Source organism: Anguilla anguilla, chromosome 16, assembly GCF_013347855.1.
Source record: "Anguilla anguilla isolate fAngAng1 chromosome 16, fAngAng1.pri, whole genome shotgun sequence".
NCBI lineage: Eukaryota > Metazoa > Chordata > Actinopteri > Anguilliformes > Anguillidae > Anguilla > Anguilla anguilla.
In genome coordinates, this window is record NC_049216.1 from 22,095,013 (window position 1) to 22,238,037 (window position 143,025).

The 143,025-nt window shown below is 43.9% G+C and overlaps 8 protein-coding genes across 21 annotated transcripts in view; 3 read left to right on the forward strand and 5 right to left on the reverse strand.

Annotated features, from left to right (window-relative positions):
- Positions 1-1,793: 1,793 nt before the first annotated feature.
- On the reverse strand, positions 1,794-17,028 carry LOC118215482 (tropomodulin-3-like). Of its 3 annotated transcripts, none has more exons than XM_035396341.1 (11): positions 16,958-17,028; positions 11,470-11,540; positions 10,718-10,919; positions 10,054-10,210; positions 8,291-8,413; positions 7,379-7,453; positions 6,877-7,007; positions 6,684-6,791; positions 6,013-6,156; positions 5,055-5,199; positions 1,794-4,155 (listed from the first exon to the last, which is right to left on the reverse strand). In XM_035396341.1, the coding sequence occupies exons 3-11, from the start codon at positions 10,841-10,843 to the stop codon at positions 4,124-4,126; spliced, it is 1,041 nt and encodes a 346-aa protein (XP_035252232.1). In that variant the 5' UTR covers positions 10,844-10,919; positions 11,470-11,540; positions 16,958-17,028; the 3' UTR covers positions 1,794-4,123. The 3 variants fall into 3 exon arrangements, with proteins under 3 accessions (XP_035252232.1, XP_035252230.1, XP_035252231.1); XM_035396339.1 differs by having other exon boundaries at positions 16,821-16,993; XM_035396340.1 differs by lacking the exon at positions 16,958-17,028 and adding an exon at positions 16,568-16,786.
- A 3,649-nt stretch (positions 17,029-20,677) lies between these two features.
- On the forward strand, positions 20,678-27,470 carry slc25a44a (solute carrier family 25 member 44a). Its single transcript, XM_035396352.1, has 4 exons — positions 20,678-20,879; positions 22,333-23,016; positions 23,679-23,806; positions 24,275-27,470. Exons 2-4 carry the CDS (start codon positions 22,383-22,385, stop codon positions 24,464-24,466), a joined length of 954 nt encoding a protein of 317 aa, XP_035252243.1. The 5' UTR covers positions 20,678-20,879; positions 22,333-22,382; the 3' UTR covers positions 24,467-27,470.
- An 894-nt stretch (positions 27,471-28,364) lies between these two features.
- wdr61 (WD repeat domain 61) lies at positions 28,365-62,392 on the reverse strand. 8 transcript variants are annotated; one of them, XM_035396398.1, is made up of 13 exons: positions 62,282-62,348; positions 59,759-59,837; positions 48,335-48,400; positions 34,270-34,324; positions 34,018-34,045; positions 33,709-33,814; positions 33,317-33,489; positions 32,636-32,784; positions 31,630-31,723; positions 30,346-30,439; positions 29,716-29,808; positions 29,314-29,392; positions 28,365-28,700 (listed from the first exon to the last, which is right to left on the reverse strand). In XM_035396398.1, exons 1-13 carry the CDS (start codon positions 62,331-62,333, stop codon positions 28,611-28,613), a joined length of 1,158 nt encoding a protein of 385 aa, XP_035252289.1. In that variant the 5' UTR covers positions 62,334-62,348; the 3' UTR covers positions 28,365-28,610. The 8 variants fall into 8 exon arrangements, with proteins under 8 accessions (XP_035252289.1, XP_035252295.1, XP_035252296.1 ...); XM_035396404.1 differs by having other exon boundaries at positions 62,277-62,329; XM_035396405.1 differs by lacking the exon at positions 59,759-59,837 and having other exon boundaries at positions 62,282-62,392.
- Positions 40,867-57,263, forward strand: crabp1a (cellular retinoic acid binding protein 1a). Its single transcript, XM_035396406.1, has 4 exons — positions 40,867-41,126; positions 44,075-44,253; positions 51,256-51,369; positions 56,927-57,263. The coding sequence occupies exons 1-4, from the start codon at positions 41,054-41,056 to the stop codon at positions 56,975-56,977; spliced, it is 417 nt and encodes a 138-aa protein (XP_035252297.1). The 5' UTR covers positions 40,867-41,053; the 3' UTR covers positions 56,978-57,263.
- A 5,370-nt stretch (positions 62,393-67,762) lies between the features above and the next one.
- Positions 67,763-90,055, reverse strand: sin3aa (SIN3 transcription regulator family member Aa). 5 transcript variants are annotated; one of them, XM_035395470.1, is made up of 21 exons: positions 89,999-90,055; positions 84,211-84,421; positions 83,702-83,893; positions 82,588-82,694; positions 81,710-82,001; positions 81,227-81,466; positions 80,696-80,848; positions 79,906-80,079; positions 79,517-79,606; positions 79,306-79,424; positions 78,619-78,829; positions 78,269-78,385; positions 77,914-78,152; positions 75,270-75,453; positions 74,268-74,856; positions 73,310-73,479; positions 71,664-71,837; positions 71,437-71,529; positions 70,917-71,011; positions 68,349-68,667; positions 67,763-68,070 (listed from the first exon to the last, which is right to left on the reverse strand). In XM_035395470.1, the coding sequence occupies exons 2-21, from the start codon at positions 84,388-84,390 to the stop codon at positions 67,840-67,842; spliced, it is 3,969 nt and encodes a 1,322-aa protein (XP_035251361.1). In that variant the 5' UTR covers positions 84,391-84,421; positions 89,999-90,055; the 3' UTR covers positions 67,763-67,839. The 5 variants fall into 5 exon arrangements, with proteins under 5 accessions (XP_035251361.1, XP_035251362.1, XP_035251364.1 ...); XM_035395471.1 differs by lacking the exon at positions 89,999-90,055 and adding an exon at positions 87,891-88,377; XM_035395473.1 differs by lacking the exon at positions 89,999-90,055 and adding an exon at positions 87,416-87,859 and having other exon boundaries at positions 79,906-80,061.
- A 3,396-nt stretch (positions 90,056-93,451) lies between these two features.
- Positions 93,452-118,742, reverse strand: ptpn9a (protein tyrosine phosphatase non-receptor type 9a). Its single transcript, XM_035396237.1, has 13 exons — positions 118,104-118,742; positions 109,355-109,498; positions 107,941-108,030; positions 103,320-103,444; positions 102,829-102,934; positions 101,785-101,895; positions 100,749-101,065; positions 99,685-99,772; positions 99,239-99,308; positions 98,857-98,935; positions 98,607-98,757; positions 97,371-97,578; positions 93,452-96,359 (listed from the first exon to the last, which is right to left on the reverse strand). Exons 1-13 carry the CDS (start codon positions 118,131-118,133, stop codon positions 96,169-96,171), a joined length of 1,710 nt encoding a protein of 569 aa, XP_035252128.1. The 5' UTR covers positions 118,134-118,742; the 3' UTR covers positions 93,452-96,168.
- Positions 118,743-124,898: 6,156 nt separating this feature from the next.
- snupn (snurportin 1) lies at positions 124,899-133,470 on the reverse strand. Its single transcript, XM_035395684.1, has 9 exons — positions 133,369-133,470; positions 131,516-131,680; positions 130,232-130,406; positions 129,226-129,330; positions 128,396-128,492; positions 128,163-128,260; positions 127,468-127,545; positions 126,493-126,573; positions 124,899-125,788 (listed from the first exon to the last, which is right to left on the reverse strand). Exons 2-9 carry the CDS (start codon positions 131,671-131,673, stop codon positions 125,504-125,506), a joined length of 1,077 nt encoding a protein of 358 aa, XP_035251575.1. The 5' UTR covers positions 131,674-131,680; positions 133,369-133,470; the 3' UTR covers positions 124,899-125,503.
- A 608-nt stretch (positions 133,471-134,078) lies between these two features.
- snx33 (sorting nexin 33) overlaps positions 134,079-143,025 on the forward strand; it is a 24,035-nt gene continuing 15,088 nt past the window's right edge. The window contains exon 1 of the mRNA XM_035395683.1: positions 134,079-137,216. Within this exon, the coding sequence (XP_035251574.1) occupies positions 135,779-137,216 (1,438 nt within the window). The 5' untranslated portion in view covers positions 134,079-135,778. The remainder of the gene's footprint in view (positions 137,217-143,025) is intronic.

Here is a 143,025-nt window from a genome sequence, read left to right on the forward strand (position 1 = left end):
TTTGCTCTGGGCACTCTGGGGCAAGCATAGAGAAGTTGCTGGTGCTTTATGGCTTTGTTAAGGACTGCAGGGTCAAGGAAAACCCTTTGAGTGCCTTTTTCTTTTCCACTTAGACTTAGGGTTCTGGTTCAGGTACCAAAGAGGTGCTGCCCTAAAATTGAAAATGATATTTTAATCCAACAGCACTGTCAAACAATAGAAAAAATGCATATAAATTTACTTATTTGCATGTTTTAATGTTTTAATTAAAATTGATAGTGTAATGAAAACATTCCAATTATAAGCAAGGCCAGAAATGTCACAAAGCTTTTTTTGACCCCTTGCACCAAGAAAAGACACCATACTCTCTTAAACTATTTTTAATCTTTTGTTGAATAATTTACACACTTGTTTGTTTTGTTCCTACTAATTTAACTTCGCAGAGGAAAACATCTCAAGAGTACCAATTATAACCTTCAATTAGGTCTCAATTCCATATATATATATATAATATTCCACATATATGTTGTATTATAGCATTTAAAATTGGGTTAACTATAACCCAATTTTTATTTGTTCTCGTCATTATCTCCCACAAGAAATTAAAATTAAATTATAAAAATAAAACAAAGCAGCTTTACAGAGATCTGGGCCTGAACCCCACAAGAACACGCCTAGGGTGACAACCATTTCATATCACACATTAAAAATATAACCATTTCACATAACACAGAGATACATCTGCCATATTAGATACTTACTAGATGGTAAATATTTTTATTTCTGAGCCTTTGGGTGATGCTTAGAGAGAGAGAATGTTGTGAAATGGGCACCTCAATACATAAAAATGAAACTTGAAATTTCTGCGCCCTCTACTGGATACACTGCACACACAGAAATAAACCACCATAATTATGGCATTTTGTATGACCGACAGATGGTGCTGTGGAGCACAACTTTAAACAAAACAAGAACATTTCCCAACTGAAACCAAACTTGAGTGTGACAAGCAATGGCTTTTATGAAGTATGTCCCTGAACACAAAAAATGGGGAAAAAAAGTCCATCAGAAAGTTTCTTCATTTGAAGAAACAGGTGAACTGGATGAGCGCCTGAGGCCCTCTTGCAATCAGAGGCTCTACGGCCTACGCACAGCGCTTGATGAGTGTGTAGGAAGGAGCAACCCTTCTTGAGCGAGCTCTACTCTGTGGTTGTGCAGGATCCCTGACACTGAGCACTCAGCATTACAGATTGCGCTTTCAGTCAAATGTTCTGAAAGGAGACCAGCCCTCCTCCTCGTCCATCCAGGATTTAGATACGATGTTGATCACCTACAGCCCACGTGCCCTAATTCACAAGAGTCCGAGCGGTAGGCTGCAGGTCTGTGGAACATGACCCCTTCCCCCACACAGCCAGAGCCATCTCACTATGCTCACAACTCAAAACAAACCCACCCGCTGCAATGCGACTGCCTACCAGGACTAGCTACCAATAATCTGCCCTGGAACCACGATCGCCATGGAGATGTGGCCACGTGCTCCAGCTTGCATTTCAGCTCGGTTAAACACATGAGCTGGAGAGATCACAGCGTTCCTCTCACACAGAACAGTATAGATGGATTCTGAATCCCATGAGCTCTTGGAACACTACTCCACTTTCCAGAAGATTGCGTCTTCTATTGCGGACAGGTGAAGGCCTTGGGAAGCTATTATGCCAGCAAATGTCAGTCAGTAAATTGCCGTTAATGCAGCAATTAACCAAGACTGAAACATCCAAATATGCAACAGATGCAGAATAAATGCATAACATAGCATATTTTGTAAAAACATTTATTGGTGAGTACATTTTAAACTATACAATGCAAGTAATTTTGTGCAGTAATAATACTAATGATAATAATGACAACAGTATGCAGTGTTTCCTCTTGTGGTGTCCAGAACCACCACATTAAGGTTAAAGATCTCAGCAGTTTAACTTGCACAGTGATTCACATAAAAACATAATGGGAATGAATACAGCGAGCTTCACCATTCAGATCCACAGAAATAGTACATCAATATCTCTGATTATTCAGAAAACAGTCAAGCATCAACATACACGTATAGATACAGTCTGTATATTCCATGTAATCCATTTGGCTCACCAAGATAAAAAAGAAAACCCATGATTTGATACTGTAGAACAGGCTTGTACAGTACCAAAATGCTCTGCCTTATACCTAATAATAAAAATTTGTATTAAAAGCCATGGCATGTTCCACAGACCAGAAATGGACAAAGAAAAATACAAATGTATAAGTGTTTAAATGTTAATGTACATTTAAAATCAAAATGTTTTGCAAGTATTGTTGAAAAAGTGTCTTTTGTTTCAATTCTTGTGTTTTTATCAGTTATCCCACAGAGAAGTAAAAAACAGTTAAGGGGTGACAGCATAGGCGATAAAAGCATGCACCCATTCCCCTATACAATCCAGTTAATTCTGCCACAGACAGCATGCATGGCATCTTAGTGTCAGCCCCTCAGCCAGCAGTCTATGCGGTGCTCGGTGACCTCTGCTGGGGAGAAACTGAAGGTGCGAGTCAGAACGGGTCGTCTTCTGGACAACGGCATTGCTTTTGCATTGCTACTTCGAACAGGATGCCCTGATAAAAACACATACCTAAAATCGCAGTGGTTTCAGGAAGGCCATTTCACACCCATGACTGCAGCGCCCCAGAAAGAAATAAAACAAAAGAAAGCAAAACCAGAAATATAAATACCTTATAAAGGAGGGGAAAAATTATGTGCTTATTTAGCTTTTTGTTCTGTACATAATCTATGATGAAAATATGCAATCCAGCCACTAAAATTCCTCACAATGGAAAAAGATGCAGATATACATTCTTTGGCATGGCGCCAGCATGGGCATGAGAAAGGGTTAGCATGGTTAGCCGAGTTTAGCACGGAACTATTTTAAAGGAAGGCAAATGGCAGCAATGCAAGAGCAAGACTTCATGAACCCTGGGACTGCTCAAGATGCTTGTCAATCACTATTTCCTATTGGCTAATTGTTTTTTCTCGACAACAAAAACCAATAGGTTCAAACAGACAACCTGGAAATCTCAGTCTGCCAACATTTCTGGCCATTTCTCCACAAGAAAATGGAAAACGCTAGGAGCAGGGGGTGGGGGCAGAGCTTTGTCAAACAGGCTCTGATAGGCAGGTGTCTACTTCCCTTTCCCCAGGCCAGGATGGTGGAAAATTCAGGTAAAAATGAAAATCTCTGGTCTGTGAGGCACAATCCCCAGCAAAGCAGGAAGACTACAAGACAGACAGCAAAAAGCACACATTACCCACCTGAGAGGTCACCCCTCACATAACTCAACTACACACTTTCCACAACACACTGATCACCTCACAAGCCTCCAGAACATACTGGAAACCCCTGCCATGACCCCCATAAACAACAATAAATGCAAGAAACAACCTCGGGTGAAAAACCATTTCAAGGACAGTGCATTTTACAGTGTCCATCAAGAGAGGGACAGGTGCTTTAAAAATGACCCCACGCAACTGAACACAGGAACACAGGCGAAGTTCAGAAGCACCACTGTTCTGTACTGACCGCTTCAGTCTACTGGAGCCTAATGGCGTTTAAATCCAACCATTTATAAACTGATTCTCCCCGTTTGGAAAAGGAAAGAAATGCAACTCCAGAGCATTCCTGTTCTCTGCTAAATGAGTACTTCATGGTATCCTGTCAGAGAAAAAAATACTCAACAAGGTTCAAATCTATTGGTCTGAATAGGGAAAAACCAACTTAAATGGAATTATTAGCCAATAAAATATTTACCACAAAATTAATACTAATACGAATAATAATAACAATATTAATAATAATAACAACAACAACAATAATAATAATAATAATAATAATAATAATAATAATAACAACAATAATAATAATAACAATAATAATTATGTAGAGGGTTTCCAGTCATTTCCCTTCTTCAGATAGGTTGATGATGCCACACCAGGCCATACCCCACGGTTTGGCACATAAAGCTGTTCAGCTGAATTGTTTCCACGTGTTGCAGCAGGGCATGGTTGGGTGTGGTTCGGGTGTGGCAGGGCGTGGTTTGGGCGTGGCCGGGGAGCAGTCCGGGGTTACGCGTCTCCTTCCACTCGCCTTTGGCGCACTGAGAAGCGGAACACAGCACACATACGCCATGAGATCGACTATACACTCCCAACATGCGCACACACACACAATTTGTATACACAGGGCATACATGTCAGGCATACAGTTAGACACACCCATGCACATGCACACACACAGTCAATTACACACACCTGCGCACACGGGTGCACACACACACACACACACACACACTCGCACAAATACTCAGGCACACACACACGGGCAGGCAGCGGTTGTGGAAAATTGGAAATGAAGGGGGGAGGGTCTGTTTGAAGCAGCAGTGGTGCTGAGGATTGAGCACCACACACTGAGCTGGTGCCTGTGGGTTAGAGGCGTGTCCACAGCACTGCAAACCCTGTGTGTTACCGTCCGGGTTTTTACCCAGCATGCCATGAGACACTCTTACACAGGAAACATGGTATCTGAGACCAGCGGGCGCAGAAACCTAGGAGGGGGGGCATGATAAAGCCAACGGGGTCCCCGACTGTCACGTGACTCAGGCCACGCCCAGAGTGAGCCGAATGGGGTCTCGACCAATCACAGAGAAAAGGGGCTTCGGGGCTTGGATTGAGGAAAGAGAGAGAATACAGCATAAAACAGCACTGAGAGAGAGAAAGAGAGAAAGAGAGAGACACAGTACATTGAAATTTGAGGTCCTACAGGAAAATGAAAAGTTAGCTAGCAGGGCAGATTGTTAAAGCCTCCAACATAACCATGAACCCAAATAATTACTCTGTAAAAGACACACTGACTCTAGATCAGTCCCTGTAGGGGAAACCTGCCCAAGCATTAGTTTTTATAAAAAGGCACACACTGATGCCAGATCAGTGTTGAGCAGGGCTGTGTCCTGGTGATAAGGGCTGTGGTATGGGCGTGGCGCGGTGCGGCAGGGCTCACCCAGGTCGTTGTTCTTGGTGATGGCGGCGGCCGCTCGCGCTCTAGGGCCCTGCTGAGTGAAGTGGTAGCTGAACTTCAGGATGCTCCTGTTTTCCTCCAGCATCTTAGCAATCTCCATCTCCACCGTGGTACCTAGCTGCTGCCGCTGCTCACACAGGATGGAGGCAGAAAGAGAAAGAGAGAGAGAGATGGAGGGAGGGGGAGTGAGAATAAGGGAGATGGAGGGAAGGATAGAGAGAGAGAGAGCTTAATATCATACACACACGCTGAGGATAGCTTTACAGTGGTCACTCTCCTCTTTGCTTCTCTTCGAGGCTACGCTTGTGTCTGCCTGTAGGTGGAGCTGGAGGAGGAGGAGGAGCACCTGGATTCCCAGGGATGAATGCAGCCTGTGGCTGCCTGTGTGCTGCCTCTCTCAGCGCCGCTCTCCTTTATGGCCCCCCATTGTTCCGGCTTACACCACGTCTTCTCTCCCTGTCTATAGCCATTTGTGTTGCATACTCAATATTTTTACATTACATTACATTTATTTGGCAGACGCTTTTATCCAAAGCGACGTACAAAAAGTGCATTTCGAGTGGGGGATTTAGAGTGAAATATACAGCGTGGTGGTGGTTAGTCTAAGCATAGTCTGAAGAGATGAGTCTTCAGGCCACAGCGGAAGATGGGTAGTGAGGGGGAGGTTTGGAGAGGGACGGGGAGTTTGTTCCACCACTGGGGAGCTAGGGTGGAGAAGCTCTGTGATCCCTTTGGTCGGGTGGGAGGGGTTACAAGGCGCCCTGCTTTTTATATACACATTACATGTGTTTCTGCCCACCCCACCGCAAGCATGATACACTTCAAATGCACCTGAACATGATCGGCAGACAGGTTAAATCTAACAGGCAACATGGATTCAGAGACTTGGTCCCCATTTCCATGGCAACGGCATCACCCCCCCCCCCCCCCCCCCCCACACCTGGTTGTCGATCTTTATCTCGGTCAGCGTGTCGTTGTCCCGCAGCGCCGCCACCAGGGCCTGGATCCCGGCGCTTGTGATGAAGTTGCTCTCCAGGTTCAGGCTTCTCAGGGTGCGGTTCTCCCTCAGCATGTCAGCGAACGCCTGTGGAGGAACCACCCACATGTGCGTTAGGTCACGCCTCCACGTTAGGGCCACACCCCAATATTAGAGCAACACCCACAGTATTGATTAAGTAAGATTTCAAAACCTTGGTCCAAAATGTCCCTCTGAAGTAGCTTATACTCACACCAGCACTAGCACAGGATCAGAGTAACCTGCGCAAAGCATTTTAGCTCATAACCTTGAAGTATTATGAACCTGACCAGGTGGGAACAATCAGTCCAGCTTCAGCAAAAGCAATAAGCTAATAAACCAAAGGTCAGCCGCTTTGGAGGATTCATAATCATCTGCAGATTCAACCCAACTCAACCACAGACCTGTAGTCCTGGTTAAAGCTTGCGATAACCCTATCAAACTGCAGGATTTCTAGCAGAAACCAATCTTCCCTTTTGAGATGTTCTAGACATGGACAGAGACCAATCTTCCCTTTCCACATGTTGCAGACATGGCAGTAACTGCACTATTAACACACGTCAGGATTCCGACACGTTTCTGCAGATGGGGCTCACCATGGCGATGGGGTCGTTGCTCCGCGAGGCAGCCAGGCTGAACTTCTTCACGTGCGTGTTCTTCTCCATGGCCTTGGCAAAGTCCTTCAGCGTGGGGATGGGGATGTTCTGCCAGAAGAAAGGGGAACAGGTAAGATCACCATGGCGATGACAAGCCTGTGCGTTATCGAGGGACAGTAGGGTGGTGGCCTACTTTGATGTTGTTGAGGTTGACCTCCACCAGGGTAGCGTCGTTGGTCTTTATCCTCTGCAGGGTCTCCTCTACGTTGGTGGGGTTTGGCGGCTCGTCGAAGACGGGCTTGACCTTCTCCCCTTTGACCACATCTGTAACCACGACAACCGACATGAGCTAAACAGCAACCTCAAAATGTGCCGTTTCCAGAGCTGCTGGGTAGCTTAGACTGTTAGGGCAACCTTGAGTGCATGGATGGGCCCTGCGGTCTGGCATCGAATCCAAACCAGGCCAGCCCAAACTTGGTCAGGGTGACACACAATAAGCACCTCGCTGGGAAGGGTTGAGCACGATGAATGCCATCAGGACCTCATTGCCCTCATGTGCAAATCAAATTTGAATTCATGAGCCCACTGTTATTGTACCCTCAACAAAGTGATTTAATCTGTGTTATTTCAGTAAAAACTACTCAAATTATTGTACTGTAGATTTCCCTGTTGCTGATGTGTTCACTGGTACTCACTGTTATAGCCTTCTTTACCACCAGGTCCATCAATGGTCTGTGTGCTGGTCACCAGTGTATGCACACCAAGGATAGCTGAAAATGAGAAGGAAAGACCAATCTCACTGCCTCATTCTGCTGGACTGAAAATCAGCCTGAGGCTGAATGGTGCTCACTGCCAGCTCGGTCTGAGTAACTACAGCAACCACAGAAAAAGCGTGCAAATGTGTCCTTTTCATGTAACCCCATAAGAGTCCAGCAGTGAGAGAGGACACACACACACACACACACACACACACACACACACACACAGAAATGCATCTCTTCAGTGGAGAGTAAGAGGACAGGGGCTCTTCACTGTAGATTTTTTACACAATTGCATTTTGCCTGCTTGATTTAAAACTCTCAGTGGCTTCTAGGACCCGGTTCCTGAGCGAAAAAACAGACATGTAGTTCAGACCCCATGGGATGAGAGCGGAAACAGCGTGGGACAAAGCCAGCTTTCAGAAATCAGAGACGCACTAAAAGAGAGCTACTGTACTGGCAGGGAGGGGACACTGGGACTCAGTGAGCCCCATCTCATTTTACATTCGGGCCTCAGGGGACCTGGAACAGAATGGCCTGAAACTGTACACTGCAGCACAGCCAATCAAAGCCACAGAACAGCCTGACACTGTATACTGCAGCACAGCCAATCAAAGCCACAGACGGCCTGACGCTGTACACTGCAGCACAGCCAATCAAATTCACAGAACAGCCTGACACTCTACACTGCAGCACAGCCAATCAAAGCTCATTTTCATCAGGGGAGCCAGGGGAAACAGACACCTACAGTGTCAACTGCAGGACAACTGCTATTTTGTGAGCTGCACGCACACACACAGGCGCACACACACACACATACAAAAAGGCTTTTATCTTCAGTCTCCTCACCTGCCAGGTCACAGAGCTCTGTGTCAGTGGCACTGGAGAGGGCTTCTTCCAGTTCTGGGTCAAGGGTCGTCACTTCTTCTTGCTGTGTTTCGATTGGCTTATGTTTGGGCACCCAAGCTTTCCCTAGGAAAAATTAATAATAACAAAGATAAGGGTTTAATGTGCACATTCTCTGAAGATGATTCAGCCTTTCAAATACAATTTCTTTTTTCCTTCAGCAGGCCAGGTTCTGTGCCAATACTAACCCAAAAGTAGGGGATCACAGCCAGGAAAAAGTCAGAGTATTTAACTTTCTGAGAAAAGGCAAGTTAATCTAATCAGAGGAAAAATCCCACCAGAGTCATTAACTCAGTTTGGCTATCACCACAAACAGAAAAGAGAATGTAAAAAAAATCATCACTTGTTAATTCATCAGCTTGGCTTTTACCAAAGCACTATGCTAAATACTAACAAAAGCCAGCTGTGACCTTGAGGTGAGACAGAGACCTTGACCCTGCTGACCATCAGAAGCACGTGACTTTGGAGAAGGACACTCCCGTAAATTCAAATATGTACAACATCTTTTTTTATTTCAAATTTTAAGTAGTGCTGAACTCCTGACATTGTGCACATTGTACATTGCACAATGTTGCACAATGTACAAGCACTGAAGAGTTTCAGCAAATGCACTCAAACATGCACAGACACACTGTCTCTCTCTCAAACACAGACACACACACGCAAACATGCACACACACACACACACACACACACACACACACACGCATGCACACGCACGCGCATGCACACGCACACTCACACACTTTTCTGAATCGCTTATGATTTATGGCTCATCAAAAATGTCAAACACCAGCAAGCACATGTGGCTCATGTGATTTCAAGAAAAAAAGAAAGACGGAACACCAGTTGGCTTCAGCATGAATGAGCAAAACAAGAATTATGCTCAAACATAAAAATGACCGTGGCATAGAAACAGGAATCCATGTCTCGTGATTAATGAAGAGGAGATTTAAACTCTCTCTCCAGAGGAAAAACAACGGAAGATAATTTGGAAGTAAAACACTGCCCCCTCACAGGACTGGCCCGGTCTCAAATCTGTTAGATGCCACTACAGTTTACCAGAAACAACTGCCTGACCCTGAGGGGAGTAATGCTTGGGAGACAGGAGTGGTTCATCTCAGGGGAGAAACTACTTTGTGCCAATTGCAATGGCATGGAGCAGTCTTTTTTAAGTGTGGAGTCACATAGAATTTATTTTTAACACTTTCAAGAGTAGGTTTTCTTGAAAAGTCGGTGTTCTAGAACTCCACTGCTTTCAGCTACCAGTAGTGATTGTGACATCAGAATTAGAATGTTCAATAAGAAAATTCTAATCACATATTTGTGATCTTACACTATTCTAATTTGCACATCTGCCCAACCCCCTCACATTCAGTTCCAAAGCATGGTTTATTCATATCATTCTGACAAATTTGGTTGGGTACTCATACTTTATGTAGTAGTGTATATATACACACTTGCACGTATATATTTTTTTAAATGTCAGAAATGTGTCAGATTTCTGTGGGCCCTACCTCGGCTACCCATGACTTGAAGTCAGTGGTCATGGTTCAGGAATTCATTAGGACTCCCTCAACCCCAATTCCCAACGCCCTCAAAAAAAGTGTTGTTTTTAGTTTTAAAGCTCCGGTCTGAGAGTTCAGGTGTGGAGGAGATGCTCCCTCGCCCTTCCTCAAGCCAATGAGCCAGACAGACAGACACACCTTTGCGCTCGCCGGTGAACGGCACCACATCCTCGCGATCCTTGTACTCCATGGCCTCCTTCTCCAGGTACCTGAGGAGCTTCTCCCTGTCGAAGGGGCCGGTGGCGGCCTTAGAGGTCTGATCCTTCTGCCGCAGGCCAGCCGGCAGCAGTGCATTCTGGGAAAGGGAGCAGGGTGCGGGGAGTACAACAATAACAGGAAATGGAAATCTGGCCTTGTCTCCATGACTTGTTTTTTGTTGTGATACTGGATGCACTCTCACAGTGAGCATCTTTTTAATAAGGACATAAAACTGGGGGAGGTCTGGAACATATTTTCACTCTAGGCAGGTATTAAGTTTGGAAATAAAAACAAGCAGGAGGGGGGCCTGAGATAGTAAACACACAACCCTCTTTAGCTCTCTCTGTTCAGCTTCGGATTTATTTAAAGAGCTTTTCTTAAAGCTGTTCCTTCTTCACCAAAGCTTCAGAGGAGACAAAGACCCCCAACTTCCCCTCTCTCCAATCACTCTACCCCTCTCACTCCATCTGTCTTTTCCCTTGATCCCTTTTCCCTCCCTCATTCATTGTCCTCTCCCTCGTCCCTCTTTCTTTCTCTCATCCCTCTCCCATCCCTTCTTCTCTCACCCGTCCCACACTCTCTCACCCTCCTCCCTCTCTCTCACCTCAGGGTCCAGCTCCTCCAGGGCGTGTTCCAGTTGTCTCAGCTCCTCAGCAGACAGGTTGTTGAGGATCTCGTCCTCGTCCATGTCTTTGTACTTCTCCAGCTCTTTCTTAAATGGCAGCGCCATGGCAACGTTGGTAGTCCTTCAGGCTGAGGCGTCTTCTCCACGATCCAGTTGTCCAAACAGGGTGTGATAAACACTCCTAAGCACACAGAAAGGACCACTGTGTTTCTGTAGGCAACCCAGAGAACCAGGGAGCGCTCCAGAACGGAACAGTGTGTTTATGCAAGCACACCCAGAGAACCAGGGAGGACTGCAGAAAGGAACATTGTGTTTTTGAAAGCACAAAAGGGAAAACTCTTATTTAACCCCGAACAATGAGCCTCTCTCTCACTGCGCCTTATTGAATTAAACCAAAAGCTGGACCCTCGGGGAACTGGCTTGCCAGAAAGTTTCCTCTCCTGAGAAAAAGGCAAAGTAAAGACATTCCCCACTGCATGAACAACTCATTTAATCTCTCCAAACAAGGGGAGAACTGCTTAGCCCCCCACCCATGAACCACATGGCTTGGTTGTGGATGACTGCATCATTGTTGAAAGCATTTACATATGGCTGCAGCAGAGTGCTTGGTGAATGTTGCATATTTTACTCAGAGGACTCGGAGAGACTGTGTTGACATGAAGGAATCTTGAGCGATGTGCAACACCCTTCTGCTGGTGGGTACGCTGGGGAACGATGGCGGACTCTCTCACCTTTCTGTCTGAGTCAGCTGCTGTTCTGCCTTTCCCTTTCTCCGATGGCTTGCAAGATATTACTGAGAAGGCTGTCAAGAGACAAGAGAATCAACTCAATCATGAATCATGTATCACAAGACTGGCTCCTCCCATTCTGGACCGGACTAGAGTTGGTTTAGTTGGGAAGCTCTTTAGCTAAATAGAAACGTATCTTGGGAGAAATCCTCAAATAGTCAGTCAACAAACAGCCAGAGACTTTTCCCAGAAAATTAAATTATAAATATCAATACATCATTTAAAAAGCCCAAATTAGCATTACAGTGCAGTGCCTTACGGTACAGTGCAGTGCTTTATGTTACACTGCAGTGATTCACTATACAAAAAACAAACAAAAAAAAAAACATTGCAGTGATTTACGCTACACTAAAGTGATAAACACTGCAGTGTAGTGATTTAAGTTACAGTGCAGTGCTTTATGTTTCACTGCAGTGATTCAATATACAGTGCAGCGATTCACGCTACACTGCAGTGATTTACTATACAGTGCAGCGATTCACGCTACACTGCAGTGATTTTCTACACAGTGCAGCGATTCACGCTACACTGCATTTATTTACCTTACAAAGCAGTGATATAACCAGTGCAGTGTTTTATCTTACAGTGCAGTGATTTATGTTACTGTACCCACAAGCACAGCACAGAAAACACACACAACTGAAAAAATCCAAAATAGTGACACCCTCATTCTCATGCTTTTTAAATATATACAAAGGCTGGAGCTCTGTGTCTTAACTCCTGACTGAAGACGTTCCAGACCGCAAACCAAGTGGCCGGAAATAGTCCAAAGACTTCTCAAGAACAGAGTAGAGAGGATCATTTTGTGGCAGACAACCAGGAAAAAGTCTCTCTCTCAGTCCTCAAAATGATATAGCCAGGCTGAAATGCTTGTGCAACATCTGTGTGGGAAATTAAATGCAAAAAGAGGACATTAAACATCTAGACCAGGGGTTCTCAACCTTTGTACGCTTCAGAATTCATTTTGTAACTGTTACATCAACATAATGTAAATGGGGGGAACTATGAATAAAATCCACTGTATTTTATACATGGTTGTGGAGTACAGAGCCAAATCAATAAAAATATGTCTTTGTCCCAAACATTATGGACCTTATTGTATAAAACCTGCCTTAGTTAATGCAGACAGACAGGAGAAATCTGCAGTGACCTCAGGATGAGGTCTAGCTTGTGGAATAACCACTGTCCAGAGAGGGATCAACCTAATCTATTCACACACACACACACACACACACACACATACACACACACACACATAATGCTCTTATGCTAGAATGTCAATGTTGTCGCTGTCATAAACTCCTTATTCGCTGTACGTAGGAGACGAGGGCCCAGCAACGAGAAACGACACTGGTCACACTCCATTTATAATCCCGTGCTTTCGTCCGTATCTTTCTGATTGTTTCTTCTAACACCACTGCATGGGGGGATGAGATGTCAGGGTGGGAGGGAGGTGGGACTGGGTGTTACTCTGAAAGCGGGGGGGGGGGGGGGGGGGGGGGGGTCACCGCGTTCAGGAGATCAGAGAGTGACAGACGTGCGTGTGATCCCGTGAGCCGCTCGCCACCTCTCACCTTCTCGCCCGGCCTGTAATCTGTCCTACAGACACACGCAAGACGCGAACACAGTGGCCAATCCCGTACGACTAGGACCGGCTCCCTTCTCAGGCCAGACGACACTAAGACTCTCACCGACACGCTGCCATTCGAGCGAAACCCTCTCACCCGCCGTGGGTATTACATCACAGCCGCATGCGCACTGGCCCGGACAGGGCCCGCAACACAGGTCACTAAGAGAGAGCAGCTAAAGGCAGAGCTTTCAGCTCAACCTCTGACAGAAACCCACTGCACTTCCGTGACTAAAACCTGTGCAGCAAAATTCACAGCATTAAATGAACAGTATATAGAGTCCAGTAGGGACCACATGTTCTCTATTAGTTAGGGTTAGGGTTAGGGTTTGGGTTAGAAAATATTCAGAGCTAAGATTATAAAACATTTTGCCATGTGGTGATTTACAGATAACAGCTGGGATTAATTCCATTTCAGTTCTGCCAATTCAGGAAATTAATTACAATTAACTGAATTCACAGAAACATCCACACAGAATATTAAGACCATTTTTCATCAGATGCAATATATTTCAGTTCACTTCCTGAGCTGACTGAATTAAAATGGAATTGACTCCAACATTAGAGGAACTGAACCTGAACATTCTGGTCACACACCAACCCCATAATCGCAACACCTCACAATAATCAAGCGGTCACAACAACACAGCATGCTGCCCTGAAATCATTCTGACATAAGTAAGGCAAGACCATCTGACGGCTGTGGGAACTATGACTGTACAAACAGGCTTACACCCTTAAACGTGGTGTGGGAAGGAGATCAGAAATATTAGCTACACACAGTAAAAAGGAAAAAAGCTCAACATTATATCGATGGCAGGAACCTTGTTTTTGGAATCTGATTACTTACACTGGCTTTTTAAGCTCAAAACTACAAAAGTGCCATAACTAAGCCTGGCAGTGCTAATTCTCTTCATTCATTCAGGTCAAACCACACTGCAGCAGGAAGAAAATCAGTTCCAATATCTTACAGATTTCTCCCTCATAATGTTCTGTTCATATAGTTATGGACACAATAGCATTTAACATGGAGATCAAGATCAAAAACTAGTGTGATTATTAGATTACCACAGACTCCAGAGCTAAATTTAGCATGGCCCCCTCCTTAATTTCCTCACCTGAGTATAGCACGGTCCATGCACACTCTGTGTGTGTGTGTGTGTGCGTGCGCATATGCGTGTGAATGTAGGCGTGCATGTGTGAAGTGTGTACGTGTTGTATGTGCATGTGCGTATGTGCAGTATGTGTGTATGTGCATGTGCGTGTGCGGTATGTGTACATGTGCATGTGTGTGTGCATGTGGTATGTGTGTGGTGTTTGGGGGGTATATTGTAAGTGCATGAGGTCTCCTTCCTGTATCAGTATGACAGAACAGAGGACAGTCAGGGGTGGATCAGCTGGCTCAGTCAACTCCTGTGTGCTGCAGCTACAGCTACGGCAGTGCTACTGAGGGCTGATGCTCCTGACTGCCTCCTTTACCCAACACACCACGTACCACACACACACACCCACACACACATAAAGATGCAAGGGTCCCGTTACAGTACCCATCACTATATCCTGCATATGACATTGTGCATAATTACATTATTCACCCTACAAAAATAAACAACCACATGACGCAAAACCGCTCTCTAAATGGTTACAGTCAGGGCAATGTTAAAAGCTGTAATAAATGCATTAGTGCAATAATTTGTTCTTTGGCAAAACATTAAAAATTAATAAATAAAAACACATGCAACAATTAGATTGGATGTCATCAAAAACTGGCATGTCTGAATGGAGATAGCTATGAACATCCATGATATTAATTCAATGGCCATGCCTCATCATCTATGTACAGTACTCATTTTAAGATGACAACAATCTTTACAAGTGTCTCAAATGTAGGATGCATAGTAGAAGTTCCACACTGACTCTACTGATGACGTCTGGGTCCTGATAGCCCAGGTTTTCAGAAAATGCCTTCCTTCGCATCACAGTAATGTCTTTTGTTTGCGTAACCAAGATGGAATTTGAAGGAAAATCCGTGGTTTTTCACAGAACACAAATAGCTACGAGGCTTTCAGACCTCCTCGTGCAACAGCTCCGTGAAAGGGCATTTGGCTACAGACGGCACCACACCCCTGCCGACTATAATTAAGTAAGTAGTCATACAGACCCGTCGTGGTTAAAACCCCATTACTACGTAAACACACAGGATACTCACAGCCTTGCATCCTGTGTAATCCCCGAGAAACAAAACAACGGTGTAAAGCGCAAGCATACTTTATTCAAAACACACCCTTGTACCATGTTTAAACATTTAATACTACAGCAACCACTCAACCAAACATAAATCACACTCTGGGGTCACCCGCATGCAACGCCGTGTAGCAAAACAGCTAACGTTGGATAAAATTTCAGGAATCCAGGCATCCTGCTTCAATTTTTCTTGCACATTTCACGGAATCTAGGGCGCGAGCAAAAGCGACGCAATGCACGCCAGCATCCAGACTCGCGCTTTCCCCTTGGTGTCTAGTAATTGCTGCATGACCGCTCCTTTCACCTGCTACAGTACCGCAGGGTGGGGGCAAACGGTAGGGAGGTGGCACAGCCCTTAAAACCACCGCACCAGGTTTGACAGCGTATTAGTTACGCATATCGTACGCCAAACTAAAATAAATCACACACATCAAAGCATGCACCACCAAATTAGTCCCATGGAAACATGAATCTAGTTATACACGTCTGCTATCTGTTATCACATAAACAAGTAGCTAATGCTAGGCTCTATTCTAAAAGCCCATTCTCTTGCGCAGACAGGTTATCGCCGTTATGTTCCATGCAATGGGTACAAGAACGACATTTCTGTGTCGTTTCTATATTAGCTCAATATTGACAAATATTAAGAAGCTAAAAATACTTCGGAAAAGGAGATACATATTTGGTCAAGCAACTTAGAAAGATAGTTCGTCAGCTATGCACGTTAATTCTGCCATCTATTACCAACTAGCTAATACTCAATTCACTCCATAATATTACATGCAAAACAGGAACACACAAGCTAGCTAAATTAGATAAATTTGCTCGTTAGTTATTGATAGCTTGCTCTTCGTTCTAGTTGCAGGTTTAGATGGGAATTACAAAGGCTGCATAAAGTGGTGCATACAACAACCGATAGTAAATGCAGTAACTTGGCGAACTCTCAATTGTTACTAGCCAGGGACTTAGCCAAACGTTAAAAAAAAATTTAAACATTCTCTCGGGAAGATCAGCACCATCCGAACAGGGTAACACATGCAAACGTGTTGTGGAAGGCAATTCATATCACAGACAGTAATAAGAACAGGTATGACAGAGGTAATCTACACTCAACAGAAGGGGGGAAAGTGGTCAACAGACAAATGAGACAACAGACAAAGTGAACATTACCTTGTTACTTCAACACGCAGTTCAGCCATTGCAGTTGACAGCTAAAGTCCTATTCAACCGGATCACGCAGACAGCCATTTAGCAAGCTATTCAGCAAGCTATGGCAACCAATAACGGCAACTAGCGCTACATCCATCACTAACCAGTTGCACTGTCTGCAATATGGCTAGCACTAGCTAGCACTGCAGCTTTCTGTTGCTTCTTAGCTATGCAAAGCAATGTTAAAACATTAAACATTTAAGTTTATTCTTACCCAAAAGTATTGCTTCAGAATGATCCAAGGTGCATACGCTATCTATATTCATAAGACTATCGCGTTTACCGTTCTCTGTCTAACAGCTAAATTATAATCATATTTCCTGCCCAACTCCCTGCCCCTCGCTTACTCACCCGAAGGGCGGTAACCACACATGAAGATGGATACTGGACGCAACAACGTACCGCACCTCGAATACTGTGACAGCTAAGTCAGCAAATAGATTAATGGTTTCCCGCCTCCGCTGATTTCATGACCAATCCAAGTCCGCAGGCGTTTGCGAAACAGATAGAACTCCGCAAAGATTTCTGGGTCTCGTAGTACCTGTACTTAACGCTAATAAAGGTGGGTGACAATGTTTGTTACGGATTTTTCCGTAATATTACTTCAAAAAATGCTTTCAATTTTCAAAAAATGTTTTCATGTTTACGTATATTACTCTCCTACTGTTGTATTTTGCATGAGATAACAATATTGGGTGGCAGCCATGCAAGCTGCCAAGTTGCGGGTTTGTGGGTCATGTCCCATGCAACACCAAGAGTTTGGCATTTATCAGGTAAGATACACTACATGGCCAAAAGTATGTGGGCACCTGAACATCACACCCATATGTGCTTGTTGAACATCTAATTCCAAAATCATGGGCATTAATTTGGCTCCCCTTTGCTGCTATAACAGCCTCCACTCTTCTGGGAATGCTTTCCACTAGATTTTGGAATATGTCTCTGATTGTCCCATTGAACAATTCTGATTCATCCCAAAGTTGTTCAGTGGGGTTGAGGTCAGGGCAGAGCAGCTGCTCAGCCATAGCAACCCATTTCATGAAGCCCATTTCAACAGTTTTTGTGCTGATGTTGCTTCCAGCGGCAGCCTGGAAATTGGTAATGAGTGTTGCAACTGAGGACTGACTATTTTTATGCGCTATACACGCTTCACCACCCGGCAGTCCCATTCTATGAGCTTGTGTGGCCTACTGCTTCATGGCTGAGCTGTTGTTGCTCCTAGACGTTTCCACTTCACAATAACAGCACTTACAGTTGACTGGGGCAGCTCTAGCAGGGCAGAAATTTGACAAACTGATTTGTTGGAAAGGTGGTATCCTATGGCAGTGCCACATTTAAAGTCACTGAGCTCTTCAGTACAACCCATTCTACTGCCAATATTTGCATGGCTGTACAGAATGTTTGATTTAAAGTACCTGTTAGCAATGGGTGTGGCTGAAGTAGCCGAACCCACTAATTAGAAGGGGTGTCTGCATACTTTCGGCCATGTAGTGTTTATCCTACAATCAGTCATATAAAGTTACTCTGCCGTTATCTCTTCACTACAGAAACTATTCAGCTGTTTTCAACCAGAGGTGATACAATATCAGTTTTTTTGCAAGAGCACACACAGACAAAACTGTTTAAGACCACTGTGAATCAGATCGTTTAATAACAACATTCACTTGTATTTTACAAGACATTAGGACTGTCAAATCTGTTTACTATCACAAATACATTACCTTTTAGCTGTAATTGATTGTAGAATGTTGAAGTGGAATGAAATAAACTATGAACATCATTATTATTGTTATTATTGTCACTATAATAATAATAATAATAATATTATAATATTATAATAATTTGTTATTATAATAATAATAATAATAATTATTATTATTATGATACTTGTAATTTCTTTTGTTACTTTGCCTGCAATAAGATAGTGCAAGATGTATTTTCAAAGGTTTGTGCATTCACAAGGATTCACAGTGTAGCCTAAATTCAACACAAGAGTTTGTCCAACTGTCCCCTCTGCTGAAGTGATTGGCCAGCTTCTGAAAGCGTCCGTTATGCTATTGGGTTACATCATTCATAAGGATTAATGGGAGTTGCAGACAGCATATCCGATGGCAGATAATTCTCTTAAGTAGCTGTGGCAGCTGTCCCAGGCTTCACCACTGTTACTTTCACATTATTAAGACATCTCTGCACTCCCTTTGTGTTGCCTGGGAAATCCCAATATGGTTCCAGTCTTAAGGGACTTTGGAAATGCACTTGGTATGGAAGCCATGTAAAAACTGTATCCCAGGTTCTGTTGCCATGGACACAATTCCAATGTATTGGCTGAGAATTAAACACCAACATGAACTGATAAAAATATACAAGATTACAGTGATTCTCTTGGCAGGAAATTTTATATTTGCAGATTTTTTGACATAATCTTTTTCTTGATGTTTTAATGGTTTCAAAACAGGCACAGAAGTGTTTTAAGAACTGTTACCAGTTACCTGGCAAGTTTCCTTTAGTGGGACATTACTGCAGAAACTGATAGAACGCTTTCAGCACAGCAGTCAAAAACTCATTGTACACACTGACATTCAAATGAAAAGCAAACAAAGTAATAATGTGATTATGGTAAATTATACCATCAAACAAATTGATACAGGCAAATGTGCTTTCCCAGCGGGCAGGGGAATTAAATCAGTTTTTGTCATTTTGGCATGTCATACTATAAACTCTCCGACTTATATTCCTGCATGCAAAGGGCAATTTCACAGCGATATAACCATAACACGAGAACGAAAGAAAATCAACACTGCATAAGCGGTACAAAATTTTTTGGATCTCCATCACCACCCTGTGGGCACATGGAGAATTTCAGCTTCTATAGGCACAGGAAATGAACCCAACTTCCTGTTTGATGCTGTGGGAAGCTGGCTGGGGAGAAACTTCAAATGTGAAAAAATACAACATGAAAAATACAGAATATAATTTTTTCCCCCCAAACTGCAACATAAGGTTTCTTGAGTATTTTAACCCATTAGACTTGAAATGACCTGCAAACAAAAATCGCAGCAATACCATTGAACATAACTGGCTTGAGACAATTCCAAGCCGAAATGTAAAAATACATGTATCTGCATGTGATGATGTGTGGACACATACTCATTTTCAGTGTGAACACAGCCTTAGGAAATATTTGCATAAAACCTAAAGTCCTACCTAACTCAGCAATTTGCCTGGATGTGAACAAAGTAAAAAAAAAGAAGTGTGCAATAGAAAGATGAACACAGTTAATAGGACTAGATCATCAGTGAGAAATATTTTCCTTCATTTATTCCCTGATAGATAAAATATAGAAATGTCACTTAATTACAACAACGCAAAGGAATGTTAAATGACTAAGCAAGGAACATTGCTGTAGCAGTTACAGTATGGACAAATATCTGCAATAAAGTCCTCCTGTAATGCTACAATATGTGAAAACATGCAAAGAAATGTTTTTTAGAATGACGAAATATGTAAATAATGCTGCTGTTGTAGATTTAAATTATGGCGCAAGATGACTAATATAGCTCCGGTATGAAATACATCTACATTGGGCTATACTATATCAAAGGTGAAGAAAGCCTGACAGTGTGACTAATATTGGTGCACCAGGATATGTACAGATGACTTTACCATAACAAAGCCTCGCTTAGAATATTCAGACGGCAAGCAAACCGTTTCTGCCTAGATATGTTGCATTAGACTATGCAAATGTACAAGGACTGTTTCTATAAATAAATGATCCATATTGGTGATTTGGTTTCAGCATGCATTAGCTTCAGGCACCAGTCATATAATTTCATAAAATCCATATGGCGAAACCAGGCAACCTCACATGATTCCACAACGCTAATGGGCGTTTTAGAACGTTGACACACTGGTTTCCCTACACTTCGCACTTTCCAGTCTTTGGCCAAACGATAACGTCGGGTCCATACAAACAAATCACAGACGAGAGCGGCTTTTAAACAATTAGAAAAACAACGAGTCCATGTGCGTTTAAGGCGTGTACTGACCTTTCACCTTTGCTTTACGTCAGAATCAGTGGCCGCGCATTGGTCGTTGAGAAGTATGACATTTTCAGAGACGGATCTGACCATGATTTCGTACTAGGCCGAGGCATTCCAAAATGCTGCATTGTTGATGGTTTTTCCTCTTTTTTAAGGAAATAAAGTCTATGTTGGACAATGTAGACTATATAAAATCAGAAATGCGTCTCTAACGAAGACACCTACGTGACACAGTAAGTGAACGTTTCCTTATTTAGCAAGAGGTCGGCTGTTCCGTCATTGTGTGTAACGTTGGACCCAGGGCAATTCATTAGCTAGCTGGCAATGCACAGTATAGTGCACCGGTTAATGGGTGTGCTCTTTCAGGAATTATGCATTCAGTTCACTGCATTTTGTTATGATCAACTGGCATATAACGGACGTACTGTTGTAGATCGAAATTAATATAGTGCTGTTGGATTAATGGCCCCCATTAATTGTTTGATTGTTGAGTTCAAAGCTCGCAAGGACATTGTTACAACAACAGACGACCCATTCGAAAGATTGTGGTCAGCTGTGGGATTTAGTTATACCACAGAAATCAATTTACGTTGCAAAAAGAACGGAGTCCCCAACGTATGGAAAACATAAAATAACAGAAGTAGTGTATGCGAAGTTGACCGGAAACAAAATCCTTTGTTGTAGATTAACTGGCGATGGTATCTGTAGCCTACATACAGTCAAGAGCAGAAAGTCACAAATGGCTCCAGCAAGCTGGACCTGTTTTCCACCGACTGCGTCTTTTAGTAACAATGTCTAGTTCTGCATTAGCAAGTTGGTTACTGAACTCAATTACTTTAAAACTCCCCGACCACGTTAAAGTAATATAACCGCAAAATTCCTGCGTGAGTAGAATTCTCAAATTATTTTCTTATTCAAGAATTTGTCATTCGTCTGTGACTGAATTGAATACTCGTTCTTCCAACTAGCTTTTAGAAATATTTAATGAAAGAAAAGGTTGCGACTGTGGTTTGCCTCTGAAATCGGATATCACTAACCACAATTTAACATCACATAACTGCACGTATCCAGTGCACCTTTAGTCGTTATAAAAACACGAGAGTGATTACTGGCTGCTTCTTAAAATAAAGAACGGACATTCACAAGACATAAGGTCTACACATGCATCATCACCGCTGGAAAATTATTTCAGGTTTATGGAAATCTCTGGTGGCACCAGTTTTACCAGCAATCTCAAACTCGGCCATATAGGCATACATTTTTGAATAGGTTATGAGTATGCTTGGAGGCGGGTCTCGTCATACCAATAGTCGTTGGTGCTGTGATGTGCCCCCAGGGTCTGATATCAAATCCAGATCATACCAGTGTTGACTTTAGCCTGACATGCCACAGTGTGATGGGCAAGCTATTGCATCATTCAGAGAGGGAAGAAAGTTCTCTGGTGGAACCTTTCTCTGGCACCTTTGCCGGTCTGCCTGCACCAGTTTCATATGTTACACATTCGTGTTGCATCAGTGAGTGCCTGGCTTAGATGAGGCATTCTGGAATATTCCAAAGCATTATTCAGAGGGCAGGGGTGCTTCTCTGTACTCGGTTAGAATTAATGGAAGGGGTTGCACAGCTCATCCAGGTAACTACAGTTTAAAAAGCTATAATGAATATTATCTATCATCGTCATTTTTTAAGCTTGCCAATGCGGTCCTGACTCTGATGACGGGCGGCTCGGGGGAGGAAGAATGCAGCAGAAACGTAACATTCAGATCATCGAGTGGGAGGACCTGGACAAGAGGAAGTTCTACTCCTTTGGCGTGTTCATGACCATGACGATCCGGGCAGCGGTGTACCCGGCCACGCTGATCCGCACGCGGCTGCAGGTGCAGAAGGGCAAGTCGCTGTACAGCGGCACCTTCGACGCCTTCTTCAAGATCCTGCGGGCCGAGGGCGTGCGCGGCCTGTACCGCGGCTTCATGGTCAACACCTTCACGCTCATCTCCGGCCAGGGCTACATCACCACCTACGAGCTGGTGCGCAAGTACGTCTCGCGCTACTCCTCCGACAACACGCTCAAGTCGCTGGTGGCGGGCGGCTCGGCCTCGCTGGTGGCGCAGAGCATCACGGTGCCCATCGACGTGGTGTCCCAGCAGCTGATGATGCAGGGCCAGGGCGAGCACCTGACCCGCTTCAAAGTCAAGCCCAAGATGGTGATGGCGGCCGGGAAGTACAAGGTGACGTTTGGACAGACGCGGGACATAATCGTGCAGATCTTCGCGGTAGACGGCTTCCGCGGGTTCTACAGGGGATACGTGGCTTCCCTCTTGACGTACATCCCGAACAGTGCCGTCTGGTGGCCTTTTTATCACTTCTACGCAGGTACTGCCAACAGGAAATGTCTCTTTGGTCTTTCTCTTTGCTGCTGATAATTGCATGCATTTTCTTGTTCATTTGACAGCACAGTGTACCACTTTCAGCACGCCAGTGCATTTAGCATGTTGTCCCAAAGTCTCAGAGTCCGTTACGATGATACTGCAGTAGTTATGACTTGAATGCACTAGGGTCGAAAACACATAAGTTTCAGACAGCGTGCTTACAGCTTTGAGTGGCATTACCACATGGAATCAGCTGTTTACAGTAACTCCTTTCACAAGCTTCCTGTCAAATTGGCTAATCCTGTAGCGGAAAGCGACTAAGGTTGTCATGCTAAAGGTGCCAGGCATGTTTCTTGCAGTCATCGCTGAGGTCTCCTTTTGCTTAGGGTTTGCTTGCTATGGACAACCTGTTACTTGCCAGAATTACTCCAAAATTCCAATAATGGCATGAACAGTCACCAGCATAAATCTGTTAACCTGCATCCAGATGATGTAGCTTTTCATGGCAAAATGAAACCAAGGGTGTACAGCAGATATTCAGCCAGGCGTCATTAGTCACAAACGTTGGTACAAGTGCTTGGGCACATCATGTAGGGTCTTGAGTATTTCTGCTTGGTCACAATAGCAGCGTGACTGTCCTGTGTGTACGTGGAATTGTTTTCACAGAGCAGCTCTCCAAGATGGCGCCCAGTGAGTGTCCTCACCTGATCCTGCAGGCCATGGCGGGGCCACTGGCTGCGGCCACCGCGTCCACCGTCACCAACCCCATGGACGTGGTGAGGGCCCGAGTGCAGGTAATGCCTATGAGGGGTGCTTTCGTAAAGCTTGCTTCCCAGATTTAAAAACTGGTCAAAATGTTTGGTTATATTTCCCATGCCTTCTATATGCATGCCTATGGTTATTTGCTTGTTGCCTGGTTGCCACGTCCAACCAAATCCTCTCCTTTCCCTTGTTGCTTGCTTTCAAACTCCAGGGAAATTTGAAAGTAAAATCAGCCTCAGATAGTATCGATTGTTAAATAGGGACACTTTACTGAACCAGAAAGAGGAAATATATGCAAATGTGACATTCTAGGCTTTACAGAGAGAGTGTCCTGCACCTGCCGTGTGGCAGCTTCAGTAGACTGATGTGATTTTAGTAAGACCTGGAATAGCTCAAACCGCTTTGCATCATTACTGTTTACATCTGGCATTTGAACCGTTCATTTGTGGTGAATACCTTGTGTGTGCGCTGACAGGGTGGTCTTTCTGTCTGTCTGTTAGGTGGAAGGCCGGACGTCGGTCATTGAGACTTTTAAGACGCTGCTGGCTGAGGAGGGTTTCTGGGGAATGACCAAGGGGCTCTCTGCTCGCATCATCTCCTCCACGCCCACGGCTATCGTCATGGTGGTGGGGTACGAGACGCTGAAGAAGCTGAGCCTGAGGCCGGAGCTGGTGGACTCCAGGCACTGGTAGAGCATGTAGGGGACCGCCATCGCTCCTGGCAACGCCTCTGCTCTCGGTTATCTCTCCCAGGGTCCCCTCATCCCACGGTTTTTTGTTGGCCTTTTAACTCTTTGTTGCCTTGTGATGTTTCCTTGCGGAGGTGGGGGGGTATTTTAACCTTTACTTAGATGTTGGGGAAAAAAGTTATTTTCTCTGAGGACTTATTTTGAAAACCCGTAAATGAAAAGATCAAGAAAAAATTTCAGTTGCATCAAAAATTGCTATTTAAATTACACAATAGAATAAAATTAAGATGGTTCAAATGGAGTTAAATTTTTAAAGCAGCAGTTTTGACCACGATTGGCAATGCAAGATCAGGGGACTAAGTATGAATGGAAAGTTAACCTGAACAGTGAAATGGACCCTTTGTCCTTTTTGACAGTTTTCCAGCTATGATTTTAGCAGCACGATTTAGAAGGAAACAGAACTGTAAAAGTAATACGATCATAAGTGCACACTGTTCCTACTACTTGGGTTCTCTAGCAGACAATCTAAACCAGCGTGGTAGAACAGTGTAAATCAGCACTAGATCAGAATACCTGGATGCGTCCCCTCAGTCCACCATGGATGAGTGTGTTTTAACAGGGTAGGGGTACATCTTGCTTAAAGGCACTGTTAAAATACAGAAAGCCAGATGAAGCTCAAGTGAACAATATAGGGAACAAGAGAACAAAAACCGTATACAGTACAGCCGTATATTCATTTCATCAACCATTTTCCTCCTCTGATCAAAGTTCAGGGGGAATTACTGTGATTAGGGGGAGAAGGGGCCCAAGAGCAGCCATGTTTGAAATGGTACAGCATCTCTGGGAAAAGCTCAATATTCAATGGATGTAAAAATAATAAAAAAAATATGGAAGAGTTTTGGGCCAAAGTGAGGTTTTTAGAAATGTATAAATTCAGTCATAATAGGACACACCTTTCTCCAAGGAAACTATTGTGCAGCTAGTCTCATTTATTTCAAGGTGTGCAGGGATACAGTGGACATTACGCTCGTTGCTCTTTGAAGGGGGGGTGTTTAAAATTTTTTTTTTTTTTTAATCCTCAGTGTAAAAGGGTTCAACCAATCCAGTCCTCTCTCACATTCCTAACAGCTTGTCGCAGTGTCAATCCAAGCTTTATGGACAGCTCTTTTTCAGGGATGACCCTACTTATGGAAATTCTTTGTTTGCAAGACTGTATTTATTTCTTTTCACTATTTGCTTATTTCCAATGGTGACTAATAAAGTTGTCCATGCACGTCTTTAGATGAAAAGAATGTGTAAGAACACTGTCGGATCAGGAACCAGGAGGTGGGTTCACCTACTGGTTAAAATAAGTTGCTCACAGGGAACTAACAAAGAACTACAGTGGGGAAATGGCATGTTTCAAGATTATGAAATGCATATTTAACAGTCGGCTTGGATTTTGGTTTTTATAGGTGAACATTACACATCTTTTACCTGGAGAACTGACAGTGTTCTAATGGAAGGCTGGTGCTCACATTAATAAGCTTCTTTGTATTATGGACATTAAAAATGTTCATTAATTTCTGAAAATGAACAAAGGCTTGTAACATGGATGTGGCAATCATGCCACAAGGTATCCGGAAATGCTACTGTGTGTACTGTACCTGTCATTCAAGTTTGGCTGTGAAAAGCAAAGGAACAGATACTAAATGGTTATTTTTAAATAAGGGGTTGGGGTGCATGGGGTGAGGGAGAGTGGTCCAGTCCATTTAGTGCCTACCTTTGTAAGGAGCGCCGCCTGTTCTGCAGGCAGAGCTGTCCAAACACCTCAACCTATGGGCACATCATTTTAACAGCATGAAGACTTCAAAATGGAGGTGGTCAAGGGGGCTGCTGTAATGGTCTCCTCTTGGTTTTCAGCATGCGATTGACTGCACTGACCTGTAGAAAGAGAATATCCATGTGAAAATATCCTAATGAAAACTGATTGATAAAGTCATCGGAAATCTTGACACTTTTACCTCAGACCATGTACAGTGAGACGTTCATCAAAGCCAAGACAGTCTTGCATGCTCTTCTAAGGACAGTCCTCTGCTGATGGTAGTAAACTCTTGTGAGAGAAACCTGCCACGCCACACCCCGCCCCAACTTCTCACACACGAGTGCTGTGTTCTCAGTATTGCAGAATGCACATTGCCTTTTAACTGAATTTTTTTCTCACCTTTTGGTTTTTACCCATTTCTGATTAGGGGGTTGTGCTTTTACCTGCTATTACAACTACAAAAGAAGGGAAGCTTGAACCACATAGACTGCAGTCTTGCACGGTTGTTAATCTCCTTTCAGTTTGGCAGCTGACACCCCTGGAATTCTACAGGTGAAGCATGTACAATTCCAGGAGTTCTTGTGGAAGCTGAAGTCCAGACAAGTGGGAAAAGTACTCCAACTGTGGACTTAATAATCCCATACGCACCTGTTCAGAATGCTCCAAAAATGTTTGACTGTTGAACTTGCTCCTGGTCATGTGACTTCCTCTCTCAGGTCATCAGATAAAGTTGGGGAGTGCAGGCAGACTGTCCCAAAACTGCCCACCTCAGGTTCAGAGAATACAGGCTTCTGCACGAGTAACTTCACACACCTGAGTGCGCCCAGGACTTTCAGAATCCCTACAGATGGCCCTTATGCTGGTGTAACAGTGTGCAGTGACATTGTGAACCTATAGAGGGCGCACTATACTACAGGGACAGCTGTAAAAAGATGTATTAAGTTTTTAAACTAGACCGCATCTCCCTCTTCGTGCATTATGTTTTCCACACTCCCTGTGATCATTCAGCCTGTGAATGTGCATGTGAAGTTTCATTAGCCTCCACAGTGCTGGACATTTCTGCATCCTGAAGTTGTGTGTGTACTTCATTTATGAACACGTTTGCATAAGTAAAAATGTGCTGCGTGTTTGAAGCGGTGTATAGTCTCCCAAAGCACACCTTGTTACTATAACAGCTTAATAAAATTTCAGATGTGAAACCTCATCTTCAGGGAGTGGATGAAACTGTTGGTCTTAAGTTATGAAGATCTAATGGTTACAGTCTGGAATAATAGGAAAATGATAATACTGATAATGTTGTTTTGAGGTACAAATGTCAACTGTATTTCCATCAGTGTTCTAACATGTACAGCTATAATTATGGGCAAAAAAAAAACCTTTGGTAGATTCAGATCTATGCTGAATTGGAGATATCCAACAATTCTGGACGCCGGTAACCTTGAAATGGTTTCATGGTTTTCTTAAAATTACATCCATTGATAAACAGCACAACTAAGGCTACAGTATCTGTAATTCAGTAAATTCAGTTCGAATTTTAGGCACAGATATCTGAAATTAAGTCTCAAATACCTTGTAATTAATACATTAATGCAACTGGATACTAGATCCCTACAACTAAATTTCAGATACCAGGAACGTGGCTTCTGCAAACTAACCAGATGGTCAGTCCTCCAATATTTATGATATGATAGATCCAAGAGGCATTTTCACCATTGATTAATCCCGTCTCTGGAATAGCTTATGCTTCGGTGACACATTTAATTAGTCATTCATGTAATTAATACAAATCAAAAGGATGCCCTGTTCTGTGGTAACACAGTATACCCTTTCAAGAACGTAGCAGCTTTGTTTGTATTATCTCTTTGTATTACACGTGGGCATGGTTTGTAAAGAGGCCTTCACAGGCCTTCTAAGCAAACTCCCTGTGTAAACTAGGACTGGTGAGCCTGGTGGAAATGCCAGTCTCCAGCCTCCATATCTGCACACAATGTTTACATTTCAGCGCAGTGTTTGCTCCATTAAATAATGACATTCACGTGACCCCAACGATTAAGGGACTGTACACAGCAGGCAGACAAATCCACAGCCAGTCAGGCAAGTTTTTTAAAATACGTTTATTTGAACACGATGGAGTACCCTTTTCTCAGCCAGAAACAAAACATACACAAAAAAAGCTTTTCTCCTTCGGACACAGGTGATCTGTTGCAAGTCGTCCCAGAAGTGCTTTGGACAGAGCACCGGTGATCAGAGTTCCCGCAGGATGCAGGTGGGACGGCGGTCAGGAGGCGTCCGCGGCGTGCGCAAACCGCTGCGTCAGCAGCCACTGCCCCGGCAGGGGGCGGGGTCACATCGGACAGTCATAAATGTGGATGGCCCGGTCGTCTCCCGCAGACACGATCTTGGAGCCGTCCACATTGTACTTAACACTCCACACCTGGGAGAAAAGCAGCCGCCATGTTAGAAGCCGCCTGGCTTCACCCGAGTGGTGGCGGGTGGCATTAAGGCTCCCTGCGGGGCTGCTGCTGCCGTGGCATCCGTTTCAGTGAGATACAATGAGGCCTCGCGTTGAGCTTCAGGTACAAATCCCATGCCGACAAAATGTAACCAGGTCACTCAGTTTATCCAGGGATTCATGATTGAGTTAACTCGGGTATAGAAGATTTCACTATTTAGTTGGGTATAGAAGATTTTATGATTTAGTTTACTCTGGAATGTAAAATTTCCTGATTTAGTTAACTCAGGTATATAATGATTTGATTTACTCGGGTATAGAAAATTTCTTGATTTAATTTACTCAGATATAGAAGATTTTATGATTTAGTTTGCTCGGGTATAAAAGATTGCATGACACCATTTACCAAGTTATTGATGAAATTGCGACTTTGCATATCCAGGAACAGAACATTTCATCTCCCAGTTTATCCAAGCAAAGTAGACATTGTGACAGTACCCAGATATAGAAGGGGTCACGACTCATTTTAATCAGGTGTACCATGGGGTAGTGACCCAGTTTGCCCAAGTGTGCAGGGGCTTATGCTTTTCCTCACCTGGTCCTGATGATCAAAGAAGGTGTTGACACAGGTCCTGGAGCTGGCATCCCAAACCTTCACACTCTTATCTGAAGAGCTAGGAAAAGGGCAGAACCCGCTTTCAACACTCAGGCCCACTCCCAACACACTGCACTGCACCACACCCTCAGCCCTGACTGAACTCATTTTAGCATGAGTCACACTCTTAAATCAAAACCTTGTCTTTCTCTCCCCTTGGCGTGTAAGGCTCATTAAAAATTCACTTGTAGATAGGCTGACTGAAGAAACCCTGTAAACTGTACTATATACACACAACTGATGCAAACGACGGACATGCTTTTTGACTAATCTGAAATCTTCTTCCTGGGTTTGGCTAGAGCTGGGCTGGGCGTTTTCAGGTGAGAAGGGGGCTGGGCCTACCTGGAGACGAAGTGCGTGTGGTCGGGGGAGAAGGCCACGTTCAGCACCCAGGACCCGTGTCCGCTTAGCGTTCCCGCCAGGTTGGCGTGCTGCCTGAAAAACCACCCAGGCACCAATCAATAGCAAACAGTCACGTATTCAAAGTCAGAGCCACATTCCAATACACCGGGATTGAGCAAATAGGAGACCCTACAGTAGTGTATGACTCTCCAACAATTTGTGTCTGAAACATTCTCTGCAACACGTCTTTCTGTCGATTCAGGCATTCAGCCAGTTCAGAATGCCAGTAAAACAGACCGAAGCGGTCAGGTATTGATCAATATTCCATTTAACTCAGTGTGCAGAGCAACATATATTTCAGAGATGCCATTGGTTAGAACCTCGAAATTCATTTGAAGCATCACTGGAAAGCGGAATTTAGAATGTGGCGAGATGACAAAGCACAGCTAATGGACCTGACCACACAGCCACGTATGCTGTTTGTTTAATTACTAAATGAATAAAATGCTAATAAATAACTCAGTCACTCAGAAGCGCGTTCAGTGGTGGGAATGAAACGTGGGAGCCAGCGGGACCAGGCCAGACCAGCCCACAAACACAGAGTCGTTTCAGGTTTACTGCGGTACTCACACGTCGTAAATCTTGATGTAGCCGTCATCGGAGGCCGTCACCAAGAGCTGGGAATCTGGCGAGAACGTCAGCGATCTAATGGGCATGGCGTGGCCTGAGAGAGGAGGACGATTAAGTCGCAGAACCAACGCCTTCACAGCCTGCTTCAACACGCAAGGCAAACATCAGATGCCTGCACTGGCCTCCAACACACACTGGTGTCTTTCAAATGGAAGCTAGCCCTGCTCAGTACCAGAGAAGAGGCACTACACAGCTGGAGCCGGAAACGACCCAAACATAAAGGAGACGCCTAAGCAGAGAAATCGCTGCCGTCGCACACACACACACTGGACGGCTCACTTCCTGGATTTTTTCACATTTCAGTTTTAGTTTCAATTGGCCCAGAGGGTTTTTGGGTGTGATGTAGGATATTTTAGATATTATACTACCTCTGGAGGCCTAACTTCACTGTACAAGCTGGTTTAGGCTGTGTTCACACCAGACATGCTTTACAAGCGAGGGGCGGCTTTTTTCTAATTATTTCAATTGAGCTTGAGGCGTTGTCGGCGATGCTTCTGCACACCAGGCGCCTTGTGTTTACCCGCCCTCGCTGTTTTTAGGTGGGCATGGAGCTGAAAATGAACAAGCACTCCAAGAAAAAAAGCCCCCTATGTCATTCTTTAATTGGCCGTCCAATCACATGAAAATAAGGGCGGGCCTTAATTCTGCGGTTAGCTTCCGCTGTGAATAAAGATGATTAAAGAAGTTGGTTGTTACAGTTTCTGGCCACTTGAACCATGACAAAAACAAGTGGTCCAAGGCTCGGCGACACATTAGTGCTATGTGGACGCAGATGGCAAGTTATTTTCAGGAGAAATCAGTTGGATAATGCCGTTAAATACATCACGCAAGTGACTGACAGGAGCAGAGTGCCGTTTCCTAGAAACAGCATAAAAGACGCTTCCAGCGTAGGCTTCATAAAATCAAAACAGGTTGTGCGTCATGCGTTTTCAAGCCAAAAAAACTAAAGCAAATATATAAAATATCCTTCATTGCACACAAAAACTGTCTGGGACAATAGAGAACAAATGTGAAATAATATCAAAAGTGAAATAATATCAAAAGTGAGCCATAACTTTAATTTATCATTCAAAGTTGAAGTGCACATAGATGACATCCAGGCCTTGGCAGACAGCAGATGAGAAGAACAGAAACCCTGCCACCTCACAAACTTCACACCCTCCCTTTATAAGACACACAGATTGCAGAATGGCTCTGTGGACACAGCCATTAAATTTAATTTACCTTCCAGCGTGTGGAGAAGTTTCCCAGTTGCAATATCAAAAATATTAATGATTCCATCTATAGCCCCACTGGCCAAATACTTTCCATCAGGACTCTGAAAGAGCAGAACACAAAAACACTGGGACCTGTACATGACAACATTTCTGAGCTTGGAAGAGCAGCACACATGCATACATAAAAGCTTTACTGACCAACTGATCAAGACAGACAAGCACGTAATTTTGATGTGCCTAAAAATCACATGAACAGCAGAACCGTCCTCTGTGCAACATTTGTTAATATTAGTTAGTCTTTAGCAGGATATTGTCAATTTAGGGAAGACTGTAGAAAATCAAGTGGAACAGGATGGCATTTTCTGACTATGTGTGTCTAATTTCTCCACTTCATTCCTGCTTCTTGAATTGTAGCCATCGTTTGGTTAGTCATATCTGCGGCAACCCTCAGGCAGTCGGTTACATAAATTGCCCAAATTATTTGAAAAGCAACCAAGCGAGCACTCTAAATCCATTCCCAGCTGTTGGCATGGGAAAAGAATCTTGTGTTTTTCAGTGAACACACAGTTTCTGTTTGGACACTTGGATGCCCACGGTTCTGACTCAATGTCCTCTCCCTACTAATGAGAATAAAGCTACTGAGGGCTGCAGGCAGTGTGCGTGAACCCCAGAAGGTGTGGTTCCCCCATCATTGCTATACTTACCACCATATTACACGGACATGCAGCTACAAAGATCTTGGGGCGACACACCGCTTTTTCACATAGCCTTACATCACCCACAACCTGCAACCCTCCATTTGCAAGTCCATTTCCCACAAGCGCCATGCCACACTAATATGGATAAACATGGGAAAACTGGCTTATGGAAAGGAGGCCGTGACTAACAGGTAAATTCATACCCCTTGCAGTCTGTACTGTAATCATATACTGTACATGAGATCACATTTATTAAGATGCATCTGTTTAGAGCAGCTCACTAAGTTAATGAATGAATGTGGCCACAAAGCTTACGTAAGCGATGCTCAGGATGAATTTCCCCCGAGTGTCCAGGGAGTGCTCCTTCTTCCCGCTCTCAACTCCGAAGATGTTCACCTTGCCCAGGTGGCTACCTGTGGCAATGTATCTTGAGTCCGGAGAGAACGCCACTGTCCAGGCATCCACTGCAAACGGAAACAAGGAGTGAGTGCGTCATGCTGCTCTGCGTTTGCTCTGCATTTGCTAGTGATAAGAGTACCACCACCAGCCCATGTCCTTGCACATGGATATGAATAACATCAGGCAGAACTGCCTGTTGGCGCTCACTAACCCGCCCTGATAAGAGCTGAACAGGCTCACTAGAAAACAACAGACACTTTATGATACAACAATCATGCAAACACAGAAAGCTTTAGGTGACTGATAATATTTATTGCCCATAACCCAGGGGCTCCCAAACTTTTTTCTGATGCAATGCAAAATGAACGCTCACAAATTTACACAACCCCAACACTCTACCCACACATACGCCTTATGCTTAACAACACTGTATAGTCATAATGACAATGATGCCCATCCTCAAATCAAGCGACCACATGACTACTCTCCTGATCACCTTTAGTCCAACAGCACATGTCCTGAGATTTACTCTAGTTTGAAGGTTGAAGGTTCTCAGTGGACCAGGTTCACAAACAGAACTCTACAGGGGATCCCCACCTGGCCCCGCATCCATGGATTTGATCTGCTTCCCGGACTCCAGGTCCCAGAGTCGAATGTTGGCGTCCAACGAGCTGGAAGCTGCAAGGGCGCCGTTGTGACTGATGTCCACGGACACCACGCCCAGTTGGTGGTTTTCCAGTGTCCACTGGAGCTCCAGCTTCTCCTCTGACCTTTGGGGTGAGATCACAATTTAGCCAGTGGTAAAGTCACAGCTATCAAAGCACCTGCACCACATGAATACCCAACCACACTCACCCTCTGCCCTTCAAATTAACATTAATCGGTATGGTCCAGTTAATCACTGCTTTCCATTGAAATTTACTTGACCATTTCTTAATCAAGGTAAAAATCAGCTCTCAAAAGCAACGCACACTTTTTTTTTTTTTTACCATTTCCAAACTTTGACAGTATCATCCAGCGACCCAGTGATGATAGTCTCCGTGCGGTCCTTTTCATTCTGACCCCAGGCTGTGGTCCAGATGGCGTCATCGTGAGCTAAGTTTGAACATAGGTTGTAAGGAACCCCATCTTAAAATATGCAAAGCTACCGGATGTAAGGACTATACTTATTTTAGAGTATTGACTGTTTATGGTAAAGGTAACAAAATAAACATGCATACGTATGTTTATAAAGACAGAACAGAAATAATAAGCAAATATTGATAACTGATACTGAAATATAAAGTTCCCGCACTTACCATGTTCTTGCTTGAACAGTATGCTATACTGAAATGTAAACAAACAAGAAGGTTATTTTTCGAATCGAGCTGGCTAGCCAGAGTATCGTGAAAATTGTCATTTTGCATCGGTCACTTAGAATATACAAGTTACAGAAACTAAACAATTCAGTAACTAACTGACAAAATAAGACCATGTGCTGCGATTTGAATAGCTAGCTACAGTACAGCATAATCTCATTGGCTGTTTGTGTACTAACACGTCAAATTTACCTGCGTGCTCATTTTGCCGTTTCCGATCTTCGAATTTTTGAAATAACGCAGCCTTCTGAAACAGAAATTACGTGATCCAAAAAGTTATCAATGCATTTTGAATCAGCATGCACACATATTTCCAGAAACCCAGCAAGCGCTGATAAACAATAGCAGAAAATGCAACGCACAGTGGGCAGAACTAATATTTTCGCTGATTCCCCCAAAGATGGAACAACATTTTCTGACACTCTAAAATGTTACCTTGACTATTTCAGCATTTATCGCTGGTTGTTGACGTAATTTTGTTCCACAACAGCAAAGGATTTCCGCTCAACAGTAAGACGCCATGACAACTCCGCGCTGAGGATTCTGGGACAATAAGCGCCCAAGCTTCCGCCCTAAAATAGTGCCAGTCGCCTTGCTTACGAGCGAGATCTCACTGTCGCGGAAAAAAAATGACTTCACGAGTTTAGATAAGACCAGGTTTAATTCTTCATCTTCTTGTTTATGCCAACGGGCGCGTAAACAAAGACGAAAGAATTAAGCCAATATCTTAACTTGAATCTTTTGTTATTTTTAATGACTGTAGTCACAGAGGCACTGTTCTAGTTGACAGAACTATTTGAAACATCCGGTAATAAGATTCGATTTATTTAGGGGAATTGCCCGCCGCAGTGACATTTATTTACTGCTTTAGCATGCCATCCCGCTGTGATTTAGTACTGTTGTCATAAGACGTTATTACCCAAGGCAAAGAAGGTACACCCAAAGATCAATGTCTCCAACAATCCGCATTGACAGACAATAAATTGCCATTTTAATGGGCAGGAGACAAAAGATTCACCGTAATTGATCCTGCACATTATTATTCACTCCTACAGCTAATGCTATGCTTTAGCTTCTTCCTGTCAGAGAAAGATTTTCAATCTAGATTCTGTCTTCTTGTTCTGCAGAATACATCATGTTTCAAAACCTTGTTACAGGAATTGGAGCATTTTTCTAATAACATTGTGTAGCATTATGTAACAACATTTAAGCACAAAACTAAAAATATGTCGTAAAATCCCTTTCAATCTGAGCGTCTTCTGTTCCGTTGCAAAGCATATCTAGTCATAAAAGTAGTCCTACAGCTTTAGGTTTTCTGCAATAGAAGCTTATTTGATGTTAATATTTGGATAACCTTTTTTAACCAAAGATACCAAAGTGTAAAAATTATTGAAAAGTTTATATAGCCTTTCTATACAAGTAACTTCCTCTGACAAAGCTCTTTCTCTTAATTATAAGATTTTGTTATTTTCCCATTTTTCATCAATCACTGTGCCTTCACGACCCTGGTTATGGTTCCAAATAATAATCAAAAGTGACCAAGGAAAACTAGGAGTCGTTTTCAGAATAACTCTCAAAAGGGGTTTCCATGCACACATTTAAAAAATGCATTGGAAAATTATACTATGGTTTAGAGCTTGTCAGGTAGCTCATCCATATAAAGTAATAGACCTTGGTTCAGTGATACAACTCCCTGTCAATATCCCAGCATAACTGGTTATACCATTGTCTAGGGAGGGAGGATTTCAGTCAACAGGGTATGTCCCACCTCACTGCATGCTTGTGACTCCTGTGGTCAGATGCAGTAACTGCAGTTTAGTTCAGCTCTCAGACTCTGCAGCCGAGTTGGTGGACAGCAGTGACTTGAGAAGCACAATTTGTGATTCTAATAATGGGAGAGAAAACATTTAATGCAGGCAAGTTCTTCAATTTCCTGTATATTCACTGTGAGCCAGTCCACAGTGTAACCCTCTACCTACACTCATAATTGTTCAAAGAAAATGCACATATCCCACAGTGTCTATCAATCAAAGGAACAGCTTTAACTATTTAAAATGTTGAATAGGGGATCAATTTGACTGGTCATTTAGTTATGCATTCAAAATGCAAATAAAAACATTCATGCACACAATTGAAACGAACATTTCTAGGTTTCTGGTTCTGATTGTGCCTGTATACGACTTCAGCATACCAGAAGATAAAGATTTAAATATTAAAAATGAATGAAGGCAGAGATTCACTATTTCCCCTGTAGTTTTGCCTGCATTGTTAGCAGGGGTGGAGGTGTCTGAGCAGAGGTGACATTGTGACACATGAGGTCTCATCTCTCTAACTGCTTTCTAAGTAAGATGGATGAGCTCTATGAGAAGAGTGTTGGTGGGCGGACTGTAATCTAATATTCTACAAGAAAAAAATGTCAAGCATGGAAAAGTGATTGCTTTTTATCTGGATCTGGCCATTCCATATACTGCATTTGTGTAAAATGGATTGCAATGTACTTTGAACAAAGATAGTACAATCAATCAGCTTAATTTAATTAGGAAATGTTGTGCCATTTAAAAATGAAAATGTCCATAGGGATGTACATTTAAGACAAAAATATAGAAAGATTTACTTTATTTTAAAACATTCCATCTTACCCAATTAATTTTCCTCAATTTGGGGACATAATCATATGTGTAGGCATACCATCAACATAATTTCCACTAAAAATTTGGATGAGTGGACACCAACAAAGTTGCCCTGTATTTTAATTTCCCATAACAAAAACTAATTGTTACATCCTAAAAGTAATAAAATAAGGTCTTGAGGCAGATTAATCAACAAAGAAATGATACACAAGGAAATGGGCTCATTGTACACATGGTCACAGGAGCAGTGTGTGCTGTCACGTATAACTAAAGTAGTTCATCAGTCACCGTTATAGCTGAAATATTAGCCATTAGCCCTCTCTCCAATCTCCCCATTGAATATAAGTATATATAGGTTTCATTCTGTTTGAACTTTACATGTCTTTAATTTATATGCTTCCTTTGCCTCCTCTGTGATGTAGTACAGAGTGGGGAGACTGCTAACCAATGTAACGGACAGTCCTTTGTGGTCTCTTAAAGGGACAGTTCACTTTCTAAGGTTTTTGATATTATTTAAGTGCCTCGGGAGGAATAATGTCACTGTACAAGCTGCTTGTACAAACATTAAAACTGAAATAATATTTTTGAAACCCACAGAAAGTGAATGATCCCTTCAACACAATCCTAAACAAAATGTGATCACTTTTCTGCAACTACAGTCAGTTGGGTTAAACTGCTTGTAGAGCTTTTCTACTAAAATATGCCTGAGGGTTGTCATCTCTATCTTGGCCAGCTCTCCCTTTGCATTTTTTTAAGGGAGGGTTATAATCATTGATTGATGGGGCAGAGAGTGGCCAACCTGTGTCCAGAGGGAATTGCCAGGTCATTTTACTGAACTGTTTTCTGAGAAAATGACTAGGACCCATCTGTACTTTAATTACTTGCTCTTGTCCGGAGGGCAGTTCTTAAAAGACATTGATGAAGAGCCATCAGCTAGGGAACCAATTAAGCCTGACGTGGCGACAGAACAACCTGAGCCCACGTTCTCTCCTGGGGTGGAGTGGAGGGTTCAGGGTACGAAGGGATGAATCATCCTTCCTGGAAGTTGCAATGAAGGCCAGTTTGGAGTGGCCATCAGCTGCCAAATAAAATTTGCTCATCAATGGAGAGCCAGAAAGCAAGACTGTGCTTTTTTTCTGAATTGGTTTGCATTCAATGCTTGAGGCACATGGCTCACTTAAGGGTTTATTCAGATGTGCAGTCCTTAATGGGGTCTAATGAGGCACGGAAGTGCTCTCGATTCACAAAAAACGGCACTTACTGGGATGTGAACTATTTCATTAGCAGTTATTTTTACCACGAAAAGGCTGTTGTTGCTGTTCTCAAAGGCCAGCAATAGGGCGTGGCTCTTCATATGAATTGTTTTAAGTAGCTGATCATTCTATTCATAAATCTTATTTTACCAGCCCAATTCCAATTTATTTATTGATTTTCTCTGAACACAGTGTGCATTCTGTGGACTTAACTGGCTTTAAAGGCCAGTTTAAAAAGCTGGCCTTTAGCACGCCCTCTGTGGGTCTCTGATGTGCTTTCTGATGTCTTTCCAACACCTTCATCCCGGAATGCTAGGCTAGGCTTCCCAGAGACTAACATTCTGAGGCTCTTCAGTCCCTGAAAGCAGACTGTTCCAAAACAAACCACTAAAACGGACACACATGCGCACACACACATACACACACACACAATCACTGCAGAGTGAATTTGTCAGGTACAATGCATAATGATTTACAGGCAGATCTTGTATAACAGTATTAAACAGTATTAAAGCTGCTTATAATTGTGAATCTGCAGTTTTAAATCTCTTTAAAAGCTCTCTGACATCCAAGCCCCATGGTCAGAAAGTGATTGATTGATTGTCCTTTTGAGGGTGAACACCCAGCCTTTTTAATGATGCAATATCTCAAAAGCACCAAATACATCTCGAAGTGTGACAAAAGAACTACGATACAACTAATATTAATAATAACACAAGTCTCCGATTATTTTCCAAACATGATAGATACTGAAATAAAGAAAACAGAAACCATGCTTTCTTTTCTGTGGTTCATTAAAAAGGTTTAAATGTAAACATTGCTGCATGCAACCATTCAGGAAGACCTGGCGATTATTCAATTAATTTGTTTAGGATTTATTCAATTGTCAAATGAGTTAAAAATGAAATGAGTCAAAAAATTGCACCAAATTTAAGATGGTACCTAGATTTTGTGACAGGTCAGTTCTGTGTCCAATTCTGTATATCTATTTGTGGTTACATCTATGTTTCTTTTTCAATGTTGCAAAATGATTGGCTCATGGCAGTCATGGCCCTGTACAGAGGCCTCTCAAACACTGGCAAACCATCTGAAAGTTCCAGCCAGTAGTTGGGTGTCAATTGTTTCTAAGGTCAATGAGGCTTAAAACTGCCTAACATACTTCAGCAAGGCTACACTTCTATGAAGTGCATGAAAATTGTGATATGCAGTATTAGAACATCCTATTAGAACACATTCCTGTCTTTGCTTTGTGCTGTTTATTTGCTTAAAATTAATATTATAGATTAAAGTCATGAAGAAATTATAATCCCACCAAAAGCAGCAGGATGCTAAGAAGTTGTTGTTGTTGTTGGTCCCCTAATTGTGCAAACATCAGAGGAACACGTGTCTCTTATGTAACTCAGACAGGAGAACAGTCTTTAAGTCATTGAGTGGATCGACCATTTACCCACTGAAGACAAACATTTAAAAGTTAAAATGAAATCAAATAACACCTCTGTGAAATTTTACAGAGTAGGCAAATTGTCACATCAGGCACAGCAATTAATGTCAGGAGAACTGCCGCATTTTATGTGCCACAATTAACAGTGGCAGGAGCGATAACTTCATGAATACATTCTGAAGGTTTTCCAGCTTTTAGGAAATTAATATGGCCAAAAACAGCATCCTAGATCCAGGAGAAATAAATCCTTACATGTTCCCCAAACGCTCACTACTGTGTAGGAGGTCTCAGTAGTTTGGAGTCCCAGTTAAAATTTCGACACATGTTCAGAAATTACAGTGGCAGTGTGCGGAAGATCATGATAAATTAAAATAAATCAAACTGACACACCACAGACATATGGCCCAGAGAGCTGAAATATAGTGCCAAACACACTTCAGACCAGTTACTGTAAAGATGAATTGGTGTAAACCTGTGTGATCTGTTTCTCCTCAGTCTAGCCTTTTCATGAAGTTGCCAGAGTAAAGATAATTTTAGTATATGGCGCAGAGTATGTGTGCGTGTGTGAAACAGTGTGCCCAGTCTATACATCTTGGCTGCAGGCACACTCCCCCTAGGGGGAACTGTAGGCAATGCACCCAACAGGGAGGGGACGATTTATATTGTGGGCGCTCTCTCCTACCCTCCCTCTACACATTCAGTTGTGCCACAGGCAACAAGTCCCTGTTTCAACGCCTCTTACCACAGCTTATTTATGATGAGACTGCCTAAGATGTAGGCTCAAAGATCAGATTAATCAAATATAGATTTAAGAAACACTGAGGACCTCAGTTTTTTCCAGCCCTAACCATTCCTGGAATAACATAATCTTCAGAATGAGGTTTAGTATGACAGCATGTGCATACCATAGCACCATGCAAGCACACAAACGCATAAGAGTTTGGATGCAATCAGAGGGCCTGATCAAATGCAGCTGTTAGAAAGGCTTTTGCATCTCGGAGGCTCTCTGTGAGAAATGCAGGAAAGAGGAGCAGCTTGTGGAGGAATATAAGATCACAGCTGTTTCACCCTCTACTGCGTGTGTGTCCCTCTGGCAGTGCATTAATCACAAAGCCCAGGCCCTGCAGTCTGACTGAAATCCTCGAGCACGTATATAACTGCAAACATGACTTTAGAAAAAATGCTAAAATGACAGAGCACACCGGCTTCCCCTTCAGCCTCTAACACAGCTGGCTGAACAGTTAAATTGTGTGCAGAAAACTGATGGAGAGAGAAGGAAAGTATGCCATTAATAAAGAGCACATTCTGATCACCATTAATAAATGCTGACAGGCGGGGGGGGGGGGGGGGGGTCTCCTGTTAGCCAGGCAGGGGGATTGGGGGTGGGCTTGTCTGAATATTGGGACAGGTCCTTCAGGGGGAGGGCACTGCCTGAATCAGACTCAAGACTATAACTAGTGGCACGGATCAGGGCTGAGACACTCTGAGAGGGAGAGAGAGCCTAGCTGTGAGAGAGAGACTAACAGAGAGGAGGTGTAAGAGAAAGGGAGAGAGAGAGAGAGAGCACTGGTTAGAGAGCAGAGCACTGGGGAGCAGAGCACCAAGAGGCAGGTTCTTCTTTAGGCAGAGCCTCCACCACCGGCCCCAGAAAAATGCCTCCCAACTTCGCCGGCACCTGGAAAATGAAGAGCAGTGAGCATTTCGATGAACTTCTGAAAGCCCTCGGTAAGCCCTTCCACATTTCTTTCCTTTTCATTTTTTTCCTTTTCTTTTCTCATTCGATACCTCGCATGTCCCTGTGTGGATGTCCCTGCATGTGCTCGACAATCCATCACACGCACCTAAAAAAAAAAAAAAGCTCCCCTTTCTCTCCTCGGATGGATTGCCTCACTTCCAACCAAAATAAAAAAAGGAGAGAAGAATTATTAACATCCTGTCGGAGGGGATCTCTCAAACGGCGGTGGGAATCCTGCGATGGAGGGATTCCAATTAAACAGGCATTGTATTGTTTTGTCGGGGGGTCCAGTCACGCATTAGGAGGGGTATTATGCATGTTAAACATTAAACTGGGGCATGCTTTGCCACTGTCACCCTGGCTCTGTGCAGCCAGATGGATAGCCTGCTCTCCCCTCTTTTGTTTCCTGCACTCATATTTGGGCTTTATTCTGAGGCTCAGAAGGGAAGGAGACGATTGCGCTCAGGGGATCAGTTCATGTAGGTCATCCATTCTCACACTGGCTCTCTGGCAGAGGCTGCAGAGTGGAATTATGACAGCAGACGCGCTCTTATTTACCCCAGCAAAGGCAGCCTCTGCCGCCTGCTCTCTAGGTCCTCACGAGCTGCACGTTGACAGGATACAAAAACATGAACAGGTGCAGCCTCAGATGTGGGACACTTGTGGGAAAGATGCCAGTGTCCTTTTTCTCTTATTTTATTATTTAGAAAATGTATGAACACAAATGACCGGTGACAGTGTCTTTCCGAGAAGTTGACATGTGCTGTTCTTAAACTTCCGCTGAGCACAATATGCCGTTAGCTTCTTGGTACTTGAGAGAAAGACCCAAGTCAGCATGTGTGAAAAACCTCAGACCAGGCTGCCAGGACGCTCGACCTGCTAAGACACTGTTGCAGTGTGTGGATGCACCTATGGTCCCGTATGGAATCCAGGCTGTTCCAGGGACACAGCGGCATCACATGACTGCCCGCAGGCTATCAGGCCAGGGAGGGAGGGGTTCAGTTGGCAGGACTGTCCAAGCCTCATCACACAAGAGGGACTCCTCTTGCTGATCCACAGCCTGCAGTCTGCAGTCCCTGACTGAGCAGGGCTACGCATGACTATGTGGCTCTGTTGGTGAACTGCCGGGTGAAAAGAAACAGTCACTTGCAGCATGTCTGCACCCTTCTGAATTGACAAAGGATGCTACTGCAATAAGAATGCAAGACCTACTAATAGAACCAGCCTTTCCATATAGGCAGGGTAAAATTTGGGTAATAAAGATAAATTGAGGTCAGCAGTTACTGCCCATTTTAGAGAATGCTTGATGATTAACTTCCTCTGCCAAATTCCAGGACACATTTCATTTATACCTCATTAACACTACAGGGATTCCTGCGTCGGACCGGAAAGTCCCCAGATTCCAGCCTCAGTGTGACAGCTCAACACAGCCAGCCTAAGTGTGAAGTGCTTTCAGACAGGATGCCACCATCCTCATAAATATGCCATTTCAAATTTTACAGGAGGGATCTGGTGAAAAGCATCATGGATTTCTCCCCTCAGTAAACAAGGACAAGTTAAGCTGCAGATCTGAAATTAAAAGCAGTCATAACAACATTTTGCTTTTAACTATAGTTGGAAACTGTTCTTACCCTGTACATGCAAGTTCGTACATCCATTACGACTAACATGTCTTCTGTTCAGTGTTCAGGGGTTCAAGAGCACAGTTCTCACAAGTTAAGACTGTCCGGGCCAAATGCTTTGGGCTGCAGACATATGTGAGAAGAATGGTTTCACTAGGACTGTTTGAACTTATTATAAGCAGGCGAAATTAGTTTTAAGATCCACTGTAGGGGGCACAGACAGGCAAACAGGGTATCACTGCCTGACCAAGTACTGAACACACACATGCAAAGGCACACACAAACTCCACTTGCAACAGACAGCTCTGGGGTTCAGCTAAGTCTTGTCAGCTATAAACGTTATTTTAACGCGCTAACTGTCCTGAACCCGTTTGGCGGCTGTTCTGCAGGATGAACAAGTGTGCCAGTTTTAATAAGGACCCATCCATTAGTGGCGTTTACCTTCATGCTGTTTCTGCATGTCACAGACCATGTTTAATGTATATGTAAAGGTTTGACCAATAACGTATTGCCAATATTTAATCTCCTTCGTATAATCAATTATAGGATATCCCATTCTCTAGATAGAAGTCTATACATCACATTAATGCAGATTTAATTGTAGCCATCTGTATTAATCACTTCATGCGCCCCATGTGGCTAACAGGGTGAGCATTATGGTGCTGCTGCACTGAAACCCCACTGCCCCCCCATTGCTGCCTCCCTAATTTAGCTACGTAAGACGTGTCTGTAGCCCACTGTGGCAGAGGAACTGGCAGAATTGGGATGAAATGTTCCCTCCAGAGAAAGACGCTGCTAAGACGAGCCCCAGACCGGCTCGGGGCGATGCGGCGGAGGAGGCGAGATAAGCCGCTTGTGTCTGGCTGTGGGCAGAGAGCTGGCACAAAGGGGTGTCTGTGCCCACAAATTAAGGCAGGGGGTGTATGGCAGCAAAGAGCCGGGTTACGGGTTTGACGCTAATCTCAAAAGAGCCATGAATGTTAACAGGACACACCCTCCATTCTGATCCATTCCACTGAGTTGGAATGAGGGCAGATAAGATCCATTCGGCTGATTCACTTCACTGACTCACTCACTCACTGAAGGAAATCTAAAGTGATGCAACAGAGTGCAAAACAGGCTCAGTCCAAAACATCCAAATCAACAAACACTGAATCAATACAGAAGCACCTCCTCCCCACTGCACCACAAAGGGGGACAGACAGACTGGACATGGCGGCAGGGGGGATTGTAAATTCGGAGGGGGGGTAGAGGCAGACAGACAGACAGATGGATCTAGCGGGCCGCTCATTAACCCTGGTGCTGTGCCCCCCCAGGCGTAAACGCCATGCTGAGGAAGGTGGCGGGGGCGGCAGCCTCTAAGCCCCACGTGGAGATCCGCCAGGACGGGGAGCAGTTCTACATAAAGACCTCCACCACCGTGCGCACCACAGAGATCAACTTCCACGTGGGCCAGGAGTTTGACGAGGAGACGGTGGACGGGAGGAAGTGCAGGGTAAGTGGTAAAGGGAGGGGGGGTCTCAGTGACTGTCAGGGGTATTAAAGGGCACAGATCCCCCATTACGGTGGAGGGAAAGTTCTCCATTTGGAGACTAAGCTGCCAAGCTATTTCTTAATGTAGCTATTCATGTAAAATTAATATAGGAACCATTAACTCATCTGACTCAAGATCATGTCTTGGGAGATGATTTAAGGATGCCATGTCCCTCCGAGCATTGGACTTCCAGCATGACATCTTTTAAAATTCATGAACACAGCTGGTTACTGGTAAAATAAATATATAGCTGCCCTAAGCTTTATCACAAATACAGAGATGCTACAGCATGGTTCTTAATGGCCCACGTGGGATCTGGGAAGACTAGCGCAGTCATAAGGCACTGAGGTGATTAGCGATAACATACAGGAGAGAGACAACAGAGCATGAATGTGCAGAGTCAGCAGACAGGAGATCAACAGCATGGCCAGAATTATAACCATAATAACCATAATGGTAAACCATGATGGCCATCTATCCTTTGCTAGAAGTTACATAGGAGAATTTGTCATTTTCTTTCAACAGTCTCACAGTCTGTCCCTTTAAAAGGCTCTGCCTCTGCAGCACTGTTTAAGCACGGCTCTGCTTGCAGAGGTGTCCTGTGTGGCTTGCTGTAGCAATGTGCCCTACAGGTCCAGATTAAATCCTGACCACGTTAATGTGAGCTGTACCTGGGAGCGTGTGACTAGCTGTAGTGTTAAGCAGAGAGGGAGGGGGAGTTTCATTTGGCAGTGCATCTCTCGCCTCATCTTTCTCTAACGGTTCCTCTGTTTGGTTAGATGTGTGCAATCTGCCTCCAAAATTATAGGAGAAATCTGCAATGACTGGATGGCTGCACAGTTGTGATTAAGCATTGAAAACCAGAAGGCTGGTAGTGCTTCTGTTACGGACACGCTCTGGAACAATCACAGATGTGTAGCCACAGGCAAGACCGAGAGCCGAATGATTAATCAATTTCAAGCCTGCAGACAAACTCTATAAAACATTTATATACAGCCAGCAGTCTTTTCAGCTTTTAATACAATCACTCTGATATTTCATTAAATAAAGCCACTATTCACAGAGGACTAGTTTTCCTGATGTCCCCAAAGTATTTTTCCTAATAACTCAACAAAGGTAATCTCTGTGAAAACTAAACAAAAAAATCTCAGGGGTTTCCCAAGAATGATTTCAGTACAATTTCCCAAGAACTATTTCATATTTCTCGTGTAAATTAAAAATGTTCATTAATGCTACTATGACATGATAATTTACCTTTAAAAAGCTGAAGCACTAGAGAAAATGAAACATAAAACAGTAAAAAGTATTTCAAAAAATGTTTAAAAAAAGTCAAATGAAGTGGTAAAAACATTAGAAGGACCAAAAACAAAAAGGTTTTTTAAAAAAAAATTATTACAACAATAAATAGTAAAAAAGGAAAGAAGCACTATGAACTTTCCATCTAAAACAATATAGCTTTTACCGTTTCCTTTACTTTAATATTCTTTAACAGTGTGAATTTTAGCAAATAAATCTATTTAAATGGCCTGTTGAACTGACAATACTACAAACCTCAAAAAATGATGAGACTCAATGTGCCCCTGTATGCTGTACATCATACTCATGGTTTTCTTCAGACATTTTTACTTAATTAAAATTAAAAAAAAATAAAAGCATCTCCTGCTTCCACCGTCACTCAGTTATTAAAATAAGTTTTTGAAGCAGGAATTAGTTAAGTGCAAGGTTTTTTATTTCAAATAATAATAATACATTTATGCACCTCCCCCCCCCCTTTGTTCTGTAATGAACGTAAGCATAATTTTAAAAAAATAAATAAAAAGTAACTAGAAATAGATAAATACAGCAGGTTTTGCTATGGGTCCACTGCAGTTTGGAAACTATGGGAAAGAACAAACATTGTTACTGTGAATGAAACCAATGTAGGTTGCTGCACACACTCCATGTTAGGAAAGAAAGGGTTGATTAAACAGGAAGAACTGCAAGAAAGAGAAAGAGAGAATGCGGAGGAAGAAGTTCTTAATATTTCAGCTCTAGCAGTGTGCAACTGTATGAAAATACTATTATATTGCTTGTTTTTTCTGTTAATCTTTTAAAACGTAATATTGGCTTATTGACATCACTGTCTTTGATACTATTAAGATGGTCATCTACCAGAGGGTGCAGATTAATTGTCTGTTTTAATTTTATTTTAACTGAAAAAAAAAAAAAACTGGTAAAATGAAATTAAATTAAATATATTTGGCCAGATCCCCTCATGGATAAGAACAGCTGTCAGTCGATCAGAATGCTCTCTACATTCATTCCATAGTTTAAGGAAAACACAAAGTTAAGAAACACAAAGCTTATTTATGTAATATGTATTTCAAAGATAAAAAAGCACTCTTGTTTCTCATTGGTCCATATAAGTGCATTGATAGTGACACGGTTTTCTTTATTTCTGGCACTAATGAAATCTTAAATGAGATGTAGGCAAAAGGCCACAGGGATGAATAGGCTCTGACTCATCACTGCTGGATCCACAGGCACAGAATAATCACATTCACCGTGGTGCCTCTGAATCTGTCCGCTAATCACATAAGGGATAAAAATCGCACGGGTGTCTCATTTTTTATGGCATTTTTACCTCACTGCGAAACAGCTAAAGAGCACAGAGTAAGGAAAAGCTGAGCCGCTATGGAAAAACCCAAACGAAGAGTGTGAGAGTGGGGTCTGAGTGTGAGAGTGAGTGTCAGAGTAACTGCATCTGAGAGTGGGGTCTGAGTGTGAGAGTGATTGGGAGAGTAACTGCATCTGAGAGTGGGGTCTGAGTGTGAGAGTGATTGGGAGAGTAACTGCATCTGAGAGTGGGGTCTGAGTGTGAGAGTGAGTGTCAGAGTAACTGCATCTGAGAGTGGGGTCTGAGTGTGAGAGTGAGTGGGAGAGTAACTGCATCTGAGAGTGGGGTCTGAGTGTGAGAGTGAGTGTCAGAGTAACTGCATCTGAGAGTGGGGTCTGAGTGTGAGAGTGAGTGTCAGAGTAACTGCATCTGAGAGTGGGGTCTGAGTGTGAGAGTGAGTGTCAGAGTAACTGCATCTGAGAGTGGGGTCTGAGTGTGAGAGTGAGTGGGAGAGTAACTGCATCTGAGAGTGGGGTCTGAGTGTGAGAGTGAGTGTCAGAGTAACTGCATCTGAGAGTGGGGTCTGAGTGTGAGAGTGAGTGTCAGAGTAACTGCATCTGAGAGTGGGGTCTGAGTGTGAGAGTGAATGGGAGAGTGTGGTGGTGACGGTTGATGCAGATAATCAGTCTGCCCGTCGGTGTGCTAATCGCCCCTGATCAGTGAGAAAGTGTGGCTTAGCGCAGCATGCGTTCTGGGCTAGCCAGATTAGCCACCGCAGGGCCAGGCCCGTGGAAAAGGGGATTACACCAGAGGCAGAATTGTTAACACTGGCACAAGGTTAAAAGCTCTCCATAATCTGCCAGTCTAGAGAATATCTACTGGGACTGTATCACTTATAGAGGCTTATGTCTGCTGGGGGGGCGGGGGGGGGGGGGGGGGGGGCTGCCATGAATATGGGTCTCCAGTCGGCCAGTTCTGATAAACTGCTGGCCCTCCTGCTAGCGATGGTAACGCAGGAGCGAGAAAGGGTCGGATGGATGCAGAATGCATTATGCTGATCCTGTTTCACATCTTCACGCTCCCAAAGAGCGATTTAGCGCTAGCATGCTCACGTGGTTCCCTAATGCCGGCCGCCTGACTTTTACAGGCCGTATGTGTGTGTGCCCTTTTGCCTTGTCCTCAAAATGTATTTCAATGACATAAACACTTCCAGTGCTTAAGAAAACATACAACTATACAATACAAACTGTTGAGTTATCAGCACCATGGACTGAAATATAAATGGATTATGGCACAGAACAGAAAATAATAAAGTTAATTCTAGGCAAAAGCCTTTCAATCCACCCGGTTTTTTCCTTTTACTAAACACAAAACCTGCTGCACTTTGACAAATTGAGACTTTTTGCCTGGCCGGTTGCTATAGAGACAGACTGGAGAATTACTCACCTGCCCAGGGGAAAGAGAGACGTTGCTGAGCAGACTCCACCACAGAAAGAAGGGCGTGTCACAGAGCTGTGAGGAAGATGAGAAAAAAGCCCTCTTCAGATTCCCAGGGAAGACCATCACAGAAAACCCCTGGTCTAAAACAACTTTGCTGTTGTTTCTGGAGCAATAAAATGTTCGTGCTAGCGATGCGAAGTCTTAACTGAGACAGAAAGAACATCACTGCAGGAATAAAACTGTAACAGTGCACTGGGAAAATCAATGCAGGTAGTGACAGCTTCTAAAGTAATCGTGTTTGTCAACACTATAGCATATCTTATTGTTCAGATACTATTTTTCAAAACTGGGGACAAACCCCATCACAAAAGAACTGTGTTTTCACAAGGCATTAGTCTTAGACTGCTCTGAAAGTTTACAATGCTTTTATGAGGAAATCCCACAGTAAAACCAGCAATGGAAATTCAGGACACGAGGACAATTGGAATTAAATTGACCATAACAACTTAACAAGGAGCGCATAAAATGGTTTGACGCTGGCAGAAAAAACAGAGCTCTGTGCTTTCATCTAGTTTGCCCTTTTCTGATGAGGGATGATGGAAACAGCACTGTTATAATCCACGCAGAAAACCAGCAATGTTCCAGTAAAAACCCCATGCTCAGCTGCATGGAAACACACATGACCGACAAAAACCAACAGCAAGCGAAAACTCTGAGATACTGAAAAAAGCAGATACTGAAAAAAGGAAAAAACAGAAAAAAAAGCAAATGAGGGAGTGTGTGTGTGTGTGTGTGTGAGAGAGAGAGAGAGAGAGAGAGAGAGAGGGTACAGGGGAAACTCAACTGCAGTGTTCTCATGCTCTTTAATATTCTGCTCACTGGCCCAGCACAGTCTGGCCTGCGGCTCTGTTCCACACCTCTGATATGCTGATGAACACTTTGATCTGGTTAAGAGGCAAACTGTCCCTACAACAGCTCAGCTTCTAATGTGGTACTGTCGGTGTGGCAATATGGAGGACGAGTCAGGCAACAGGCTGGAGCACCACATGGAGAAGGTACTGATCCCCATCAAGGTTTAACACAAAGTCATGGCACTGGTTATGACTGGGAGTGGCCAATCAGGTTTAGCACCCTGAAAGGGCAAGAAAGTTGGGTGAGTAAATAATAAATACGTATTTGGTAAGTAAGAGGCCAGATTTGTGTGCAGCCATTGACTATACAAAAAATACAAACAAAACAGTTGATCACACGTAAAGAGGAATGTGTTTTTTGTGAAAACGTTATTTAGGACCATTTTACAATTTATAATGATGAAAACAAACAAAACAAAGTTCCTTTAACGTATGTGATAGAAGACATACACAGGTGAAAATGTGACATCCTGTAGTAATAATAATAATAATAATAATAATAACAACAATAATAAAATAATTTTTAAAAATAAAATAAAAATAAATAAATAATAATAATAATACCTTCAAGAACATAGGATGGTGCGTCAACTGCAGCACGATTAGCTGAAGGTTAGATCTCAGATTTAAACCCCTAGACCACAGAACAACATTACAATTTGAACAGCTACCTGAACCTGGGTTAGACTCCAGATAAGCAGGCTGCAATTGACCATGTGAGCTTCGGCTGACTTTAAATGTAATATTGGAAATTAAACTTCAATAGACTGTCTGATAAAACCTCTGACTGGGTGCTCGTCACAGAGATAGACGGCATGCCAAATTTAGTGAGGTTTTATCAATAATAAGAATGATAATAATAATAATAATAATAATAATAACAATAACAATAATACGAATAATAATAATAATAATAATAAATGACAAGTAATTAGCGAAACTAAGAGGATGACACAGATGGTAGATCACTTGTTAATTTTCTGGTGGATATCCAAAGAGAGATTGTTCATTTTAGTGAGACAGTTACAGAAATGTAAAAATATGCCACTCTCTAGACTGGGAACTTTAGACTTTAGTGCAGTTCACCATGTAGTCCTGAATACCTGTAATGTGAAATAGCAGGACATTTGAGGACACACTGAAACTCGGTTACTGTGGCAAAATCTTTACAGTACGATGTATGTATGACATGCATAGCCTAGATAGACTTGTCAAGGCCATCAACTTTTTCACAATAAAATGTCTGATAAAAAAATAAGCATATTAACAAAAGATCAGGGTCAAGGGGATCACCTTCAAAGCTGCATGACTGTTTCAGCTCAGTGAGGTTAATGGGCTTCTGCTCTGATTAACACACAGCTGTCTGATCCTCATTTGATTTCTAGATGTAATTTGTGACATTTAAAGTAGATTAAATCCCCAACATTCATGCTTCTGCATACACTCAAAATATTATGACATTAAATGCATTTTGTAGGGGTCCTAACCTTTTAATTTGGAGAAGATTTGGGAAAGTGTTTTCTCTACAGAAAAACAGACCAATAATGAAGTCATCAGGATTTCTGAGAAGGTCCCAAAGCCATTATTATCATACAGGATTTAATGAAGAATATTTATTTCAGCAGTCTGTTAGACCCAGTGGAGGATGGGGATCAGGGGACTGTTGAGACAGAACTCTGGAGTTCCCCATCAGGAACACACACAGACAGACCACAGTGAGCTGGACCAGACATTGATTAGACACAGACCAAGATGAGAATGTGCCCTGCCCTTGTTAAACAGGACAGTGTGGTCTCACTGGGTGGGAGTTAGGGTCTGCTTGTGTGTGTGTGTGTGTGTGTGTGGTGGGGGGAGGGTTGCCATGGAACTGTCTTTAACCTCCCATTTGTCTCTTCGTGTCTGTCCTGGGCTCTGATAAGATGACAGTCCTGTTGTGGTGAACCGTCGCCGGGTATGTTGCTAGGGGTGGGAAGTATACGGCACCATGCCCAGCCCTGATTTGCTCTCGCCCTACAGAGCTTGCCCACATGGGAGACAGAGAACAAGATATACTGTAAACAGACACTACTGGACGGAGATGGCCCCAAGACCTACTGGACAAGAGAGCTGAGGGGTGACGAGCTAATCCTGGTGAGAACTGCCAACCGTTGTACTGTGCATCCGTTTTTTCTGCAAAATATGCAGCTTTGAAACCACTGCGATCACTCAATGCTAAACCACGGGGCAAAGAGATTCAGTCAGCCACAGTTTTATGACACCTCAAAAATCACAACTTCAAGAACCCCATTGATCCTGCGTTAATACCAATGCCCGATAGTGGGCTGTTTTGTAATGACATCATGGTAACCATAGCAGGTGAGAGCTCGTAATCTATTCCAGACACTTGTTACGGGGATTCCCTCTCAAGCACTTGCCACTGTAAGGCCTTTCTCGAAAAGACATGCACTGTGTCAGTAAGCCAAAATGGGACCTTATCAGGCCACCATATCCAAACTAACTTTTGTCCCCCGCTACTCATTTGTGGTATAGAGAACGCACTCACTGCCTGTACACATCTGCTCAGTTTGGCTTTACGGGCCATATGGACAGCAGTAAATGGAACCAATAAACGAGGATGCCATTTTATTAGTGCTGCGCATATCCTCCTCTGTGAATCTTAGCAATCCCAGAGGGGAATCAAGAATGTTCCGCTCTAGTAATGAAAGGACAGTGGAGAGAGGCGCTCTATTCAGGACACAGGGAGTTTGTTCAGAGGCAGAGCCTGAGAATGGAAGAAGATAAAATGTGTAATAACACACACTGAACAAGGAAGTCTGCGCAGCAAATGACTCATAACCACTAATATCCAAGCCTTGTTTAATGAAAAAAGGACAAGTTGAGGGTGGACGACAGCACAATGTGAGTTGTGTGAAGTCTTTAGTTCAATTCATGTGCTGCCTGTACACTCATAGTACTTAGCCCGGGCAGCTGTAAACACTACAGTTATTATCCACAAAAAGCTCAGAAGAACAGCTTTATGTGTCTGTGCCGAAAGCAAGTCTGCAGATTGTACAGTAAATTACAGGCTAAGGAGCAATATAATCTTAGGCAGGAGAACCAGATGCGAATATCCTATCGCTGCAGGGATCCCCAAAATGGCCTGGGGGCCAAATCCAGCCCTGTTAAGCTTTTTCACCAGCCTAGTGCTAGCACTTAAAATTACTAGAGCTGGGATGATAAGAAAAATATTGATATTTTTATTATTTTAACTGAAGATATAGTCAACAGTTCATTATTCAAATATGTCTAGATTCACCACCTGTAGTTTTCATTTGTGTCCAGAGACATTAGTCTCAGGACTAAACACATGAAATTATAAGAAATCTCCTTAAAGCAATATCCTCTTCAGTTAAAGAATTATTGAATGCAGCAAAAACTACCAGCAGGAACAGTATCTGCGACTAAGCATCTGTTTTTGTTCAGAAAGAGACTTGTGTCCGCATTCTTTAGTTTCTAACAGGGCCTGAATTTGTTTAGAATGGGTCCTGCCTTACTAAACACTGTTTGCAGATCTGGGGACCATACTACAAGAAAGATTTAGAGGCTCTGGAAAAGGTTCAAAGAAGGGCAACCAAATGGATTCCTGGTATGAAAGATAAAAGCTAAGAGGAAAGACTTAAGATGCTTAATCTCTTCAATCTTAGTAAAAAGGAGACTTAGCTTTGATTTGATTGAAGCTTAACAAAGTGAACTACGAGTGATTCTTCAGGTTGAGGTTCTGTTAGTAGAACGAGAGGACATGAATGTCCGTACAGACATTAGGAAGAATTTTTTCACACAGAGAGCAGTCAATCTGTGGAATAGCCAGCCAGGTCACATAGAAACTCTGGATATTTTCAAGACTAGGCTTTATACGGTGATAGATACTATCTAATCTGTAGGTAATCAGAGCACTAGGTATAATTTAGACAGGAAAATGGTGAGTATTATTGGGCTGAATGACCTGTTCTCATTATTATGTTATGTTATTTTTATTTATGCATGAAAAAAATAATACTTTATCTTGCTTATCAATTTCACGTTATCAATAATTTTCAATAAATTGATAAGTGGTCCCAGCCCTAAAATTGACCAATGTCATTTCTAACTGTCACGGTTACAATTTAATTAATCAAAAATCAAAGCTTCAGTCTTGTTAACTCATTGTTTTGCTGGAGTTGGAACAGGCAATGAAATAACTTGAGTGCTACCATCAATATTGATAACCACAGCCCAGTGCTCTACAGAGCAATCAGTCATGCATAAACAAAAGCTAATGCAGCTACACAAACCTGAGGCAGCAATACACCGACGTTTCCCAGTAAACCCAGCCAGTAAACTCAGGACCCATGTTCATTTTTATAAAGATAGTTATGTGAGATAAGAAATGAAATCATTTTTTGTTCTAAGAAATTGATGAGGAATATTTACACATCTTAAATATGGCAGGTTTCCAGAAACTCTGAGTGAATCCATTCCTGAAAAAGGAATTCCCCTCCAAGTACTGAGTATGAACCCATACAATGTGTTTTTCATTAACAGATATGCTCATCCAGGGTGACTAACACAGCTTGTCTTGCCCATCATAATTTACAGTATGCATTTACTGAAGCAACTCAGCTCATGTTTAGTGCTGTACTGTACCTCACTCAGGGGCACAGCAGCACTGTCCTGTGTGGGATTTGAACCTGCAAATCTTCTGACTCAGTCAGGCCGGGTTCTCAAATAATTACTGAGCAGGCCATAAATAATATTCTTAAGGCTAAAGCAGATACAGTGGTATGATAAAGATGTTTTAAGTTTTACTTTATCTGATTGCCCACACTATACAGAAACCAAAAATGGTCAAGACATTTCCAAACCGGATTAAAACAAGACCACCTCATAGATACTTTCAAAGGCATTAATGACTGAAACACAAACATAAGAACCGAAGAGGACAGTAATAACTCATGCCTATTCTCTTAAGATAAGACTTCCAACGAGAAGGAAAGACTTAATCAAACATAATCAAAAGAGAGCACACCTCCAAAGAGAAGAACAGTTCTGTCTAAAGTGTGTATTTTCCACACACGCGGTGTCACACAAGTAGGGGAGTACAGTCTCCATCTTACTCTAGCATGTCAGCAGCTCAGCCGAAGAAAATATGATTAGCTAAAATAATAATAAAACAAAACTCATAAAAACATATGTAGTTTTCTTGTGAATCAGTACTTGCAAGGGTGAAATGTTCTCTGCAGACCATGGCCATGCCACAGAGGCCATCTCTGGGTAAGGCCAGTGTTCCTCCGTGGTGAAGGCAGATAATATCTCTGTATAAGGCCAGCAGGGCTGGGATCCCATAGCGCAGGCCGTTAAGCCCTTGGCTGCACCACATGCCTGCTCACACTAATGTGCTTAATTGATCATGTTGGAAATGCCAGTGGAGCCAGCCGGCCATTGGGGTTGGGGGGTGGGCCCCGGCCCGCCCTCCCCCCGCTCTCTGTAATGTCTCCCCCGACACCCCCGTGCACACAGCAGATGGCCCCATCTTAACGCCATCCTTCAAAGCTGTGCGAGACTTCCTGGCCCTGGTTTCCTGTCTCCGGGAGCCCTGCTCTGGGATGCAGATGCTCCCCGGCGCTGGCAGACGCTCCGCAGCGCTCCTGCAGCGCTCCTCATGCGCCAATAAATCTTCTGGGCGTGACGTGCAGGGGCAGACCGGGCCGGAGGAGTCCCGGTCTCATCCCCCTCCAGCAGCTGCTCCGGGACTGCCTCCACACGCCCCAGGTGGGCTGACAGTTCCTTAATTACTCACCGTCACATGACAGAGGAGAACGCGGCCAATACCGGCTGTCACAGCTAAATACGCGCTGTGCCTCAGCGCATTTACACACTTTAGAATTGAGGCTTGTTCTGCAACTGAAGAAGTCCTTAAAATGGCTGCGCCTGGGTGCTGAAACGCAGGCAGAAGCAAATCCAGCGGTAATGTGCATGCTGCTGCTCATTTTGCTGCTAAAATTGGTCTCTTAAAGGTGCAGTAAGTTTTTAGAACACTTTTGTTCATATTTGGTTAAATTTCCTTCACATCCTGCCAGATATCAATAAATTATATGCTCTTAAAAAATCTGGTTTCTCTGACAGCCCCAAGCTCTGAAATCAGCCACTCTAAATTTCATTGTACCTGAATCTTAACAACCAATCAGGACAGCTCTCTGCAAGAACGCCAATCAGGATAGCTCTCAGCGTGTCAATAATGTGTTCACAGCGCTATCAGAGCAGAGATACAGCAGAGAGGGTGCCATACCTAGCTAGTAGCCTAGAAAACAAAACAAGAATGGCTGAAAAAATATGCCAAGATTACCAGTTCCACCTTTGACTACAATGGCATATACTGATTTAAAAAAACAAGAAAAGAAAGACTGTTGTTGAAAAGAGTATGACCAAAAGAGACAAGACTTGAGTGACCATCGGTTCAGCTTTTCAGCGAGAGCTCAGGGACTTGAAGTCTGTATAAGTAATGCTGAGCTTGCAGTATTTCTGCTGGACATGGATATTAGACTATGTTGCATGTTCTATTTCTGTTGGAATTTTTTTTATCACCCCAAACTATCCAGCTAACATAGCTAAAAAAATGTTACCTAGTTAGCTGAAGTATTTAGTCCACTCTTATAGCTATGCTGTACGTTAGGTGTTATCTTGTAGCATATCTGAAGCTAGTTATGTTTATAGTTACCTCTTCTGTTCAAGCAAAAGAAAAAAAAGCCAGGTGCCCTTAGTAAGGATTATTTGACTGACGCTTTGCCCGTAACTTCGTCTGGGTCTCATACAAGCAAAATTGCCTGTTTCTGCATTTATCGACTGTTGTTAGCCCATAGCTGTAAATAAATACTATTGCTATGTTCATTGTTTACGTTCATTAGGATGACATTACGAGCCTTATTTTCTACCTGTGAATGAGGCATGATGTGCTTCACTCTCCCTACTTTACTTTTCAATGCTCTTGTCCTCACTACAATGACACACAGTGAGTTAAGGGGAGGGGGTGGATCCTTTTTTTCAAAATCTCCCTCTTGCTCAAGCCTACATACTGCAACTAATTCCAATTTTCTTGAGTTCTGAGCACGAGAACAGACTCTACAGTGAACACAGCTAAAGAGGGCAGGCAAATCTGTAACAAGCAGCTTGTCCTGTATTAAAGGACATGATTCAGCAGGGGAATTTACACATTATTGAAATATTGCTTCTGAATCCAAGTGCAACAGAGTGAAGACATTATGATTGAAAGTGAAAGCTGCCCACAGACCGAATATGTGGGATTGTGTCAAACCAAATAGACTAAATATGCAGGACTGACATCGAGAGGCCAATACAAACACTATGCAGGCTCAGATTGCAAATACAAACTATAATTTGGAGGAAATGCAGCAAGACTGCATTCCTTCGGTCAACACGTATACAAAAAATGCATATGCAAGTAACATTAAGTAATCAAGCTGTTCTAATTTGACTCCCTTTGGACAGTTTGATGTCAAATCTGGTGCACATATCACCAGTTAAGTTATGCTCCTTGGAACTGAGGCTGAGTGATGAGAACGCATTCACTGCTGAAGCGTTTACCCCTGTCATGTTCCAAGTGGGCGACGATGGACAACTCTTACTGTGTTTCTCTTGTTCTTTGTGTTGAAAGACCTTCGGAGCGGACGACGTTGTGTGCACAAGGATTTACATGCGGGAATGAAGGCTTTCCGGTGAGGACCGGGATCAGAAGACAGACGTTCAGTCCTAACCCCCCCCCTCCCCCCACCTCCCATACTCAAAGCAGATATGCATCTCAAGTGCAGAGAGCCTCCTGCAGCTCACAGCCTCCACACATTACTCAGTGCTGATTGTTACGGTTCTGCAATAACTGCGCTTCTGTAGCACCCCTCCCTGTCCCCTCTCTCCCGTTCCCTCTTTTTATTTGTATGTTAGATGTGTGTTTCCGTGTTGCAAACTAAATTCAGAAATTAAACGGTACAAAAGCAGTTGTATTGCACTTATTGTACTTCCTTCTACATCGTGTTTCAATGTTGATCTATACGAAAAATAAAACACAAAAAAACAGTGTGAAAATAAATGGCATTATTCAAATGAATGCATGGCTCAATGTCACAGACGTGCTGAAGTATTCAGTCATCACAAAACCATATTTCTCCTCATGATTCAATATGACACACTGGAGCTGTGTCTCCACAGGGCTCTGAGCAATGACTGAGCGGCTAGTTTAAGACGCTGTGACGAGACTGCATGGCCACATGAGGGATGTGTGGCGAGGGATGCCACGCTAAGCCCTGCGGGGTCTGTCTGGCGTAGTCACGCTCCACACGCTCGCCGGATCCGTACGCGCGACTTTGTCGGACGGCTATGGCGGCCCCCGGTTCTCCCGCGGCTCCTGCCAGCGTCGCCCCTCCTCGCTGGCGCACGCCAAGCCGCTGTAACCGCAGCCATTCTTCACCCGCGCCGCAGAGGCGCTAACACTCCCACGACGCTCCGCCAGGCGCGATTAAAGAAAAAAAGAGGGATGAGAGAGGGAGCCGGGAGATAAGCCACCGCCCGCGGAGAACGCAGAACTCATGCAGCCTTTCTCCTTCTGATAGGACAGCATGTTTGCAGCGTAACAGATTAATCCAGAGCCGTTCTGTTCATGGTTACGAGGACTTTATTATCAGCAATTATCCTGTCTGTGCACCAGCCAGAAAAGACGCTTACACTGGCAGGAAACAGTCTATTTATACTCTCCCTGTTGGAAAACTGGGCAATTTAACGCGTGAGGTTAAAGTTCCATACATTTTGCCATGTCATATCCCTACTGAATTGCCTACATTTCTAGACTGAAAAAAATGAAACAAAATTATCAAATGAAAAATCCTCAGTTTATGGCATTACCAGAAATGAAGCATTTCAACTTCCCAGCGGCGTTTCACAGAGCAGCCCGTTTTAAAAATGAACTTCTTTCCAGATGTGACAAAAAAGCAATTGCCGTGTAATTTAAGGTTCCATGCGCACATCCATTTACTCATTTACCAGAGCCTACTTCTCTGCTGCCTGGTAAGGATGCAGCCCTGGGATCTGCAGAGAGGGGTGATACGGTGTTAGCAGTGATTACAGGAAGCACGGGTGGGTGGAAATGCATAAACAACCATGGTGCATGACTCAAACAGGAATCAACAGCGGTTTGAAGAGATTAAAGCGAAATGCGCCTGCCAATGTTAGCCAGAAGAGAGAAAAGCCCATTTTCACATGAAACCCAGTTCTGGGAGTTCCTGCAGCCGTGTGTGAGGCAGCCTTCTTCCTCGGCCTACATTCAGGACAAGGTCAGATAAACCCAGGGGAAGATGAGAGAGAGAATCTAGGCCCCGACTGAGAAGCACATCCATATGGATACGTCCTCACTTAGGTCTCCATACAGGCTGCTGGATGGTAGTGAGGTGCCTGAGGGGCAACAGACGGGGTGCTGAAAGGTCTGGCGGGTGGAGTGGCAAAAGAGACAGAAGAGAAGTACGCTCTGTGAAGGAGGGCAGAGAGACACACTGCTGTTCCACATGTTTCTGACCCGTCAGCACCGCCATTAGGACTAAAGCACCAAGCTACGTCAAAACGGCTGGGGCCCCTGTGGTCCAGGTTTGCTAATCTACCACAAGTCCAAGGGTGCTTGTCTCTTTGTTTGGCTTTGTTTTGCAGCTACCAGGTTGCTCTGCAGTGGCATCTGTGACGGTGATGTCAGAGATCTGGCAGGACAGGAGGGAAAAAGCGGGGGCTATTAGGCCACTGACAGTAACCCAATACACACCGACATCCAAACACATTTTTTTTTCCATTTTCAGTTCATTGACCTTCAAAAACGATGCAGCTGGAGCCACAGGGCTTCCCACAAGCCTTTGGTCAGTACTTCCACTCCGTAACTGAACTGATTAAGACAATTAGCGAAGTAAGAGACCCGAGTCTGTCGCATTGGCTCTGATGAAAGACAAGTTTGCTTAAGGACAGCTTTGATTCTGCAGGGAGTTCACTTTGCCATCTGCATGGGAAACTCATTAGAAAAAAAAATCCAGCAACAATCCCTGCCCAAATGAAGGGTGCGTCACCGACAGCAAAAAAAGAAAATCTGTCCGAGTTATCACGGCTGCCAGAGGGATGAAAAGCCTGGGTTTCATCGCTCTGCGAGGCCAGGCAGCTCCCATTTTTCTCTGCCACGGCAGCCCTGCTTTTTGACCTGGTATTTAGTGAAAGAATGCATTTCCCCTCCAGTGAGTCACAATGGTACAGGAGCGGGGCCCAGGGGAGAGCACGCTGGGATGTTCGTTTAATGACGAGCCGCGGCCTCTCAGCGTGCCCCACGCATCTGAATAAAGCGATTGTGATTTCCCCTCCGTCCGCTCTGCTACGGGGTCTCGACACAGGCCCGGTCCAAACAGTAGCCCCTCTGTCTGGGCCAGTCACTAGCCCCCCTCTCGGTCCATACGTTTTAGCTCATACTCACTCTTGGTTTAGCCTCCACCGCCGATCCCAAGGGAGCGTGGATTTGGGGTGGGTGAGAATCACCAAAGCCCCCGTCCCGTCTGTGCGTGGGAAAAGCGAGACAATTAGTGCCATGATTGTCTGGGTGACGTCAAACCCAGGCCAACTCGAGCAATGCCCCCGCACCGCACACAATGCTCTGCGTGAGACTGCCGCTGCTTTGAAGATTTCCAAAGAAAAGGAAAACAATGATGCAACTTCCTCCATAATGAACTACAGACCTAAAGCATGATTAAGTGGACCCATCTGGGATCACTGCACACCTCAGCCAGACCACTGACAGCAGGTTATTTCACCACTTCATCATTCCTTTCACAGACCAGAGAAAGATGCCACCCACCCCGCCCTCTCTCACACTGCGTGAGTATAAGCACTTTTTCATCTTTCTCTAGCATAGGCATACCACAGAAGTTCAAGTCACAATTCTACAGACCCCAGCTCCTTTTTCCACCATTAAAGTGTGCCTAGGCCAGGGATTCTGAAATCTGGCCCTCATGGCTTAAATCAGTCTCTCATTAGAGGGGAGGAATGAAAACCAGCAGAAGGGCTGGTCCTGAGGGCCAGAATTGAGTATCACTGGCTGCCCTAGGCAGTGTATCCGAATGTCCCTACAGCCGTTTCATTCTCATTTGTGTATCGGGGGAAGCTTGATCCTCTTTTTCAAATTTCCACTGAAGCCGATGTCCATGCGGCAAAGATTTTCTTTTGCATCACTGGAAAGTTAAACAAGATGAGTCAAAGTTTCATTTGGGAGAACTGGACTCTGCTGATGGGTTTAAAGGCAGGCCTCAGGTTCCTGTCTCTTGTCTTCTTTCTTCTCTTCTTTCCTGGCGTTTCAATTCCACCTCTAACAGGATGATGTAATTCCACAAGCAGACAGGACAGGGGATGTTATGCATGTGAAAGGCTGACTCGTGCTTCCTGTGGGTACCCTGTAGAAGGCTGTGTGTCAGTGAAAAAGAGCTTCATTGAAAACACACAGATAGAGCACTGCATCGCCTCAGCAGGAAAAGCAGACATCAGAGATCGGCCCACAGTCCAGCCAAGGGCCTAAGGCAAAGCCAAAGGACCATATAGTGGCAAAACACCAATCAAACATTGGCTTTACCTCCAGCTAAAAAAAAAAAACACTCGTCTGTTAGAACTGGAGGCTGAAAGTGGCACACCACTTTTTCATTCCCCATAGTGACATCTGGGCAGTAAAGGTCACAGTTGAGGACACCACATGGACCCACAAATCACAGTAAAACAAGGTGTTATGAAGTATTGTGTACTGTTAATGGCCCACTTGAAGTACACAGCTCCTGCCCATGCAGTTCAGTATTACCCTGAAGAGCAGTACATTAACCTAAATAAGCACCATTCGCTTGACTTTTCTTCCTGAATCTGAGGAGCTCTTGAATAAAGAGGACGCTAACTACATGCCAATTAACATGTGCCCCCGAACATCATTTGAACTACAGCCACTCCACTGTAAACACCCAGCTCTCTTCGGAAGCTTTCAGCAAAGTATAGTAGGTAAGAAGAGCCAACTGCATTTGCTTGCATTGACATGTGTAAAAACAGCCCTTGTTACCAGTGTCACACGTTTTGTTTTATGTGTAGGTCAATTTGCGCAAAAGGCAAGGCGTTCTGCAGAACTTTGGACAAAGTATTTTTTCCTCTCTGAAATCTGATGGCCTCAAATTGCAGTTTGAATGCAAATGAACAGATTGGGCCCGTGAGGTAATGTTGCATAATGCATAAATATAACTAGGGGAAAGATGAATTTAATCATGCAGAAACACTTGCACGAATCAACTTCTTGAGCAGAGTTCTGTGTGGATTAGCGTCTCACCTACTCAGGCTCATTGGATCCGCGCGAGTCCCTTGTGGCAATCTAAAAACAAAGCTATGCGCCACAAACATCGGATTGTATATAAAACAAGGCAAATGCCTGTGCGACAGTAGCAATACTGATAATCCGTTAGTCAGAGATGGAGAGCTAACATTAGCGACGTCAGTTTATGTAGGCTAAATTACACCGCACCACTTACTTCAATCGCAACGGGCGTGATCATAAGTTAATGATGCGATGATGAGCAAACGAAAAAACGGTAGAAATGCTAAATTAGACTAGTTTTATTTGTGAAATTAAGAGCTAAAGAATACATTCTTTCAAGGTCCAATTGTCCATATTTCCGTGCTTAGCCCCATTGCGATCTCTCTATATCTATCTAACGAGCGAGCTGATCTAGGCTGACCAGACCTTTACCCCGGAATTATTTTTCTTTTTTGGAACCATAATGCTTGCCAGGCCCTGGTCCTGTTTTGAAATCCAATAGAGTCACTCGAGATAACCAATTACCTCCGACAGCGTTTGAAACTCATTATGAAAAAGGAGAGCGCATTTTAAACCTGATGGACAGCGCTGCTTCAGCCGTCTCAAGCGAACGTTCCTTTTATCCTAACTACAGTTCTACCTAAAAACGCATACAAACCGTGCCTTTTCTTGGAAAGCTGCCGAAGGTCAAAACAGGTCCAGAAAACTCGTTCATCCCTCAGTTCATCCTCTCTGCAGCCTGGAGACCACGGAAAAAGCCTTGGGCAGCGGAGCGCATCGACCGCCACCTGCTGTCAGAAATATGAACTGCATATTTGTACGAGTACAGCGTTAAGAGCCAAACTGACAGACTTCACCTGGGTAACGACAGATAGCGCATTTTTAACCTGGCGGTTTGAACGGCAAACAGTTCACACCTGAAGCTCCCAAGTGCCTTTCCTTTTGCCAAATAATATTCATAGTTAGTATCTCTGAGTATACTGACAGCCAACAATTCAACAGTTAACGTTAGTCGTACGGCAAGCTACCTGTACCAGCTTGGTAACCGTTAAATGAACTAAATTGAAAAGATTATTCCTAGCTCGCCGTGATGCTCTTCTTTCACACCATTTACCTCGGTGTTTGTTCTTTAAATGGCGGCTGGAGCCAATTGGTCATGGCAAAATTCCAACTGGTTCCCTAAAATTTCGACATTACCGCCTGACTTGGTTAGGACGGGGTCAACGGGGCATGTTTAATAGGTAGCAACAAGAACAACAGGCTAGTTTAGTTAACAGTCGATTTACGCGCGAGAATAACGCTAATCCTTGATTGGCGCAGGTTCGTCACATGACACAAATAAAGCGAGTGTAAGAAACAGAACCACAAATTCTTAGTAGTACCCGCAGTATAATTTACATACTCAAACCCTTAAATACACCATTATCACCCGTATATTTCAATGGTGTTGGTCCTTATTTAGTGATTTGGAACTCAAAAATTCAGCTTTCAGACTTACCTCAGAAAATTCCCCTACAATCCAACTAACACCCGCTTCTCCGACAGTATGGAATAATGATTTCAGTTTGGGTTGAGGATGCTTTTGGATTGTTCTCACTCCGTCCAAGCAGTCAGCCACACCTACTCTTACTATGTGGCATGGTGCTCCTCATAAGAAATATATATATAAATCATTCCATGCATCGCAGTATAAACAATGACATCAGTTTGAACAGCTTGTTTTTTATGGCCCCGGGATTTCTACAATTCTAAAAACTTTAGCACTGGAAGGGAATAGCAGTATGAGTGCAAACCAATTCCTGCCATCTAGTCACTTTAGGGCAAAAACATGTCTGGTGTACATGTAGTGTGAAGTCACAGGGATATGATATCAAGTATGTCCACTCTGACAGGACAATAAAACGGCAAAGCAAAAGTGTCAAAACAAACAGCAGACACAAACAAGAGAACACGCATGGCTCTACACTATTTCAGTAATATTTTAATGGCAAATACTGCACTACACTCAAGTATACAACATTGTATAGAAATCTTGTGGAGAGGTGGCAAAAGGGGACAGAAAAAAATGGAATACAAAAAGCAGTCTTTAACAAGTGCAGTTATTTTTTCTTACAAGCTAGCGACCCATCCATTTTTCTCTCTTTTTATATTTTATACAGTAAATATAAAAATAAAACCACAGTCCTGGGCAAAAAACTGTCCAAGAAGTTTGTCCGAGATTGTCTTTAGCTGGTGGCAGACATCAGAACTAGTCTTACAGAGCCAGAGCCTCAATGCTCAATGATACTGTGCGAGACCACTACAGCTGGAAGGAATGTTCTCCCTCGACACCCCCAAAATCCCAGAAGGGAAGAGGGGGGGTTTGTCCCCTTCTAACAGCCTCTGCGCATCAGACTCACTCTACTGCACCAAGATGACCTATAAGCACACGGGCCGGGCAGAGTAGTCAGTCCTGACCACACCTGGTTTTCATTCAGCTCACCCTAAAGACAGTCATTAGTTTATCGCCTCAATAAAAATGTTGTCTTTATTCTTTTTTTCAATTGTTGTTGCTGTTGTAGAGAAACCTGCTTCATGGGTCTGTTATGAAAGACAGCTAAATGGAACCTATAATTTAGCACCATGTTCCGACTTTAAAGGTCTCCATTTTTCTCAAAATGAAAATGGACGTAACATGTGGTGCCATTACCATTTGGCATATGAAGCCAAAAAGGTGGGGAAGGGGGAGCATAAAGGGAGATTAAAAAGGTTACCATGATGAAAATTATTTTGACAGTCAGCATTAAGTCAAAGAGGGGGCGCTGCTCTCATTTGTTCTAATAATTCCGCAACTGACTGGGTGATTGTCCAGTTAAGGTACTGACTGAAACTCAAAGTTGCACATTTAAAAAGAGGGAATTTTAGCCATGACGAAGACAGCAATCTCGGTTTATTGCATCAGCACCTAGACCCCTCCAAGTACATACCTTAATGTGGCTGATATCGCATTGACATATCAATGATCTGAAAAAAGCAGGAAGTATATTACAATCACATAAATCCTTAGTGAATGAAAGGTCCGGTCAGTGTGACAAACTAAACTGTCCTCCTACATGAAGGGGAAATACAAGCAGGGTACAAGGTTACAATCTGTAAATCACAAACACTTAAAAATCTATGACTACTGACACTTTGGCAGATTGCCTTCTATCAGAATTGTGTGTGTTTGTGGCTTGATTTTTCTAACTCCTAAAAATGCATCTGTACAAAAATCTACGTGCTTCAACACGGGGACACATTAGTGCCAGTGGTTCACAAACAGAAACAAGATATTTAAAAAAGGAACATTAAAAATATCCACAAATGAATCACAAGAGCTTACTGATGGTGTATTGCTTGTTTTTTCAAGTGTCAACAAGGTTTTGATCCACCTGTTATTTCAAAAAATTTTCTACAAATTTGGAATCTGGAAATTGCTCGCTCCAAGTTTCACTGTAGACAACAATAAAAATAAAACAGGAAAAAGAAGTTTAAAAATAACATTATATATAATTAAATGAGGAGGACACTAAAATATATAAGGGCACATTAATTTAACCAAAATTGTATTTTAACATGTGAAACAAAGGACTTCAAAAAATATCTGCAGTGCCAGGTGAGGAAGGCACAAAAATCCATATACAGCAAACCATCAGATCAAAGCATGACACTAAAGGGATGAATCTGGGAGGTGACAATCAGAAATGTCTCTGTCCTAAAAGAGTCTGCTACCCACCGCTTCCACCGTTTAAACGGTTGTACAAAACATAATACGCACGTACCACTGAGCGCAATCTCCTGTGTGCGGCAGAGGTAAAAACAGTTTGTCCTTCTTTGCTGTGTGAAATACAACATTTAAGATTTAAGAGAGCAGACAGGGGGACCAACCCAAGCAACACTCACCCCAAATCCCATTTATCTGCCTGCCTGTGTGGGGTGTTTGTGTCTCTACAGGCTAATGACAGGATTTTACTAGTGAACCATCAGCTTTGACTTGTACACCAATGCCACACCGGTGTGCTTCTGACGGAACACGAAGAAGAGTTAGAACAGATCAAAAGTGCGCACTGAACCGCAAAAACAACACGGCTACATTATTCTGTATGGGAGGAGAAATCGCGGTCGTGGTCTGTGCTCTGAATGGTGCGAGAGAGAAATCTGATCTATTTGTCTGCTTCAGCAGTCGGCAGCAAGCGGGCGGGCCTTGCTGGACACAGACTCGGCAGGTGACTGGGGCTTCGTGCCCTGTCAATCACACTGAACAACTGGCCAAAGACACAGGGTCAATCTGCTACAAACCATTTTTATTATCCTCATTTTTAAATAGTATTGAAATAAAGGGGCTTTGATGGTCAGACATGACAGGACATGCTTTTGAGACTGTTTAAAAAAACAAAAAACAAAACAAAAAAACAAATGCATATTTTCAGCAGAAATCTATCCAGGGTGGGGGGCTGTAGGGGGGAGGCAGAATAAGGGGGGATGAAAAAAAAAGAAATATAAACAACAACATACAAGACATTTATCTGTTGAGCTTTGCTGTAAGGATTCCAAACAGTGTCTCCAATATATCCAAAATGGGGGCAGTGATATTATTGCCTTGAAATAAAAAAGCCAAATTCCAACTAAGAAATAAAATTTCAAGAAAAGGTACTTTATAAAAAACTCCCATTTCAAAAAAATCCTGGATACATTTCTACTTTTTCCAAACAAACATTTTTTTACTATTAAAAAAAGTAACACACAAGGAAAAAAAAACAGCTATCATTATTATCAACTCCCTTTGGTAAAAACTGTAATAAACTGTCTGGCATATTTTCTTTTTTTTTTTTTCCTTTTTCTTTTTTTAATATACGTACTAACTTTAGCCACCTCTCACATAAGTCCACAGTAAGCTTGTAAAGTATACTAGCACATCAATGCAGATCTCTGTAATAAAAAAGGTTGACACTATGTACATTTTATTTACAGCGTGTAATCAGTGTGTGGGTAGTCCATTCTTATTGTTCTCATTTTCTTGTGTACAAGCTGGTGTATCGGCAAGGAGAGCTTCTCTGTATGGGCATCCAGAGTCAGCTGTAATTACACATACCAGCATATACGCCATAACCTGACATTCACAAGCTATACAACTTTACAGTCTGAGGCAAGGAACTGCAGAGTGGTCTGACTCGATCAGAATTTTGCTTTTCTTTCCAAGTCATCTTTTTTTTTCTTTTTGTTTTAGACATCAAATATCGCAGTGCCCCGTCTCCTTACCTTCAATGGAGTCCTGTCTGTGAGACAGGCCGTGGTTTCTTTAATGCTGCCTTTTGAACAGGTAATAAGTATTTTAAAAAACCAAAACACTACCCTTTCCTTTGACCTTGTTTTTTTGTGATGGCATATTAGGCCGCCAACGCAAGGGGTATCACTGTGGCAAACTATCGCCCATTGGCCTTTCTGAACTCACCACACTTTTAAGTTGCGGGCAAAGGCAAATATCAAGATTCTGCCCTTATCCGACCCCAAATTAAGTGCACATTACCCTAAACCGTTCTAATAAAAAAATCAAATCGCTCCTGTCTTTGTAGCCAAGAGTGCCATTTTTGTATTAATTTCTTTCACACAGGAAAACTATTTTGTTGGCTTAATCAAATGATCAAGTCTGTCCATAAGAGATAATCTTAATCCTTCCCCTTGCCCTGCCCCACCCCTAGATAAGAGAAGTGCAGCTGACGCAATGGTGGAACCACATCCTGAAAACCTTGTTTTTACATCCTGTATCAGACCGCATATACCTAAAAATGGGAGTGAACCTGTCAACTTGGTTAATTATCAAACTGAAATTGAGTTGGGCAGTACCCACTGCTGACAGCAGCAGAGCAGGTCTAGGGATGGGCGGGGCCAGTAAGTAGGGGTGGGAAGGGGAGGAGTCAGTGAGTCAGGGGCCAGTCCCTGCTTTTGGCACCATGGTCCTGAAGACGCAGGTACAGCTAAAATGCTGTTAAAAATAGACACACACCAGCTGCCCACAGAACCATATGGAGGACAGCTTTTTTTTTCTTTTTGTTTAGCTGTCATCTTTCATAACCTCCACCTCCACCCCCACCCCCCACCCTTCCTCACCCTCCTCCCCATCCCACCCCAACATTGTCTCCCCCGTTCCCCAGGCCCTAATCTCCCCCTGCCCCCAGAACTCCCTTTCCGGGTTGGCTGGCGAGTTACGGTGCTTTGAGGGTGGGGCCGTACTTGACGCGGTATTTGTTGATGCTCCTGAAGTGGAGGAGTTCGGGGTTGCAGGTGGTGGTGCACGGCAGCAGCCCCTCCCGCCCCTCTCCCATCAGCCATTTGGAGTTTTCGGCGGCCATCTCCCGGGTGACGTGCTCCCTCACCCACGAGTCCACCCAGGCCTGGAAGCGCAGGTGCAGCCGAGTACTGACCCGCTCGTGAGACTGTGTGGGGGGGGCAGGGAGAGAGAGAGAGAGATGGACACACTTAGAGAACTGCAAACCAGGACCACCCAAACCTGCATGGCTACTCAACCCTGGTTCTCCAGAGCTGAAGGGTTATCCAAACCCCACTCCGGAGGGTCGGGGGGCCAAAGTGCCGCAGCGGGGTTTGGTTCTAGTCAAGCAACTTGTCGTCTGTTCCGCCAGCCAGCATCTCTAGAAATCTGTACTCCAATTACGCCAACTATGAAATGGGCAACCAATGAGTAGAGCTTAATTACCTGGTGGGCCCTCAGCAGAGCAGTGCGGCGGTACATGTAGTCCTCAGACTTGAAGACGTACACCATCTTGTAGGAGTTGAGCTTGAACATGCACTCTAACTTCAGGTTATCTGCATTCTCCGAGGACTTCTTCTCCAACTTCAGGTTCTCAGAGCTGTCTGAAGACTTCTTCTCCAGCTTCAGGTTCTCGGAGCTGTCTGCAGACTTCTTCTCCAGCTTCAGGTTTTCGGAGTTCTCTGCGGACTTCTTCCCTCCTTCCTTGGCCTCCTTCTCCTGCTGTTCTCGCCCTCGTTGGTACTTGCGTATCCGACGGAGGTTCCTGTTTTTTTCAGGTCAATTGTAAAGGTAAAGGGGAAAAGCCACCAGATTTTTAGTTGGCTGCTTTGACAAACAATGCTCTTTACTCACTGAACAGAAAACATTAATTTGTGAACAGATCCATGTCATTAGCTGGGCTGCTGAAAGTATTTGGTCCATTTAATGAATTAATAATGCATTCAAGTCAGCAGCACTGAGGACATAGAAAAAAAACATTTACAAACTTAATTTTAGTTTGGATTGTATCAAACAGCTGGCCAATTAATATGGTCAGAACAGGATGTCAGATGCAATCCTACGGCTCGCATTGGATTTCAAGCAACATTTATTTTAAGATGTAATAAACCCCTTGAAGCCGAATAATCCCTTTAATCACCGTCAAATAACTTATTTATGAACGTAGGATAATTTTTTTTTTGTTATTCTTAGAAGACACTGCAGTTGTAATATTTTTGAAACACGTCCATGAAATAAATGTTACCAGTAGAACTGCCATTCAAACCATATTTCATTTGAGTAAGGAAGAGGTGAAAGTGCAGTTTTTGGGGAAGAGGACACTTATTTCCATGCAACTGAGGTCGTGTAATTGAGGATGAAGTGAAACTGGAACCGACATCAATAGCGCTATTCTAATAGGTTAGCCGTTGTTTTTACCGTTTGTGTAAAATACAAGCGTTACTATTTATATATTCTACTACTATATTTTCATAACTATTGCAATATAATCATTGTTTTACAGGCAATACAGAACCAACAGTTATGTTGCCACTTTTGTAGGCTGTTTGTCACCCGCTGGAAATCATTCAGTTCATAATTATTAATTAGTAGTTATCACATTAAAAGGTATTTAGAAAGTTGCTTATCTTTGTTTTTATGATATAGTTAAGCACAATGGCAATTCATTTTTATTTTATTTATCTATTATTATTGTACATAGTTATTTACTGTTTGTTTTGTGTCATCTAAGCACATATCCACCAGGTACTCTGCTTATACTTCAATACATTATAAAGCAAAGCCATGTTCTCTTGACATGGCTTGATGATGTGGTTACTCCATACAACCTATTCTCGTAATGCAAGATGATATACCTGAACTGACAGACATTTTTTAGGTAAAAAAAAAAACGTCATATAATGGGTCCTACCAACTAAACCATGCTTCATATTTCCAGACAGGGACACGTCTTGAGAACAAAACGAGGGGTTATCTATTACATAAACCTGCTTAATCTGTCAAAAAAAAAAAAAAAAAAAAAAAAAAAAAAAAAACTGAGGACAGTGAAAAAATGTCAATATCACCTTACGCCTCCAAGGGTTAAAAACCAAGTCATTCCTTTAATCAGCTGACAGCCCTAATATATCAGTCAGTCATCAGAGAGCCCTGGTAACTGGTGTTACCATGTGCAATGTTACAGAACACAACTCATAGCGCCCTCTTCTGCTCATTTTGTGCCAATTTCTCTGATAAAACGCACTTCAAGCATCTGTCATTATCATCCTATAAGGCACTGTGTACAAGATAACCTGCAACATAAATAAATTTGAAAAAATATATGAATAATTCTGGCTTGTGTTTAAACTAACAGGGCATATTCAGAAGTTATTTTTGTTAATAATTGCATATAAACACAATGAAAGTATCCTTTACTCCCTGGAAACAACATCACTGCACAAACTGCCTGAAGCATATGGTCTTGCTTTAGACCACAGACCCCCTATACCAGCTATTGTACAGCCTTCATAAAAACATCCACCACTGCACGTAAAAACTGTCAATGACAATCAAAAATAAGCACTAAAACCGAGACACTATCAAAAAAAACAGAAATGGAACTACGTCTGCCAATACAGCCCCTCCCTGTTGATGAATGGCTGTTTAATCATTAAATTTGTGCAGCTGGAGGGCTTCTGATAAAGGAAAAAAACTCTTAAGCTTGTGCTTTTGTTATTTCTTTTCTAGGGAGACCGCAAGGGAGAAAGGTCGTTTTGAATTATGCTGATTTCAAAAAGGTCTGTACAGCTCATGAGGTGGTATGTTTATCTTCTAATAATAATTTGCAGAAAAGAGTATGGAGCAAACACTGAAAGATGACATCTGGCTATAGTTTTACAGGATGACGAAGAGCTCAGTAGATGTATAACGGGACCTACTGCAGGTGAGCATGAAAAGTGCTCTAGTGCTCCACCCTGTGGCAGATCTAGGAACAGGCTCTCACAGACCTGTCCTGTGTGGATGGGCTGGACTCACCTGGGGAGAAACACCGGCTTCTGGGCCAGGTGCTCACGCAGCTCCGGGGAGGTGGAGTCCAGGTTGACATACCGGCCAATGTAATCGGACCAGCGCTGCCAATCAGAACATGAGGGAGGAGTCAGAATGTGTCAGCAGCTCGTCACACGCGTCAGAGAAAAGCCACAAGGCTGGGAAAGCAAAACACTCCCATTAAACTGAATGGGGAATATCAGACTTTGAAGGCAGAATAAAGCCACGACGGTATTTTGAAACTCGATTAACAATCATTACGTTTCACCCAAAAATGTCAACCAAACCAAAACAACCACTGTTTCACAAACTCCTACACATATAGAAAAGTATGGTCACAAAACATTGACCAATGGTGGTTTTCTACATCGAATTCTCTTTCCCTCAACATGTGCAGTAGAGGCGGTTTCCTGTTACTTCCTAGGCTTCTTTGCCCGGCACCTCCTACCCTCTCCAGTTCCAGTGTACGCTGAGCCCGAGACGCCAAGTGCATGCTGGCTAATCATACCTCAGCCTCGACGGGCTCGTCCGAGTTCTCCTCTTCCGTGTCCAACAACTCGACAGTCAGCTGCACCTGCCCCCGACTCTTCATGAACATCAGCTGCATGCCCCAGGAGAGGAAGACAGAGAGAGACAGAGAATAAGAGAGAGAGAGTATTACCACTGTTCATCATGCCAGACCAAAGGAGGGCGCGTGGACAGCCGTTGGTGGGGGAACATGGGCGCGGCCCGTACCTTAAAGCAGTTCTCGTCGGACATGAGCTGCTCGGCCTTGCGCTGGTAGGTGCCCTCGGCAGTGGCCCGGGAGGGCTGGGAGGAGAGAGCGCCCCCTGTGGCAGCATTGGGACTCTCAGCCAGGTACAGGTCAGTCACCTGGACGCAGATCGCATCGCTTACAATGTGCTGCAGCTGCAGGAGAGAAAGCGGGGGGTGACAGGGACAGGTGGAGTGAGGAGTGAGGCAGAGAGGGATGAGAGAGAGATGGAGGACATCACAAATTTGCTTAATTGGAGTACAAAGAATTGTGCACTTCTATTAACTTCAGCTCAGTTAAAACAAAATCCACTTCACTTCCAGTTCAGCAGTTGGACAATATAAGCACAACTTGATGAGCATCATTAAAACTGATACAAAAGGCTAGCCCTCGCAGGACTTAAGCACTACCCTCCATTTATTTCTCCATGTTCTCTGGCCTTATATAATGCTCTTATTTGGCAAGCTTCATATCCCACCATTTTTCAGCTGGACTCTGTCACCTGTTAAGGCAGTAAGACTCAAAACTGGTCTGCGAAGCCAATAGTACTGCTGGTACCTGAGGCTTAGAAAAAGAGATTGGCCAGAGATAAAACTCACCTGCTGTGCCAGGTTTAAATCAGTCCTGCTGAGAGGGGAAGAATGAAAACCAGCAGTACCGCTGTACCTCGAGGGCCAGATGTGATCATCCCTGTCTTAAGGGGTGAGGGAATCATTTGCTAGCTTTTACCCACATCAGCTCAGGTGGCGTCTCACTGGGTTTCTGACAAATGCGCACTGGGTAACAACCTGACGCAAAGGGCACCACAGAAAAATCTGACTAAACAAATCCCATGTGTCGGGATTCCCCTCGACTGTAATTCAATTCTCAATGCTGCCACCAGAGGACAACATAACTGACAGTAGCGTCTTCAAAGCCACAACGCTCCACTGCAATGGCAGGGATTCACAGATTCGGCTTTGCACACAGAAGCTTTGAAAGAAACTGTCAACTTCCGCTGACACAAGAGGCCAAACTCTGGCAGTGTGAACAGAGGTTACGCATGCCTGTGTAACCAAGGGGTTTACTGACAAACAGAAGGCTCTGAGCCAGATCAAGCTTTTAAAAGGATGAATATTTGGATAGTTTGGGCAGAGTGATCAGCTCAAACCCAAGCCAAACAAATCTCCCTTGACCTTAACTCCTAGGCACAGTGACCAGTAATCAGTTTCCCAGCTGTAACCATGGTTACTACCCACATATTGGGCCTGCCTCTTTTAGTCAGCCTAAAGCTAAATTTCTAAACTTTATCAACAACAAATAAGGGACAGGTTTTGCAAATTGATTAGAGCGGTCAAAGTTAACATTAACAAAGTTAATTTAAAACGCTTAAAACCCAAACAAATGAATTAAAATATAACAAAATGACCAAGCTCTTTAGCACACACCAACTCCTTTTACGCACCTGTTCTCTTGAACCACATCTCAAGAGTGGCTGAATCACCCACTAATATGGAGTGCTCGAAGAGCACACATTATCTGAGCTCAGAGCACAAATGCCCTCAGAAAAGTTATCAAGCCGAAAAGGGCTGGGGAGGGGGGTGAGTGATCTCCCTGCTGCCCCCTGCTGGTGGGCAGTGGCACTGACCTGCCGGACGATGCTCTGGATGAGCTTGTCCATGGTGAAGGCGATGTAGGCGTGGATGGTGAACATCTCTCGCAGAGAGTCCTCGTACTGGGAGGCATCCATGTTGCCGTCCAGAAGGTTCCGGACCATCTCCAGGAAGGCGGAGTAGTAGTCCTCTACCTCGATGTCCACTGCACACGCAGCACAAAGTAGAGGCACACAGGCTATAAATATTCTTAAACCTTTGAGGTGTTATCCAGTCCAGCAGACCTGGTGTCAACCTGTTTAACTGGATTTAGACTGGACTTAAGACTTAAGGTCTCATCATATTACACACACTTGAAATAGACTCAATGGACCCAGCGCAACAAGTCCCACCCCCACCCCCAAAACTGCATTCATTCACAACTACCATCAGTTTCTCAATACACCAGATCCCTTAAAGCAGAACCTCAAAACAATGGGCCCGATTCAGTTTAAAAGAAAACTCTGCTACCTGGCTAGATCTCCTTACAGAGAGTACATCTTTAAAGAGTTTCAAAACATTACAATTGGATTCCATGCACACCCAGGCATTCCATGTTTTGTTGTACATGAAATAAGTGTCAAATTAAAAAAAACATCTCAACATGGGTCCTTTCAAAATTAAATTGAACCCCAAGACTTATTTTCAGGGAAAATCCACTGTTCTTTTCTCAACAACAGTTGAGAAGGTCTGACAGTGAGGGTCAGAGTAAGGGTTCAGAGGTCAGACTTCAAAGGTCAGTGGGATATGAGGTGCTCACTCAGCTCCTTCAGCTGCAGCTGGGTGGTGGGGTTGGGTTAGGATCAGAGGTAAAGGTTCAGAGGTTAAAGGTGAGTAGGATTTGTGGTACTCACAGGGCTCCTTCAGGCGCAGCTGGATGGCGGGTTGGGTTAAGGTGAGGGGTAAAGGTTCAGAGGTCAGAGGTTAAAGGTCAGTAGGAGCTATGGTACTCACTGGGCTCCTTCAGGCGCAGCTGGATGGCGGGGTTGTCGTTCTTGTCACGCTTGAAGCCCAGCACCTCGCTCTCCCAGTCGCGCTCCCTGCAGTCCTCCTCGATCTGCCGCTCGGCCTGGCCGTAGATGCGCAGCAGCCGCGAGCACAGGATCTGGTGCAGCCGCAGGAAGATGTACCAGTTGTTGTTGACGTAGAAGAGGTTGTAGGCCTCGTCCGCGCCGCGCAGCTTCTGAGCTGCCGTGCTGCCGAAGAGCAGCTTGGACTTGGCGGGACTGGCTCCGCCCCCTCCGCCGCCGGCCACCACCCCATTGTGCTTCTTGGCCCCGCCCTCGTCGAGCTCCATCTCCTCCTCTTCCTCCTCCTCCAGGTCGGACAGCGCCCCCCGCTGGGCGAACAGCAGGTCGGGGATGAAGTGGTAGACCACCTGCTTGATCTTGTACTTGTCCTCCTTCTGAATTCCGGCCTGCCGCTTGACGTGGTGGATGATGAGGGCGGCGGCATCCTCCAGGATCTGGCTGTCCTCATAGGTCAGGGTCATGTGGGGGCCGGTGGGCGGGGCAGAGTTCTCTTCCGATGCCTGCTCCTGCCGCTGGAAGAAAAATGGATTGGGGGTGAGTGGGGGAGGGGGCCTCACAGCTGAAGACAGGTGTCTTCCTGGCAACCCCGTTAAAAACCACTGGCAGAATTATTGTAACTGTCAATAATTACACCAAACAAAAAGACAATAAAAACGTCACCAAAGACAGTAGGCTGAGTTTTCACTATTGCGCAAATGCAAGATCTTCCCGTGAACATCCACAAATCAGTAATTGAAGTCCTCAATATCCTTTCTGCAACTCAAAGGTTGTGGGTTCGATTCCAAGCTGGGGTACTGCTGGTGTACCCTTAAACAGGGTCCTTTACCAAAGTTGTTTCAGTAAAACTGCCAATTGTATAAATTAAATCACACAAATGAAATATAAATTGAAATTAAATTAACAGCATGTAAACGCTCCCGCTCACCTCGTCATAGATGCTCTCGATCTCATTGAGTAGGGTCTTGGAACGCAGCACCTTGGTGTCGTTCTGTTTGAAATTGATGCCCTGGTGGTCCAGGGACTTCAGGTAATATTTCTCATTCTGCTCCCTCCAAATCCTGTTAAAGCCTCTCTGGGCTTCTCGCCATTCCTCTTCCTTGGTCTTTAACCTGAGTGTTACAGCGCATTATAACATTAACATAACATTACACACAGAACACTCCTCCTTGGTCCTCCCTTTACCCTGAGTTATGATATATATTTGGGCAATTCTTTTTCCATACACCACTTACATGTGAAAAGTTAAATGCTCTAAAACAGCTGGTTTCCCCCCAAAATACACAACTGCAACTGTTCCACAGTTATGCAATCTTTTTATTGAAAATGCTTTTCTAGCTGTATTTTGAAACTGTCTGTGTGATTTATTATCGTTTAATGGTTGCAAAGTGATGAAGAATCAAAGAGTCTAGAAACACAGTTTTATTCCAATGTACTTAATGCCTAGGGGCTTTGGAGGTTTAGGATAAACAGTGTGAAAGCTCTTCTGTTTTATTTTTAAATATGGAATTTAAAGACTCGTCAATCGGTCCTAAATATGAGTTCTGGCACTACCCCACTGCCTGATTGAGAGGAGCTGTCCATTTTACATCATATCCATTTAAAAGGCTGAAAACTCTACAGGAAATACATCTGCTGCGTCAGCACTGTGACTTAAACAATAAAGCTCTGATTACAAGGCACCGCTTACCGTATATTCCTCCCCAGAATATAATTACTCTGTTTTCAGTTCCATCGCATTTAATTATCATTAATAGGAACAACATGTGCACAATCAGGAAAACAGTCCAGTGATCTCATGATACTTTTATTTTCCAAACTGATGGCACACTAGTTATATGTACACACACACATCCACATACAGTACAGAGCAAAAGCATTAGGTCAAATCTAGTTTAAAAAAAAAAAGAACTTCAGGTAGAGATAATACATGCACATTTATTGAATAATAAACCAAAGTACAAACATTTTCCCAATGTCTACCAACAATAACACAAAAAGAGTTTTACATAAAAGTAATCTTAGATTATTTACTCCAAATATCCTACTTTGGCTTTAATTACAATTAAATTAATTATTGGAAGGCTATACAATTTTAGAAAGTGGGAGGTGGAGGGGTAATGAAATAGTGAAATCTTATCTACTTTAAGTTTTTTATAAACCTCAGTTAGCCCAATACCTTTAGCCTGTAGTGCAACTAAAATAGGCACTAAAGTTGCAATAAATATTGCAAAGGAGGAGTTAGGCTTAGATGTGCAGGGCCAACTAAACATAGTGCCAATAACATTATTCGCAGTGGGAAATTCAGGTGCAGTGATTTCCAGGTGCAGTGTTCAGTACAGACTCAGAAGGTAGTAATGTTAACAAGAGAAGACAAGAAAGATTAAAAAGGCAGAAGACATATCTTGTGTAGTCTAGCAAGAAAAAACCGCCAATCCTTTTAGACCAGCAAATCATAGTTGCCATTTCTTTGTAGTCAACTGGTTTCTCTCAAGCTGCATTGAGTGCTTTCTGTAGTTGTGCAATTTTACAATGATTTCTTTTGCTAGACATCTGTCTACTGCATCTTGATCTTTCTGGTCTTCTCCAGTTAACATTACTGCCCATCACCTGGACCCTTCTGAGTGTGTACTGACCATTGCACCTGGAAATCTGTAATTTATCAAAGGGAGTAACCTTACTGCCACAGTATGTTGGACCAGTACATCTAAGCCTAACGCCACCGCCTTTGCCATATTTATTGTAGCTTTAGTGCATATTTTACTTAAACTACAAGCCAATGGTATTAAGCTGCCAGTAGTTATTAATAAAAATTAAGTTAGATGAGATATCAATCAATTTAACTACCCTTCCACCTCCCTCCCACCCACAATTTGCAAAATAATTGGACAGACTTCAAATAATTTGTTTAATTGTAATTAAAGCCAAAAGAAGCTATTTTGAGGAAAGCAGTGTAAGATTTTTTTTAAACTCATAAAACTCTTCTTTTTGTGTTATTATAGGTAGAAAGTGGAAAATAAATGTTAATACTTTGGTTTATTATTCAATAAATATGCATACATTAACTGAATTCATCTCTACCTAAGGTTCAAAACATTTTAAAAAACTAATACTTTTGGCCTGTACTGTATATATAAGGGGAGCACAATTCCGGTTCTGGACAGCTTGTGTGCGTGCTGGTTTTGTTCCAGCGAATTACCTTGTTTTTTGTTTTCCGACAGCTCTACACACTATGCGGGTTCATCCTTAGGATACACTTGTAGACTGCAACTGTAGTTGGTGCTTAGGCAAATGCCAGAGATCAAGATATGATTGAGCTAATTACATAAGAATGAGCAGAAGTTGGCACAAAATCCTGAAATGGATCAGTCCTTGTTGTGTACCCCCGATATATATGTATTCAGGAACAACTGATCCATATCCTTAGCTATTAGTAAATGACAAGCTAGAGGGCTAAGCTAGCCTAGCTCGTCCAATTTCACAGTAACGCCAGAGCCCACATAAACCCAGGAAATTCAAACACTGAGCTCTCTTTTGGAAATGGTTCCCCAATGCACTGTGGGTAAACTCACCTCTTGAGGACAATAGGGACAGAGACGGCAGGGTTCTTCCTCAGCCCATCAATGATGTCAGGGGCCTTGTCACCGTATATCCTCTGAATGGCCTTGCGGTGGATGACCTCGGACGACCCACCCATGGTGTTGTCCAGCCGGAATTTGGCCTGCTCCTCGGCGGACATGCGGGAGAGCTTCTTCTGCACGGTCTCCAGCACACGGATGGTGGCCAGGTTCGTCTCCAGCACCACGTCCAGCTGTGGGGAGGGGTGAGAGGGTGAGATCAGGAGTCTGCTGTTACACACAGGAGCCCCTCAATAAGTGGCCTGACGGGGGGGGTGCCTAATGGGACGGGACATTGGCTGTTCCTCACCTCAAATCTTTCGTCCTCACACCTGTAGATGTGCTCTTCGTACTGAGTCTTCTTGGAGCTGACAAAGGTGGAGTCCTCCGACCAGGAGGGGAAGGACACCCACGTGTCATTCAGGACCTGAGAACCAATGAGAAGCCTGGATAAACAACCCCTCCCATAACCATAAACAAGATTCTGAGAACAGCAGACCTCAGTAACGGTTCAGCAAAAAATATTATCTACAGTTGCAAAAAATCACATATATAAATCCGAAGTCTCCCCAGTAGCAGAGTCACATGACCGTGGATCAGGAGAGTGGAAGTCCTCCCAGAGAAGGGGCGGGGGATTTGGGAGACGGGCATGGCACTCACCTCCTTGCAGAGCGGGGTCCTCCCGGTGCACTTGGGCTGCTGGTAGCTCTTGGGCAGGGCCCGGTAGCTGGAGCCAAGCCTCTTGCAGGAGGCATAGTCGATCTCCATGGCGATGCCCTCGGTGGCACGCTCCTTGGGGAAGCTCTCAATGTGGGACGACTCCCGGTACCCCAGGAAGTTCTTGAACCAGGTGAACAGCTCTGGGAATTTTCTGCACGGGTGATCAACAGGGCAACAGGTCATGTGTGGGTTTCACCAAAAACACTTTTCCGCCCCAAGAAGTGTTTATGTGCAACATAGCGGGGCAAGTCAGGTAGGAGGCATGAAAGCATAACAATTTTCTGAATAACTTGAGTTTTCTTCATTATTATCAAGATCATTGTCAAAGTCTGAATTAAGGCTGAATTACACATCAGGGGAAGAGATCAACTCATTACATTACAGATACAGAAAACACCCTGGGGCAGGTTTTACATTTCCATCTCAGACCTTGGCACATGAACCCCCAGAACACCAGATAATACTAAATTCCAGGCATAAATGAGATATACACACTGAATGATTGTAGGAATTGGTTTTTGCTTGAGAGAGCAGCCCTTCTCCCAGAACTTGCCCGGTAACCAAGTTCTGGGAGAAGCAGGCTCCTGAGGTGTCCTGACAGTGCCCCGTAATGGCTGTGGCGCTCACCCCAGAAACGGCAGCACCAGCTGCACCAGCTCAGCGCGGGAGATCACTTCCTGGTTGAAGATGACCAAACAGCGCAGGAAGTTATCATAGGCCTCGGCGCTCCGCAGGGCCTTTCGAACCTGAGACCAACAGACACGTCGTTTAAGACCGAGTGACGACGGGAACCACAACAAGCACAACCACAAAAACACTGAGGGGAGACCCTGCTCACCTTCTCAAAGAACAGAGACTCTGTGCCCACACCATGCTTACTGACTTCTGCCAGGGACGAGTCCTTCAAGCCCTGCAGTTTAGGTTTCTTCTGTGTGAGAGAGACAGAGACAAAGGAAGTGGGGGAGAGAGAGAAAGGAGAGGAGAGAGAAGAGAGAGGAAGATGGCAGAGGAAGACAAAGAAAGAGAGAGGAGGGGAGAGAGCAAGAATCCCTCAAATCAAGAGTTTAACAGAAAAGGGTGGTGCGTGCTTGAGTTCAACAAATTCACAACAGCGTTCTAAAATCATTCAGGAGAAGACATTTCATTTCCATTAGAATTTTTGGAAAAAGAATTTTAAAATTCCAAAACCCTAACCTGGCTGCGCGACGAGAACGAGGGGGCGTGTACCTTGACTGGGGGCGTGGCTCCACTCCCAGAGTGGCGTCGGCTCTGGCAGCCATTCTGATTGGGCCTTTGCTTGTTGTTGAGCTGCGGTTTTTTGACCGTACCGCCGTGGTCGTTGCGCACAGACTCAGCCTTCTCCGCTGTGGTCTTGCTGAGCAGCTGGGAAAAGGGACCACACTGACAATCAGAAGAGCGAGCGTTTCGTTAGGTTTGTGACATTGTCCAATCAATATGTACAGTCAAATTATTCACACCCTCAAAAAGATGAAAAATGACATTCATTTACACTAATACAATTGCAGTGAGAAAATATTCTGGCCTTTTTTACTCCTCTTTATCAAGGGAGTGAATAATTTGAGGCCAGCGTATGCCGCTAAGTCTTTAGCTTTGCTACTATTGTTGTTCCATTTTCAACAGTGATCTCCATATCAATTCAGTCAATATCAATCCAAACTAACACAAAATACAGAACCCATTTACAGAACCCATTTACCTCCAAAGCAAAAACAATAAGAATCTTCAAAATAAAGTTATGCAAGCTTCTTGTTTGTACCCAAAAAGCTCTGAGAAATGGCACCAGCCCCCATACCAGAATGCCAGAACTTAGCATTACTATTTGCCTGCCAGGATGCCTTTTAAAGATAATTTAATTTAATTTTAAACATAATTTATACATCCTGAAGCAGATCAGACTATGCAAGCCCAAAGGGATTGCATGTAAAGACTGCAGGATGCGCAAGGCTCTCTGGGTAAGAGAATCCACTAAATGGCCGAAATGTGACAAGTAACTCACCGCGGAGCTGTTGGCGTCCGGCAGGAACTGGCCAAATTCCGAGAGAAGATCCTCCTGGTTCTTGAAGAGCCGGGCCACCTGAGCGTACACCTCCTGCTCCGTCAGGGCGGGGGTGTAGTTCCCCCCCGCCTCCTTGGCGTTCCGCTGCTCCTTCTGTGCAGGAAACAGGAAGTAAGGAGCCATCCACGTGGACCAGCCGCAGGAACAGGACAGGCGAGGAAACAACATTTATTACTCTCTATCATTTTATCGAGCTGTTCATATGTTCTCACTGCAGTCTTTTCAGGGCAAATATGAGCGATGTAAACACAGAACAACCTCCCACATACATGCACACATACGTGCACACTTTCGGGCAGCTAAAAATCACAAGCGGGAGGTATATGGGTGGAGGGGGTAAATGAGTGCCATGAAGGAGTGTATGTGTGTGTTAGAGGGACAGGGAAGATTGTTTGGTGTGGAGGTAGGAAGCATGTGTGTGCGTGTGTGCGTGTGAGCGCGTATGTGTGACGTGTGTGGGGTTGCTCTGACCTGGTAGGTGTGCAGAATCTCCAGGAAGGCCTTGTAGATGTCGGGCTGGCCCTGGAAGCGGTTCTTGATCTTGTTGACGTAGTTGATGGCGTGGTTGAACTCCACGGGCTGGTTGTTCTGCAGGGGTGGGGCACTGCTGACAGGCGTGTGGGGCTGCACTGGGGGCGAGCGGGGTGAGGCATAGGGCGGGATGGAAGGGTTGGGCTGGCTGGTGGGGGTCAGGGCAGGAGACTGCAGGGGCTGCACCAAAAATACCACACAAAAGGTCAAAAATGCATCGCAGCTTCTTACAGAGAAGAACAAACACAAAACAACAAACTCCAGAACTGTCACTTCTCACAGTCATTACATTTCAATTAATATATTTTCCCCACAAAAGACAAATAATAATCAAATCAAGCCTGAATGAAACCATTTCAGCCAGTTTCAAAGTATTTTGATAAGACCCCCACCCCCCGCCTCCTCTGATTGGACAGTTTTTACCTTGCTGATCTTGGCCGGTGTAGGCTGAACAGGCGGGGGCGGGGCTGCAGTGGTGGTGGGGGCGGGCAGCTGGGACTGCGCCTGGGGAGGTGGGGGCGGGGCTATGTTCTGCACAGAGATGCCGTGGGGAGTGATGTGGTGGATCTGTCCTGGCGTGGTGACGTTGACCAGGTCGTTGGTCTGCACCTCGATCTTGTAGCCGGGTGGCAGGAAGGTGTTGAAGCCCATGATGAGATCGGGGTGTCCCTTGAAGAGCTGGGACACCCTGCTGATCACTCCAGGGGTGTCAATGCTGTCAAAAAAACAAAAAACGCACATGCGGGTTATGCCCATCCCACACACATTTTTCCAACATTCCACAGGAATACACACTATTCCTAAAAAAGCACAGGTTGTACCACAGCACATTACAAGAACTCTGATTATATTACTTAGCAATCGAACATATTGAAAATATGATATTGCTTAACAAAAAAATCACGAAAGCCAAGTTCTATGACTCTTTTAAAACACAGGACCAATGTTTAATTAGATGGTAACTTGTTTAAGAAAGAACATGCTTTATATTTTAGTGTCTGAGAAAGAATAAAAGTACTGTAACCAAGTACTGGTTACAAAGTCGTGACACATGCTCAGTGGGCTGAATGATTATATCTTTATCCTGTTAGGTCTGCTCCTGAGCTGAAAACTCAACTTAATTTCTATCATTCAACAGAAACAGATTTTTGTTTTATTTTTTTTGTGGCACATGGCCTTCACTTGTCACGTTCCAGCAGCAGCCCGTATGTCAAGAAATAAACACAGGAGACCCTGCTGCCTGAAGCAGGGGAAGAGATGAGCAAAGAGAGCCCAGCAAGCAGGCAGCAACATGACCTCACCTCTGGGACTTAAACTCCTTCATGATGTCCAAGAAGTCATTGTAGACCTGTGGCTGACTTCCAAACTGCAGCTTCACCTGGTCCAGGTAGGAAAGGGCATCCTCCACCTACAACCAGGGAAAAGAGTCAGCTTCCACACCCAGCCCTCGCCACACACAGACTGGTAGCTGCATTATGCTGATCCCCATGCTCAGAGTCACCCTGGAGAAGTGCGTTAGCCCAGCATAGTTTCACATGTTGCTCTAAGGCAGCTGATTTAAGTCAACATTTCTTTTTTTCAGTGCAGCTATTGGAGACTTCTTTAAATCAGGAACCAAAAAGGTCACAACAGACTCTGCAGTTAAATCCTGTACAGAAAAGGACAGCCAAATCCAGCAAAACATTTTTCCACTGTCGTGCAAACTGTACGATATGAAACAGAATTAGCACTCGTGCTAATTTCTGCCGTGGTACGAAAAGGAAAAAATCCCTGCAGGAGAGGCTACATCGAGCCATGGCGGCACAGAAAAGCTCAAACCTGGGAGAAAATGAGTCAGCAAAGTATTTATTTTTATTTTTAACTCAACCAGTCATTCCACGCCTGCTTTCACAGAAGACGAACACTGTATATTGGCAGTGGCAGCTTTTATTTAATGTAGAGTTATTAGTAGCTGCAGCATGGAGAATTAATTATGTTCAATGCCTTTGAATAAACGCACTGCACGTTTCTCAGAAATCTTTCAGGAGCCACCACTATCTTGGTTTCAGCAGTACGGTTACCTGACATACCTGCTACTCTTGACTGCACAGCCTTCCAAATGAACTAAGTGCTAAGCACAGTTCAATTACAGGCCAACCTTTTCGTTTTCATTTGACTGTCAACACCCCTCAATATATCAGTGAGTTTAAAAATGGCCAGTTTTATTGTGCTCCCGCTTCATGTTGGTAGAATTCAATTTGACCCTCGTTTAGTTCATCCTTAAAAACTGGACATTAATCATTTATGAATAGTGGGTTGCAGCTTTGCCTAGGCAGGAGGCTAACTCCTGCCTTGTTATGGAGCACAGGGAAGAGAGGACCATCAAACACTCATGGGCTGAATGGGACAGGTTGTACTGGGCGAGTGGCCTCGCACCTTGAGCCTCTGGAACTGCTGCTGTCCCTGCGCGGGGGCGGAGGGCGCCGGGGGTGCCGGCGGGTGGGCGTGGCTCTGCACCACCTGGGCCCCGTGTGGCTGAACGGCGGGGCTGTGGTGGTGGGCGCTGCCGTGCACGGCCGGGGCGGGGGCGTGGCCATGTCCTCCAGAGCTCTGTGCCACAGCGGGAACCTGAGAGAGGGGGGAACTTGTTAATAAAGGCCTCTTCCACCCCCCCACAGCTGTGCACCAAAACTGGACAGGATACCAGCGCAGTAGAACATCTGGATGAACGGGTAAATCATGTGTTGTCCATTTACCATTCTGTTCCTGAGACAGGTGTTGGAGTTAAAGCCACCTGCAGACGGCTTCCAAACAGCACACTTAACTACTTCTGCTAAGACCTGGAGTGGCTCAAGTTGCCACGCACTGGGGGTGTCATTCCCTCTCTGTTGGACACCCCCTAGAGTGGCGTACGGTGGAGTGCAGAGGTCAGTAACGGGGCTCACCGGGTAGCTCTGCGGGAGGGAGTACTGGATGCCAGTGGTGGGCTGCATGCTGTCGGGGACTGCCTCGTACACGGCTGGCGCGGGGGCCAGGACCCGGTGCTGGAAGCCCTCGTTGCTGGCCGGGAGCCGGCGCTGCTGGGACGCGAAAACCGCTTCCTGTTCCTCCAAGCGGCGCTTCATTGTGACCTCATGCTCGAGGGGGCTGCAGAACCTGCACACAGGAGGAGCACAGAGTCACCCACCCCACCCTGTCAGACCTGAGCAAGCGGCACGCCGCTAAAGGTACAGCAGGATTTTTTTATTTTCTTTTTACTGTACATTCTGCTGTAGTGAGACGGGAGCCAAGACAGTCCACATTTTTCCACAGTCAGCAAACCCAGATTATCGTGAGCCAGAACCACCTGTAAAAACTGACTTATACGGACTTACAGACTGAACAACTGATGGAAGTTTAAAAACGCATTAGGGCTTTATTTTTCATTGCTCAAGTCCTAGATAATTTTAAGAACTGTAAATGGAACATTGCAATGCTAACAAAAAAGTTTTAGAGTTTCAAGCCAGGATGACCGAAAAAACGTTTTTTTCCCCCTGCTGTTATGATCACTCACTTAAGCCTCCCAGCTCTGGGGAGAGCATTGCACAACTTAACCAAATTTCATATGCATAGTTATGATGGTCAGTAGAGTTGTGTGAACTCCTTTAGTGTGGCCACACCCCTTTTCTACTGGCAATAACTTCTCATAAATTTGGCAAGTTTGACTTATACAAGTGTGCCACAGAACCGGTCAAAGCTCTGGACACCTGGTCACCCCTAGCCACACCTAGCACAAAGGAAAACAGTGATTTACAACATGCCACTGCACTACTTGACAGCATTTAATGCAGAACATTTATCGTATTGAGTGGCACAGTGCCCTGACATGTATGAAATGCTTTTTCTTTATAGATCAAAAGCACTTACATTATGGTTGACAAATGCATTCTTCGCATGTCAATATATGATATTAATCAAGTATGGCCCAGTGTTGTGTCAAGATTGCTGGTCACGGATCTAGGTACATAGCCACAATCCAATACAGTAAATGTTCATTTTTATTTATGCATGTGCACAATTCACATTTTTAAATATGTTTCTGGCACAACTTTTTTATTAATTTATTTTTTTTATATAAAAGAGCACTGGCTCATTCAATAACATTTGACAAATTTCTGAAACACTGATGTACACTTGACTGCAGCTAATAATCACTAACCATGCTACTGAGGAAACAAAATTGCACTATATTTGTATTTCTAATTTAAACATGTCTAAATTTACAGAGGGCCGTTATATTGTCGAAGGTAGCTCCATTCAATAAATTACCAAAAGGTTGCATTATAAAAAGAACCCAACATTTGTTGTATTTTTGAAGTTTTTATTTCAAATCATTAAAAACAGAGCCATTGTATGCAAGAAAAACGACTACAAAAATTAGCTTCAATAGTGCATCTAACAAAAAAAAAAAACTACATTTATGCCCGATTTTTTCAATTTCCCTGAGGAATGTTAATTCCTCAGAATTTCTCTAAGATATAGCAATAAAATTAAAAGCGATGTATTTTAATCAACTTAAGGCAATGAGAATGAATTGGTTAACACGTCGGTAAATGCCCCAATACGTAAAAATGATAGAAGTTGGCCAAATATCTCAAGAACTCATCTAAACAAGAAAATAGTGCAACGTTGATTGAAATGTTTTCCACTAAATCTTTGCAACGGCAGCAACAAACTTCGGCCGAAGACAACAGGCGTGCTGCAGAACTGAATTACGTCATCGAAGCACCGCTGCCTTGTGTACGTGTGTCTCACGGCAAAGCTCGTATGCTTTCGTGAAAACGTGGATGAATTCAAACTAGACACACAATCAATTAAAAACACAAATCAAAAGACCGAAGGCTCTCGCTTGAAATTATAAAACGAGTCCAAATAAACCGACTCGATTTATTTTGTGAAGAGTATTTTCTAAAGTTGTTTATGTAACTACCAAGCTAACATTGCCAAGCTAGTGTCACGGCGAACTGGCTAACGTTAGCAATCCGAATTAAGCGCCACTGCTGAGAGGAAACTAGTCAGGCAAAGAAATGAAATTCTGATTGATTTTAATATATCCAATTTACATCGGCAGCTGGGTAGTAGCAATTAACTGCAGAAGAATAAAGGGAGCCAGGGTAGCTAGCTAGTCAAATATAGCGCCACTCTGTTCTTTGGCTAGGTTGCTATTTTGCTAGCATAGGCAGTATAGTCGTCAGCTAAACTTCCCTCTAAATCTTCAGCAAGGCTACATCCCTCTGATACTTTCCCAACATTGCATTGTACGCTGCAAAGTAATACAGTTGGGACGAATGACCAGCTGTTATTTGCCATTGTTCATTGTATTGTCGGTGGTCGCCATCCAGCACTTACTTTGCAGTAACGTACCGTTATACATTCAATGGAGTGAGCTTGGCTCGCTAACGAAAGGTTGAGCGCTAGCTATCAAGCTAACGACATTAGCTAGCAAGTCATGCACGGCAACAGTCTTCACACAAAACCTAACATTAGTTTTTTTAAATAATCAATCACTTTCAATGCCATATTCCTAACCAATCGTCTACATTAACTGCGTAGTAACATTAGCCGCCGTTTTCATTCCCAACCGATGAAAGAAATGGCCCAGTCCTCCCCCCCTTCTGCTTCGCGGCCCTGTCACACATCGCAAGCCCCGACCTCGAGTAGCGCTTATCGGAGATGAAGCGACCTGTTCAACTATTACCCGCCACCGGAACATAACCCTCAGAACTAATGTTTTCTCATCAGTATTGCATTCGCTACGCTACAGTTATTAGATTTTTTGTTTTTAACCGATCGAGATTAATTAAACCAAACAAGGACCAAATATACTACCTACAAGCCAGTTGGCGGAATCAAAAGCAGACTTCCAACAGTTCATTGCGATGTTGCAAATAACATTAGCCAGCTGGCCAACTCCGATGCAGTCAATGTGTAAAGCTGCACATGTAGATTTAGCCAACTATGAATTTGAACCTGACTCGAGTTGTCCAAAAAGACCTTGCCATCAAGCTACAGATCTAGACTCTACCGACAATACTTGTAATTAGCCACCTAGCTAACTCCAACTTAATATTTTTCTCGTTTTCTCAGCTCAGATAAATGAAATGAACTCACCTCCTCGTAACACTGCGACCTGAACAGGAAAAAAACTGCTGGATAGCTATGTGTATGTTTTTAACTTAAAAATCGTCGGCGGTTTAAAAGCGCTGCATTTATAATGTCAACGATGCGTGGAACGATAAGGGTAAAATAACTTAAAATAACAAAATAATAAAATAAGCAACCCAAGTACGAGACCGCAAGGAAAAATTCTCTTCAGAAAACAACCTCCGTTCGTTTCTTGGTTGAGAGGCGTGGCTCCGAGAAGGCGGACTTGACTCCGCCCACTTACAAATCTTACTGGCCCCCGCTCGAAAGAAGCCGCAAAGGGGGATTAAGGCTTCGGTTTTGATTGGTCACTTGTCAAGTCTGTCAAAAGTAGGGCAAAAAGGCATCTCCCCGTCACACAACGGGGCCGAGCCTTCATCCGCCACTCAGTCTTTTCGTTGTCACATACACACCGCCTCAGACCGGGGCTTCGGAAACTCACAGCAGCTGATAGGTGGTTACTGGCGTACACAGAAAAAGAAAGACGAAGCATCTTGGCCAAAAGCGTCGATCAAATCGTGTGAGCTCCGCCTTCAGTCATGTCGACAATGCGTTTTGAACCGTCCTCCATTCTTTCGCTTTTTTATTTATTTACCGAGGGAAGGACGCATCGAAAAATGTGCTGCCATTAAACGTAGCTTTATATACATGAAAAATACGCCCATCACGAAACTCGATACGCCGCGCATAAATATGTGCAAAATAAAGCGTTCTGAATCGTCTCACAAACAAAAAATCTCAAGTTTGATATAAAGAGACGCAAGCAGCGTTTTATTGTGCTAGTTGGCTGAAAGGCACATAACAATGCCTATATGGCGACTTGACCGCTCTGCAAGCTGAATTTTGACAGAAATGTTTACAGTTTCTATTTCGGGCATACATGCGTAGCCTACTATGTTTGTGTCGCTTGCCCAATGTGTGCAAATAGTGTGTACGCAATGAATTCCTAGTCAACTTCCTGAAATTCACGAACCACCTGATATGTTCCACTGCTGTTCGAGAGAGACGTACATTGTCATGGGCGGATCCTGTTCCTAGGCACTACCTCTTTACTGCATTTAAGCCAACCATTACACGAAACTCAACCCAGCACAACGCCTACCGGGTGGGGTCTTTTCATAAGCCACCGCCCACGAGGGGCGGGATCCCAGACTCGCCCGGGATTCCCAACACATTAATCGGACGTTCTTTTCCGCTGCAGGCAAACCTGCATACGGAGATCATTGTTGTACGCAAAGTTTCATTCGTATGAACTGTTGTGAATGGGGATTTTGGCTGGCTTCTTAACGCCCACCCCCTTCATCTATTTCCTTTAGACACAAACAGTCAAGCAGGCGCCACACAGTCAAGGATTACCACGGAGAGGTTCATGTTACAGAAATTCGGAAACGCTAACGTAGCTAGCAAGCGAAAAGTCAACTATACTTCAGGGATTAAACCAACTAGCTACCTCGCCAAATTCGAGATGTAGAGCATTTTGTACACATTCATTTTAGGTAAATAGTGTTGCACGATGTATTGGGCATTCATCAATGCGCAATGTTAACCGATTTGCCAGCCAGCTACCAAGCGACCATTGTTCCAAGTTAAAAGCGATCGATGGAATTCGTTGCCCCTGGGTTTCACACATCGCCAACAAGCAAACCTGAGTTTTATCGCACCTCATATTAAGATTTGCTTGCAGGTCGCTCACTGTTCCGCTTTATCATATATTCCCTTTAAACAATGAGATCGAAAGCAATGATCCGGCTAGTTCACATGCATTCCGGAGACGCGGCAAACCGTCATACACATGAAGGAGGCTAGCTAACTAGCTTAGTCCATGGCTTTGTTGTGTTCGGATTTCCAATCGCAAGCTAGATGCAACGAAGGCAATAGCGGCGCAACACGGCACACTGCTAGTTGTCAGCTTTATGAACCATGGATTGAACCGAATAAAAAGCACCGTACGAATATTTCCAGGTAGCTGCCGAGCACATTTAAGTGTCCTTTACTTTTAGAAAATGATTATTCAAATACATCTTAAATTCGAATCTCGAAGACAACTCCAATACATTAAAACGCGTGGTCGTCACACCAGTAAGATTTTGGTCACGTGAAAATGGTTCAATGAACACAAACAGACGAAATTATTTGTTTACTTGGATTTTCAGTGGGGGAAAATGTCAAACCTTTTCACCATAACTACTCCCTCCCCCTGCCGATCCCTTAACTAACCGAGCTACACACATCGCATTCCCAAGTGTGCTAAAGATCTGCATTGCTTTTGTGCCGACATCTACATGGAAAAAGGTACACAATAAGCGTACCAATCTTTAACTTTAAAGAAAATGCCTCCCTTTTTGTGAACACAAATACACACGTTTCACTGACACGGCCAGCTAGCTCGCTAACCCTTCCTGTTTCAGAATCATAAAACCCACACCAACAGCACAAGAAGACAAAGATCAAGGCATACCCTTTGCCTGTTATAAGCGACATACACTTGATATTTTGTAACTAAATCGACAATTTACATAATTTTCTTTCCTTTGACCAGCTGTTACCTACCTACGAAAAAGAAGCTTCACACTCCGGATTCGTGTTTGTAACAAAATAGTTGGAAACGCCCCCTACCCTTTGCATTGGCGTATCCTTGATCTGACGTCATTTTCATTTAAATGTGGCCCGCCAAGAACCAAGAATCGGTATTTTCTGATCTACTATGGACATTTGGTGAGAGTATTATTTGGGTCAAAACCACACATTATTACTAGGCTAGGGCGTAATTTGTGAGGGGATTGGGGGGTTATCATATAAACAGATCAAATAACTTCACGAATAATACAGCATGTTGATGAGAAACATAATATCATATAATAAAGATGGGGATTTCATGTTGTGATTGGGATATACTTACCAGTAGTCTGAAGCATTTAGAATTCACGAGAAATGATCATTCACAGCTGTGCTTTAAAAAAAATGTCTGTCGGGGGATGCTAACCGTTTGTGAGCGGTTTCATTTTGCTTCTGTTTCTAGTTCGACTCTTTGCGATTTGATAGGTTGAACTGGATTTATTTTTTGTTCTGCAAGGCCGCCAAGCAACGGTAGAACGCTAGAAATTATTTTCTATTTCATGATCATGTTTATTATTTAACTTATTTATGCATTATCAAAAGTCTGTTATGGTATTCATTGGATCAAAGTTTCTGTGCTTATATTCAAAGTTTGTTATTATATGTACATTTAATGAAATATTTAATTTTTCTACGGAGCAAAGAGCTATATCAGAAATTTAAAACAAGAAGTGGTATTTTAGGGTGGCGAAGCAGATATGAGCAGTTTGGCTGGTTAGCCAGCACAACACAAAGCTGCGTGTTTCTACTCTGCAGAATGACTTAACGCAGTGAATTCTGATTATATTAAATGTACACCTCTTCACTAAATCAACTGTTATGTCTGTATGTTGCAAGTATGTTTGTGTTTGTGTGTATATATGCATACACACATATAATATTTATAATTAACTCCAGGCCTGAAAACATTTAAAATCTTTATTAGAGCTGTCTGGGTGAGCTCATTTAATTCACTAGCATAGCCAAGCCAAATCCTATAAAATTACAACTGCTGCCCCCTGTCTCACCCACTCACCCAACACACACACCCTACTCTGCCCCGCTGCTCACTCACTCTCAGAACAGACACACACACACACACCCTATTCTGAATTATCTTGAACTGCAGAAGGCCGTGGTCTTCCTGGTCATCTGTGAATTAGTTGACATGAATGTTTCAGTGTTGAAGTGACTGCAGAGTACAGCGTTTACTCAAAATTGAATACTCTCAAATGTTCAGTTCTTTCCTCAGGAAAAAAAATATGTACTCATATGTCATTAAGACAGTCATTTACTGTGCATTTTTGCATTATACTGTAAACCCACTGGTAGAATATTTTCTTGTCACATTCTGATTCAGCCAAGTCAGGTGTCTATGCATTATAAAACTCCTAATATGCAGGTTATTTTGGTTGGTTGCAGACAGTGTGGAAGAGTGGGTATGCTCTACCCTAGTCCTGCAAGGCCATGGCATCTTTGTCATCTCCATCCAGCCAATACTGCACCCCAGAATCACCTCATAATGTCTTTATATAAAATCAGTTGATGCCCCTCCTCATTCCTAATACAGGAGTGGAGTGGAAAAACTATAGAGTTCAGGTACCTAAGCTGTGTAGCTCTCAGCAACTTCAAAGAACATTAAAAATGGATACTTGATTTTCAGGACACAGGGCAGCATTGTTATCAAATAAATGCGGTTTTCACTGGGAGGAAAGCTCAATCACAAAAGGGAAAATAAAGAATCTTTAAATGAGTGAAATTATCCTGTCTGGGCATGAAATGTTGTCCTGGCGTTTCACACTTTGAGTAGTCTAGTGTTCAAAGCAGGAAACTTGAGGTGACCTGTGTGCTTAAGCCTTTGTGTCTTTACCGCTTTACATGTAGCGCAAAATACCTTTGAAAGCAATGAAGGACAAAGCACACAGATAGGGACCTCCTGCCAGCATGTTCTGACCTTGAATGTCGTCAAAGGTTCTGGATGGAAATTAAATTGCCAGTGATGGACGTCTATAGCAGTAGATGGATATATCAGCACATTCTCGTGAACTGGTGGTAGCTCCGTGTCCTGGCCATTTCAGCAAGAGGCCTTGGCTCCCCCTGCTGGAATGAATATGAGTATTGCTGACCTTCAGCTAAGTGGAGTTTGTTAGCCAGCTGTTATGGTGTTCACAATAATCTACCTACCTTGTAAAATATCCAGATTATTCTTCCTTAAAAACATTTTTAAAGATATCAACATGTCTACAATACAAATTACGGACACCTACATTGAAAAGTGATATCTTTCCTTTACAGATAAACTATTATTTGTATCTGTATTTAGTTTAAATACATAGGCAATGGAAATTCTGGATACTTTATTTAAATGACAGATTTCTCAAATCATACTCAGGAGGTCTCCAATGCAATATTAAGTTTTGATTGTAGACTCTGTTGAACCAATGAAAGAAAATGTCATGTTTTCATGGGAATTTCATTGGTTCAAAAGAAACAAGGCTATTCTGGCACAACAATACCATAGTTCATGTGTACTGTGCAAAACAGAGTTTTGAATATTTCTGGTGTACCCACGTATTGTTTATTTGCTTTTCTGATTTTGTAACCCAATGTAACCCAGAACGCTGTGGACTTTAATGATTTGTGTTTGTTTTCAGTTATACTTTTTATATGTATGTACAACTAATCTATATCGTAGGTATCTGATAACATTTTTTTTAGAAAATTGAAAAGCGACTCATACAGGTCTAACTGTTTAATTCATTACATGTTTTTATTACACTGTATGGTGATCTTTTGTTTAAAAATATGCAGTGAATTAAATTATCAGAATTATATTTGCCAAGGGCATAATTAGCATTCCGCAAAGTGACGCACTGGTTTCCTGTACTGAAGCCTGGTCTCTGAAAAGCATTTTCACATCTTGCAATTATCATTTAGCATGTACATGTAATTGGAGAATTAAATGTTCAGTGCTGTTTAAAGGCTAAACAGATTCAGTATATATGACCTTCCCAGGGACTGTGTAGTTGTATATCCTGAGCATGCAGCATGTCAATGGCACTTATGATGTTAATTTGTAAACATGTTGAGCATCTGGCTGCACATGTTCCCTGGTGCTTGTTTTCCCACAGATACCTTCTAGGAGTCCTTAGCCTCTGTCCCCCACCCATTACCCATAGCCACGGTCTCCACCACTTTTGGTCATGAAAATTTTCAGATTTTATCATCCTGAAACTCTTGACTGTGTACAAAATGGAGATGCTGGAAGAACAACCATTTTATACAGTGCTGTCAATAACTGGGATCTGAAACACTAAAGCAAAATATATGATTTATATGATGAGTGCAAATAAATAAATCTAAATCTAAAAAAAAAGAACACTCAACAAACAGACATAATACCACAAATAATGACTGTTTCCATTTAATGAATTCATACCTTTTTTGGTTTTCCTTCTGAAATTAAAGACTGTTGTTCAATAGCAAGTTTTAACATGATGGAGAAACTTGGTCCTTAAGAAATGGGAACTGCTGATAATGTAGAAATGAACAGACATGGCATTTAATACAACAGTAGCCTGATTCTTTTATAATAATCATACTAAACAAAACCTTCAACAGCTGTCATTTAAATATAATTTAAGCATATTTTGTCAAAGTTATAACAAAATAGTTGAATAACAAAATAAAGAAAAAAAAGCATTGAATAAAACAGAAAAATAAAGCTAGGCTGTATTTGGGGCCCGTTTGATGAAGGGACACAATTACAGAGTAACTATAAGCACGTAAATGTGAATGGGTGACTTTCAGTGGCACTTCACTACAAGAAAATTCAATATGAATTCAGTAGCAAAGAACTCATTTGTTCACATGACAATCAGAAACCACAAAACACCATCTTAGCCCTCCAGCCGTGAGCGCCAATTATCTTTTTACTCCCCCAAAAATACGGATTCTGACCACTGGTTCAGACGAGCTATTCAGAAGTCTGTCCCCAAAATCTACACTTACATTACCGCAACAAGACTACAGCCATTATTTATACATTTAATATATGGTTTCTAAAAAGTACACCAAAAAAATGAATATAGCAAAAGAAAGCACAAATGGAATGCCTGTGTGAAAGTGCTTGGACATGGCTGTCTTTGAAGACTCCACTACACACTATGGAGAAGGGGATGGGAGAGATGGGAGAAACCAGTTTGTTCCTTGTCCTGTGGCACAGGTCAAAGGTCACATCACATTCTCAGAAGTGCTAGAAAATGGATGCAACCCAGACTGTGTCCAGGGCGGACTGAGACCGGCAGTAGCCCGAGGTGAGGTGCAGTTAGCCCTGACATCACCCAGAGCAGGAGGGAGATGTCAGTGGGATTGTCCCCACCTCCCCCTGCACCAGAGACTGCCTCCGGTTCCTCAGGTGGCTGAAGTCTGCCTGCGCAGCTGCATATTGTGTACTCCACACTGCACAGCTCATCTGCAGGGCTTCGGAGTTTGAGCCAGCCTGGTTCCAGCTCTATAGTGGGAAAGGGCTATAATGAGCCAGCCTGAACATGGTGGCTGGCCATTTATCAAAGGGACCGCAGCAATATGTCCGGTGTTCAAATACAACCAGGGTTTTTAAAAAAAGTGGTCCAAAACACAGAAATAAAAAAGGAGAACCCTGGTGGCATGACCCGGTCAGGCCCGCTCCAAAACCATACAGAAAAAAATGTGAGTTTACAAAAACACGGAGGTGCTGGAATTTAATCAATTGATGTATTTTTGGACCGCAAAGACTACACATTTGGTCTGATGGTTTACATCTTATTCCATAGGGTGTGTTTTTCTTATTTAACTGACCCAAACGGTGCAGAAAGTAGAGGTACAGGCTGTTGGAACATTAACTGGAATCATTATATAAATTGAGAGTGGAGATATTTAGGTTTACATCCCACTTGTTTCAGTACCCTATCCTACCTACTCGGTTTTGTCAGTTTTTGCCAAAACACAATGCAACATACGGTCACTTCCACAAAAACCTGTGGAACCACCGAAGCACAAGTAATTACCTCTTAACATGGAGCTGGTTATTCTGACGACCAGCTGTATATAAAACACTTCACTTTCAAAGAATTTTCCCAAACTGGACACAATCACCCATGCGCTCATCTCTTCTGTCGATCCCTGAATGGCACACAATTTAAAAAAAAATGAAATGATCTAAACGCACTAGATATTGTTACTAGAGTTTCACCCCTGCAGTTCACATTCGGTGACCTACGGTGGGCAAAGGTCAAACACCCAATGAAGCGGCTGCGGTTGGGTTGTACAGACCCTATTTGTCAAGAGCATAGCTTTGCTTGTGCAACCATGACAACGGATGCAAGAACGAATCAGGATTGTGAGGGTGCATGAGAAGGCTGCTCGGTGACTGCATATTGGATTAAGAGAACATAACTGAGGCAAGACTTCTTATTAACAAGTATGGACTGGGAATTAGGGGAGAGGCAATCTACTGCAAAGTTTTTAGCCACAGTGACACAAATTTGATCACAAAGTTAAGGCAGTTTTTTCTGTGTTTTGTTTGCAACACAGCCCCCTTTTTCTCCTGGTTTGACAAGAGCTTGGCTTGAATCCTTAACAGAGTGGCATTTCCTCCTGCTATACAGGCAACTGCCCGAGTCTTTTAACAAAAGATTTAACAAAAGAAGCTGCACTTAAAGGTGGTCGATTAGTAAGAAGCAAATGACAATCAAATTCAATCATCAGTCACCACAAGTACCCTTGGTCACAAAATACCACACCGAGTTTGGACAGACCTTCACTGTTTACACCACTGAGAACAGACAACGATTAAGACATGGACAGCGTGTCTAGAGATCTACAGCTTTTTTCACCAGATTCCCATTAAGGTGAAGAGCTGGTGGTCGTAGCAGTGGGTTCAGCCAGACCAAGCCCGACTGTGTCATGGGCCCTTATGCAAATCGCTAGATCTCACTATTCAGCATTGACCTGCTGCTGCTGATGGCTACTGCCAGGAAAAACAAGAAAAAGCAAAAAAAAAAAAAAAAACACAAGAAGAGGAGGAGCTGGGAGAGTCATGACCACCTCTGATGCCTGTGTTTGGCTGGTGTGCGGGAAGGGGCTCACTGATTGGCTGTGAGCATGCCCTGTTTTTGGGCGTGCTCTAGGATGGCAGTGTGGCAGAAGTAGTACTGTTCTGGGGTCTGGATGCTGAAGGCTCTCTGTGTTCTCATCCTGCGCACCGTCTGGCAGATGTTCACAGTGCCCACATCCTGCAGCTGGGACAGACAGATGTCCAGGGCGCAGAGTGTACCTGTGGGACAGACCGCACATGATGTCAACAATATGTACTAAAGCCTGTCCTGCACAACTAATTAGAAAGATTTATAGTACTACCCAGGGTGCAACTTGTCAAGAAAACAGGGGGGGGGGGGGGGGGGGGTTCGCAGGGGAGGTCAGAACCAATCGCGGGCTAAGGATATTTGCACACTGGTACTACCACTAAAGTAGGCAGTATACTCCAAATACAGACTTCATACTCTTTGTTTTATGTCACTCCACACCGCTGGGAGGTGCAGGCATGATTATGAGGCATCTATTACCAGAGCCGGAATTATTAGGAATGTAAGAAAATTTTGTATGTAGGAAATTTCATGTCAATTTGAGCCTTTAAAATCTCTGCGTGATTGATCATAAACAAGACAATATCCTTGCAGGAGTTCAGCAAGTCCTCCTTCAAAAGTATTCATCGCAAAAATATTGCAGTCACGACCATGACAATACTTCCAATACTACCGGCCGTGTCAGTCTCAGCGCACTTGCTTACTATTGAGTAAACAAGCAGCATACAAGTTGTGTACAACTTGTGTACTCAATAGCAGGCAGGTGTGCAGATTCCAACAAGGCCAGTACAGTGATGAAAGGTGAACTCTGCCCCTGTTCAGGCAACCATGAGAAACCAACCATGTTGTGAAAATTACTGTTTCCTTTTGAGTACACGGGCACCTTAATACTGCTGCTGCTGCTTCTACTACTACTGCTACTAATACTACTACTACTTTTATTAGGTAGGCAGTCTTAATACATGTGTGACCATGAACAGAGAGCTGTAAGCCTCCAATTTGGATATACATCATTATTTGCACCAATATGATTATGATACAGACCAATTACCATTATTTATTATAAACAACACCAACAACAATAACAGTGATGATGATGATTATGATCATCATCATGGGAACAGAGACCAGTCAACGGAACTCCAGTTAGAGTCACACTAAGAAGGCATGTCAGGAGAGTTGAGTGTGAATGAGTGACAGACCTGTCCTGCCAATCCCAGCACTGCAATGGACAACGATGGGAGGTCCTGCGTGGTGGCCCCTCCACTGGGATCCCATAGCCAGCACTGCCTTCTTCTGCTGCCTCTTCAGCGCCCCCAGGAAGTGGATTAGCGTGACGGCGGATGTGGGCACGCCGTAATCAGGCCAGCTCAGGTACTGGAAGTGGGTCACCTGCCTCTGCTCACAGTTCTGTACAAGACCAACAAACGCACCCAATCAGGACTCCCGCCTCCCAATCGCCCAGTCAGCACTCCCTCCTCCCAATTGCCCAATCAGCACTCCCTCCTTCCAATCACCCAATCAGCATTCCCTCCTCCCAATCATCCAATCAGCAATCTCTCCTCCCAATCACCCAATCAGCTTTTCAACCAGTCACCCAATCAGCACTCCCTCCTCCCAATCACCCAATAAGCTTTCCTGCAATTCAACCAATCAGCACCCTCTCCTCCCAATCACCCAAACAGCTATCCTAGAATTCACCCAATCAGCAGTTGGAAGAACAAGAAAGAAACTGAAAATAAGGAAGTGGACAGAATCATTGCTATGGTAACCATAAGCAACGTCTCATCTCTTTGCTGCGATGTGAACAGGAGTGAACAGTTTAAGAATGCTTCAAACCATGAGTTTTGCGAAGAGTTGCAGAGTTTTGCCAGTTGCAGTTTGTCGCATCGCAAATCTTTGGTCTGAACTGGGCTTAAAGCAGCCTTCAAGGAAAAAGAACACCAAATTTAAAACAACATGTTCAGCCATCCACCGCAGCTTGGTGAACACCATAACCAGACCTGACATCCAAGCTATCAACAGCAACAATATCCTGGATGGATTTTCTATGATATGAAGTTGCATTTCATGGACAAAATAATAATTGGAGAGCTACAGATTATTCTCTTCTAAACCTATAATTCTGTGCTACAGTAAAGTGACTTTTGTTGCACATATGCATTTTCAATTTGAATGCAGGCCTATATGCAGGCTACCTAGTTTTGCATAGTATCACTTCACTATTTCATTTTAGTAAGAGTTCAGAAAGTGTGTGGGGGCTGTTTGCTTTCTGCAGAAGTTGACATTCTTGAGGGGAATGACGGCACAGGACTGCATTTGGACTGCAGTAAGCTAGAAACTGTTGATGGGGGGGTGGGGTGGGGTCGGCGATTAGCGACCAGCCCACCCACTCATGTCTACAGTCAGGGAAATGGCGCAGATGCACCACATCTCACCTCTGTGTTGTGCAGCTCCAGTGTTGTCTGGTTGTAGTGGGCGTGGTTGTCCACCCTCTGGTTCACCACGGCGATGTGTCCGTAGACTTCCTGCCCGCCCTCCTCCAGCGGCCAGTACTGACCGCACTTCCTCCTTTCGCCCTCATCCGTCCTGCAGACACAGCACATCCGTCCGTCCATCACACGGCCAGTCACTGGGGTGGTCCCCTGGGCCAGGACAGGAACTAGAGGGCTTTCTCACAAACATTACCTGGTTGTCATAACAATGACCAGGACGTTCTGCTCCCAAATCATCCTCCAGAAGTGGGCGTATGTTTTCTCCAGGGGTCCTGGAGACAGACGAGAGTATACTTTTATAGTTGCACGATTTCTAAGTGGGGCACTTTAAACAAAGTACTGTAATAACTGGATATCCCTGGAGTACAAGTTTTAATATTCTGAATAATTAAAAATAATACAATAAAATGTTTTCTATTAATAACAATAATAATGATAATATTAAACATAAAATGCTAATTGTTAAAGCCATAATTTAAAAAAAAATCTAAATTGTCAGTAAAAATTATTCTTATCAAATTGAAGATTCCCTTCCCAGTCCACTGAGACAGAGAGACAGAAGAGAAGAACTGTACCTTGAGTTCCAATGTAGGCATTCTTCTGTTTGTACCCATCCATAAAGCTGGCGTTTATGTAGTCAGATTTCTGCGGGAACAAATGATCAGAGAACCCCAGCCACATTAACATACAGCCTTCATCATGACAAACACTCCCAAAACCACTTTCATGGCCACTGATCGCCATTGATGTAAAGCAGCCAAATGGGACTCGTTTCACTTTATGCCAGAAGGGATTAAAAACAGATGAAGTGAGTCACGCAGGACAGCCTGGTGTGTGTAAGAGTATAATACCACGCTTAATATCACGGCACAGCTGCGTGTTCGCCGCCCTCTCGGCTGAGCCCCAACAAAGCCTGTCCCAGCCAAGCGGGACCGGTGTCAGGCCGGCCCCCCGGCCCCCCGGCCCCCCTTCATTAGCGCGTTTGGGGTTCCCCGCTGACCGAGCCCCGGCCGCCCCGTACCTCGTTCCTCCTGGGTTTGAGGCGTACGCGTGTTTGGTCCAGGCACGGCACGTCTCCATAGCGATTCCTTTCCTGGTTGGACGCCGCTCTGGAGAGAGAATGTTAAACGCTCAGCGGGGGGTCGAGTCGCTCGTTAGAACCCCAACACAGCCGAATGAGGAGGGCAGGCCAGGTTTTCACACTAAGCACACAGCAGTGCCTTCACCTCACAGAGAGCAAACAGGAGATTACAGGCATGTGGGAGCCTTCAGACCCCGATTCTACAGTCAGCTACATAACATCCCATAACTCATATAACTTCCCATAACTCACAACTACCTACTTAAACACTTTAACACTTCTCCATACTCAATGCAACACCCCTACACACTTTCTTACTTCCCCTACACCCTTTAACCACACACACACACACACACCACCTCTACACACTTTCTCATTTCCCCTACACCCTTCAACCACACACACCACCCCTACACACTTTCTCATTTCCCCTACACCCTTCAACCACATACACACACCACCTCTACACACTTTCTCATTTCCCCTACACCCTTCAACCACACACACATCACCCCTACATACTTTCTCGCTCTCCCAACATCCTTTTCCCCCAAACTGTAAGTACCTCTACAAAATTAAAAATGTTACTGCACTCTTAAGCATATACAGGCTTAAGCTCTAAAAAACTCAACACTTACTTACACAATGTAAGATTTAATTAAAAACAAACCCCACAGAAATGACACCAACATAACTCAGCATTACGCTCTTCAGTGCCGTGCATGTGTCAAGACCTGCTTGAATTCTCCACCTACACATTCTAAAACCTCCCTACAGTCCAGCACTTCCTTACACACTACCACAGCTCCCCATGCACGCACACATACACACACACGAGTGTGCACCGACACACACGAGCACACACGCACGTGCACGTGCAGGTGCACGTGAACACACACACACACACACACACACACACACACACACACATCCCCTCTCTTAACGTGGGGCCTGAGGCAGCCTTCTCTGGGACAGGGTGAAAGGGCGGTGGGAGAGCTGCTCACAGGGCGCAGTGGAAGGTCCCGGGCGGGGCCTCCTTGCGGATCTCCTCGTACTCGTCGTAGATGCCGGCGCGCTGGGCGTGGCCCACGAGGGCGGTGAACTCGGTCAGGCTGACGGCCTCGGGGCCGGGCGTGTGGATGGAGGACTCCCCCAGCGGGATGCCCACCAGCTCGTCCACGGGGTCCGCACGCCCGTTCTGCCCCGCCAGGAGCTGCTGGTTCCAGCCGTGCGCGTCCAGGGACAGCAGGCCCCCCAGGTGCTCCGGCAGGCAGTCCCGGGGCAGGTGCTGCCTCAGGTCCGCCATCTTCACCATCTGCACCTGGAGGCACGCCCATTCGCAGAGTTACACCACACTGTTCTCCTGAGAAATGTACTGTTACCAACAGTATTTATTGTATTTATTATGCTGCTCTCATTACTGTACTGCACTTGGTCACTTTACCAATTTTTTGCACCACCCGCCATAATATGCCATAGTATTGAAAAGTCTTACCTAGTTCGGTACTTATTGTATACTTATTGTGTACGTACTTACTTTTTATCTATTGTTGAAATCTATGTGTAGACTGCGGGAGTGAATGGGGAGTAAGCATTCCATTGTACTAGTTACACATGGCAATAAAGAATCTTGAATCTTGAATCTTGAAGTGCTGCCCCATCATTAAAAACTGCCCCAGTCACTAACGAAGCTGCCCCAGGGAGCAACAGTATTCCCCCAGTCACTAACAGAACTGCCCCAGCAAGTAACAGTACAGCACCAGTCACAAACAAAACTGCCCCAGTGAGTAACACTACTGCCCCAGTCACAAACCGAGCTGCCCCAGTGAGTAACAGTACTGCCCCAGTCACTAACAGAGCTGCCCCAGTGAGTAACATTACTGTCCCAGTAACTAATACAGCAGCCCCAGTGAGTAACAGTACTGCCCCAGTCACTAATGAAGTAGCCCCCGTCCTTAAAAACTGCCCCAGTCACTACTGAAGCAGCCCCTGTCCTTAAAAACCGCCCCAGTCACTACTGGAGTTGCCCCGGTTGCTCACCCTCTCCCTCAGCTTCTCCTTCAGCAGGAGGCTGAGCAGGTTATAGGGCACCCGGAACCAGACCGGCGCCCCGACGATGAAAACCTTCTTCAGCCTGGCCGGGAACGCCCCCTACGGAGAGCAGCGCAGACCCAATTCAAACATGGCCGCCGGCACGCTTCATGGCCCGCGACCCTGGTCCTGGAGAGCTGCGAGGTCTGCGGCTGTTTAACACTCAGCACTTAACCAATGGAACATAACTGATCTTTAAGGGTAATTCCACCTAGATCACTTTTTTTTTTTAAGCTGTGATCATGTTTGTACGCCTACTCCATAATTTGATTTCATCAAATCAAACCTGCAACCTATGAGTTACAAGCCCAGCACACTGCTGCCTACTCCACCCACTCTACGAAGCATTTTTCAGAATAATGCAGTAGGCGGAGCCAGGCTGAATTACGCTTCGCCTCACCTGGTCTGCCCGGGGTCTGAATTAGTGACTGAGTTCATGGTGAAAATAAAAAGCAGTTCTGACCCTGCAGCTCTCCAGGACCAAGGCTGCAGGACCCCGATCACCAGAGAGACAGAACACTATGGTCCAACAAGCACAATACAAACCAATAATTTAAAAAAAAAAAACGATACTAATATAAAAATATATATATATTTGTATTTGTACTTATTCCCATGTATTCTGTTTTTCACACGTTTTGTTGGTGCATTCACATTCTGTAATTTATTCCTCTACTCATTCATTCATCCCCTGATGGGAATGGTACTCCATTCATCTGAAGATCTTACAGGATGATAGCAAGATTCTCATTTCCTCTCCTGCTTATGCATCTGCAGGGACATGTTTGGCAGAACTCTATTCATAGCAGCATTATGAATCTCAACACAATCTGACTTGTACTTTGGACAGTGGACGTGCACACTGGATCTGATAGTGTTACACAGCACTGCTGCTACAACTTCTTTGACTGCTACTACTACTACTAAGTGGTGGACAATCCAGGCTCAGAAATTAAAGGTCCTCCTGCACACCCATTTCTGGCTCTCACTCACCTTGAGCAGATTGAGGATCTTTTTACTCAGGTCCAGTTCAAAGTTGTTGTAGTTGGAGCCGGCCATGTCATAGATGAACACCAGGCCATTCCGCTGTGTCTCAAAGCTGGAGGAGAGAAGAGGTGAGACAGAGGTACCTACAGTCATACCATGCACAAACCCCAGTCCTAACCACGACCATGAACATAACCGAAACCCTAACCATAGTCATGACCAAAAACAAAACCAAAACCCTGGTCAACAAGTATTATTACAAAAGTACCATTATTCATGTATAGCAAATGTGTACTGACCTTAACCACAGTCCAATGGAAGAGACTGTCCTACTGAGGGCAGTGATTAGACCCCAAATGTTTTTTGGCATGCTTTAAGACTAAGATTTTAACGCCAAGACCGCAGCAAACTTTTTTGCATAATTAGAATCATGAAATAACATAACAGGCCAGTGTTTGCTTTTGTCTGACGTCCCATTATAAAGCCAGGTGGCTCACCTTTCTACGGCCCGGTCCAGCAGGTAGAACAGCGCCTGCAGAACCACATGGTTGCCTGTCCGGTTGGGGTGGTGCAGCCGGGCCGTGTAGAGGGCGATGGAGGCACCCGAGGGGTCCCGTACGCTCTGTGGGGCAGGGGAGAGATTGCAGTGATGATGTCACCATATCCACCCCGTCAAAGCACTGCAGACTCTGCACCTGAAACCCACGAAAGTGGTTCCACACACCAGGGGCAATGCAGCTGAAGGGGGCGCACTCCTCAAGAGAAATTACACGTGAGCTGCCAACAATTTAACACCCACGCCCTCGCTAAAGTTCATCTGTACCCCGGAGTACCCTGCACCCCATCTGTGCACTTTTAGGTGAATATCACAAATACGTGATTTGAATATTCTAAACTGAACACTAATGCTGATGTAACAATGACTAGAATTTTCTAGAACACTGAACATTCCAAGAAACCTACCATTCAAAGGGCTAAACCCACCCTACTCCTGGCAGAGTGAGGATAACCGTGTGGCATGAAGACTTTAGACAGTGAGGACCCATGCAACAAGTGTTTTATTCCCCCACAATGATTCAATTAGAAAAAGCAACGTATCAAGAAGGCAAAGAAGCAAAAAACTGTTGGTGGCCATCCAATGGGTTCATTACTAAACTTGCTTTCCTTGTGCTCCTTAAATTATTACTATGCACACCGACGTGAAAGCAACAGTAAATTACAGCAACTTACAGCAATAGAACAACTGAGCTGTCAATCCAGTTATTCATGAGCTTCTTTGAAGCGTTTTTCAGAAGAGTATACCAGGCACACACATAGCTCCTTGAAAGCAAGGCCTTACCTCGTTCAACCTTTTCAGGAATGCGCATGCACTATGCATTTCAAATAGGTTGTGATTCCCAAATAAACCACCAGAGGGCAGACAGGACATTTGTATACGACAGGCCAGAAGAAAACATTGAGGTCAACAGAGAAAAACCTGCTAATGGCGAGTTTGAGGGTAGGGCTTGAGGCAGGGCCAGGGGGAGGGACCAAGGGTGGGTATGTCTGGCAGTTCGATTGTTTCACATCCAGGAAGAGATGTGAAACAGGCAGTGCCTCAGGTCTGCCAGAGATTACTCACAGTGCCCAGGAATCCAAACTCAAGGCACAATAACTCCCGGGAAATCATTTCATCAGCCAGTCATTTCCGTCAGAATGCACGCTGGCTTTGGCCAACACTGGTTATCATGCCCAGTCCACACCGCAGCAGCCTATCGCACCGAGAATCCAGGCAGAATACAACGCAAGCGTTTCCTGTCTCCCACCCTGCAAGACTTTGGAATTCAGACCCTCACTGTACCCTCCTCTCCTCCTCCTCCTCACTCATTTCATCCTCCTGTCCCCCCTCCCTGTATATCCATGTACTGGGTGTATTATGAGGGCTGTTATCTATATGATGACATTTATTACTGGGGGTATGTGGAGGGTATTATTGCACCTTCTTGTAAGGTAGCAGCGTTCCTTGTCCCAGACATACTGCATGTTCTTCTTGGGGATGACAGAGTTGATTTAATCGCGTCTTATATTTTACCAAGAGGGGAGTGTAGGCTGGTAGGTTTAGGAGCTGGGCGTATACCTCGAGGGCTGCGGGTTTGAATATCTGCTGGGGCACTGGTGTGGTTGTGCGCCCTTGAGAACAGGCCGGTAGGACACCTTTTGATTCCCGATCCCGATTGCTCCAGTGAACATGCAGAGGTACGATACGTTTCGAAGGGGACACGAGCAACATTCAGGGAGATGGGCATCTGAATAGAAGATAAATATAGATGCCTCGAAATGCCTCAAAATACCGCAAACAGGATATGACGCTTTCAGCTGAGAAAGTGCGTCTGACAGAAAGGGAACCGCTGCATTCAGGGGGAGCTGCATGCCTATCACGGCTGTGAAGTAGTGCTGATTCAGCCAGATCACATTTCCCCAGCTAAGACCTTCACACTCCCACCCCCAAACCTCCCCTCATGCAAGGGCACCTTGCACCTGGAGCCTCTGCAGTGCTAAATGTAAGAGGAACTTAATGTAAGAAACACAACCTGAGAGAGTACATCTGTATGCCAACTGTGCTCTCTCTCGTAAAAAGGCTGAAGAACAGGCTTCTGCTCGCTGTGCTCTGTCCTCCATGATGGCTCAAGCTCCTCCTCTCGACCATCAGAAATGCACGCCTCAGCAAACTCATCTTCAAATAAATCTTGGGGGCTGTAAAACTGTAAAAAGCATTTCCCCAATGATCTGACAACGTGCCTCAGTCTCTCTCTCTCTTTCTCTCTGTCTCGTAATGGAGTGTAATGAAACGCGTCCATTTCAATTTCTGTGAGAACCGAAACCACAGCTGTCCTGTGCAAGATGAGCGCATGGCTTGCTCTGTTACACCTCGCTCACCCGCCGAGTTAGGCCTCACTCGCCCGCTCTGTTACACCTCGCTCGCCCGCTCTGTTAAACCTCGCTCTCCCGCTCTATTAGGCCTCTCTCGCCCGCTCTGTTAAACCTCGCTCGCCCGCCGAGTTAGGCCTCGCTCGCCCGCTCTGTTACACCTCACTCGCCCGCTCTGTTACACCTCGCTCGCCCGCTCTGTTAAACCTCGCTCTCCCGCTCTATTAGGCCTCGTTCGCCCGCTCTATTAGGCCTCGTTCGCCCGCTCTATTAGGCCTCGCTCGCCCGCTCTGTTAAACCTCGCTCGCCCGCCGAGTTAGGCCTCGCTCGCCCGCTCTGTTAGGCCTCGCTCGCCCGCTCTATTAGGCCTCGCTCGCCCACTCCGTTACACCTCTCTCACCCGCTCTGTTAAACCTCGCTCTCCCGCTCTGTTAGGCCTCGTTCGCCCGCTCTATTAGGCCTCGCTCGCCCGCTCTGTTACACCTCGCTCTCCCGCTCTGTTAGGCCTCTCTCGCCCGCTCTGTTAAACCTCGCTCGCCCGCCGAGTTAGGCCTCGCTCGCCCGCTCTGTTAGGCCTCGCTCGCCCGCTCTATTAGGCCTCGCTCGCCCACTCCGTTACACCTCTCTCACCCGCTCTGTTACACCTCGCTCGCCCGCTCTGTTAAACCTCGCTCTCCCGCTCTGTTAGGCCTCGTTCGCCCGCTCTATTAGGCCTCGCTCGCCCGCTCTGTTACACCTCGCTCTCCCGCTCTGTTAGGCCTCGTTCGCCCGCTCTGTTAAACCTCGCTCGCCCGCCGAGTTAGGCCTCGCTCGCCCGCTCTGTTAGGCCTCGCTCGCCCGCTCTATTAGGCCTCGCTCGCCCACTCCGTTACACCTCTCTCACCCGCTCTGTTAAACCTCGCTCTCCCGCTCTGTTAGGCCTCGTTCGCCCGCTCTATTAGGCCTCGCTCGCCCGCTCTGTTACACCTCGCTCTCCCGCTCTGTTAGGCCTCGTTCGCCCGCTCTATTAGGCCTCGTTCGCCCGCTCTATTAGGCCTCGCTCGCCCGCTCTGTTACACCTCGCTCTCCCGCCGAGTTAGGCCTCGCTCGCCCGCTCTGTTACACCTCTCTCGCCCGCTCTGTTACACCTCGCTCTCCCGCTCTGTTACACCTCGCTCTCCCGCTCCGTTACACCTCTCTCGCCCGCTCTGTTAGGCCTCGTTCGCCCGCTCTGTTACGCCTCGCTCTCCTGCTCTGTTACACCTCGCTCGCCCGCTCTGTTACACCTCCCCTTTGGTGTGAACAGTTGAGTTGTGTATTGATGTCAGAGCATTGTGCTGAGAAGCACTTCCTGTTAGGCAAGATGAACTCACATATTTCTGCTGAAACCATCTTGGCTCAGGGTGAACCCACAGTGGTGTCAGGGTTCCGCCAATATACTGTCATTCTGGGTCACTTAACTGTGGACTCTCTGAAGATGTATCTGGTATAGACCTAGGGGCTAAGACTAACTCAGGTGCTGCACGTGTCAGTGGGTGGGGCTAATACTGTCTCAGGCGCTGTGTGTGTCAGTGCGTGGGGCTAAGACTGTCTCAGGTGCTGTGTGTGTCAGTGGGTGGGGCTAAGACTGTCTCAGGTGCTGTGTGTGTCAGTGGGTGGGGCTAAGACTGTCTCAGGTGCTGTGTGTGTCAGTGGGTGGGGCTAAGACTGTCTCAGGTGCTGTGTGTGTCAGTGGGTGGGGCTAAGACTGTCTCAGGTGCTGTGTGTGTCAGTGGGTGGGGCTAAGACTGACACCAGCGCTGTGCGTGTCAGTGGGTGGGGCTAAGACTGTCTCAGGTGCTGTGTGTGTCAGTGGGTGGGGCTAAGACTGTCTCAGGTGCTGTGTGTGTCAGTGGGTGGGGCTAAGACTGTCTCAGGTGCTGTGTGTGTCAGTGGGTGGGGCTAAGATTGACTCAGGTGCTGTGTGTGTCAGTGGGTGGGGCTAAGACTGACACCAGCGCTGTGCGTGTCAGTTGGTGGGGCTAAGACTGACACCAGTGCTGTGCGTGTCAGTGGGTGGGGCTAAGACTGACACCAGCGCTGTGCGTGTCAGTGGGTGGGGCTAAGACTGACACCAGCGCTGTGCGTGTCAGTGGGTGGGGCTAAGACTGACACCAGCGCTGTGCGTGTCAGTGGGTGGGGCTAAGACTGACACCAGCGCTGTGCGTGTCAGTGGTCAGAGTTCAGACTCACCAACACGGTGAACTTCCCGCTCAGGAGCTCAGACCTTAGGGGCTCCTCCTGCGGCTGCAGCTTCACGATCCCCTCCTTCAACCGCGTCTCCTGCACACACACCACCAGAGTGAGAGTGTAAACAACAGGCACGCACACACTCATACACACACACACACACACACACACCCCTACATACATATAAATGCACATGCGCACAAACACCCGCCCCCACATTCCCCAAAAGCGGTAAATGAAATTACAGTGCTCTCTGTGGAGGCACCATAATGACTTAAGGGCATTTATATTTTTCTCCTGGAATCTTACAGTTAATGAGGCATTCAGTAAAGTTGCACAAATTCTCCTTTCCTTGAATCTGCCGATTATAAAGGGTCTTTGTTCCAAAGTATCCTGTGTATCGAAGGGGTCGGAATCCAGAACCAAAGTCTCCATACTCACGACAGCTATTAAAACCATTAGTGAATGAACAATGGCTTTGTAAATGCTCTTTAATGCCATTCACTCGTACTAAAATGCTTTTGGATTAGGCCAATTCAGCGCTAAATTATAAAGGACTTCCTCCAGTACAATAAAAAAGGCCTTCCTGCAAGGTGGAACCCACGCACACGCCGCACTCTGAATGGGCACCTAATTAAGTCTGAGTCTGATGAATGGGGTGTTCTGAGCAGGGGACGGATTGGGCTGAACTTTCCTCCCTGCAGTTCAGCAGACTCTTCTCCATGAACTGTACGGGACACATGGGGGGCGGAGGGTGAGGGGGGGGGCCTCTATTCAGCTTGTTTAGCGAGCTTTAATTAGCGCTCCAATTCATCTGATTAACTTGTTATATTTAAGGCATGATACAAACCCACAATTTCCCAAATCATTTAAGAAATGGCATACAGCAGCTGTGGCTTTAAAAGTAGCATGGCTAGAGAGACTGGTGAGGAAAGCAAGCGCAGGGTCCCTGAAGAATTCTCGCGTAACAGGTGAAGAGATCACACAAGATTGCTCTCACTACACTGCAAGTGCCACACAGACAAAAAGGCGCCATATAGTGCCTCAGAGCAGGAGCACTGATCTAGGATCAGTTTAGCCCAGGGGTTTTCAACTGCCTTTGATCCAGAAACCCCCACCCAGGCTCAAAAGCCTCCTCGGGACCCCCATCATAAGTTAAAAATGGTCATATTTAAAGAGAGACTGCAATCGCAAATGGAGAGGGGGCAAGATTGTGAATGTGGAACTTCAAATTGCACACACAGACCGGGAGAAGGGAATGTGATTGCGTACTGGTGGAGGGGAGCTTGTCATCACCGACTGGGGGAAGGGGCGATCGTGAACCCCCTACAGTACCTTCAGAGACGCTCTGTTGAAAGGCTGGGGTTTAGCCCATTGCTTGGCAGATAACGAATAAGGTGAAGACACAGACACCCACCCTGTAGCTATGGAAGAGCTCGATGGCTCGCAGGACGTCAAACTTGCGAGCCATAAGGAACTTGACGGCCACGTTCCAGGACAAAGGCGAGACTCCATGCTGTGTGGTCCACTTGTTTATCTCCTCCAAGAACTGCTTTGTGGCCTGTGGGAGAGAGAGGGGGGAGCCATTACAAACCATGCATCTCCCAAAATGCACTGCTTCCGACAGCCCATGTTTCCTCTACCCTGGTCCAGTCATCAAATCAAAGAATGCAACTACATGTACTGTCCCTGCAACTATAATGGCTGCATGAACCAAAGAAAAGAAACGCTCAGATGCACATTTCCAAAACTGTCGGCCCACACGTGTTCCTGTGGCAACGGTAATGAACCCATGCCATAAGATGCTTTTTTCCCGCCTGTATCATACTGTACAGGATTTGGTACATGATCATGCCCCTTAGAAGAGGAATGACCCAAGCACAAAACAATGTGATCATTTTGGAGCTCAGGGAAGAACTGAAAGGCAAGACTTGAATTACTCACTTCTTCTGCATACACAGAACTTCCTCAAACCCCCTCGCCCTCCTCCTCCCCCAACAAGCCAGCACACCACATAAGCCTGCACTCAAAGACCAAGGCACCACGGAACCAATCACATTCATCCTTTCTGTCCACACTGATCTGGATACACGGGCCCTGCTGTCAGATAGGGGTGGAACCGCACAGCTTTACCTCCTCCCAGCGATCTGTGTGAAGCCCTTTACTCAGACACACTGCCAAACACACTGTACAGAGGGTGTTCAGAGGGTTAATCCCACTGCTTTCTGTTCATGGGGAATTTAATCAAATGAGCTCTGAGCTGATAACACATCCTGATCAGGTTAGGAGGGAAGATCACATTCACTTCCTGGAAGGTGAGAGACTGGGTACCTCCAGCACACGCTCACGATGGATCCAATGATGCAGACAGGCCTCCGGGATTAAAGAAAAGGGTTCATCGACACCCCGCCCAGCCTGTATTTCCCCAGTTTGTTCCTGCCAACACAGGCCTGTGCAATCACCCCCCATCTTCAAACAAAAAATGAATCATATCCTCACACCCCGCCCAGGTATTACAGTAAACTGCTTTTACCTGAAGAAATAAATGACAGGAAATCATCATATTTCCAATACCCAGACCAACAGTTATTCCTCCCGCTATATTTACACAGGACACACCTCCCCATGTTTATGCCAACTGCACTCACAGGTCCTAACTATATTTCACTGTGATAATGTATAGAGGTGGAGTGGACCAAGGCTCTCTGTCAGCCTACTCAAGAACAGCTTAACAGATACTTCAGCAGTCATTCATACAGCTTTCTTACGTTCATCTTCATAATCCAGTCGATAAAAAAAAGTTTTGGGCAAACTTTACAATCAACAGATGAGGATGATAAAAGGGAAGGCAAAATGGTGCGGGTGCCTTTTCAAGTTTAGCGGGAATCAGTTTAAAGCTATAATTACAATAGGGTTTTAACTGAGAAAATAAAGGGTTTCGTTTAGAATAGGAGACAGATGCCCAGGGTTCAGACTGTGTGTTCTGGGTACATCAGCAGCATTCCACACATACAATAATCAGCCTTTACTGTCAGCCTGGCAGGGCTCTCTGGTCTCCTGTAGTTTCATCACATACATTTATACACTAAAACCAAGCCATTGGACTCTTGACCAGTGTAAAAAAAGCAGACAGACAGACAGACACATGCACAGACACACGCATGCATGCACACACGTGCACGCCCGCACACACACACACCCGTGTGTATGGTTGTGTTTGCATGGGGGGGGGGGGGCATTTGGTGGTTCATGGAAGACTGAAAAGAGAGGGTGGGCTCAGTTAAAGATGAGATCACCATGCCCCCCTCCCCCCCTCAAAAAAAAAACTAACAAAAAAAACACCAGTTTATCCCAAAGGATTCACCACAAAGGAGGAATGGACTGGATTGAATCAAGATGTGAGGGACAATCAGAGGGTCTCCGCTGAGCATCGGCTCTGAGCGTCCGGCTCCCACATCTGATGATGATTAAGCTGCGGAAGGGGGAAGTGACTGTGCTCCCTCCGACATCACTTCCTGTCCCCCTGGGGCAGCTACCAAAAACTCAAACAGAGGTTGAGGAATGTTCCACTCGTTTTCAGGAATGTCCCACACAGCTATATGTCATAAAAGATGCAGTGTGCTTGAGGCTTTTTTTTAAACCTCATTTCAGTAGCATGATTAAAATCCTTTTTTTACAAGATAAAAATAGCTGTGTCATGAAATAATATGCAATGGTATTCTTTCAATCTGCACAGAGATGCTAGCTTTTCTTACAGCCTGAAGCACCAGTTTTGAGAGCAGAGCCACAAATTAAATGTTTCCGTCTCTCGACATGCAGACGAAAACACACAGGAAAGACAGGCCGATCTAAGGCCTGACTGGGCATGTGTCTGGAGCCCTGCCAGACGAGGGAGACAGAGGCGAGAGACAGACAGAGAGGAACTGAAAGCAGAGCTCGGGCACGGAAGGACTCCTTTTCACCAGCGGGAAGCAGGAAGTAAACGCTTCATTTGGAATTCTGAAAGGGACGCGGATGTGCTAACCCGCTAACCTGACGCCGAGGGCCAGGCGAATCAGCACAAAGGCCTTCTCTTTCTGCTGCCCCCCAGGGTAAACCACAGGTAGGCAATTAAACCCAATTACACCGACTTACTTTATTAGAGGAACACTCGCTGCCAAAAAAAAAAAAAAAGAAATGGCCTCAAGAAAATTTCTAAATCAGCCAGTCATGCCCCCCCCCACCCTTCCGGAAGAAGAGAAGCTCACAGCAACAAGCAACAAGCAAAACTTTTGTCTGCCATTGAAGCTTGACTGATAAATCCAATTTATTCCAAGAAATCTTGAGCCCCAACTAATTTTACCCATTAGTATTAAAATGCCCTGTAAGATTGTAATACAAGTCCATAAAGCAATCACTAGCTTCTGTGCTGCCTCCAGCAGATTACTCTTGAAGACAGGAAGTCTCTCTAACAATATAAAACACAGTGGGTGTGCGGCCAATGACAGATTAATCCGTGCCGCAGCCTGTTATAAACACAACCCCCGCACTTCAGATGCTTGTGGGGTTTCTCTGGTGAGGGGTGGGGAGAGAAGGGCATTGTGGGAACCCCCCCACCCATTTTTAAATAAAACTCCAGTTTTCAAGCGGCTTCCTACAGTGACGGTCTGTTTTCTCACACCAACACAAACCTCAGCCGTTGCAGTCCACAGGGATTGATCATTTTTAAGTCTGCACTATCCAACTGGTGTCGGAATGCAGTCCATCAAAGACAGAACCATGGCCCAAGAGTGCTCTCCACTGGGTCACCACACCCTGTTCTCCTACGACAAGACCAGAACCAGAACCCATACTGGTCCAGGATGCCTGTTGGCAGGGATAACATCATAGGCCTAAGATGGCTGACACCATCCCTTTCTTCAATATGCAATGTGACTTGTAGCATGTTGTGTATATACGCTCCTTGTTTATACAGCTTGTAGCATATAGCTATATACACAAGGAGCACATGAACAAGCTTCAGCTGCAATACTGCCTGCGTGGGTGGCGTCGCAATGCCATAACACAGTACTGCATGCACTTCCCAACAGACAAATTATTTTTTTTAAGTCAAATATTTAAACAATATTTGTATATTTGTATGACAACAGTTTAAGCAAGCAGATTACACTGGACATCCATTTTGGTGAGACTTTAGGAATTTGTTCTGTAAACCCATCGAAGGGTGGCAACCACGACACATCATTTTCTGATTTCATTCCAAAAGTTAAAAATATGGTTAATTTTTCTCATTGCTTTCATAACTGATGAATGAAAACTCCCCTAATCTGTAAACGGATTTTACTTCACCCAGAAAGATGAACAAGTCTTAATTTCCATCAATTATACAAACAAGCCTTTCCATCTATCCACTGAACCCATTTTTATTTTCCCTCTTCCCCTTCCAATTTTTGCCTTTTCTGATCTTGTCTTATCCTCAGAAAAACCAAACAAGGCCGCCCCCTCAAGGAACAAGAGTTCACGGCCTTCCCACACACTCTGCCCAAAGCCAGCTCTTTCCTTAAAAGGAGAAGATTCCAAAGCCTGAACTGGGAGCCCCTATCGAAGCAACGGAATCACACAAAAAAAACCTTTATTCACCTTTATTCACACAGCCTTTGTAAACCCTGCGTCAAGAAAATCTGCCTTGTTAGCTGCATGTATGGCATTGTAATGAGGCCTTCATGTGCAATGGGCCCAGTGACTTCTCAGCTACCACTCCTGTCCCCAAAGGCACATTTATTTGTCAATATACCAGTGAGTTTGAGTTCACTCATTAGGTTCATCTGACCTACAGCTAAGATATGTTAGCGAAAATGCATCAGGTACATCTGACCTACAGCTAAGGTCAGTGGCAATGTGATTTTAGTTCCTTGTTCAGGATTTCAAACAGAACTCCTGCCCTTTTTCTATCCAATGTTAATCATTTCCATTATCCCACAGCAAAAGGCTGAAATATTGGCATCAATTAGGCTGACAGTCGAATGAAGAGCACCAGCCTCACTTTGCCCTGAAAGCCACTTGCAGGCTGTCATTGGCCGTTATAATTCCCTTCACACCTACCCATCGATCCTGGCCAACCCGCTGGAGGGAGACATCAATAATTCAACCACTGGGGTCAACAGAACACAGGCAGTGTATCTGTGGTGACTAATTCGACAAGGTGAGTCTGAGCCGCACGCGAGGCGCTATGGAAACGCATCACTGTGACTCACGGCGAGGGCTCTCAGAACAAACCCGCGCACTGAAACTTTCCAAATGATTGGTGTTACAAAAATGTTTTTTTCTAAATGTGACAACAAAAAAAAACCTGAATAGCAAATGTGTTTTGTAAGCTTCCGGCTACATCTAGAAATGGTCAATTCTGAATGAGCCATATCTGGAACACAAAAATCACAACTACAGCATATCTGGTAGCTCTGCCATTTTGGCATATCAGTGACCTAACATATCATTCTGTTTAAACCAATTCAGGTCCCCCAATTTTACTGTTTTCAGAATTTATTTTTAGAGCTGATTTAACCATCTAACTAATTTTTCTATTAATCTGGGTATGTCCAGTAATATCTGCAGGCCTGTATGATGACTATATGTTAGATTATGAGTGCCAGCAAGGCAGCCATCTGACTGCTCCATGATCAGAAAAACACAAAATGGTCAAATGGCCAAAAATTCTATATTGTTAAAAAAAGACAGAATTATGCTAAAAATGTCCATAAACTGCCCACATTTCATATCCACTCGTTTGATAAAATGTTATTACACAAATATTAAGACTGCCCACATTTCCAGTCTCCAAATGTTACTAGTCAAAAGTAATCTTGGATGGAAAAAGATTAAAAATCACTTTGCTGATAAAAGAAAAAAAAAGGCAAAACCACAAAGGCTCTGCATGTCGACACTTACAGTTGCTCAACACATTTCTGCATGATGAAGAGATTAACCATCAATAAGGAAATCATTAGAAATACACTTTTTGTGAAACATTTTCCACAGCCCATTGTTCTTTTTTAAACCTGAGGTGAAACGAAATGACAGATAACCAGTGGGCGTTTCCCGTAGACAACGCTCTCTCACTCTTTCTCTCGCTCAGAGACAAGTGGAAATGAATAGCTGTAGAAAAAAAGACGTGGGACATCATTTGCTGCATGAAACAAGCAGCTGCGACAGCATTTCAGCCAGCAAGCCAGTCATAAACCTGGAGACGCTGCTGCAGACAACAGGACACACTCAATCTATTGTCTGTTATCATAATTGCACATTTCAGTGCATGAAGTACAGATACAGAACAGATACCACCCAGCTGGCCTCGCTTTGGCATGTATACACTTTTGACATTCCATATTTGAAATGACAACTGAGCCAAAAAAAAAAAGATAAAGCATGCAGTAGACTACAGTATATCTGGAAGGAAAACAATCTCTAAAAAATGACAGAGGAGCTAAAATTCTTTACAAGGTTGAATGCATACAAAACTTGTAGCACTGCTATCCTTGCTTCTGAGACTCGTATTATTTACTTGGTTTCAACCAATACAACCCAATTCCTGCTTTGAGGGTAGGACATGACACATTACAATTTAGACAACAAAAAAAAAAGTTATGACTTGTTCAGCGTCTTTGGGACAAATTCAGGTTAACATTGTTATGAGATTTAGAGAATACAAAGGACATTTTACATCAGAATACCGGTGAGGAGTAAACCTCCCATCCCATACAACCGTGTCTCGCCCCCTCAATCAATTAGCCTGTACCACACCATCAGGACTCTACCTTCCTGTCAAACTGTGCTGGCAGAGGTCAACACTGAGCAGGAAGTTAAATGGGTCAATCGCTCTGTGGCCCTTCCTGGGACACAGTTTTTGTTTTTTTTCTTCTTTCATGTTTTTTTTTATTTACTTTTTAAAATTTTTATTCCCAGCGGTGTAACTCCAAACTTGCAGTTTGAGGATAAGTGGAAATGCTTTTAACAGCTGCTGGTGTACACTTCCCCCCCCCTTGCCCCACCGTGGAGCCTCCACAGCACTGTAAACTCCGGACACAGCCAGCGCGGGATCCTATTACCAGCCGGCTCACTTCCTCCATGACCCATCCGCTAGCTCTGCCGCACACCCAGCCGCCCGGGCGCTGGCCCGGAAATGAAATGCCCTGATGAAGCCCCCGAGCCAGCAGGACAGGGAAAGTGCAATAAGGCTCTGACTGTGGAAAGAATGTCATTAACGAGCTGAGAACAAGAGAGCGAGCAAGCGAGAGAGAGGGAGAGCGAGAGACCCTATCAGGGATAGATAATCGCCAGCTGCCGGGCCTCTCCCTCTCTCCCCCTCTCTCTCTCTCCCTCTACCTCTCTCTCTCTCTCTGACAGAGTTTCAGGAAAGATGCGCATTTCTGTGGCGGCGGTAACACTGGGCTTCCCTCTGGCACACACAGGGGATGTTCAGAGTGCACTGGGCTGGGACAGGATGCAGCACAACAGTGCCTTGTTACCCTGAACAGTCACTCCGTCAGCCCATAGCCCGGCTCTATTAAAGCCCACCATTAGTGCCTGTTCAAGGTTGCCTCTTCTCAACAAATTTCCCTCACGTTTGTTTGGCCAGAACACCAGATCAATGGCGTAATTCTTGGTTAAGCATGACTTTGTTCCCCTGTGGTGTGACTGTTGGTTACTGCTTACATACCACATTGTCTGCATAGAAAAAAGCATATGCTATGTTTTATATGGAAAAAAAACCCCATTATAAACAGCTCCAGCACAGACGGCAGAACACACCATATCCTTACCACAGATAGAGCAACTTTATTATTATTCAGTAAGATCAGTAAAGTTCAATTTAATAAGTTGCGAAAACAAAGTCAGGGTGGGGGGGAATCAATTTTGGAGACCTATTATGAAAAGACCTCAACATAAAATTGATGTGGCTAGAAAAATGAAATGATTTACTCTTAAACAAAGCCCCTGAATTGAGACATGCTAAAAATCTGTCAGCTGCAACAGCCTATTGCTGTATTTTAAATGAACAAAAAAGCTTAATTTCCTTTTGGCCTATTATGTATTGCAACAGCGTTCCATTCATACTGTAGTCTACTATAAATAACGGGTGGTCATTATATAATAGCTACCAGCTTCCTGTACAAGGTCTTCCTCACGTCCCAATGTCAGCCTACCGGTAACAGCCAGATCACTGTGTGTGTGTGCTCGCTAGTGTCTGTCTGCTCTGAGCGTGGCGTTGCAGATATATTCTATGCAGCTGGTGCTCATATCAAAACTGTTAAAAGGTGTGTGTGTGTGTGTGTGTACGTGGCGAGCTAAATCTATTATCGTATAAACTATAAAACAAAGCTTTTCAGTCGCTGTTTTTCCTCGGCTATGTTTCAACCAAAAAAAAAAAAACAAAAAAAAACGATGAAATGCACAAGCAAAAGTGCTGTCTTGCCTTATCTGAATCAGTTCCTGGGCGAAGTGCGGATGTCAGAAATGACTGAGTCGACGTAACAACGTACCGAATGACAAGGCATCACAGAACCCCATGAGAAAAATGTGCGCATTTATTTCAGAGTTAGCTAGAGTCCAGCAGTGAAGGCGTTAAAGTACTTCGACCGCTGCTTCAACAACAAAACGCAAAGGAACACGAAACACTTCCTTTGCGCATGAATAACTTATCGAAATTTGTTATGAATTAATCTCGAAAAAGGCAAACATATAACTTAATCTTGAACGGAAATAATGTTGCCAAACGAAGGAATATCAAATCTTCCTCGTGCTAGCTTTTGACTGTAGGCCGGAGAACCTGCATTTAGTGAACTTTCACACCGTTCATATACTGGCATTTACGAACGTGTTATATACGTTTCTATACGTATCACCACCATACACGCGCATTTATCAAGTTAGTCTGATATGTGGCCTAGGACCTATTAAATGGTACGGGTCCGTCATTTGGGTAAGTGTGAGTACGGGGGGAATCAGCTATGTCGCAACAATTTAACCATTAAAGCAACTTTGACACCATATTACACATACGGGAAAAAGACAACGGCAATCGGATCCTGAAATTTTAGTAAATCGGTCTAATAGCATATTTGTCATAAGATAGGTAAGACGCAGCTAGCTAGATACACATTTACATTCAAACGATACATTTAAAACGTTACCTGCTCTTCTTCTGCCGACAAACTGGCCATTCCTCGCTGTCGTTCTTCCGATTCAGTCTTATCCTTTTCAGTGTACGTGTGTGGCTTTTCTATTAAATGGTCTAATAAAAGTCGTTTGCCTCGGTCGTAAAATAAAACAAAGGGATGCTACAATTCGCTGCAAAATATGTAGGCTAATTATACAACCCAGATACTGTAAACAGTTCAGCCAACTACGTAACTATCGATACGAACCAATTACAATAAAACATGCGATATATAAAGTAAAACACATTTTTCTTCAGTCTTTATACTGTCCAGAGAAACAAAACCTCTACGGTTGTCTATAGTATGTTCTGAGAACGCAATCTGGCAGCATTTTAAAGACACCTTTACAGTCTTGGTTGCTTGACCGTCATATTCTTCTACGACGGATGATCGCGACTAAAATAGTTAGCATCATATTAATTTGCTGGTCTTCAGCACTCTACTATAGGCTAAAACGGCAAGTTCGGGAGCATTCCTTCGTCGCTGACTTGAAATCTTTTAATTCCGCTGTTGCTTATTTCTTCAAAAGCAAAGACCTCAGTCACTGAACGCCAGCCCCAAAACTTCCCCCTGCTGGCTACAATTAAACACAGCAGCGTAAAACTGCAAGGCTCACACGACAAGAGCTCCCCCTTCATTCATAAAAACGACAAGCGCGCGCGCGCGCGCACACACACACAATTCCATTACTAGCTCCATTACCAACTTCGTCACGCGCGCCTATACAAAGTACTGCACAGTTCCCCAAACATTATTGGATGTCTCAAAAGCACACTGATGATTAAATAAACGACCTCCTCACTTCCAGTAACCATTTAGAACCTTAAATGGCTCTGTCATATATTCCTATGTGTGTGTGATAATGAAAACGAAATTAAAACATAGTATGGACTCCTTCAAGAAGACAGGACAAAGCAAGTTCCAGATTTCTCACGTAGCCTATGGAAACACGGGTATCACTGGATATTGCATTTCATAATGCTATGGTTTTCAGTTTTGAAACCTTTTCACAGACACATGAAAACCGTCGACGTTTCAAATGTAACAAAAATCGACTCAAACGTCACTTCTTCCCTTGCTGAATCCATTCATTTATAAAAGGTGTTGCCAATGGCAACGGCAGTCGCCATGGAAGGAGCGTGCACAGTTCTTAAAATAAGTCACCTTTAAAATCTGTTTCTGCCAGCCTCGATCAAACATAGCTACAGCACCATTCACGAATTAATCAAAAATAGATCCGTCCCAACGATTATTTCGATGCTTTGGCTAAACTGAAGGAATAAACATTAGCTATCGACATGTGGGCTGTCGGCATGTATCTCTGGACGGCTTGTGACCAGCAAACCAGTATTCATCACCAGCTTTGATACATACGCCTTTCAGGACTTATGAAATGAAATAACTAATTTCATCGATGAAAATATTTTAGCATCGTTAAATAAAACTACTGACAATAATTATTCAATAATTATTACTACTACTACTTCTACTGCTGCTGCTACTACTACTACTACTAATAACAATAGTAATAATAATTGGCAGATTTATCCAAAACCATTTACATCACTGACATTGCATGATCACGACCGATAAGAATCAATATATTCATAGGTACAGAACATCTACCATCTACAGTTATATCATGGGGGGGGGGGGGGGCAACAAATGCATTGCAACAGACTGAGACCAGGTTGCACGGAAGGATGAATGTTGAATGGGGCCCTGCTCTGTAACTGCACAGATCAACAGAAAACTGTCAATCACTAGGGGAGACCCATTCTGCCTGGTTCATCTATGGAGTTTAGTTAGCTGGTGTAATTGAGGGAGCCATTAAGGAGCTACGGCAACATTGAATGGACTGATTCAGTAGCAGGATTAGCAAAGTTCAATGCCACTGTTTCCTCGAGTGACACCTTTAGCATTATTAAGACACTGGACAAAGTCACCAGGAAATCAGTTAGCCTAAATTTAGTGTTCCCACACCAACATGCACTTCAAAACCTCAGTACATTTTCTTAGTTTAAAGTATAGTGGCCTATGTCAGGAGAAAACAACTTGGTTGGAAACCAGCTAAGAGAAGTTTTAAAATAACAATAGATTTCCTGGCAGTGGGGCTTACCTCATCATGTCATCTGGGACAAAGTGATTGACAGGCTCAGGGTCTGCCCACCTTCTGTCTCAGGCCCTGACAAAAGAGCGCCATGCAGGCCCCTGTGTGGCCCCTATTGTTCTCATGCATCAATGGGCTGCAGTAAGTCCCGCGTGACATCACCCAGGAAAAATCTCAGGGCAATACAACACATTCACCGCGAGGCAAAAAGTCTTCTGCTGCAGACAGTCAGAACAACATGACCCCGGCGTGCTGACTGCCACCAAGCTGGCCTGTGCTGGCTAATTAAAGAGCCTGGTTAGCGAAGCGCGCACAGTCCCTGGGATTTAATTTGGCTGGATCCCCTGGCCTGCATTCCCCTCACATCCAGCACCGAGCTCATTAAGGACAATGCTTTGCAGAGACCACTCAAGCAAAGATGCTGTTAACGCTGGATTGTATTGAGCTTCCCGTCTCTTTGTAAATCATGCTACGTGCTCTTACGTTTCTGAGGGGATACCATTAAAAAACAGTGTTATTTTGGCTGCCCTCTCTCACTCCCTCTCGAGTAAAATAAAAGAACCTTCAGTTAAAAGACCATTTTATTTGAGGAACTTGTATATAATGGTCTATTCTATTTTTGATTCATCTTTGGTTGCCATTTAGAAATGTGTTTATTGATTTTTACTTGTAAAAGTAACATTCTACAGAGTCATAGATTGCATATTTTGAGAACTGTAGTGCTGATATCCCATGGTAATTGATAAGTGTGTAGGTCCAGTTTAATTGTGATCTGTAAAAAGGATGAATTATTTCAGCTGTCAAGCAGCTTTTACTGCTTATAAAGACCAATATTCTTTCATTTATACACAGTAGTCATTTACAGAGATGTTTAATGATGAGATGTTAATTTGTACTTAACAGAGAGAAAGAGAGAATGTGTGTGTAGGTCAGTGATCTTCATTGCTGGTCCTGGTGGGCCACACGGTCTGCTGGTTTTTGTTTTTGGCTAAATACCTAAGAAACCATGTGATGTGAGTTGACTGTGTAATTGACTGCTTTAATTTATCAATTAAGTGCAGAGTAACAACAAAAACCAACAGACCCCGCGGCCCACCAGGACCAGCAATGAAGATCACTATTGTAATTCTAGTGAGATGCACAATGCCCTTTCCTCCACTGAGCTGCGATAGGAGCAACAACAGGATGTTAGAAAACAAGGTTGCGAAATCTGTATAGGGGGCAGGATGTTTGAGCCAGAGTGGCGAGCAACAGAAGAACCCAATCTGAAATCCCTTACACAATATATGGGGGGGGGGGCTCCCAATATATTTTGCCCCAGACTGGAGAATTCATAGCTGTGGCTCTGACCTGCCCCATCCCCTTTGGTATCTCCAACCTATCAGGGAAAGTCTTCATCAGTTCTCCTACAAGAGGGAGCTTGTGGATTGAAATAGGACAGGAATTGGCCAAACTCTGTTTAGGTGCTGATACTTACCATACTCACAAAGAGACAAGAATAAACACAACGGTATATTTAAAAAAAAACCATTTGATTTGGGTGGGGGCCCACAGACACAGGGTAATCCTTTTAAGGGGTGGGGACGTTTCTCAAGGTACAGAATTTCGAAAACTTCTAAAGGGCACTGTGATCATATACATTAAGAACTTTTGAGCAGCACAAAATTATTTAGTCAATATCAGTCTCAGGGTTTATCAGAGCTATTACAGTTCCGGGAAGTCTAGACCTACTAATGCACCATGGTAGAATATAGTCTCCCATTTATGACCTGATTGCCCATGTGAAAAAATAGTTATCTGAAGTATACTGCAGTGTGCGTCAGCACACTGGAAGTATAATTGTAGTTTATACAATTAAACATCACATATACTGAAATATACTATGTTTTCACATGGGTGAGCATGTCCGACACAGCTTCGGTATAGGTTTACTCCCTGCAACATTAACCCTCAGTGACAAAGTTTAAACAAATACTAGTAACAGCAATGTGGAGCAGGGGTCAGGACACTCTTCTCTAGCGGCTATATTAACCTAAGTAACTACGGTAAATACCCAGTCATATTACAAACCATTACGGGATACATCAGCAGTGTTTTGGCCCTCTGACACAGGAGGTCCACAGGGGGAAACTAGCACACCACTATGTAATACAATGCCCAGAAGGGATCACAGCACTGCTGGCACATGCTGAGATGGATGGCAACATGCTAAACCATATGCCCCCTGCCCTGAGACAGCGAAAGTGCCTTTTTGGCTGTCGCAATTTTAAAAAACTATTTACCACTGGTACCCATTTTTTTATTTTGAGTATATAGCTGCCCCCCCCCACCCCCCCATGGCCTGGAAGCACTGCAGCAGGCTGCTTTTCAGAAGCATTCAGGCCATTGGGGTTATAAAGAGATCTGCTTGGCTGCCTGGCTCACTCTGCCTCTTGCTTTAATGGGAGGCAGTGTGGAAAAGAGCGTGTAACTGAAAGCGTGACAAGCTGGGAAATGCTTTTTTTTTGAGCTGACAGGTACATTCTGTTCCTGGAAAGCTACTGATGACTAACACACGCACAACATACTCTTTCTGACCGCACAAGTCGCAGCTTACTTTCAGTTGTATTTTTAGTCTTCTGTGCCCTTTATTTTCTTTCCCTTGAAGAAATTATCTTTCGCATTTCATCTTTAAAAAAAGTTGTTTCTGCACGCATTTAATTACTTTGGGTAAAAAACCACTTCAAAATGCAAATGAAAATGCAAATTTCAGCCTCATCTTACAGTAACTCAGAAAAAGCAGATGTTTTGTGAATGTGGTTACTTTCATGTGTAAACAGTATGGGACTTGCTCAATGCTCAACATACAGTTTCCCCTTCACAGGAGTGGATACATTTTTTTCTTTTGTGAATTGTGGCAGAGTATAATATATCTGATAATATGTATACACTATACCCTGTCACATGCCAAAAACAAAATAAGTTGCCAGAAAGCAAAAAAGAAGCATCGCACACACAGTGCAAATTATTTTAAAGGTATTTTCCAACACCAAAAAAACTTTCAAAAGCTCTGTTCGAACAGAAGGTACCCCTGTGCCATGTCCCCTAAGGACAGAGTTGGAAAGCTCAGGGGCCAGAAAGTTCTGCCATGTTTTTTCCTCCACAATTGAACTCAGCCAGCTGATTTCACTACTTAGTTCTATCTCCTGGCTGAAGAATTGTGCTGATTCGCTAATCCAAAGGTTTGGAACAAAATACTGGGGAGGACTTTCTGAACCGGGATTTTCCACCTCTGCCTAGGGAGCGGTCATTCAAGTAATGTCAGGCAGGTCTTTGTTGGCAGGAGCGAACCATTTGATTGCCAGAACGTCCCTGAGGAAGACCATCGAGGCCTCTTTCCCAGCTGAGCAGGACAGAGGCCTGCAGACATGACATTGTTTACACCAGCTCTACCCACACCCATGCTCCTCGCATCAAAGTCAGCAGTCCTTTTCAACACCGATGTACCAACATAATGAGTAGCAGGCTATATCTGTGCAATGAAAGAGCAGACGGCTTATATAATCTATTTTGACTCCTTTAACAGGCACTCTTTTACAGACAGTATGGTTGGTTTAACGTCGACATCTTAGCATTTTAATTCATTGATGCTCTACAAGTACCCCTGGCCTTGTTTTTACTACTCATGACATGGCGGCCTATTACCGCAAGCCAGCCTCCCACAATAAATACATAAGGAACTACTGGTTGTCAATGCTGAATATTCACTAACATTTTACTTTAATATAAAACCAGCACATGGCTGCTCTATATATTATTCTGTAATATGAAAAATGCTTTAAAGTGGATTCGCTACACAACCGAAAATGGTACTGCTTTACCACAAGTTCGCAAGAAGTCATTAACATCTGTGCAAAAACAGATTACGTAATTTCTGAAAAATGATCTCAACAAATGCAATTACTGAACAATGTGTAAGTGACTACCAGGAGACTTACGGTTTATGCTTGCATGCAAATGTGCCACTCCAAACGTCAGCCTCCCACAATCACCAAGATATTGGGCCAGAACAAAAACTGAATTTAATGATTACTCACCACCAAAATGTGTGACACAAATCACTAGAGACAAAATTCTATCTTGTTTTGCATTTTCTTTAAAGTTGTTTTAAGGGAGAAATCAAAACAAGAATATTTCAGGGTATGTCTGTTAAAACATTGAAGATTGCACACTGAAACACTAGCATGTGGTGGACTGAGTAACACATGCACACACTCACGTAAAACAGTTGCACGTGCATGCACGCACATACATTAATGATTTTTAATTAGTACCACATGATATCTGCTCACTGGTCTGGAAATGTGTGCACATCTGCTTGGATGGTATGAGATTATTTCCATTGCAACCAATTTCAGTATTTTATACATAATTGGTAAGCTGTAAAAATATTTTCTTTTAAAGTTCAATGGTAGAAACTCCAACAATATATTATATGCACTATATTTAAAGATAGATAACTTTATAAGCAAAGATAATAAACTACAAGAAAATAAATTTATTCTATTAGATTAAATTAGCTTGACTTTGGCTTAATCATTTTGACTGTTAATTAGTAGGCTACTCCTTATTTACCAATGGTCTGGTCCTCTGAGAAAAAGTTCCACAAAGAAAAAAGAACAACTACAAAAACAGTATTTATTCAAGATACAACCAAACAAACACTTAAAATAACCGATCGTTGATTATGGTCAGGGTTGTGTGTAAAATATGGTTATAAAATAACACGTTTAAAATATGGCACGCACACAATTTCATTCTGCAGACGTGTGCAGTCTATCATTAGTTCACACTGTGAATGTATAGATCACACAGGAACAGAAACAGCATCCCCAAAGCACAGTGGTTTGAGCCAGGCCAGATCTTACAACAAGCAACTGTGTGTACAAATTGGAAGCCATCCACTGGAGGCTACACTAACTTGCTTCTTGTAAGACCCTTTAACTTTTGCACGCCTTAAGTGCTGTTCACATTCCCGGTTACACGGTGCACAATAAACAAAGCACATGATTTAAACTGCATTACAGAGCTGAACCTCAAAAGAGCTTCTGGTAGCAGGACTCCTAGCGCCTTCCAGCATTCCTGTCCCCTTGGCAGTTCATTACTCAGGGATTAGCTGCAGAGCTTCGGCTAATAAGTCCAGCAGCCAAATCACACCTAGCCATCTCTACCCTCAAACCCAAGCTTCCTGCGTAAACCGGGGGAGGGGAGAGCGAGGGGGCTGTCACATGGGCTGGGGCGTGTCCTCTGCGGGACACTCGGGGGTGGACAGGTGCTCCAGCTCGTAGCGGCCGCTCTGGTCGGCTGGACGCACCCCTGTGGAGCTCTTCTTGTGCTCCAGGATCTGCTGCATCTGGTGGCCGGCGTAGGCAGGCTTGGCGGTGAGGGAGCACTGCGGCACCTGGATGCCCAGGATGTCCGACACCATGTAGGGCCTCAGCCAGCCCACCAGTGGGGTGCTGCCGGGGGTGTAGTGGGTCTGCCCGTGGTAAAACAGAAGGCCGTCCACCTGTGGGGGGGAGCAGCCATGACAACAGTCACAACACGCAACCGTCATTTCTCACCCATCAGGGCTACGGCACCAAGGCCAGAGCAATCAATCCAAGAGTTACAGACAGAGGACAGTGGATGCTGCCACAGATAGTGGATGCTGCCACTGATTTTCTACAGTCACCAGATGATTAGCTTGTGTGCTCTGACCATTCCTCCCCCAGGAGGTTCTGGTCTGTAACACAACTTTTATAAATAATTATGCACAGGCATTCCCAAAGGCAGACAATCCACCATCAGCGCTAATCTTGTTGCACTCCCCCTTCATGAATACCCAGCGGAAGCATCAAATTGTAAAGTTTTCACTTCGGCAACAGCAGAGTTGGAGCTCTGAGAGTTGGAGACTGTCTAGTAAAAATCTGCCATGTCACCCCAGGCTCAGTGACACAGGGAGTACAGTAAAACATTCAGTGCTAAATCAACTACTCCTCTGTTAGAGATGAATAAGGATTAACAGTGAACTGAACTGTGAGCACGGGGTAGCAGGATGTGCCAGTTTGAGTCTGTACTGGGAACAGAAAGCCGGAGGTAGGTCTGGACACAGGCAGACACCCCCGCTGTGTAACTGGATCCTCTGCATATTGCCCTAGATGAGGGGGCGGGGGGGGTGGCTGTTGGCAAGCAGATGTGAAATGCTAAGTAATGCAAGCGTAGGCTGCTTACTGTGAAGGTGTACTCCTGTGCCAGGGTCTGCTGGATGGACTCTGTGGTGCAGCCCACACTTTGCAGACTCTGGAATCGGTACTGTGGAGGTTAAAAAAAAATTACAATAAAATCCAAATCACAGTCACACTCCTCATGGTCACCAATACAGGCTCACAGCCACACCCCTCCTCACCATTAACGTAGGGTTACAACCACACCCGCAGTGTAACTAATGTATGATCACAACCACACCCTCATAGCTAATACAGGATCATACCCCCACCGTCAATGTAACTAATGTAGGATCATAACCCCACCCTCAATGTAACTAATGTACAATCTTAACCACACCCTCCTAACTAAAGTCAGACCATATCCTCACCTTCTATGTAACTACTCAAGGATCTTAACCTCACTGCCAATGTAACTAATGTAGGATCAAAAGCACACCAAGGAAACTAATGTAGGATCGTAACCACACTCACTAATACAGGATAATAACCATATCCTCACTGCAACAAATAAAGACACTTAAAACTAGCCTAGAAAGTTAGCCTAGCCTGGAGTGGCAGAGTACATTGAGGGCTTAGAACTAGGCTTCTCTATCAGGTAATGTAAATTGTGGTTGCATCTACAGGCAAAGCACTCAGAGAATTAGAATCATTCTGGTTAAATACGGAGCTGTACAAACGTGTCGTACAAGAAATGTAAGCTCTTTAGCAGCTGGGAATGAGGGTGCCTGCCAAAGCAAATGAATAATGAATATTCCAGCGAGTAATGGCCACCCTTCAGTCATTTACAGGAAGTGATGAAGTGGCGAAGAACAGGCTGTGCAGAAGCAGGAAATGGCAGAAACGCCACGCGACCTCCAGGCTGTGAGGTAGATTGCGGGACAGCTGCACGAGGGGCGGCTACGCGCTGAGAAAGAAGAGGATGATGATGATGATGATGATGACAAAGCAGAGGAGGTAAGGACGGCAGGGAGGGGCTTACTGGATAACGCTTGACAATTTTCGACAACCCTTCCTCCTCCTGGACCTTAGACTGCAACCAGTAGAACCGAAATTCCGTCTGCAAATCGCGCAATAAAAATGATCATAAAACCATAATCACACACAGAGCTAGAGACACCAGACAATTATGTAGCAGACAGCATTCCTGGAGCCGTGTCTGACTCCTTCAGCTAGACTGCAGTCAGCATGATCATTATCCTAAGCTTCAACGTTGGCATCTGCAGCAGTGATTTACACACCGATCCATTAAAAAGAAAAAAAAAAAAATTGTTGACAGCGCACCCAGACACACTGCTTGGAGAGTGGTGCCGGAAAACACAATCCAAATAATCAATAAAGAAATAAAATGTAAACCTGCACAGCCAGGCAAACTGGTTCATTCACAAAAACGAGTGAAATTTCAAGCTGACTAAAACAAATGAATGAATTTAAGGACAGATGTAGTAATTCAGTAATTCACATATAAATCCAGAGCTTTATTTTCCAATTTTTCCCCCCCAATTTAATAATGTCAAATATAAACATAAGTATTTCAAACGTACCAGTCAAATATAATGTCCCATAAACTTTATAGTAATGTGCTATAGACACTGCATTTAACATTAAATAAGACACCTTAGTAAGCAATAAATAAATAAATAAAATACTCCTTGCACCATATGCTCCTACTCTTACCGGACAGTCATACACTGGATGGCCCCTCCAACACATGACGTCTAAGATGTAGAATGTTCGGTCCACTTCACTGTAGATGCAGTCCAGGATAGTGTAGTCTGTTACAGAAGAAACCGAGACCAAGCTCTGAGCTGTCAGCAGGGCTAAAGACGTGTCTGCTGTCATACCAAAAATATTCATGAATGGTCAACGGTTGGGTTGCCAGATAATTTTTGAATTGCCAAATATTTTACCTTTTCCCATTGCGGAGTTGTGCTTGTTTCCTCCTGGTAAGAGAGAGGAGAATCTGTCCACGCAGTACCCGCTTTTTGTGTACACTGCTGTGGACCCCTGAAATTACCCACCAAGAAGACATCAAACGGAACAGATTTTTACCAGAGGACAGCTGCTTGCGAAAAAGTATGTTAGCCAGCAAAATTCTCATTCAGATGCTGGGAATTAGGGTCAGTCATTTAAATCATTGCATTTCAGAGAATCAGATCATCTCCCCATGCCAGCCTTGAGAACAGTAATAGTACTTATCCAAGCTTTCTCATCACAATGGGAATTCGGAGAAATATGATGATGTAATGAAGTCACAATATGAAAGGGAGGAGGGTTTGAAAACCCCTTGGTGTCTTCTTTAACTTCCATCATCATTTAGCTTTGGGTTTTAACAACTCAATCCACAATATTAAATAGATTACTGCATTACAGTTTTCAGTTTGTTTCTGAAAGGGCCACATCTAGTGTATGCATGCAGACAAATGTCGTGACTCATAACTAATGACATCATCATGACATTATTATGGTGCTTACAATGGCTGACATACAACTGGAAAAACTTTGATGTGCTCAAAATGGATGACACCTTGGGACAGGGACTGAAGCCATTATTCAGTAAAACCGCTTCCTGTTGAGTCTGTGGAGTTTCAAATTTACAACAGCCTGTGTTCTGTGATCTTTGAAAGTAGCAAGAAGAAAAAGATTCTTAAAGCAACAGAAGCAGTCTTGCTGAAAGATTTTAGCCAGAATTGAGAGAACAAAGCCGCATGTGTTTAGATTCAGTAGGGCCCCTGCTCACCTTGGAGGCGATGACCAGAGAGCGCTTTCCGACGGGACAGACCACCATCAGCCAATCGGTGCCCAGGTCAGGGGGCACCTCAACCAACCACTCTGAAAGCATGAGCTGAGGGGGGGTGAGGGGGGTGAAAGTTCAATTTTACCCAGTGAATTCCTACCACAGCCATCCACAGAAAAGCACTGTGACTCACCATCAGTATCTCACTGTAAATACTCACTAATGAAAAACAACTCCCTGACTGTATTAGCAGGCTTAGCTTGTTTTGGTGATGCTCAGTGTCTGGCCCACCCAGTAAACAAATGGATCAACAATCCTCCCACCTGCCACTGCAAAGATAACCTAACCATACACTAAATGTCACATTTGTTTTTAAACACTCATTTGTAAGTAATGCATTAACTATAATAACGAATGTTTGTTTCTTTTTGCAGTACTTTTTAATGTTTTGCAGAGGGGCTTTTGATCTAAATATGAATACTTGCACATAATCCAATTGAAATGGTAGTGAAATCTAGCCTCGTGTTAATATTTCTATAAAAACCGCTTGATAAACCTGAAGAACCCATTTCAGTGAGTGTGCATGCCCTCTTCTGGCCAGGTGAAACAATCCAACAAACACTCAAATGGTGCAGAACGTACAGAGAAATCAGCTGCAGTAATTAAAAAGCTGAAAATAATTCAAAAAGTACATACGTATATATTTTTCAGTTATCTACTTAATCTTTGTTTAAGTAGAGTAGCTGCATTGAGGTTGACACCTCCTTTGCAAATGAGCTCTGGTGCCTGTATATATTTGGACCGCGGGCAAAAACCAGAGTACCCAGAGGAAACCCACGCAAATGTTGCGCAGAGAGGATCCGGCCAGATGGGACTCGAACCCAGAACCTCTTTCTTGTGAGGCAACAGTGCTAACCACTGTACCACCTTGCCACCCCAATATAGATATGTATGACAAGCAGTCATCAAATTGTGGCAGGCAGGCAGGCAGCCTGTCAGGAATTCTGACCTGGTTGGCATAGTGTCTTGGTAACCTCTTCCTCTGTTCGATCTCCATCCCTTCATCTTCCTCCTCCTTCTCCGCCTCCTTCTTGTCAACCTCTGCCTCCTCCTCCTCGCTATCAGCACTGGTCCAGTCCCCCTCCGCCAATCGCCGTGCGTGGTTGACATAATTCAGCCTTTTCCTGCACAAGGAAACACGCATGCACTAAAAATGGGAGCCAGAAGGAAAAGGAAGTGACACAAGAACAGAGCTTCGCATCCCTAACGGTACACTCAACGCAGTATACCTATTCACACATCGCATACAAAAGTCTCGTTCTGGGCTTGCATGCATTTTATTTTTTAAACGTAAAAATTAGGGAAAGCAAAACACTGTACAGTTACCTGTAAACAGACCAGAGTAGTCGACACTAAGACCAGACAGAAGTTGTGATTCAAACTACAGTAAACACATGAATTAACTATCTGTTCTAGGTGGGGTCCATTCTCAGCAAACAATGGACAAAATCCATTACATTCACCTTTATCTGCTCAAGTTCAAGAGAGAACAGTAAAGTTTATTATTATTTATTACAGACTCAGGCTTAACACAGCCTACAGGCTAAGGGCTTAACGCAGCATCAGTGTTGCCAACTATTTTCTATGGAAAGTAGCTAAGGCCTCCTCTAAAATTCGCTAGATGACGTCATACGTTAATTTGCATATGTATGATGTCACCACGTAATCATTTGCATATTTCAAAAAAAAAAGTATGTTAAGCCACGCACGGTAATAGGCATAGCGTAGGTTTTGTGTCTGCCTGCCTTCCAATGACGTTGGCCGAGCTGCGTAGTATCTGTTAGATCTGTAGAACATCTACTTCCGTGTAATTACAATGGCTGATTCTACATAGGTCAATCATTACTTTTATAAACGTGGGTAACGCTAGAGCGCTAGGAAAGGCAGACGTGACGTCATTCACAAATCGGTGAAAGGTGATGTTTGCTATTGCGCGACAACAAGAATGGAGGTTACCAAAGTTGCGAGAAATCGCCAAATTTGTCGCTTGTCGCTAGATAAGATTTTTAGTCGCTAGGGAAGGTCAAAAAGTCGCTAAATCTAGCGACAAAGTCGCTAAATTGGCAACACTGCACAGCATACAGGCTGAGGTTAACACAGCCTACAGACTGAGGGTTTAACGCAGCACACAGGCTCAGGGTTAAAGTAGTCCTCCGTGTGCAGAGGTTGTTGCCAATGTGTGGACCACTGTCTGCAATGCTGTGCGTGAGGAGGCACAGGGCGTGGCACTGACGTCTTCTGCAGGTCCAGGAAGCGGCGGCGTCTCTCGCTCTGCTCCAGCACGCTGTACTTGCTCTTGTACTGGGCCAGGCGGGGGTGCGGAGCCGCCGTGCTGTTCGGCTCCTGGGAGACGGAGAAGCTGGCGCTCAAAGCCCGCGTGATGTCATCCATGGCGGCCCTACAAAACACACACATTCATTCCTCTGGCATCAGAGTTTAGTGCACCTTTAGGGAAAGGCACCTGGGATGTTCAAGAACTTCAAAGCACAGAAATGTCATTTTCACCTCTGACGTTTATCTCTTTCACCTCCAATCTCTCTCTCTCTCTCACTCAGTGTGTGTGCACATGTGAATGATTAAAAGCACAAGTACATAATCACACTTTCCCCGCAATATGGAGATTACTGCAGAATATACAAAAGACATGCAAGAGTGTAACCTGATAGCAGCAGCACATACTAAAAACATACACATGCTGAACACGTGAAACCAGTTCCAGTAATGGTGCAAGTATCACAGCAAGCAAAAAAAAAAAAAAAGGATAGGATGCCCACAGCCTTACGCTCAACCCTTCCCACACTTTGTCCAGTCAGTGCTTGTTGCTTTCTTGAAAATCTGCCCTGAAATATTTGAATTCATTGACATTCAAGTTTGCACAAAGCCTCTTCAACCAAATGGTAGGAGAGACCATTGCTTCTTTTGGGTAAAAAAATCAAACAAAAAAACAGAATAAAATAAAAATAAAACAAAAAAGGGCACCACTGAATTTTGAACAATTGCAAGCCAATCCCAGTACATTGACCAAAAAATGCATTGCCCTGACGATTTGGCAAATTAATGTACATTATTTCTTTGTTCAAACATATTAAACGGCCATTTTGTGGGTCAATACAACTGCATCAGAAAATGCATCCACTCTGAATTGTGTATATTTGGTGTTTAGTGCCATCTTAACACGTAGTATTGCTGAGTAATCTTTTTACATTCTGCCTAAACTCTACTCCTACTCAGTTTTTCAAGTCTCTCTTGCACAAGAGAATTTAATATCAATCTGACTAAAATGGTTTTGTTATTTTTTATTAAATAAAATAAAAGGTTCATAAATTAAGGCCTGAATTGTACAGGGGAAATTGTCGACTGCGAGAGGCAACATGCATTACATGGGCCCCTATACTGCTAGATTAGCCCTCCACGCTTTGTGGCACATTTTCACATAAGGGTCACAAGTTCATAAATGTAATGCAGTGCTTAGATAAAAAGCGGTTGGAAACACGCGGGAGCTCGTAACAAGCATTATGCAGCCAGCTTCCATTGAACAGACAGCAAGGTAGCTCGCTTGCCAACTAATAAACTGTACTAATTGTACAGTGAATCGCCAAGCAATGCCCAAGGACAATACGTTTAACTTTCAAACTTATATATGTGATAAACCAGTACTGTTAACATAATTCACCATCTAGCTAGCGTTATGTGGTTAGATACCTACTGGCAGGATGCTAACGTACATGTAGCTTGCTAGTTAGCTGGATATCGTTATGATTAAATGTGCAGCTACCCAATACTGTGTAGCGAAAATCTACAGAACGTTAAAAAGCATAATCCACAATAGATCCGCTGACTTTTGGCAAGATGGTTTGCCAGCTCGCTTAACGGTATGATGTATCGCAATTTGCAAGAACTGTCAACTGATACTAGGCTAGGGAAATCAAACTAGCTACCGAGCTAGCATGTCGTGATTTCATAAGTAGTTCGCTAGACTATCAGGCTCATGACTAAAATAAACAATAACTAAACTAGACTAACATTTACCTAAATTAATGTTAAAAATATATTCTAGCGCATTAATACAACTTTTCTAACGTTTACCTCAAGAGAGTGCAGTGTCAATGAATCGTGAAGGAAACGTTTTGATGGTAGTCACGTACCTACATGAACTCACACGGAGTTTCTTAAGGGCTCAAGATTCTTTTGCTGGACGACCAGTTTATTTCCCTGTGTTATGGCCGCTGTGTCAAAACCAAAACAAAGTAGAGACACTGGCCTAAACAGTAAAGAGTGAACTGTTCTTACAAAAAAGACAATTCTGCGATGTGGATCTTTAATATTTCCATAATAGTTATTGTCTAACTAAATTAATAATTAATTGATACCAATGGAAATGCATGGATTATTGATCTTTTAACGATTACAATATTTATTTAGCCTGCCTATTGTTTCATCGGGCAAACCACTAATCTAGTATGCCAATTCCTGAAAGAAAAAGAATAGCCTATATACAATAAGGTATAAGATAATGCAATCGTTTAGATTGCATTGACTGAAATAAGCGTTAACTGTCTAAATTGATTTGACAAGATCCAATGCTTTACTAGAAATTTGAAAAAAGCCTGGTGCAAATGGTCCCATTTAAAAATAAAAAAGTCCCACCAGACGTTTCATAATAACCATCGTCAATATACAGACGTGTTCCTTCATAGCCTCAAGGGGGCAGCATAGAGCCGCATTCTTTTATTTTAAAGAAAGGGGGAATTCTTCAATAAAAAAACTTTCCTCGATTGTCTATGCTAACACGTCATGGAAAGAGTCTACATTGTTACTGAGCAGGCGACAGAAAATAACACGAGATCATAAGACACAACTGTTTTCATTAAATAGCTGTGGGTCACTTTGACACGATAAAGCATATTGTGATCATTGCATCAGGGACCACGTTAAGGACCAGCGAGCGATTCAGCTAAATATATTTCGCCTTAAAATGGGGCAAGATTTAAAAGGAATGTGGACCAAACCCACAATGCACTAGGACATTATCATTACTCATCTCTCCTCAGAATGCCTCTCCTCTCTCCTCCCCGGGCACTCTGTCTTTGTGCTGTAACGAAATGTTGAGATAATGTTTTGATCTCGTGTTTTCCTGTCAGCCAATGGGATGTACAACTAGCCTGTTTTTGAAGACTTTTATTTTTCTGTTTACAGGATTAGCGATCTACTCGCTTAAGAAAAGAGGGTCGACCAGGATTACAATAAATGTGCCGTCTTTGACCTTTTTATGGTGAAAATAACTTTTTTTATTAGCCGGTGCATCATTTCTTATCGTTGTTCTTTGGGGATTCTTCTTCTGTCTTTGGGATTTAAGGACAATAAGTGGAGCTACTCAGCTGCTTTTAAACTCTGTTTCACATTGAGGGTAAAATGCGGTAAATATTTGTACGAACACCGAAGTTAGAACGGTAATGTTTACAGGCAGTTAATGTTGTTATCATACACCCTAATATGAATAGGCTACATGCATTTCACATGAAAATGTCGCAGTTTTCTTATTTTATGCGATCACCTCATCATTAGCTGAAGCGAACGAGAGGACTGATCCATTCTGCATATGGATTTAGTCATGTGTTTATGAGAGGATAGCGTATTTAAAAAAATATATTCGACACATTGAATTGTCGTAAGTGATTTATTTATGCACAGTTTTATTGTCCCGACTGGAAGACGAAAGGCAAGGCTTTGGCAATTCACTTTTGCCATAGAACATTTAAGCCTTTATTAGGTCAGGTCATTAACGTACAAAATTAGTTTACATTGTATTGATCAGAAGGGGGAAAGTAGTTTTATTACAGATTGTTATTCTTTTACGGACGTCTAGAAAACAAAGCCATAGTCTACTTTAAAAAGAATACGCATATTGTGAATGTTTGTTTTACATCGTTCATAGTTGTGCTAGTTTTTATTTTGGTATTATACAGATAAACGGACCAAAGAACACAATTTACGTTGTATTTTAATTATTATTTAATTTTTATTTTAATGTACTGAGGGGACTGGTCTACATTTTAACCTGTGCGCACTGTTAAATTCAAAAGAGGTAACGCTCGGCAATTTACCAGTTCCTGTCTTGTGTTCACTATGGTAAACAAACACAGATCAAATTGCTTTGCAACCAGAAATTCCAATCTTTATTACAATATTACTGTTTGTTAGCTTTCTGTTATCGGTTGCTCAGTGTCATATGAAGAGCGGGTCATTAAAAATATATCAGTTGTCTTGCAACTAAATTTTCTAGGCAGGCCAAACAGGTGTTGACTGAGCCCCACTCACTGCAGTTAGAGAAGTGGCTGACGAATTGCTGACGATGAGCTCAGCAATTATATAGAGAATTTATTAGCTAAATGTTAGTATTTGCATAGGGACAACAATGCAATGATCAATTTTTGGGGGGACGAAAGGGTCTGAATATCATTTTGATTACTGACATCAAACAGAGGAGTTTGTCAAAATGTCACTAAAAGCCAAGGCGATTTACACATTCCAAAGTGAAAACAAAGAGGAAATCAGCATACAGGAGAATGAGGAACTGGTCATCTTTGACGAGAACTCGGTGGACGGATGGCTTCAGGGTGAGAACAGCCGGGGAGAGAAAGGCCTCTTCCCGGCCTCCTATGTGGAGATAATTAGGCCGCGTTCCAACTCCAACCTGACCGACTATTCCATGAGTCCTCCTGGTTCCCCAGGTAACGAGTCTTCCTACTTCCCCTCTGCTCCACACACGCCTTTACACATGCGGCCGAGCTACGACGACGATGACGATGATGACTGGGATGACTGGGATGACAGCTCCACGGTGGTGGAGGACGAGGATCCCCGGCGGGGTGTGGGGGCTAATGGACATGCCCACCACCAGAGCTCCTACAGCGGCAACCCCAATGTCCACTACCGCCCCCACAAGCCCCACATGGAGCGGCAGGACAGCATCTCCAGCTCTCGCAAGGGGAGCATGGTTGGACGCAACCTGAACCGCTTCTCCAGCTTCGTACGCTCAGGAGTGGAGGCCTTCGTGCTGGGTGATGTGCCCATGATGGCCAAGATCGCTGAGTCCTACACTATCGAAATGGGCTCCTGGGGGCCCCAGTGGAAGGAGAGCCCCCAGCCGTTCTCCTGCTCCATAGAGGACCCCACCAAGCAGACCAAGTTCAAGGGCATAAAGACCTACATCTCATATCGCGTGACGCCCAGCCACACAGGCCGGCCTGTGTACCGCCGCTACAAGCATTTTGACTGGCTGTACAACCGACTGCTGCACAAGTTCACGGTCATCTCTGTCCCCCACCTGCCCGAGAAGCAGGCCACAGGTCGCTTCGAGGAGGACTTCATTGAGAAGCGCAAGCGGCGGCTCATCCTATGGATGGACCACATGACCAGCCATCCGGTGCTCTCGCAGTATGAGGGCTTTGAGCACTTCTTGATGTGCGCCGACGACAAGCAGTGGAAGCTGGGAAAGCGGCGGGCAGAGAAGGACGAGATGGTGGGCGCGCACTTCATGCTCACCTTCCAGATTCCCAATGAGCACCAGGACCTGCAGGACGTAGAGGAGAGGGTGGACTCCTTCAAGGCCTTCGCCAAAAAGATGGACGACAGCGTGCTGCAGCTCACGCACGTGGCCTCCGAGCTGGTGCGCAAGCATCTGGGAGGCTTCCGGAAGGAGTTCCAGAAGCTGGGGAACGCCTTCCAGTCCATCAGCCAGGCATTCACTCTGGATCCTCCCCACTGCTCTGATGCCCTCAACACCGCCATATCGCACACAGGACGGACCTACGAGAACATCGGGGAGATGTTTGCCGAGCAACCGAAGTATGACCTGTTCCACATGCTGGACAAGCTGTCTCTCTACCAGGGTCTGCTCGCAAACTTCCCCGACATCATTCACCTGCAGAAAGGTAAACAAATTCAATAATATTTGTCCTGTCATTTTCAGTATCACCTGAAGGAACTCAAAGTAGGCCTACAGATAAACTCAAACTTTATATTTTATTCTTTCTTTACACTTAAACATACTGAGAATAAAAATAAATTAGACCTGGGGAATATTAAAATTTTCACTCATTCTGTCACCTACACAGTAGGGCAACCGGCCATGTTTTAGCATTTGTGTTACAAATGCTGATATATACAGTTTGCCAGTTTGAGAGAGTGTAACCAGGTAAAAGATAACAGACAAGTCATTCTTTGCCTCGCAGTCTGGAAAGAGGTGTCCTTGCAGCTTACATTTGTGAAGTTAAATTCCTTAATCGCTGTTGATTGAGACCGCAGCCAGGACCTCAAATTCCCTCATCCTTAGCATGTTTAGAAAATGCAAATACATGGGTCTGTTGGTGGGAGGCCAGGTCCTGCTTTCCAATTCTGGACCACCAACATTCAGGAAAGATGTTATCACATCAAAATATGTTGGTCAAACGTTAAATTTAGTGTTTTTCATAAAGGCTTTAACTGAAAATGTCACCTGGATAATGACTAAATGTGATGAATGGTGACATAAAACTTGGTTATGTAGGATGCTGGGCTAACTGCAACATAACTCACGATGACTCTTGTTGTCACAAAGCAATCCAAATCAACCTGAAGGAAGTTAGTCTCCTTGACTCCTTTTACAATGACAGTAAATATCTCTCATTTAAAAAGTGTGCCACGCAGCTGTGTCACAATACATAACAGTGCTTCGTAATGAAAATGCCCTTTAAATAGTCTCACCTACTCTTGGCTTAAAAAATGACATGACCCTTGAGTCCTTCCATGATTCGTCATCTCCTGGACTCTGAGGTGATGTGCCTGACTGCACCACTTATGCTTTTGTTTAACATCTTATGACTTCCCACTCTACCAGAGTTATAATATATGTCTTACTTTCCTTCATGAAATATTAGCTACTCCTTTTAGTAGCATATTACTGTACTGTGCACTGTCATGCATCCTGCATGCCAGCTGTGTGGCACACTTCTAATACAAGAGATATTTACTGTCATTGTAACAGGGGTCGAGAGGCCTAACTTCTCTTGGGTTGATTTGGATTGCTTCTTGACAATCCAAATGTGACATCATGAGTTACAGTATGTCACAGTTAGCCTAGCATCCTACATTAGCATGCTTTATGTCACCATTTAGAATGTTTAGCTGTTAACCAGGTGACATTGCTGGTTATGTCACATTTGGCATAGCATATCACCCTTTATGAAGCATGACATATGTTTATGAAGGCATAATATATGCTATATAAAGCCTTTATGAGGAACACTTTGTTTGAAGTGTGACCAATATATTTTGCCTTTTTTTAAATTTTTTTTTTACACTTGGTGAACTTTTTTATACTAGAACAAGTTTCTACATGACTGTGCTATTGTCTATGTACAGAGTGAGTTTGGTTTTATTAGAAGAGCACAAGGTCTACATTAGGGATGCACAATAAGATTATGGTCGTATTGATATTGTCTGGTAATATGTCCATAAACTAAGATTATGGCTGATGTAATACATGCACCAGAGAGACAAGACAAGACATCTTGATAGAAGAACAGAATTTGATACAAAAGCTACCCAACTTTGGCATCTAGCTGCATAAGGTAACTAGCTAAAAGTAACTTACAGGTTCAACAGAAAACAGGCCAACTCCACAATGGTTTAAACTTCAGCTGACGCCACCGAAGAAAAGTAATGCAATCTGATCCCAAATCACAGGTTGTGTAGCCACGCCCACCCCTCCCCACACAGAACGGAGTGCCACGCCCAGAAACGCCCCAAACACATTTTAGAATAACAAATACAGGTAAAGGGTGCACAAATTTAGCAAAACTAATTAAAGACATAGATTGCCAGTGCATCGTAGATATGGCACGCTTATTTTATAATATTTTGATGTAAAAATCCTGCATAGTCTGCCTTTAAAAACCGATTTTGTTTCCATAGTGTTGTGCCTTTCTTACGGACTATTCTACTTGACCTCTCAAGTAAATAGTTCAAATCCCACTGTTTGAGAGACACTGGTGCAGATGACTTATTGGGCATGATTCTGTGTGTTCAGCAGTACTCTTCATAAATATCATAAGGCAACGCAGTATGGTAGGACTATGAGGCATTTATTAACATAGAGGAAACAACAGGACCTATCCTTCCTCCGACATTAAATTACCCAAGGTGATTGTGGCCGCCTGTCACCATGGAGATGGCCATTAGCTTGCACCGGCTCTACAGTAGGTGTGAATGTTGGCTTAGGTTACATTAGAGTCATTATGCTAAACCTGTTTGGCTCCAAACAAGACAAATAAAAGCAAGACTACTGTATTTTACTGTCAAGATAATGGCGCTAGGAATCTGTGGGCTTCGCAGTGCAGTTCCCATAAAGCACATATTTTTTTTATTCTGTCTTTCAAATGCCTGATAAGAAATGTTCACTTCATGGACTTGCTGCTTGCTGCTTTAGGTACAGATTTCAGCATTTGCCACATTATTCAGTTGCTTTCTGTTTGTATGGAAAGGCCAAACAAACACCTTTACATTCTTGTCTTGCGGAATTACCAGCATTATTATTTTTTTCTGTAAGGCTCAAAATAAACGCAGAACAGATTGGGTTCATTTTTTTTCCACAAACCTTATAGGGATTTTTTTTTGTTGATAATGTAGAACAAATGTCTGAGAGAATTACAGAAGACCAGATGGCCATTCCTGTCATTCTATTCTCTTTCAAAGTTTTCTGCAGCTTTAAATCATTCCCACATCCCTTAGTATTATTCTCACTGGTGGAAGACAACGTACATCATGTGACTGGATATCAGGGCCTTCTGATTGGTCTTTACACCATCCTCTGTAAGTTTATTTACAGCAACCTGACCACAGCAGAACCAATATTGTGCTTCTATATTAGTGCAAATACACATCCCAATTTGCCGTGCAGACCACTACATAATAAAATAACACATATTATGCTCAAGGGATGGGGGGCTGATATATTTATTCACTTAACAGGCACCATTATCCTGGGGGCCGTTCATTGCTTTGATGTCTTTTTTATTGTTATACAGGCAGATATTTACTGGATATTTACTGGTTTTCAGGTAAAGTATGTTGCTCAGGGGTATTACACACCCCTAATCTGATAGCCTTAAATCCAGTTCTCGCACCTCTACTCCACATAGCTGGTTTTGTGAGTAGCAGTGAGGAATGAGAGTGGGCAGTGTCCTTCCCTGACCAAACCAGGTGAGATTCCAGAGACCACATCACTGGAACTACCTGATATGGTGTCTCATGTATATCTTCCTGAATGTTATGCCAAGGCTTCTTAAATAACCACTTTCTGGTGGTGAAATGAGTAACTGTTCACAAGTTTATCCAGCACCCAGTACAGTTATTAACACAGTTATTTAGAAAAAAATTAAAATAAATGAAGACATCATATATTATGGCTTTATATCAGGCATGCCATTAGTACAATATGAATATATATAATATAAATGCACCATGCAATATAAATGATTGTGACAATGTCAAGGTTGTTTAAATCAGACACAGGTTACTTTAAACTGAAAGTTTAAAATAGGTTACTTATGAAATATGGAACTATAAACAAAGTATTCTTAAAAGGGGAAATATTGTTAAATAAGTTTATTTGGGGGACCTGACAGAACTCCTTCACGGGTCTCCAGGGGTCCCTACACCCCAGTTTAGAAAGGTGTTGTCCTGCACACTGTTCTGCCGAGGGGTGCAGATTTAGAACCTGGCAGGTAATTTTCTCCCTGCACTGTCTGGTCTCAGGGCCCAGCGGTCTCACATGAAAGGCTTTCCTCAGCTTAGTTACTCATCTACCTCCCCATCTGAACTGCTGTCCATCACAAAAATACACACACATGCTCGAAACCAGGGGTTCTCAAAGATTCAGAGCCCCCTGAACTCCTATTATTTACCACGTATGTGACCTGCCCTCAGCGATAAACACTTTAAAAAAAAATTATTTATTACTTATTTACCTTCTTTAAAAAAGGAAATGCAGTGTATGCCATACCTCCTCTCACTGAAATAGGAGCACACATGCCACTACAGCTCAGTGTCTGTTTTTAATTTCCCCGAGTGCAATGCTGTTCTGCAGCTGGGAGTGGGACTACGCTGCAGATCAGAATGAAACAGAATGAAAAATAAAATGGTCAGATTAGGTTAGGCAAGGTTATCAGTCCTACACTGTGCCAATGGATCACAACACTGGTCCTTGCAACCCACTGAGGGTAGATTTGAAATGAACTTGGCTGGCTCATTATACCCCTTTCCCACTGTAGAGCTGGAACCAGGCTGGGTCATTGTGACACGTTGTCTACTGTGGAGTAGATATAGTGCAGAACAGTGTAATAAGCCAGTCTGGCTCCAGTGGAAAATAATCCAAATGAATGTGTTGCAGGGTTCTTGGCTCCGTCCTATAGATACTGTATGTTGTGCGATTTTTCTACATCTGTAGTCAAGGTGACTTAGTGCATATGATCAAAGCGGCCACTGTGAACCACCCTACATGTGACGGGGGTGGATGAAATCTTGGCACTGCCAGTTCTGAGTAAGCTGTAACTTCTCCCTGTTTCTCAGGGGAAATATGGGTGGTGCTGGGTGTTGCAATCTTAATCAAACAGCTGGCTTCACCTTCTGCGTTTCTTGGCGGGATCCGTCCATGCTTTCCTGGAATGTGGCTTTTTTTTTTTTTTTGCAGTGTCCTTTTGCAATCCACCTGTTCACACCCCACAGGCTCGACACGCCCACTGAAACCAGTTAGGGGAGCGGATCACCATACGGCTTGTCACCACCTGACAACAGAAAGGGAAACTAGAGTAACCTGTGCTTTGTGTAGCTCTCGCTGTTGCAACTTAGCCTACCTATCAGGATGTTAGGGGAGGACAGAGGTCAATCTCTTGGTAACCTGGGATTCTCTGATTAAAGCAAGGGCAGCTTCAAATAAATCTCATTTTTACACATTTCAGCTGTGATGTTATGCACGCATACATATTTTATTTTATTCTTTATTGGAACAGAAATATTTCTGGGATCGTGTGAGACCCTGCCGTCCTATTGGCTAGTGGCACCTGATACCTGGTTCTGCAGAGCTGCAGGGTCTGCTGGTGTATGCTGTTACTCAGCACTGAATTGATTTCTTTATTATACAATTAACTCACCTCACTTAGTTTGTAAAAAACCTGAATTGGTTGCTGATTTTAAGCAAAACCCTGCAACTTTACAGGACCAGGGATTGAGGATCACTGTCACAGTCTTTTCAGCTGTAGCAAAACAATAGCCTACTTTATATCTCAACCCTCTCATGTTTTTCACACAATCTGCAGGAAGATGCATACAAACAATGTACTTTGTGCGATGCTCAGGAGTTTAAAGTGATTTTTAGGTAAAAACATATCTGTCGCCTGCAGAGAACTATGGTGCCCGTTTTTGTCTGCTATTGGTTATTGTAACTGATATGCCCTTATGCCTCCTCGCTTTCCACTGTACTGTAATATTAATGTGCTCACCTGTACTGTTGAATACCAGTAGGTCATTTAAAGTCTAGTTTTTTTGGGAATTGTTTTTCAGTGTTCAAGGTCTACATTGCTTTCATTTACCAGTAGTGATTGTTAAATTAGCATTTGAATGTTTAGTTAAGATCATTCTAATCACATATTTGTGACCTCACCTTAAAGGGTTAATAATTCTAGATAGGAGACCCTGATATGAAGC

Excerpts from the sequence above, each read along its gene's own strand:
- LOC118215482 (XM_035396341.1), bottom strand. The coding sequence starts at position 10,843 with ATGGCGCTGCCATTTAAGAAAGAGCTGGAGAAGTACAAAGACATGGAC. Across the intron at positions 6,792-6,876 it reads TCAACCTCAACAACATCAAA|AACATCCCCATCCCCACGCT; the intron begins GTAGGCCACCAC and ends TTCTTCTGGCAG. Across the intron at positions 6,157-6,683 it reads GCAACGACCCCATCGCCATG|GCGTTCGCTGACATGCTGAG; the intron begins GTGAGCCCCATC and ends GTTCCTCCACAG.
- slc25a44a (XM_035396352.1), top strand. The coding sequence starts at position 22,383 with ATGCAGCAGAAACGTAACATTCAGATCATCGAGTGGGAGGACCTGGAC. Across the intron at positions 23,017-23,678 it reads TTTTTATCACTTCTACGCAG|AGCAGCTCTCCAAGATGGCG; the intron begins GTACTGCCAACA and ends TTGTTTTCACAG. Across the intron at positions 23,807-24,274 it reads TGGTGAGGGCCCGAGTGCAG|GTGGAAGGCCGGACGTCGGT; the intron begins GTAATGCCTATG and ends TCTGTCTGTTAG.
- crabp1a (XM_035396406.1), top strand. The coding sequence starts at position 41,054 with ATGCCTCCCAACTTCGCCGGCACCTGGAAAATGAAGAGCAGTGAGCAT. Across the intron at positions 41,127-44,074 it reads TGAACTTCTGAAAGCCCTCG|GCGTAAACGCCATGCTGAGG; the intron begins GTAAGCCCTTCC and ends GTGCCCCCCCAG. Across the intron at positions 51,370-56,926 it reads GGGGTGACGAGCTAATCCTG|ACCTTCGGAGCGGACGACGT; the intron begins GTGAGAACTGCC and ends TTGTGTTGAAAG.
- wdr61 (XM_035396398.1), bottom strand. The coding sequence starts at position 62,333 with ATGAACGAGTTTTCTGGACCTGTTTTGACCTTCGGCAGCTTTCCAAGA. Across the intron at positions 34,046-34,269 it reads ACGGCAAAATGAGCACGCAG|TATAGCATACTGTTCAAGCA; the intron begins GTAAATTTGACG and ends TTTACATTTCAG. Across the intron at positions 33,815-34,017 it reads ACTGTTCAAGCAAGAACATG|CTCACGATGACGCCATCTGG; the intron begins GTAAGTGCGGGA and ends GTTCAAACTTAG.
- sin3aa (XM_035395470.1), bottom strand. The coding sequence starts at position 84,390 with ATGAAGCGCCGCTTGGAGGAACAGGAAGCGGTTTTCGCGTCCCAGCAG. Across the intron at positions 79,607-79,905 it reads GAGCCACGCCCCCAGTCAAG|AAGAAACCTAAACTGCAGGG; the intron begins GTACACGCCCCC and ends TCTCTCACACAG. Across the intron at positions 79,425-79,516 it reads AGTCTCTGTTCTTTGAGAAG|GTTCGAAAGGCCCTGCGGAG; the intron begins GTGAGCAGGGTC and ends TGTTGGTCTCAG.
- ptpn9a (XM_035396237.1), bottom strand. The coding sequence starts at position 118,133 with ATGGCCAGTTTGTCGGCAGAAGAAGAGCAG. Across the intron at positions 99,309-99,684 it reads TCAAACCCAGGAGGAACGAG|AAATCTGACTACATAAACGC; the intron begins GTACGGGGCGGC and ends TTGTTCCCGCAG. Across the intron at positions 98,758-98,856 it reads GTCATTGTTATGACAACCAG|GACGGATGAGGGCGAAAGGA; the intron begins GTAATGTTTGTG and ends CTGTGTCTGCAG.
- snupn (XM_035395684.1), bottom strand. The coding sequence starts at position 131,673 with ATGGATGACATCACGCGGGCTTTGAGCGCCAGCTTCTCCGTCTCCCAG. Across the intron at positions 128,261-128,395 it reads CAACTCCGCAATGGGAAAAG|ACTACACTATCCTGGACTGC; the intron begins GTAAAATATTTG and ends CTTCTGTAACAG. Across the intron at positions 126,574-127,467 it reads AAATTGTCAAGCGTTATCCA|TACCGATTCCAGAGTCTGCA; the intron begins GTAAGCCCCTCC and ends TAACCTCCACAG.